Here is a 144179-nt window from a genome sequence, read left to right on the forward strand (position 1 = left end):
ACCTGCCCCCTACACAATCAGAGAGGTGGCTCGATTTGCGGACCCAGACATCTCCAGTAAGTGTTGATATTTCAGTTCTGTGTTGTGTTTGCAGCTGTTGTGTGATTGACTCCTGTGTGTTGGCAAGGTATGATGTGCTGGGAAATGATTGGATATGTTACTTGAGTGGAGTATCACTTTTTTCCATCTTTGATTTGGACAATCATTAACGTATAGTCATATTTTAGGATTGTAGTGCAGCACTGTAGGCATAGCCATGTAAATAGGGTGACATTTGTTGTTAACATTTTTGTTAAGAAAATTTAGCAGAGGGCCATATTTATGATTTAGTCAGTAAGTCAGACCCTGAATCTAACAGAATAGGGATGCCAAAGTCTTACCCACAGACTTGAGTCTCCCTGTTCACTAGTGAACATGTTCAGGGGACTTTGGGCAGCTCCTTTGTACCTGTAGCAAAGGGGAGTCCCTTCTTGTAGCAGTAGAAGACAGGTAAAGTCCTTTTAGTGGAGAAGCCCAAGTGTGCAGCTGGTGCAGTCCTCCAGAGTACAGTGTCCAGGTGCAGGTCAGGGGTCCAGCTGGGCAGTCCTTCTTCTCCTGTAGTTCTTCCTTGTTGGAATCTGATAGGTATCTGAGGTGTGGGGGCAAGTTGGCCAGTTTTATCCTTGCTCCTGGGTGAAAAACAGGGGGGGTCCTTGTTCTCCCCTCCTGTGATGACCTCTTCCTGGGTTGTGGCAAAAATCAATCCCAGGGAGCAACATTCCTCAAAAATCCATCATGGCTGAAAGTGATTTTTGGAGGTTACATCCGGCTTAGCCCACCCACTGGTGTGGCTAAAAATCCTAAACACACCCCTCCTCCTGCCCTCTCCTAATCTAATCAAGGGGGCACCTACTTCTCAGGGTTTGCAGGATGTGGGGGTGTTGCTGGAGTGCTCCAAATGTCCTTCTCTGCCTTTGAAGCCCATTTCCTAACTCCTGACACACCCATGCACCTATTCATAACCCACCTGTCTGAAGAGGACCCTGGAATAATAAGATGTGTACCCTGATATTCCATCCTCTACACACACAGCCTGTGAATAGCAATCCAGTGTGCTACACCCTTTCCTATGGTATGCCATTGTCATAGAACATTTGACTGCATGGACGTCAGGTCAATTAATACACTGGCTTCTAATTTCTAAGCCCTGTTAGCACCTGTAGATTGCTTCCCATGTGAAAAAGTCTGTTGGCCATTAGAATGCAAATCTCACCTACAGGACTTGTGAGAAACAGATGCAGCCCACACCTGTGATCACCTCCATGCACACCACCCATTTCAACAAGCACTGCCCCTGCTGATGCCTGGAACAGCATAAGAGTTGCCAGTTTGTCAAATATAGCTTTAAGCATTGATACTAATTAAGTCGTGTAACACAGCCCTTGGGTTCATTTGTCACCTTCAAAAACACAGGACATACACAGTTTGATATGTCAACTCTCTAGTTCGTCCTCCAAACAGTCTTAGTAAGACCACTGATTATGTAACTTGTCAAATTTCTGGATCCTGATTCACCATGCATTCTGTCAGCCTTATTGGCATCTGTCTGTGCGTCACACTAAAGTATCCATGTGTCTACATATGTACCACACTTGCGTTAGCAAACCTCTCATTCATCAGGGGATATTTGGGCATGGGCTTCTTCAATGCATACCCAAATACATTGTATAGCATCATCTGCTTTTTAACTGTACCATATGAGTTAAATCCTCTGTGAAAAGCAAAGTTCATGGCACATCCCTTGTCTGGGTCTCATTGTTGCATGAATGACAAAGTGTGACAGTGTCCCAGGGCCGTATGCAGGGATTGGGTACGGGGCCTTTAGCAGAACCAGCAACCTCTGATAATGTCCATGAAAAATCCACACGTCAGGACCCTGACAGTTCACACACAGAATCACAGTGCTCACAACATATTGATGGGCCGTGTGTGGTGAATAGCTGCGAGAATAATCAGCACAGAGGCTATGATGTTCCCAGATGCAGTGGGAATTGCAGAGGCTAACCTGTGTACAAATGTTGTAATGACACCTGCCGGAACATGACACCTGAGACATTATCTCACTCAGCACACCAAGGTTGCCCTCTTGAGTGTCTCATTACACGTCTATAGTGACAGGGTGGGACCATCCCCCTGTAGGTTCTCATGTCCACATACACTTTACTCACATTGATCAACAAAGGATACTCAGTAGATACAGGACTATCTGCCACTGACTCTCGTCAAAAAATGGCGCATATCCGGTTTGTGGGGTCGACCCACAGTCATTTCCGCCGCGTTAACGTCATTTTGCTTTACGGCTTGACACTGCGGTGTGCGTAAAAAAAAATTACTCCCACGGGTGGTTTGTGCCGCCGTGCGTCAAAGTATAAATTTGACGCCCGCACAGCGCACCAAAATGTCATTAGCCGGCGGTAATATTTTTGACGCAAAACTGCACCGGCGCAGTTTTGCATCAAAAAGTATAAATATGGCCCTATGTGTTTAGGTTAGTGTATGTTGTCCTCCATGTGTCCCATCTTATAAGGGGACTAGGGGGTTGACGTTTACAGTGTTTAGTTAAATGTGATAAGTAAGTTTAGCTTAGGTTAGTGAGGACCTGTTGTGGGTAATGTGTAGTTAGGATAGGTTAGGTTAGTTAAGGTGTTTCCCCAGGTTTTATCTTAATTTTTTACTGTTAAATAAATATTTAGGTAATCCTTTACAGTATGTGTCAAATGCTTGGGGCTCAGGGTCTTGCCATGGCTGAACAGTGTCTCTTTAGTATTTGCATTTGTGTCCCATCCTGCATCCTATTCCCAATTGAGCTGTTACATTGGCAGCTACACCAGAGCTACTTTGCTAAGATGCTGCCATCCATTGCACCCACCAATCAAGGTTACTAGGGATTCCAAAGTGTTGTTAATTTTTTATGTATGTTTTCAATCAAACATACTTTGGGACTAGATTTGGTATTGAGGACACTGTGTTGCGTTTGCCTGCAGCCTGATGTTCAAGTGAAGCCTCATAAGGTGAGTGGTGGTATGATCTCATGTAATATGGTATACATAACTCACACCTATCATTTGTTACATTGTTCAGCCAGGTTACTTATTTGTACGTACACTCACACACATGAATTCCTGCTGTATGGTGTGTTTTAGGAAAAGTTTGCGTCAAATGTCACACACGTAAGGATAGGCTTGTAGAAAAATTTGAAGGCAATACGTTTTGGCTTAGACATCCCTTGAGGAAGACTTATTCTGTCCAACACATCATTATGCTGTTTAGTTTCTATTTCCCTCAGAATTAACCCTTAGGAAGGGCAGGTGCTAGTACAATCCAGACCACAGTGCATAATTATCAGCCCACATTCTTTCAGGGCAGTTGTATTGACATTCTATAATCAATGACATGAGGCAAACATCACTGATCTCCCTCACGGTTGATGTGTCACATTACACAGAGACAAAGTGGTTGTGTAAGTGCTATTTATTTTAAAGTGCTGTAGTGCTATATTTACATTGTCCATGATTGTGAGTCCATTAGTGTGACACCTACCATTGTGATCCTACACAAGTGCAAAAGGACTTGTCATTGGACATGCTGGGGTGAAGTGTCAGACTGTGCAGAGGGACAGGATTTGCCAATGAGGTAGTGAGATACAATCACAGGGCAGAGTGACAAGCTAAACAGTGGGCTGGAGAACAGTGCTTGAGAGCAGCTGTTGCAAGACTGGCATGTTAAAAAGTACAAAACCTTGGTTATAAGTGGCCAGGTGGCTGGGACTAGTGCTATTGGGTACTCTTACAAGTGAAGGTGATCTGTTTCACGTCTTCATCTTCTGATGTGTGTGTTGTCTCCTCTGCCCTTGGTGTTGGTGGTTGTGATGGGGCAACACACACCTCAGTGTTTGAAGACGTGGAGTCAGACATCCCGTTACCTGCCAATTGTTGGGCTATTAAGGGCAGTACTGCAGCAAGGAATAGCTGCTGCTTCTTAAGAATAGCAGCCACATGGCTGTGGTAGGCAGCCAGGTCGGCCCTGAGGGCTGTTCAATATTACATGTGTGCACACGTTGAAGTTTGTTGTGGGAGGTGTTGTGTCAAGTTTATGCAAGATTGATGTTCGCCCTTGCACGGCTGCTACCTGTTCTGCAGTTGGCATCATGCACAAATGTACCCCCTCTAGGCTGGCTGCCATATTTTCCATCCCCACCCGCACCAACTTGGCCAGCTCCCGCTGTACTCCAACTACAGTTCTTTCAAAGCTGGTTCCAGTGTTGTCAGAGTCCTCAGCTGGGTTGGAGCTGGCAGGTCGTACATTTGGGGTGGTGGGTGGGTCCTCTCTGATGGCTGCTGTATCTGTGCTCCTCCTTGCGACTGAAGGTGGGGCCTGGAGGGTCCAAAGGACATCTTGGAGGGTCTGCTGGCTGATGGTTGTCAGCTCGTCATCCATGTCATCAGGGTAGTCCAGGACAGGCATATCCCCAGGAGAGCCATTGTCCTCTGCAATGAGATATTGTACTATTAGTGTGTCTGTGTTGTGGGATTTGTACTGTGACGTGCCTGCCTTCCTATTTGTTGCACATTGTTATCTTGGTCCCTGTTCGTTAATCCTGTCTTCAGTATTAGCATTCTCCCAGGCTTATGCCCCACCTGCATGCCACATGTAGTGTGGTCAGTTTGGGGACTTGTCAGCATCACATCCTCTAGGTGTTGGTTCTGTCCACATTGTATATTGCCATCTACTTGTCCTACTCAACCCTCCATCTACTTCCATTCTCATGGTGAGGTCTTGCACAGGCTGTGGTTGTTTTGATGGCACGTGCACCACACATAACAATTTGGAACTGAGCCAGTCTCAGATATGTCACATCCAGCTGTATGTTTCTGAGACCTAGCTTACACTATGTATAGCATTGGCATGGCACACTACAGATGTCAGCATTGGTAGTGTGTAATGTTGATGTGCGGGAATGTGTGCTACATTGGATTGCACTGATGGTCCTAGCAGTGTTCCAGTTCCTCCTCTGACTGTGAGGGTGAATTTCACTAGCCAGTGACATATGTCCTCCCCCTCAATACTGTTGTGTGAGCAGTATGACATTTGGGTTGTTGCATGGTGTCATTGGAGCTATTCTGACCTAGGCACAGGGTGGACCCTGACATATGCAGCATGGGTATGACATTAGTGCTGTGTACCTCATAATGTTTATGACAATGGCTGATGGTTGTAGCAACTATGGACAATCACGTTTGACAGGATTAGAATTTTTTGTATTGATTATAGGGGATTGATAAAGTTGTCATCCTGAACCCTCTAATTTGGGTGTGTTTGATCCATGGGGACATTACTGCCATTAGTTACTTGACCTGCACACACAGCAGAGATGGTAGTGGCAACTATTGTCAATGTTAAATTCCAAGTGCAGAAATGGCCTGAGACTGTTAATTGAGCCCTAGTTCATGTAGGGAGAATACCAGCTGTCGTGTGACAGCAGGCCAGTTTTACGTTGTACACTACCCTCCTGGACTGGCTTTACCTTTCCAACATCCTTGGCATGGCAGCATACCCCCCTGCAAAGGTAGTTGGTGTAGTATAGTGCTGTGCCCCAGGTTTCCTCTGAACAGCTCATGCCCCCGTGACGTGCCCCTTTACCCATGCCACTCCCTGAATATCATGACTTACATGCATTGTGTAGTAGGTACCCCCCGCTTGCAGTTAACATTTGTACATTTTAATTCACCATGGGACTTACCCTGCATCTGTGTTGTCTCCTGGTAGTCTGCGCTGTCCTGTCCTTGAATCCCTGTGACGATCTCCTCATGGATGACAGCTGCCACCATCTCCTCCATGTGGTCCAGGGCCTCCTGCAGTGTTGGACTCTCACCTCCAGTCTGCAGTGCTGCCTTCCTGTTCCTGGCCATCTTTTCCTTGGTCCTGCGCTTGCCGTCATGCCAGCGTTTCTTGCACTCGATGACGGTTCTACGTACTTCTGCCACACTATTTATCTTGTTAACAATTTGTTTCCATATTGCCTCTCTCCTACTGATTGCCAACTTTGAGGTGACAAATAGTTGGTGCTGGTGTTCCGTCACCTCTTTCACCAGAATTTCCTGCTCCTCTGCACTGAAGCAACACTTTCTTTTCTTCTTCTCCCTCTCCTGGGTCTTGTGTGGGTCCTCCTGGCTGGTTCCTGGTCTGTTGTTATCTTCCTGGGGTCTGTCCAAGCATCTGGGATCCATTTTGGCTCTCCTTAGCACATTTTGCAGTGTTTGCGCCGCTTTTTGACACTATTGTGTCAAAAAACAGCCCGTATCCGGTTTGCGACGTCATAAACTAGCTCACAATCATGTTCGCAGAATTAACGTCATTTTTCTTTACGACTTTACGGATTGGTTTGAGTAAAAAAAAGACTCACACCTGTGGTAAAAAAAAGTATAATTTTGATGCCTGAGCTGCGCAAAGAATTGGCATTGGCCGGCGGTAACATTTTTGATGCAAAACTGCGTCAGCGCAGTTTTGCGTCAAAAAGTCTAACTATGGGCCCAAATTTCTTACAATCAGGGTGAACTGGACCATATTGTCTACCTCCCCAAGAGTGCAGTCACAGTACTCAAGTCCTGAGTCAAGCCTACGCGTGCGGACTAGGTAACCTCTTAAGGGCAACACACCCTAACTATATTTAATGTAAAGAGACCGCCTTGAATCAGGATACAGCAAGTAATCTCGAGAGGCTGGCTCATAGACATTAGTAAAGTAATAGCGTGTAACTGAATTGGGCCTGAGTTCCTGACACATGCTCCTCTTGTTAAATTCCCCATATCTTTCTTCTACCTCGCCCACAGTGTCCTGATTAACTCCACCCGGATCGTCCCAGGAAGCATCTAACCAGAGGTTACCTAGGGTGCCTTTGACATGGGTTTCCCATGAGTGCCCCCCGGTCCACCACTTGCAGTGACCTCTTCAAGGCAAGGGTTTCTAGATACACTGCCGCCCTGGGATTGCAAACTAACCTCACCCAATATAATAGTGGCCTTAGAGCTGCTAATTCTGAAATCGGCACCAGACTTAGCTCTGGAAACAGGGGAGTACCCGGCCTTAGTCTCAATAGAGATCTCAAAAAGTTGTTTTCGGCTATCTGCAGTGCACTGATATCAGCATATCCCCAGAGTTCTGCTCTGTAGAGTGCTGTAGCCACTGCTTTCCAGGCATATATTTCCAGAATGGTACTAATATTTCTCGCTCCAACCTTATACCTAAACTTCAATATTGCCCCTACCACATGCTTAAGGACTATAGCTGCCTTCCAAACTTGGCTGTCCCAGCTCAAGTTCTTTGAAAAACGCACACCTAGATAATTGAATTGCTTGGTAACCTCAATTGGTATGTGGTTAATGGATAGTTTCCGCAGGGGTTGCAGGGGAATCCACATGGTCTTCATACAATTGATAGTTAATGATTTTTCCTCACAGTATTTAACAAAATGGTTGAGTAGCCTATGGGCCGAGTTGTCAGTGCATGCCATAAGTACTGCGTAGTCAGCAAAGAGTAATATTGGAAGCCTTCTACCAGCAACAACAGAGACATCTAGCTGATCCACTAAAAGATAGTCGACCACAATGTTCCGAAAAAGGATGAAGAGTAGGGGGGCCAGGACCCAGCCTTGCCGAACACCCTTTTTTGCCCAGAAAGGGTCTGTGCACTCCCTGCCCATCCCATGTCTCACTCTAGCCATATTGTCCGTGTGCAGTGCTGCTATGGCTTTCACTAAAGGGGCATCGACCACTAGATCCATCGATGACCTCCATCATTTTCCCCTATCCACTGAATCGAAGGTGGCTTTCAGATATATAAAGACCAAATATTAAGAGGACCTCCTAACTACTGTAAATTTGTGTGAAATCAAGTAGAGGTGGATGTTCTGGTCAATAGTTCCCACCTGAGACCGAAAGCCAGCATGTGATTCTGTTATCATACCCTGGGCATCAGTACACCCCTGTAGGCGGTTGAGTAGTACTTTCCTAGGACCCTCCCAGCTACATCTAGTAGGGAGATCGGCCGGTAGTTAGCGGGACAGCCTCAATAATGCTTCTTATCGATAGGGACAATGATAGTAGAGCGTCAGGAGTGCGGAACTCCATTACCCTCAAGGCCACATTGAACACCTTGGTAAGTATTTTAGCCCAGTAGTAAGGTGCCTCATAATAAAGATCCACCGGACCCAGATCTGGGCCCAGGGCCTTAATCCACTTCAAGAACATTCTTTTATCTACTTCTTCTCCACACTTGTAAAAAGAATCATCAATAAATCTTTAACTACAGGAACTTTTCCTGAAGACCTGAAAAAGGCACACATATGTCTGTTATTAAAGAACACAAACTTAGACCCGCAGGACCCCAACAACTACAGACAATCACAAATGGACCTTTCCTGGGCAAACTGATAGAAAGAGCATCAGTTGCCCAGATGTCACAATTCATTTAAGTCAAATCCATGCTTTCAGACTACCGAACTGTTTTCCGCCTAGGAACAGGCACTGAATTGGCACTCATAGCAATCTGAGATGATCTTAAAAACAAAGTTGACTGCAATGGAGTTGCTGTACTATTTCTCTTGGACCTCTCGGCTGCCTTTGATACTGTTGACCATGACACCCTAATTCAAAGACTCCACGAAGCCGGCATAGATGGGACTGCTCTTGACTGGATTAAGCCCTACTTTCAAAACACAACTAATATTATCTAGTCTCCCCCCTTCTTGTCCAAACCCTTCCTCACAAAAGCAGGGGTCCCCCAAGGATCATCTCACCTTTGATTTTCAACATCTACATGATATCATCACCAGAACTGATCAATAATTTTCAACTCACATGTTACAACTATGCAAATGACACACAAATACTACTTAGAGTGGAATGCCCCAAAGACATTGAAAACTCACAAATCTTCAGTTGCCTCAGAACTGATGATCAGTGTATGTCTCAGAGCCATCTCAAACTAAATGCTTCCAAAATGGAAATACTCACATGTGGTGACTGGAAAGATTATGACCCACTTTGCACCTGGCCTGCCGATCTTGGACAACCTCCTCAACTAAACCAGTGAACAAATTAGCATGAACAAGCTTCATCACCTTGAGGACTCTGCGATGCATCTTCTCCCACCTCAGATTTCCACAGAAGGTGCAGGCTACTCTATTGTACTATTCAAACTGGATTCTGCCAATGTCCTCTGCCACGGATCATCCCTTTCTATTATGAAAAAACTACAATGTATTCAGAAATCCGCTGCCAGGCTACTATTACATGTAAAGCCACAAGCTCCAATATCCCATGCCTTGAGAGCATTACACTGGTTATCGTTGCCAGAAGATCCACCTTCAAGCTCCATTGTATCACCCACAAAGCTATACATGGAACATGACCACTTTTTATCATAAACAAAATAACAAATTACATTCAACAAAGAAACCTCCGTTCAAGATTGGCACCCTGCCTTCGGACTCCACCAAACAAGAAAAAGACAATAGGTGGTACATACTTCTCTATTCAAGCAGCCAAACTATGGAATTTATTACCCCCAAACATAAGATCCACGGATAACTATCTTGGCTTCAGAAGACTACTCTTTCTCCCCACCATATTCAAACATCAATGGGCTGCATATGCCTGTGTTGATAAATCTGATTATGGCCCTCATTACAACCCTGGTGGACGGTGGTAAAGCAGTGGTAATACCGCCAACAGGCTGGCGGAAAACAAAATGGAATCACGACCATGGCGGAAACCTCCAACATAGACAGCCACTTTAACACTCCGACCGCCATGTCAGTAGAAACAAACACCACAGCGGTAACCGCCAACAGACAGGCAGAGGAGAAAGTACTGCATACTGTATAACAACAGGCCTATCCGCCACCTTTTCCGGGGCGTAACTAACGATATCAAAAGCACAGCGGAAACAGTACACAGAAAGGAAACCACTCACCTCTCGTTACCCAACAAGGAACCAGGACGCCATGGAGCCCGAACTACAGGCCCTGCCCATGCTGATCTTCCTCCTGCTCTATCAAGAGCAGGACAGACGCCGTCGATGACCACAGTGAGTACTGCACCTACAACACAGGGGAGGGGCGGAGGGAAAAGAGAGTGACACACACACGCAACATGCAATACCCCCACCCCCACCCTCACCCACAACACCATACACACAAATACATGCATCAACATTACATATATACCCTCCACCCCCTGGAAGAACGCAAAATCAAATTATTGTAACGATTGTAATCATGAAAAATCTGATAGTGAAAGTTCAAAATTCAGTATATACAAATATGTACACCAACTACACAAGTCCGGAAAGTGTACCAATCATTGTCCGTGGACCAGTGGTCCCAAAATGCAAGGGCGAAGACCACACAAGATACCTAACTCGAAACAGAGAGAACACTGCAGGGGCATCAGATCGAAAATAAACAGGCACCTCAGGGGGAAGGGAAGGGGGGCACCTCAGCCAGATGAACACACGACGCCACTGCTCCACGGGGGGGGCTCCATGCCCATTGCTGTATCCCGGGGAGTGCAAAGCCACAGTCTCTCAAGTCTTTCCAGTGGATGGTTTTCCCACTGCTTTATCCTGGGGAGTGCAAAGCCACAGTCTCTCAAGTCTTTCCAGTGGGTGGTTTGCCCACTGCTTTATCCTGGGGAGTGCAAAGCCACAGTCTCTCAAGTCTTTCCTGTGGGTTGTTTGCCCACTGCTTTATACTGGGGAGTGCAAAGCCACAGTCTCTCAAGTCTTTCCAGTGGGTGGTTTGTCCACTGCTTTATCCTGGGGAGTGCAAAGCCACAGTCTCTCAAGTGGATAACAGTCTCCACTGGTTCTGGAGAGGGCCTTGTGCCCAGAGTGCTTCATCCTGCCAAGGACTGAGGGAGTGGATGTGATTCTCCACTGGTTCTGGAGGGGGCCTTGTACCCAGAGTGCTTCATCCTGCCAAGGACTGAGGTAGTGGATGCCTTTCTCCACTGGTTCTGCAGGGGGCTTTGTGCCCAGAGTGCTTCATCCTGCCAAGGACTGAGGTAGTGGATGCCTTTCTCCACTGGTTCTTGAGGGGGCATTGTGCCCAGAGCGCTCCACATGCAGTGTGGCCAGTCCCATTCCCTCACCTGGCTGTGTGTGCCTTGAGATTGCCTAGGAACAGGTAGCACGATACGCCATGGAGGCAGAGACATACCCCACACTGCTGCGGCTTTGCCTTCCACCTGCAGGTGGAAACAGTGATGGAAGTCATGCCTCATGGAAGCTGGGCAGGGCACAGGAAGTCTCCTCCAGCCTCTTTCAACTGCCACTGGGGGATGGTAGCCATGTCAGCGGTGGTGCCACTGCTGAGCATGATGCAGGGCTGGTGGCGGTGCTTGCGGCGGTGTCTGTGGCGGCAATGCTGGTGGCGGTGCAGGTGACGGTGCAGGTGGCGGTGCTGGTGGCAGGACAGGTTAAGGTGTTTGCCGCCTTACAGATTGGTGTAGTTGTGGACAGAAGGGGTGACACTAGTCCCTCAGTCGGTGCCACCGTGCCCTGTCCCAACCTGCTCTTCTGCTTTTGTCCCTTCCCCACCTTTGATGGTGCCGTAGGTGTCTTGCAACTGTACCCTTTTGTTTTGGTGGAGCCCTTGGTGGCTGGTAGGTGCAGCTTCTCCCTCCGGGATGTGGGCACCTTCTTCACCTTGGCAGGTGGCAGAATGTCCTTGCCCTCGCTACGTGGCACATTGGCAGCCCTGATGGGTGGCACACTCAATGAACCTGCAGTTGCTGGCACTACTGTGCCTGGGGATTTGGTGACTGAGGTGCTGGGCTGGGACCTGGAAAGCCTGGCCCTAGGGGAAGGACGGGGGAGGTGAAGGGAAGAGGTCAAGGTTTGCCAGGAAAAGTTTTTTAGACACACTTTGATGGGAAGATGGAGGGGTTTTGGGAATGGAGGAAGAGGTAGTGGTTGTAGGATGTGAACGTTTGCTAAATTTGGGTGAAGGTGCATGGGCCGGAGGCTGTTGTGAGGTGGATGGTTGTTGGGTGGGTGTGTGCCTGCGTTTGTGTACTTTGGGAGGAGGGCTCATAGACACTCTGTGAGAAGACACTGGGGATGTGTGCATGGTAGTGGGTGTGGTGATTGCACATGAGCAGTGTGTGGTGATGGGCGTGCTGGTGATGGAGGTAGTGGCTGAGGATGTAGTGCATGCAGGTGTGATTGGAGACGAGACAGGGAGGGAGCAGGAGGACGTGGAAGAGGGGGACACAGTGGAGGCAGTGGATGTTGCTGTGTCTGCTTGGGTATGGTGCTTGTGTGAGTGCTTATGGGATGTGTGATGCTTATGTTTGCCATGTCCACTCTTGTGTGTTGATGAGTGTGCATGCTGGTCTGATGGTGTGCTTGGGATAGGCTGAGATACAGGGGATTGGGTCGGGGGAAGTTGGAGGGGGGAGGCTAGACACAAGGACAATGGCTGCCATTAGAGCTGAGGCCAGAGCCTGAAATGCTCTCTGTTGGGCCACCTGGCCAGAATAAATGCCCTCCAGGTATGCATTTGTTTGTTTCAAATGCCTCTCAACACCCTGGATAGCATTCAAAATGGTAGATTGCCCAACAGTGAGGGATCTCCGGAGGTTAATAGCTTCCTCACTAAGGGCATCAGGGCTGACTGGGGTAGGGGCTGAGGTGCCTGGGGCGAAGGAGATGCCCACCCTCCTGGGTGATCGGGCATGGGACACACGCTGAGGGGCTGCTGGGAGGGCGGTGCTGGTAGGGGGGGTGGTGGCTATACCTGTTGATTCTGTGGGCACAGAGGTGCCTGCCACCGGAAGGGAGCTCCCATCAGAGGAGGAGTCGCTGTCACTGGTGTATGCTCCTGTTCCGGTCGTGGAGCTCCCCCCGGCCTCCGTCCGCTGGTGGCTTCAGACTCCGTTGCTTCATCCTCCAGGGCCAAGTGGGTTGTAGCTCCCTCCTGCTCCGGTGCCACTGCTCCTCCACTAGATGGTGCTACTGCACACAAGAATAGGGAGACAAAAAAAAAGGGGGGGAGACAGAATTAAAACATGTTCAGTGCATGCAACACAACTACCGTTGGCGGACACAACACACAGGGAGCAGCCCTCTGCACTAAGCCATGCATTAACAGTTCTAGAAAATTCACTTGCCCATGGGGTAAGAGGCCTAATCCCAATTGCTGCACACCTGGAAGTCACAGGAGCCTGACTAGGTGCAGATGGCTATTACCACTAGTGGGTTTGGGGTGCCACAGAGCCTGCCTAACAAGGGACCTTACCTACCAAGTTCGCCCTGGCCTAGGGGAAAGCACAGCCCACCTCCCCCACCCAGACACCCCGTAATGCGCGCAGAGTAAGCTGAATGAGAGTGTACTCACCCCCTTGTGGCTGCTGTGATGCCCTCAAGCACCCATCCAACTCCGGAAAGGCCACTGCCAGGATCCGGTACATCAGGGGGGTCATGGCGGTCACCCCTTCCACGTTGGGAGGCCATCCCCAGCTGGGCCTCCGCCGTGTTCTTGCTCCAGCGGCGTAGGTCCTCCCATCTTTTACGGCAGTGGGTGCTCCGTCTATGGTAGACCCCCAGGGTCCGGACATCCTTGGCGATGGCACGCCAAATACCCTTCTTCTGGTGGGCGCTGACCTAGAGAAAAGGTACAGGAGGAAAGGAAATTACTCACCCGTCCGGACCGTCATACTCATTGCCCACCAGTTCCCACCCATGCCCTGACGCACATACACTCACCTTCCTTACATGCAGGCCTCAGCCCCCCCATGTATCTTCCATCCACACCACTCAAAACAGGCATTGCCCATGCAGCATGCTCACAGTGTACTCACTTGTTTGTCTGGAGGACTGTACAGTTGCGTGTACTGGGGGAGGACCCCATCCACCAGATTCTCCAACTCCCTTGAAGTGAAGGCAGGGGCCCTTTCCCCAGATACCGTAGCCATCGTCGCTTCCAGACACATGTCACAGCAGGACTTGCAGTGTAGGTCCTCTCCTGTTGAAGGTCAGGTATCAAGTGAGTGAACAGTAAAAAAATTGCGGTCCCGTCTGCAGCGGTGCGTACCATCACTGCCGGCGTACATCGTCATTGGCTCCTGGGATCCATAGGGCCCAATGTTAACCAATGCTGAATTGTGCTGCGGTCTTCAACAGCCCACCATGACGGTGTACAACGCCAGCGCAGTTACGTAATTTCCCCAATCCCACCTCACTGATCAGGCAGCTGCCATTTCAGGGAGCCCCATGGGATGGATAAAAAATTTGTCAGACCTATCTAGGCTGGAAAAAAGACAGATACCGGCACATTGCGATTTACCAACGTTTCAGCAAATAACACATTGTGATACCTCAGTGTTGGATGACCCTCTGCTCGCTGTTCTCACATCATGATCACATACAGACTTGATAGTGCAACAATCATGGAACTGTGTGCCCAGTTGGAGCCAGACCTGATTTAAGCTATCCGCCATCCCACAGGAAACCCCCCTCTAGTGCAGGTTCTGTCTATACTCCATTTCCTGGCCAGTGGGTCTTTTCAAACAACAGTGGCCATGGCATCAGGGATGTCCCAGCCAATTTTCTCTAAAGTATTGTCCAGAGTGTTACCTGCCCTGCCGAAACATATGCACAGCTACATCTTTTTGCCTCAAGTGGAGGATTTGCTCACAGTGAAAGGTGACTTCTATGCCCTGGGACATATCCCCAAAATCATTGGTGCCATTGATGGTACACATGTGGCATTTGTACCCCCCCGCAGGAATGAACAGGTGTACAGAAACCGGAAAAGCTACCATTCGATGAATGTGCAGACGGTGTGTTTGGCAGACCAGTACATGTCACATGTGAATGCCAAGTATCCTAGCACAGTGCATGACGCTTACATTTTGAGGAATAGCAGCATCCCTTATGTGATGGGGCAACTCCTGAGGTACCGTGTGTGGCTAATAGGTGAGGCCAAGGTCCAAATACAGTTGACATAGGTGTCTGGGTATGGGGTTGTCCCTAATGGTTAGTGTGTGTCTAACAGTTGTCCCTCAACATTTGCAGGTGACTCTGGTTACCCCAACCTGGCATGGCTACTGATCCCATTGAGGAGTCCCAGGACAAGGGCAGGGGAACGCTACAATGAGGCACATGGGCGTACTAGGAGGATTATAGAACGCACCTTCCGCCTCCTGAAGGCCAGATTCCGGTGCCTCCATCTGACAGGTGGCTCCCTATACTACTCACCGAAGAAGGTGTGCCAGATAATCGCGGCCTGCTGTATGCTGCACAACCTGGATTTGCGACGACAGGTGCCTTTTCTGTAGGAGGATGGGCCAGATGGTGGTCTTGTGGCAGCTGTGGAGCCTGTGGATAGTGAAGAGGAGGAGGCAGAAGAAGAAGATGTCGACAACCGAAAAAACATCATCATGCAATACTTCCAGTAAGACACAGGTGAGAAGATGTAACTGCTTCCCACATCTCATACTATTGTTGGAGCTAGCATAGGTTTGTCATTTTCACTCAGTGTATGGACCCTGACTTATTACTTTGCCTTTCCATTTTACAGATCTGGGTCCCACTTTGCGCCCTCTGCTATGTTTACTGCTGGTCTACAGCTGTGTTATATTGGTATGTGAACTAGTACATTGACATTGCTATATTCCAGAGGTTTTGCAATTGCAAATTTGTGAAAGCACAGGCAGACTCCAGATTGTTTTGTGATTGAAGTGTGTTTATTTCTGTGCACATAAGTGGAGAGGTGTGTGAAATGGACTGGCGTGATGGTGGAGGAATGTCCATGGCACAGTCCAGTCTATTTGTTTTACAGGTGCATTGTCCAATGGGGCATAGGAAGTGGAGCAATGGCAGTTTAAGGTGGACAGGGTGACAAAGTGGGAAGGGTGACATTCAGGGGGGTTCTATTTCCTTGCGGGGGTTTTGGCAATGTTCTCTGTCTTGGTCCTGGATCTCAGGGTCCGTTTGCGGGGTGGTTCTCCATCTGCAGGGGGTGGGGTGCCGGTGGCCTGTTTTTCCTGTGGCGGTGCCTCCTGTCCACTAGCGCCGGCAGAGGTGGAGGGCTGTCCATAGTCCAGGCTAGTGACAGGGGCCCATTGGTGTGCTACTATGTCCCTCCTGGTGTTGAGAAGGTCTGCCATCACCCCTCCAGTGGTTACCAGGGTGTTGTTGATGGACTTCAAGTCCACCCTGATCCCCAGGTAGTGTTCCTCCTGCAGTCGCTGGGTCTCCTGAAACTTGGCCTGTACCATGCCCATGGTCTCCTGGGAATGGTGGTAAGCTCCCATGATGTTGGGGAGTGCCTAGTGGAGATTGGGTTCCCTGGGCCTGTCCTCCCCCTATCGCAAAGCAGTCCTCCCAGCTTCCCTGTTATCCTGTGCCTCTGTCCCCTAAACTGTGTGCCCACTGCCCCCGGGTCCCTGATCGTCCTGTGTTAGTGGGGTTGCCTGGGTTCCCTGTAGTGGGGAACACACTGCTGATTGACGTGTCCTGGGGACAGAGGGATGGGCCCACTGGGTGGGTGCTGTGGCGGTGTTTCCTGAGGGGGGAGGTTCAGTGGTGGTTTGTGACTGTGTCAGGGGAACCGACTGTCCAGACTTCCCTGATGGGCCGGGCTAGTCTTCTTGATCCAGGTGTGAAGAGCTGCTGTCGTCACTGTGGGCCTCTTCTGAGGGGGGACTGGATATGTCTGGCACCTCCTGTCCGGTGACGTTGGGTATGGTCCTGTTAGGGTGTAAAGGCATAGTTATTGTATCTGTGTGTGACATCTTGTGCAATGAGTGAGTTACCCTCTACTCCTGTGCTTGCATTATTGGCGTAGCCCTTGTGTGATTGGTGATTTTGGAGCATGAGTGAGTCTCTCTACTGGAAATGGTTTGGTGATGGGTGTCCATGCATTGGTGTTACATGCAGGGCTTGATTTCGGGATGTGTGGGTTGTGTGAGTGGGGTATCTCTGGGTTGTTGGGGTAATGGGTGTGAGGGTGAGGGTGAGGGTGGGAGTATGTGATGGCATGCTGGTGGGGTAGGGGGGATAAAGTAGTAAAGATTTGCCTTACCAGAGTCCAGTCCTCCTGCTACGCCTGCGAGGCCCTCAGGATGCATGATCGCCAAGACTTGTTCCTCCCATGTTGTTACTTGTGGGGGAGGAGGTGGGGGTCCACCACCATTCCTCTGTACAGCAATCTGGTGTCTGGATACCACGGAACGTACCTTCCCCCCGTAGGTCGTTCCAACTCTTCCTAATGTCATCCTGTGTTCTTGGATGCTGTCCCACTGCGTTAACCCTGTCGACAATTCTGTGTCACAGCTCCATCGTCCTTGCAATGGATGTCTGCTGCACCTGTGATCTGAATAGCTGTGGCTCTACCCGGACGATTTCCTCCGCCATGACCCTGAGCTCCTCCTCAGATAACCTGGGGTGTCTTTGAGGTGCATTGATATGGTTTGGGTGATGTGTGAGGTGGTGTCTGTTGTGATGTGTGAGGGGATGTGTTGGTGTGTATTGTTTGAGGTGAGTGGATGTTGTATGAGTGACGGTGTTGGGTGTCTGTGGATGCTGGTGTTGTGTTAGGTAGTCTCTCTCTCTGGCCTTCTTTCATAATTTTGGTTGTAAGGGTTTGTGGGTGATGTGGGTGTGTGTTTTATATTGGATTGGGTGTGTGGGTGTAGTGTGTGTATTTTGAATTGTCCAATGTGGTTGTGTTTTGTAAATGTGTGTGTATTTTGAGCGCGGTGGTGTGTACCGTCAACGAAATACCGCGATTGAAAGGCCGCCTTTTGATTCGTGGGTCGTGATAGTGTGGGCGTATTCCTGTTGGCGTGACGGTGTAGGTTTTGGTATCGCCAGTTTATCACTGACCTTTGGTGTGGTGGACTTGTGTGGGTGTCTGTATTGTGGCAGATTCCGAGCTGTGAGTCGTGATACCTGTAGTGGAATTCCGCTGCCGCAATGGTATGTTGGCGGTCTTCTGCATGGGGGAAATCAGGATTTACCGCCAGGGTTGTAATGAGGACCTATGTGTATATTCTAGATATGTATAGTATTTAGGAAATATGTATTGTTACTATGTCATAACAATAAATTATACACATACTATTTAAACCTGTTTAACAAATGTATATTTAATCACGGTTTTATATATATGTATATATATATATATATATATATATATATATATATATATATATATATACATATATATATATACATATATATATGTGTGTGTGTGTGTGTGTATATGTGTGTGCGTACATGTGTGTATGCATATATGTGTGTATATACACATATTTGTGTATGTTATTCTGTGTTTAACATGTTCATAGGTCAATGCATAGCTCCTAGATAACTTATTATATTAGATACTTATGAATCCCTGCTCTTGTTTTTATATCACATTGATCAAATGTTTTATTATCATAAGCATTGTGCAATTCAAAAACTGAGGAAAGATAAATAAATGTTAGAAAAGTACACTTATTAATCAACTTCTATTTTTACAAATCTTGAAAGTCTGCGTTTATACAATACTACTTTTCTTCTCATATTATTATACCCATTATTATATTCCTTGAAAATAAATTCCCTTTTTATGTCTTTACATATCTATTTATTTATTACTCTTGTCCTACTGCACTAGAGAAAATTAAATAAAGATTAATAAATAAAATCTAAATGTACGTGTATATATATATATATATATATATATATATATATATATATATATATATATATCAAATAATAACTAAATAAAAATAATATAAATTAACTAACTCTCTTGTAAGCTTTACTTTGTCTGCCCAAAACCCTGTCATGTCTCTAGCAATCTATCCTTCATCCCCACTCTGACCCATCCCAAAGCTGTTCTACTACTTTCAGCTCCAAAATATCCCTACCTAAGCTCTTCCCTCTTCTTCCACATCTAGTGCAACCTAAACCTCAGTTTACTACCATGATCTCCCAAACAATCCTACTAGATTCTCCCTCATTTATCTCACCCTTGACTCATCCAAAACCCTTCCTGCTACTATAATCTCCCTAACCCTTTCACACAGACTCGTCCCTCCTCCATCTATCCTTTACTCATCCCAAGCCTCATCTTATTACTATAAACCCCCAATAGAATCTGGATTTTTCCCTTCTTTATGCCTCCATTACCCTAGTCAATCCAACTGACAAGCTCACATATCCTCTGCCCAAATTAACTCATAATAATACTAATACTGTACTCATATTTCCCTATACTAATCCACCACTAATTCCTCTTGGGTTCCAGAGTAGCGTGCAACTCGCTGAAAAGCACTTTGACGCCTCGTCAGGGGCTTTAAGCACTACATAAATACTATTTCAATTACAATTACATTTATGAGCACAATTTCTTGAAAAAGTCCAGGACTCCAATGTCCTTCAGAAAAGCAGGATTCTGTAAAGCATGGAATTATACCCCCTTAGAAGGTTAAGGATACTCTGTGAGTACATGTGTCTCTTTAAAGCACCCCACTTCCCATTCCACACCCCTGTTGGGAACCCCACACATCAGTTAAGTAATGAATGCTACATGTCCTTCTTGTTTAAATGGATGGAGCATAGCAAGTGCAAGAATTGAATGTAGGAAAGACACTAATAATGCATGATGGTACCTTCAGTGACATAGCAAAAATATAAGCATACAAGTTTGATTGAGATGGGTGAAAGCCACACTCAATGAACTATAACAATCCTGGTCAAGATGAACCATAAATGTCACTAAATAAACCTATGTTTAGCCCTCTGTTAGCTTGGCACAAAAGCAGCGAGGCTTAACTTAGAGGCAATGTGTAAAGTATTTATGCAGCGCAGAAACAATAATAAAGTGAGAAATCAGAGCACAAGGAAAACCCCAAACCGATTTAGAAACATAGAGTACATTTTAAAATAAAATGACACCAAAAAGAACTCAATTCAATCAGTAGACTTGTAGATAATACTTTGTTAACATTTGTTAGGTGAAAATAGCACAAAGAGCCACTTGTGATGATCTGGCCACACTAAAATAGAAGAAAGTCAGATATTCAGCCCAACTGAAATGAAGCACAGGTCAGATACAGGGTCAGGCTGGTTCCGCTGAAGAGTTACCTTCTCAGGTCTAGCATGAAGAATTTAACTTGAGTTGGAGTAGCCTGCTAGGAAGACACTTTAATCACAGGGGACAGATTAAGCATCTTGGATGGTTGTTGTAGCACAAGGAGCTGGTTGTCTCTGGAGCTTCATGTTGGTTCATCATCACTGATTTGTGCAAAAATGTGCCGGTCTCCTATTCCTAATTGTGGTGGACAGTCGTTGGAGCTTTGTTTTGGCAGGCATGGCGGGTGGTCATTTCTTGGCACAAAGCAGTCCCTTTAAAGTTGCCAGGATCCCAAAACATCAGGATTTTCACATTTTTTGAGGAGATATTGCCACTGATACAATCTGAGGTTCCAGGTTGCAGAGGCATAGCTGGGGGAACAAGACATACTCCCACAGTGGCCACAGTAGGCATCTATGTGTGCCCAGTTAGTGATTGTTAGCTGTACATTTGCAAGGAAGCCTCTTGTCACTTATTGTGTCCCGGTAGATCACACAGGAGTTCAGCCAACTGACCATTAGAGTTACTGTATGTGGCCAGTGATCAAGACAATCTCGTCCTTCTTCAGACAGCAAGACAGTCATTTTAGTAGCAAGGCAGTCCTTTTGGCAGCATGGCAGACCTTCTGAATCATCCACCGGTCCAGGAGTGTTCTCATAAGAAGTTTTGAAGGTCCCACATTTTTGTACCTCATGGCAGCCCCTATGGGGAGGAAGTGACTGACCTACCTTAAAACTGGTTCTGGTCAGTTCTTTCCTATCTCCTGGTCTTGGAGCCAGACTGTCTTAGATGACAATTGCAAGGGCAGGCCATCTGTAAGGTTGGTTTGTGTGTGCTGCAGGCAGGACCCTCTGAAATTTAATCAGAGCAGGATGCAGCTGCTCCCCAGACATTTAGCCAGGTGGACCCTCACCTCTCATACCTAGGCTTCCTTTGACTGGCTCTCTGGAGCCAATACCGACCCACAAAGGAAGCACCATTCACAGTATTGTGACTAAGAGCTTTGGCACAAATGTGCAATTGTCTGGGACAAAGAAAATCTAAAAGTGGCATTTTCAAAATAGTAATTTGAAATCCAACTTCACCAATGTATATTTTGAGTGTAACCAGTATATCTCCATTTGTTCCCTTTCTGAAGTTAGCACTTATTAAATTCAATAAGATATCTAAGTGTTAGTCTATAAGGTAACTCAGTGACTCAATATGAGACAGATAGGCCGTCTGTAGGAGGCTGGCCTGGCTGATAGTGGGTACCAGTGGTACTTACACCTTGTGCCAGGTCCTGTTATCCCTTATTAGTAGATTAGTAGTGTTCTAGCAGCTTAGGCTGATAGTGGTAGTTATAGCAGAGCAGCTTAGGCTGAACTAGGAGACATGCAAAGCTCCTACTATACCACTTATATAATATAGGTACTATATCATGAGAAACACAATACTCATGGTTACTAAAAATAAAGGTACTTTATTTTAGTGACAATGTGCCAAAAATATCTCAGAGGATATACTCCCTTGGGAGGTAAGTAAAATACACAAAATATACACACAAACCAAAATCAGGTAAGTAACACAGTCAGAAAGTAGTGCAAACACTGTAGAATACAATAGGATGCAATAGGCCTAGGGGCAACACAAACCATATACTAAGAAAGTGGAATGCGAACCATAAATGGACCCCTAGGCTAGTGTAGTGTCTAGAGGGTCGCTCGGAGTGTAAGAAACACTAAGGGGCATATTTATACTCCGTTTGCGCCGGATTTGCGTCGTTTTTTTTTAACGCAAATTTGACGCAAAACTAACTCCATATTTATACTCTGGCGTTAGACGCGTCTAGCACCAAAGTCCATGGAGTTTGCGTCACTTTTTAGCGTGGACACCTACTTTGCGTTAATGATATGCAAGGTAGGCGTTCCCGTCTAAAAAATTGACTCCAAGGCATATGCGCCGTATTTACACTCCCGGGAAAAAATCACGCCCGGGAGTGGGCGGGTCAAAAAAAATGACGTCCAGCCGCTTTAGCGTCGTTTTTTAGCGCCTGGTCAGGTCAGGCGTTAAGGGACCTGTGGGCTCGGAAGGAGCCCAGAGGTGCCCTCCCATTCCCCCATGGACCCCCCCTGTCACCCTTGCCCACCCCAGGAGGACGCCTAAGGATGGAGGGACCCATCCCAGGGAACATAAGGTAAGTTCAGGTAAGTCATTTCTTTTTTTTTTTTTTGTGGCATAGGGGGGCCTGATTTGTGCCCGCCTACATGCCACTATGCCCAATGACCATGCCCAGGGGACAGAAGTCCCCTGGGCATGGCCATTGGGCAAGGGGGCATGACTCCTGTCTTTGCTAAGACAGGAGTAATTTCAATGGCTTTAAAAATTTCAATGGAGTTTAAAAAAATGGCGCAAATCGGGTTGAGGCGAAAATTTTGCCTCAGCCTGACTTGCCCCATTTTTTGGCGCCCAAGCTCCATATTCACCTACGCCGGTGCTGCCTGGTGTACGTCATTTTTTTTCACGCACACCAGGCAGCTCCGCCGGCTAAGGCCGGCTAATGTCATTGAATAAATACGGCGCCCGCATGGTGCTTCAGAATGGCGTTAGCCGGCGTTAGATTTTTTGACGCACAACTGCGTTGGCGCAGTTGTGCATAGAAAAGTATAAATTTGGCCCTAAGGGTGTCCAAGATACCCCACCCCAAGACCCTGGAAAGTAGGAGTAAAGTACTACTATTTCCCCAGAAACACACGAAAGTTGTGATAGAGGATTTTACAAAGGCCACAACAGACTGCAAAGCAATGAAGATGGATTCCTGGACCTGAGGACCTGCAAAGGGAGGGCACCAAGTCCAAGAGTCATGAAAGTGTCCAGGGGGCAGGAGCCCACTAAACACCGGATGAAGTTGCAAAATAGCTGCCTCTGGATGGAAGAAGCTGAAGATTCTGCAACAACGAAAGGTGCTAGGAACTTCTCCTTTGGTCAGAAGATGTCCCAAGGAGCGCTGGAGGATGCAGAGTTGTTTCCTTGGAAAAATACCACAAACAAGCCTTGCTAGCTGCAAGAGTCATGGTTGAAGAAAAAGGGTGCTGCCCGGGCCCAGGAAGGACGAGGATGTTGCCACTTAGGAGAGGAGACAGAGGGGGCCCTCAGCAATGTAGAGAGCCCATGCACAAGCAGGAAGCACCCACAGAAGTCCTTCAACACAGGTTCAAGAAGACTGAACACAGTGGTCATCTCAACACTGCAAAAGAGGGTCCCACGACACCGGAGATCAACTCAGAGAGTTGAGCATCACAGGACAGAGTGCTGGGAACCTAGGCTTGGCTGTGCATGCAGGATATTGTGTAAATGGGCACAGAAGCCCTTGTAGCTGCATTTCACACAGTGCACAGGATTACTGTCTGGAGAGGGGAGGCTAGGACTTACCTCCTTCAAATTTGGACAGTTGGACCATTGGGCAGTCTGGGTCACTTGGGTCCAACATTACCTGTGTTCCAGGGGCCACGCTCGTCAGGATGAGAGGGGTTCCAGAGTACCGGTGATGCTGAAGTTTGATGCCTGCTGAAGCAGGGGTAAGATTCCACTGACACACAGGAGATTTCTTCATGGCTTCTGGTGCAGGATGAAGGCAGGCAGCCCCTAAAGCATGCACCAACAGGAAACAGTCGAGAAAGCCGGCAGGATTAGGCGCTCCAAAGTCTCTGGTAGTGTTCTTGCTACTTTGTTGCAGTTTTGCAGGCGTCCTGGAGCAGTCAGTGGTCGATCCTTGGCAGAAGTCAGAGACAGAGGTGCAGAGGAACTCTGGTGAATTCTTGCAAGTCGTTATCTGAGGAAAAGCCCACTGGAGAGACCCTAAATAGCCCTCAGAGGAGGATTGGCCACCTAGTCAGGTAAGCACCTATCAGGGGGGGTCTCTGATGTCACCTGCTGGCACTGGCCACTCAGAGGCCTCCAGAGTGCCCTAACACCTCTGGATCCAAGATGGCAGAGGTATGGAACACACTGGAGGAGCTCTGGGCACCACCCCTGGGGTGGTGATGGACAGGGGAGTGGTCACTCCCCTTTCCCTTGTCCAGTTTTGCGCCAGAGCAGGGAATGGGGGTTCCCTAAACCGGTATAGACTGGCGTATGCAAGGAAGGCACCATCTGTGCCCTTCAAAGCATTTCCAGAGGCCGGGAGAGGCTACCCCTCCCCAACCTTTAACACCTATTTCCAAAGGGAGAAGGTGTAACAACCTCTCTCAGAGGAAATTCTTTGTTCTGCCTTCCTGGGGCTTGGCTGCCCAGACCCCAGGAGGGCAGAACCCTGCCTGGTGGATGGCAGCAGCGATAGCTGCAGAGAAAACCCCAGAGAGCTGGTTTGGCAGTATCCGGGGTCCATAGTGGAGCCCTGGGGATGCATGGAATTGGCACCCCAAAACCAGTTTTGGCATGAGGGGACAATTCCATGATCTTAGACATGTGACATGGCCATATTTGGAGTTACCATTATGAAGCTACATATAGGTATTGACCTATATGTAGTGCATGCCCGTAATGGTGTCCCTGCACTCACAAAGTCTGGGGAAATGGCCCTGAACTATGCCCTCACACTTAGGCAGTCATTATGAACATGATGGAAAACACCGCCGACCGCCATGGTGGCGGTGAACAGAATCCCACAGTTGGCGGTGAATGGAAACTCGTGCCAAAAATCACCAGCCCACCACTCCCCGCCAAGACCCTGTTGGTGGGAATCCCAGACCTCCCCAACCCGCCCCAACCAAGCACACCCACATCCCACCCTCCAAATAATGATGCACAAATCACCTAGGCTGACAGTGGAGGTCGGACGACCATTGGCAGCTGTGCCTGCCACGGGCAGCAAGTGGACTCAACAGCAAGAAGTGCACACATTGGATAGGCGTATGACCCACACACCTGACACACATCCAGAACCCCATAAAACACCCCCAGACACACCCCACAATCCTTTGCAATGAAACCAGGCCAAGAAGATGAGGAGCACCTGAGGCAGACAGCGAACACCAGAATACAGGAGACGCCCTCTGACCCACAGCAGAGCACCCTCACCTCGTTCCCAGCCCCGACACCTATCACCACACTCACCATGTCACCCCCCCAAAAATCCACGCTTCACCAAACAGGAGTTAAGGACTATGGTGGATGAGATCTTGAAGGTGGAGCCACAAATATTCGAGGGCCAAGATGCAGCACACACCCATTGCAAGGAAGATGGAGCTATGGCAGACCATTGTGAACAGGGTCAATGCAGAGAGACACCATCCACGCACCAGGGATGACATCCGGATGAGATGGAACGACCTGCGGGGGAAGGTCAGGGGCATGGCATCAAGGCACCGCATCGAAGTGCAGAAGACTGAGGGAGGACCGCCACCAACACCTCCAGAAAACACAGACTGGGAGGAAAAGGTACTGCCCATCCTGCACCCTGAGGGACTCACTGGACTCACTGGAGGAATGGACTTGGGTAAGTCATCAACATATACCCCATATACACCATACCTGTAACGCATCCACCACCCACCCCACTCACACTCACCAGGACCAACACCCCACTCAGGCATCAGCCACCAAATCCACCCCCCCTACATGACCACAAACCCACTAACAGGCCCACATCCCTCCCCCTGTGCACAGTCACCTACCCCAGCATGTAACACCCCCCACCACAATGCAACCCCACATTGGCGCTAAATGCAATGTCAACCTCACAAAGGCACCCTGGAAGGCACTGAAAGTAACACCAGCACAACATAGCCCAGTCCTGTTCACCTCAAACGTTCATGCAGCTGTAACAGACATGTTTATGTCCCCCAACAGGTACCACCACTCATGCACCCTTAACGGACAGGACAAGGAGTGCCTGTGCCCCCCAGGGAGACAGAGGCACCTCACAGGACACTTGATGAAGGATCCCTGGACACCGATGAGCAGGCAGGCCCCTCACACAGTCCTGGACTCTCACCATGCAGCAGCCCCGCCCAAGAAACCACTGTCACACCTACCACCCAGTCAAGACCAGCAGCCCAGGGCAGGCGTCCCCACAACAGTGTATCCAGGCCACAGACTGGTGGAACACAGGTACGGAGGCCACGGTCTCCCACTCCCAACATGCAGGAAGGCTAGGACCCCAGTACAAGTGCTACTGCCAGACCTGTGCAGGGGACACAGGCACAGGGGGCTAGGGCAAGTGAAAGTGTGGCAATGGGCCAATGAGGAGGCCACAGGATAGATGCAGCAGCCCAGGACGTGATATCAGAGGTATTGGGGGCCTACCAGCATACCTATGACAGGTTGGCACACATTGTGTCCACCCTGGAGCACAGTCAGAGGATGCAGCAGAAACACCACCAACAGGCCATGGAGCAGTGGAAAGAGCACAACGCCACAATGGCCACGATAGCAGGAGCACAGCTCCAGCTGGTCCAAAACCAGTCTGACACCCACACAGGACAAGAGGCCCCCACAACAGCACTGGACAACCAGGATCAGATTAACCTATCAGCAGAAACATCCCAGGAACTACCCTCACAGGAAACCTAAGGGCCTACCATGTCATTACCTGAAGATCAACAGCAGGAACCCAAACGTTCCCTCAGGCCAAGATATGGCACTGGAACCCCAGCTAAGAACAAGGCCCCCTTCAAAAAGTAACTCTGCAACAATATGCACTGCAACCATCCCACCCGATCACCAACCACACATCGCTAAGAGGCAATATGAACTACTGTAAGGCAAGATAGACCCATCAATACTACCAACAAGGCTGCCACCATGTTGGTCTTGAGGACACCCCCCCTTACAACTTGCCATCACTGTACATAGCACTATTTACTCAATTCAACCAATAAAACACATATCACACCTGTAACACTGTCCCCTGTGTTAAATTGTGAAAAAAGTGAAGTATGGATGCAACTGGCAGAGAAATACTTTATTGTCAAGTCTGTGCATGAAGGGAGTCCTGTGTGCCTAAATGGTGGCAATGAGGAAATGCATATAATTTTAAACTGTCCCATGCAGAAGTGGGCCATGTTTCGCCTATCATTACCAACCCCCCTATATGACTGAGCACACTGACAGTATTTGTCACAAACCCCAATGTCAGGCCCAAGACCCACACATTTACTGGAAGTAGAGTTGTATCAGTTGGTTCCTGGAATTGACATCCTCCCTTTCCTCATCATCACATCACTCTCCTCACCTCTCTAAGATAGCTGATCAGGACCTACAGCACCCTCTACCTACAAGAGGGGGATAAAATGTCTCACTGCCACGTTGTGCAGCATGCAGCATGCCACCACTATTCTACACACCTTATCAGGCCCATAGGGCAGGGAACTCCCAGAGATGTGTAGACAATGAAATATAGCCTTCAGGAGACCTATAGTTCACTCTATTACCCTCCTAGTACGTCCATAGGCCTCATTGTAATTTCTCTCTGCATCCATCCTGGGATTCCTCACTGGTGTCAGGGGCCAACGCAAGTTTGGATAGCCAGAATCTCCTAGAATATGGTGCAATACAGAGTCGTCATTGTTATGCCCCTTAGTCAGACAGGCTGGTTCTCTGCAATGTGTCAGTTAGTGACAGGCACACTTACCTATGATCCACCCTCTTTCCTCTTGGAGTTGTTCCATCTTCTGTGGCACACTACTGTTCCTCAACACAAAGGAATCATGGACTGAACCTGGGAACATGGCATTCACATATGAGATGTACTGGTCTGCAGTACATACCAATTGGATGTTCATGGAGTGAAGGTTCTTTATATTTCTGTTCACTCACTCTTGGGGGTATGATTGGTATGTGAGTGCCATCGATAGCACCTTCAACTTGGGGTATGTTGGCAAAGGCATAGAATTCTGACTTGATAGCAGGGAGGTCAGTACTTTGGGTATACCTCACATAGGACTGGAGATGTCGTACAAATGCATTCAGAAATCTTGTCAGTACCATGCTGAACATTGGCTGTGAAAATCCAGCATCCATGCCCACAGTCACTTAAAATTAGCCCGTGGCCAGTAAATGGAGTGCGGAGAGCACCTACACTTCAGTTCGGATGGCATGCTGATTACGATTTCCCGGAGTTAGTGCAAGATCCAGTAAAGCACAAAGTTCCTGAATTGTTGCATGTGTGAGTCTGTAAGTGATTATGGTGTGATGCTCCACCATGGTCCTCATATCCACAAGTGGTCTGTACACCGATGGTGCCCTTCCTCGCCACAAGGGTCGGTACCTACGAGGGGTTTAAAAAAGGAGTGATGAAGACACATACATAGGCACACTTGTCATAATTTGTGCACTGCATTGTTCATTGTAGTGTCTCTACATTAAATGCTACCTGACAGATATACATGTACATCACAAGGAAGGAACAGAGTATTTAATGTGTGCTACAATACTGAATGGACAGAGGCCTAGGTGCTTCATGTGGGTAGTAGGGCCTGCATTGTGAGAAGTATTTAATTTTAGATGCGTAGGTCATGGCAAAATGTCTGCCCATTGTAATTCTGCCCTTTTGTTGTGGAAGTGACCTCATACCGCTAGCGGCTGATGTCACAGTGTAAGGCGGTGTTTACCGCCGTTCGCACCCTCATTGGTTAACATGGATGCCAATGGAGAATCCTGGCGTATCATGATCTCCGCTGGCAGTGACTGTGCACACCGCTGCAGAACATACACGCGTTCATCATCGTTTAGTCACTTGACTCCCTGATCTTGTGTGGACAGGTACTCCACGGTGTGTACCTCTGTGGCCTGCCTCTTGCTATAGATGTGCCTCGTGTTGCAGGGGAAGGGGCCGCGGCCTTCACCCAGGAGGAACTGGAGAAGATAGTGGATGGGGTCCTGCTCCTGTACGCAAAACTGTACGGATGGCCAGAGGTACAGGTGAGTCTGGGTTTGGGGGTCACTGTGTGTGTGTAATGGATGGTGTTGATTGGATATATGTGTGCACTTCTGAGCCTGCATGGGCTATGGTGAATGGCGTGCTGCGTGCATATGGCCTGTAAGTCTGAGAGTACTGTCCGTCCCATAGTGGACGAATAGCCAGCTGTACCTATCTTTCAAGTGCCTGACCTCTGTGTTCCATATCTGTGTCACCCTTTTAGGTCAGCGCCCACCAGAAGAGGGCACTTTGGCATGCCATTACCAAGGAGGTGCATACATTGGGGGTATACAACCGGCGGAGCACCCACTGTAGAAAGAGGTGGGAGGACCTGCGGCGCCGGCGAGTAAGATCAGTGAAGCCCAGCTGGGTAAGTCCTCCCAACGTGGAAGGGGGCCTGTCGGGCACTGACCCCCTCATGCGACGGATCCTGGCAGTGGCGTACCCAGAGCTGGATGGGCACTTGAGGGCTGCACAGCAGTCACAAGGGGGTGAGTACTGATTTCACATACTTCAGTCTGGAAGGATGTCTGGGTGTGCATTAGGGTTCACGCTGCTTAGAGGCAGGGACTTTGACTGGTGTCCATCAATTTTGTGGTCCCCAAAAGGTGTAGAGGTGTCTTTGTCAGGTCTCCCATACATTGCATCCTTAGGTATTCCAGGGGATGGGTGTAGAGCAGTTCTCTGGTCAGTAGTCAAGGGCATGGCCATGGGCATAGTGTGCGGTGCTGCCTGTTGGGTGTGTCTTCTGGGTGGGTGTATGTCTGGCCATTATGTACCTCCATTCAGCTATCTACAAGTGTCTCTCTTGTTTTGTCTCCCCATCTCTGTTCTCTTTTGGTGGTTTGGTACAGCATTAACATCTGGCGAGGGAGCTGAGGCACTGGCAAGTGGGGAGGCAGCTGCCCCGGATCCTCGGAGGCAGAGACAACCGACACCCAGGGGACCAGTGGGCAAGGGGAGGTCCATGGGGGAGGCAACTCCACAGGAGGTAGTGACTCCGAGGCCTCCTCCGATGGGGGCTCCCCGGTAGTGGCAGACCCTAGTGCCCACACCACTACTGTGACATCTTCCACCACCCCCCATTCCATCACCACCCTCCCTTCTGCTCTCCACCCAGTTGCCTTTGCCCACCCACCGAGAAAGGTGGGCATCTCCTTTGCCCCAGGCACCTCCTCCCCTGCCCCAGTCAGCCCTGCTGCCCTCACAGAGGAGGCTATTGACCTCCGGAGAACCATCTCGGTAGGGCAGACAACCATCGTCAATGTCATCCAGGGGCTAGCATCAGAGGGGCAGCAGACAAATGCCTATCTGGATGGCATTTTCTGTGCTGTGTCTGCCCTACAGAGATCTCCTCAGGCTCTGGCCTCCTCTCGGATGGCAGCCAGTTTCCCTGGCCATTCTGTCCCCCCTCCAACCTCCTCTACCCCTTCCAGCACCTCACTCCCTTCACCCGTCTAAGGCACACATTCAGACATGCAGTCAAGCACATCAACACACAAGAAACACACTTCTAAACACACGCACCACACCTCCCAACACAAGCATTCACACAGCCAACAGACACGTGCACAGACAACAACATATACTTCCCCCAGTGTGCCCACCTCTTCCGCCTCCCTGTCTGTCCCCTCTACATCCACACCCTCATGCACTGCACCTTCAGTCACTGTTGCTGCTCCTCTTCCTTCACTCACCACAATAGCAGACAACCATACATGCACCCCATCCACCACACCTGCACTCACCAACACTACTGTAGTTGACACATGCAGCACACTCACCAGACTTGCAGACACCCACACAACTTACATCCACACTAGCTGTCTGTCTTCTCCCACTGTGTCCACCCCCTCCTCCCAAAACACACAAACGCACCAAGACACCCACCCATCAGATATCCACCACACCACAGCATACTGTCCAGTCACTTGCACCCACTACACGCACCCCTACACCACATACATCCACACCCTCTGCCTCCACTCCCACGCCCTCATCCACGACCACCCCAATTGCTCCAAAGAAACTTTTCCTCTCCCATGCTGACCTCTTCCAACCCACTGGCCCACCCCGTCTTGTCCCCAAACGTGCTCACCTCCTTGCCCTTTCCACTCCTTCCACATCACAGCCCACTCCTGTCCGCCCTTCACATTCCCGTGCCCCTTCCCCAGATGAAAAAAAGGCCCAGACTGAGCTGAGTCCAACTAGCTCCACCCGATCTAAACAGCCCCCACCCCCTTCAAAGGACAAACCCACCCCCCTCCACCTTCCAAACGAGCCCCCTGCCGCAGTTCAGTGAGGTGTCTGGATGCCCATATGTTCCCCCATTAGGTGGAGGACCATGCACTTGTGGGAGTCAGCTTGGGTCAGTTGTGGCCCATGGCAATTGTAGCCATACGGGCTGGCGGTTGGCCCTGTTTCGACTGTTTGGCTCTGTGAGCTTCACATTAAAGATTCCGTGTCGCCTGTGTTTCGGTGGCACGCCGTTGAACCCTCTTTTGTTTCATTGTTCATGGGTGTAGGGCATTTGTATGTACTATGGTCAAGTTGGATTAGCCTTGTGTAGGGGAAGTACTTCTTGCTGTGGGGTGTATGACGTGTGCTGCTGTGAAGGGTTGGGGGGGCATAGCAGGGTGGGTGGGTATGTGACTGTGCTCTTTCTTCCCTTGTTCAGTAGGTTGCGGTACTTACTGTCGTCATCTTCGTCGGCGGTCTCGGTTGGGGAGGTATATGGCAAGGAGCAGGGCTGGCATGATCTGCAGCTATCTATCCATGTCTGCTTCGACGCATTGTGTGGGCCTCCGGTGAGTGTTTCCTTATATTTGGTTAATTTCTGCATGGCTTTGTATGGCGGTGGTTCCTGCCCTAGAACTGGCAGCGTACTGGTGGTTCATTATTTGATGGGCGGGTTGGGCCTTTCCGTCGGCCTGTGGGTGGACTCTGCCATCGTCGTCGGCACTCCCCTACTGGTGGTGGGTGGTTTGGGGGATGCCTGTGTGTTGTTTGGTTCATTATTTGGTGGTCCGGCCCGCTCCTCTGTTGGCGGTTTCTAGCGGCGTGGAACAGACCGCCATGTTCATAATGAGGGCCTTAGTAACTTTGCACCTAACCTTCAGCAAGTGAAGGTTAGACTTATAGGTGACTTATAAGTTACTTAAGTGCAGTGGAAATAGCTGTGAAATGATGTGTGCGTTATTTCACTCAAGCTGCAGTGGCAGTCCTGTGTAAAGGTTTGTCTGAGCTCCCTATGTGTGGCAAAATAAATGCTGCAGCCCATAGCGATCTCCTGGAACCCCAATACCCTGGGTACCTAGTTACCATATACTAGGGAATTATAAGGGTGTTCCAGTGTGCCAACTGAAACTGGTAAAAGTGGTCATTAGCCTATAGTGACAAATTTAAAGGCAGAGAGAGCATACGAACTGAGGTTCTGATTAGCAGAGCCTCAGTGACACAGTTAGTCACTACACTGGTACACACATTCAGGTCACAAACCATGAGCACTGGTGTCCTGGAGAGCAGTATCCCAGTGAGACAGCAAAAACAAAATGACATACATGTAAAAATGGGGGTAACAAGCCAGGAAAGATGGTACTTTCCAACACCATCCAACAGTGAAAAACAGCTTTAGGAGTTTTCCATTGTCTCTGGATATGTACAACTAAAACACACATAGCCCACATTTTACATAACATATTCCCTGCCATAGGGAAGATTAAGGTCTACCTTAGGGGGTACTTGTATGCATTAAAAAGAAATGCTTGAGCCTGGCAACATTTTCATTTTACTAGGTTCAAATGGCAGTTTAAAACTGCATAATGGGCTGCAGTGACAGGCCTAAGACATGTTTTAAAAGGCTACATAAGTGTAGGGCACAATGTATGCTGCTGTCCACCAACAGTGTTTAATTTACATGACTTGGATACATGTAATATCATTTATTTGGGGACCTATACATGAAAATATGTACCCATCAGGTAGAGGCAACATTTAGTATGTTTTAGTGAGAGAGCACAAGAACTTTAGTTCTGGTTAGTAATGAAAAAATACACCAAACACAAGTTCAGTAAAGGAAGGTAGAGGAAGGCAAAAAACATAATATCATGTGCAATCATCATGAGTGTATATTTGAGATTGTGTTATTTTCTACCTTAACCATGTTCTACAATCCTCTTAGGTACTCTTTATATCCTCTCTGGCTATGGGTCAAGATCTCACTCCATAACCCTTCCACACAAGCAGAAAGGGCATACACAAAGAACACAGCTGTGCCTGCAATACAATTTTATATGCATTTGGACTAAGTAAAGTACACTTCAGAAACCTGATTATCGTACTGTACACCTAAAAAGTTGTGCCTAGTTATTTTTCTATGTTGCATGTTACACAAAAGTTGTATGAACTGTGTCTATGCCTACTGACAATACTGATTCAGAAAAAATAATCAGGAGGAAATGTTGACGATACATAGTCACATGGAGGAATAGGAGGACAACAACTACAGAAAGAGAATGCAACAGAAATCAGAGACTTCCTTTCAAATATATATTTTTGATCTCCTGCTTAAAATATTATTTGGGTATACATACAAACTAGTATTCAACAAAATTAGGTTGTCTCTTACAGGCTATAACATAAGGGAAACATAAGCATTATAGCAACATGATGTGATGACACATAATGTGCAGCATGCATTGGAAAAACAACCAAACCTGTTTAATGCTGTAGTTCAACATAAACATACAATTTTATATGTAAAAATAAAGAACTACACTTAAGTAAAGCACATTAGACCATAGAAATGATATGTATCAAAGAACCAAATGTAAGATACACTTATTTGGAAGGTGCAGCAGAAAGTTCTGATAATTTAGAGGTATGGGAAACCCTTCTTTGGGGCACACAGGGAAGACCTTTGGAAAATGGCTGCTGTGTGGAGCACACATATCTAATGAGGATAACTTCCTACTATTGATGCTGTAAGACACATGCGTTTACTTCAAGTGAACCCAACATTGGCACATTTCCTGCAGCAAATGGGTTAGTGAAATGGTGCACAGTGTGTATCTTGTCATGTATGACCAATCTATCAAACTTTTGTCCTGCATGATCAACAAAATATTGCCTTTGAGACAACTTCAAATCGCTGTGCATTTTAATTCTTGTTCAAGAAAAATCAGTTTGTACCTGTAATCTCACAAGATGTTCAGTGTAGTCTCATAGCAACTGCATTTAATTTTTAATTGTGATGAGGGCATCTGTGGATTCTTATCATGGTGTATGCAGTGTCTCACAATTGGACTTCATTTTAGCAACCTTTCTGGAGATTGGTTCTGGAGATTAGTTCTAATTCACTGGTCACAGAACAAGCGGTGGTGGCCAAAGGGGGAGGAGCATCATCTGACACAAGTTGCCTCTCTTCTTTTGCAGATAGTCTCCAGCCTACAATCCACCTTGGTGTGGTAGTGGCATATCCTCACTTTACTCCCTCTCTTTCTTTTCCTGCTTGGGTACATCACTTACTTTTTGAGAAATGGGTGATAACAAAACTGGTATGGCAATAGAGAATGTGAGCCTAGTTCAGGTCTTTGTAGGAGTTTCTGCAGTTGTGACAATGCCAAAGGCAGACTAGCTGAGTGTCAATTCACCAATCGGTATGCCCATTGCTGACGGAGTGGTGCTAGGCACAGTGCTTCAGGTGACATTGGCAGTGTTCTCCCATATAGCGATGGACACTTTCTGTGCTGGGAAAACAATAATAGGATCAGCTTGTTGGAAGGACCTTTCCTTTGGGTGTTTTGCAGATGCTGGCAATAGTTCAAAACTATTAGAACTGTAGGTTGAATCTTTCCTCTAATGGATTGCCTGCAACAAAAAGGTTAGAATATTCTTTAATTTTTTTTAAAGCCTATCTAGTAGATTACTTCAGCTTTGGGCACAGCATGCTTCCAATGTCGTCTTGGAATCAATTATTTTAGAGGTATTTAAGTATCACTCATGACATGTACATTTTGACTGTACGACGAAACAACGACTTCAAAAACAACTACTGCCTTAACAACGAGGTCGGAACACCGACCTCGTTGCTACTACTAATGATTTTACCACGAATGCCTTAACAACGATATTTCGTTGTAAAGGCATTCCTTATAAAATCATTAGCAATAGGCACCATTCACCCCACATCCCTCACCCCACCCCCCCAACCCCACCCCAAAACCTAAAACCCCCTGACCACACACCCACTCACCAAAACCCAAAATGCCCCACCCCCCAACCCCACCCTAAAACCTAAAACCCCCTGACCCCCCACCCACTCCCCAAAACCAAAAACGCCCCACCCCCCCAACCCTACCCCAAAACCTAAAACCCCCTGACCCCCCACCCCCTCCCCAAAACCTAAACCCACCACTTACCTTCACCAATTGCCTTCTTTGTACCTTAACCACGCATGTTAGTTGTTCAGAACATACGTAGTTAAGGCACAAAAAAACAGAGTCGTGGTTAAAAAAAGCGTTGTTGCGCTTTCGTTAACCACGACTTTCGGAAATAAAAAGTCGTAAAAAATGATGTTTCCAGTACATTTTGCATAGCCTTCTTTATTATATTGAAGAATTAACAAGTGGTTTTATGGTCTAGGGCACTCACCTGGTTTTGTTACATCTCTAATTTCAGCTCTCACTTCAAATTGATCTATGCTGGTTATATTAATAATACTCCTAACCTCCATTCCCAATGGGGTTAACATTAGCTTTGGTGCAGGTTCTCATTGGCAAAAGTCTCATGTCTGTGCCTTGATAGCTGGCCACAAAAGTTACATTTGAGGATCTGGAAATGCGTTATGTTCTGTATCTTATGAATGGAATTACAGGCAGGTAAAATAGATGCAGGTGTTTACTACACCTGATTAACAGGCCGCTCGTGATCAGGCCCTCAGAGGTTTCACATAGATATTTGCTCCAGTTGCGGTGTTACTCGTCACTCAGGGTATTTTCATCAACCCATTTTCTGGATGATACATAGAAGCTCTCTGGCTCTGATGGGCAAGCAGGTAGAGCTTTTCCATCACACATTATTAGATGTTTGGTTTATCATCTCCCTCCCTGAAGTCTTACTTATTCCCATGTCAAAACCAACAGGTGGGCAAGAGCTTTTCTGTCACACATTAGATTTGATTTATCAACTCCCTGAAGTATTTTTTGTTCCCATGTCAAAACCTAATTTTCACAGCCCTAGTTTAAACTGGCAATAGCCTGCTTTCCACTTGCCTGAGAGAAGAAATTGAGGGTTCATCTACTGGATTTGTTATCTATTCCATCTGTTCAGTCATGTTCATGAATTTGAAAAGAGTGCAATGTGGGACACGTGGGGTATGTTGATTCCATGAGTGACCACACCTAGTGAACTTGGCAACACTTTCCCTGGTTGCTTTTGTGAAGCTTTACTGGGGGTCCCTGAAGTGACATATACAAACTTGATAGACACCTCAACATTCATTAGTTCAAGCAGCCGAATGCAGAGTTGCAAACATTAGGAGTTAGCAGATTCAGAAGATTGATGATGTTAGAAATTGGGCAATTGGTTGTTTAACCCTCACAAGTAATAGGCCCACTACTGTCCATACTGGGAACCAAACACCCCTGTTGTGGCTTTTCACTCTCACATGGTAGCAAAGCAGAGCAGTCTACGGCCTACTCAAGGGAGGTGGTGCGGGTTTGTAATCACTAATCATTGGCATGCAATATTAACACTCAATAAATGATTGTACAGTCAGTACTTTTTCTATAGAAAAAGGAGATTTGCATTTATTACACACACACACACTACTAAATATTATGGAATAATTTACAAATATATACATTGGCAAACGGAATATACCATTGATTATATTGTGTAATCAACATATTCAGTGATTTTAATAACTTTGTTCTGCATTAAGCACCTTACTTTTGCAGGTCATTGTCATTATTGTCATAATAATAAACCAATAAAACATGTACAATCATTATAATAACCCCAAAAATATTTATCAGGATTAAGCCTTGTGTTTTTGTATTCTTTCATGTATTTGATACTATTACTGATATTGCAAAACAGCCCCTAGAGGGCATCACATTGAAAAAACATTTCATTGAAAACATACAGTCAGCTCCCAGAGGGCGTAATAGCATCAACATTGCATTTGGGCATTTTCAGGCTTTCCGGGCCTTCTAGAATGTTAGCATACACCTGGCTGTAAAGCAAAGGCTCTAGACATGAGGGTGCTTGAACATGTGCCCAAAATCCATGGGAGGAGACAATTTTTAGGGTGTCCCCCACCTTCAGACAAGGACTCTGAAAGTACATTTAACAGAAAAGCTGTGTTGCACTGATTTAATTGGCTGTGGTCCTGTCCTTCTGGGACCACCACAAGCAGAGTTATGAGCAAAAATGTGTTTTAAATAATATGGCCCATAAGCATTATGGAGCTAGTTGTTTTAAAGCAGTGAATATTAAAATAGTGCCTCTCCCTCTGTGCCGAGAAAAGCTGTGATTCATGTTTTACTTTTTTTTTAAGAGGCCTCATGCTGCACTTTTTTTAGAATCAGGGTGCCCGGTTTCACATAGGCCCCCCACATGTTTTGTCCTCCATCGAGGGCAGCACAGGGATCCTATTCCAGCTACTCTCACCAGCTTCCCACACCAGCAGCACAATCAAATGTTGTAGTGGGAGCCTGCAGCAATTATTTGTGTCTGCCTAATCCTGTGGGCAGACGGGCAGTGTGTGGCTTCTACCCACTCCCCCACTCCACCCAGGGTACAGCACCACTCCCCTTTTCTCAATCCTGGTAATAGGGCCTAGGGATGAAGACCTGGGCCCCACCCACCCTCAGCAGGGGAGAGAAATGGCACTCCCACCATCCAGAACTTCAGGGAAGTGTGATGGCACTTCCCCACAATGTTAAACACTCAGGGGTCTGCGGATGGGGTCCCAGCCCCTACAATAAGTATCTGCCTAGGGGATGGGGTCCATGGGCAAGGTAAAGGAACAGGGATGGGGCAGCAAAATGCACACAGGTTCCTCACACTGTCCCCTGGGCCCTGGTCCACTCTGGGGGAATTTCACCGGCTGGGAGCAGAGCTTCAAACCCTCTAAGAAGTAAAAAGTCAAAGGTCACCAAACTTCAAGATGCATTATCTCAGGACTCATTTGGACAATATTGATGATCCTTGGCTCATTATACTCCTGGTGGCAAGCTCTATCCACCAGGGGCAGTTGCAGTAACCCTTCTCACCTCCCAGGTCATGCGGTCCTCAAAGGACTAGATTTCCTGGTCCCCTAAACGAGCTCTCTTCCTGGTCTTGGCCTCTGGGCACAGAAAGGTCCATGACTTTCCCCCAACTGGTGTTCAGTGGTTTTAAGAGGGCCAGCATCACTGGCCCTTGGGGTGATGCACTAGTCCTGGGGTCAACCGGGCAAAGTCCCTGGTCCTGGTCCTGAGTGTTGGTCAGATTATTATTCCTTCCAGTTCTCCATGGCAGTCCCAGCATCCATCAGTGAAGGGTGTAGAAATCTGCAGGCAAGAGTTTTTAAAGGGGAGAGGAAGGTTCTAAAAGACAGGAACCCCTGGGGTGCTCACCTGGAGCTTCATCGCCACCCCCTCTATGACAACACTGCCAGGGCCTAGCACACTAGAATTTCAAAGGTAGTTCCCTGGTGGGTTGGCTCCAGTTGTCTGGGAGCTCTGCTTTCTTCTGTGGACTTGGTCCAGCCCATCCCTGTTATACTATGATGGGTGGGTGATTTAGTCAGTTTATTCTTCCCATTTCCTCCTCAGAGGCTGGGAGAAATACTGCTAATTGCTCCTTTTGTGTGGGGGTGACCTTTGTTCCAGCTGCTGGAGAAAATGTATTTAACTGGGCAGAGCAGGGTGACAGGCCTGGGCTCTGAACTTGAGCCTAGCCAGGCAGATATGGAAACACTGGATGACCCAAAAGATGTACAGTTATCATTTTGGAAGTTACCTATTTGGTTTCCCGCACACAGGTTACACTCCAATTCAAGACATAAGTGGTCTCTGTAGGCAAAAGGGGAGTGAAACTACACTCTAAGGAAGTTTCCTCCCTTTTTGTATAATGTGGACCCACTCTGGATAAAACAGGAAAGCACACTGACTTTCCCTATTAGTGTACACTACCCTCATAAGTCCTATCCTAGGTGAATACCTAATTGTGCAGAGTTCCCATTGCTCCAGGCTACCTGTGCACTGTTACTAGGCTGTGCATGACATACACAGTCTCCTATGCGCAGCCTGCACACGTGTGCACATGCATGTGCACACATGTTTACAAGTAACCAGCGATGTACCTCTTACCCTTGCTGTGTTGCTGTTGCCTTATCTCAAAAGCCGAACACTAGTGGTAAACATGTGGAGCCCGTTTGCCATGTGATTACTGTGGGTTAGATACAGGTACTAAGATTCACCCATAGTAATATGTCCAAAAACTGGGTGTTCAGAAAAGCAGAAAATCAGGACATACTGCAGGGGCAAAATCTGGTGCAACAGATGCCTTATACTCATTCACATCGAATCCTATTGTTTCCATAAATACCATTGATACTGATAAAGGATGCATTATGTGACAGATGCATGGTACACTTATTGGATTCAGGGACAATGGTTCTTTTTGAAAGTACCTAGTCTTTAAACTGGAGAGATCTATTTCCTTTCTTTTTGTCTCTCATGTAGCTTTTCAGCTACAGTGCAGGGCTAGTTGGAAGTACTGTGGACACATGACATAGTCACAAATGCCAAGTCAGTGCTTATTTTTGACCCTACAATGAGGTAGATTACTAGATCTTCCTACAACATGTCATCATTGTTTGATCTACAACAACCAGTGAGCACTGTTTTGGTGAAATGATTATTCTGCATCTTATTGGTCCGCATTATCTTCAAACATGCCTCAGATTGATTTGCAAGAGTGCTGACACTAACCGATTCACCAAAACACACTCTCACAATTATTTTGGCTGTGTGGTAACCTTTTGACATAAAATAGAGAATAACCAACAAAAACCCTAAACCCAGTAAGTACACACTTTGACTTGGTTTCACACCTGGACCAACTCAGACAATAACATTGAAAAAATTAACAATACAATCATTAAATCAATCAAAATGATCTTGCCTCCAATAAACAAACACAGTAATCAAGTTCCCTTCTTCCTATAAATTCATCTAGTCTGTGCAGTGTTAGATAAAGGAGTTTAACTGTCAATCTGTATAATAAACAAAAAGGCTTTCTAGATTGAGGGGACTAAACCCAGGGATTTCCCAAGTGAGGGGACCCTTTTTCCTGTACTCTGTGTGTGATCAGAATTTTCACAAAATTAAATATTAACCCTCACTCACCAAACTACGTGGCATGCTTTATCATTGGGCTGTCACAGCTGCCAACAATCTCCAGGGTGGTTGACGGGCTCCCTCATAAATCTGGGAGTACATATTAGGAACTGGATGGGTCTCAATGGGTTATGATATGTATGATCCTAAAACAATGATTAAAACTCCCTTTTGATTAACCTGACTGTTTTTTATTTAACGTTTCTAGAGGGATATTGAATGCAAGGAAGGTGGGGGTATTGACAATAACTATTGCTCCTGTATCTCCCTGGCTTAAATGGTAGACCCAATGGGGAAAAATATTTGGAGAGATAGCCAATATGTACTCTGAGAGTAGCTCCCTTATATGGCTGCATACCTACGGGGACTCCCAGGGTCTTACCTTCCATTAAGCCTTCTATCTAATGACAATGTTAAAATCCCCAAAGGATCTCAACTAACACAGAGTATTGCATGCATTACACATTAATTTGTGTGCATGGATGATTGTATTTGACCGGTGGGATATGAAAACCAATGACTATCATTTTTACAAATCTCACTCTGCTGCTAAGACACATGGCATCTTATCTAATGTGTTACTGATACTGTCTCAGGTTTCAATATAATTAAATCAGAAATCAGAATAAGCTTCGATTCAAGTACATATAATATGTCCCAACTATTTATTTGGCTAATCACATTGATCACCCGCTGCTCAAGCCCTCCAATTTTACATTGCATACCTTTAATTTCCTCTCCATTGATCTTGAATATGGACATTGTACCTATTTTCAATAAAACAATGGTACTGTCCTAGATAAGCTGGTAGTAGTTTAGGTACAAAACAAGATACAAATGTTCTATAGCAACTGTCAGGTGAACTCTTGCTCTCAGAAACTGGCAGAAATAGATTCTTAATCACACCTTAGGACAAATATTACCTGCTATCTTAGGGCCCAATTCATAAAGGTAAACTTAGACCATGGTGCAGGGTAGGGGGCAAGAACATCAACATTTTTGACAATATTGATGTACTATTCCGGGCTAGTTGCAAAATGTTGGCGCTAACCCTGAACACTACATAGGAGCCCATTGTAAACCATGAAATGCGTCTTACACATCTTCTCTGAGTAGACGGTAAAAGTGCCAAAAGAAATGTCACAAAGAAATTGCAGGCATAATGTAGCACAAAGGGTTACAAAGTGGCGCAATGCATGCACTGGGGGTAAAGACCACCTTAGCGCCATCTTAGCATTAAAAAGATCACACTAAGGTGGCGCTAAAGTGGCATTAGGCCCTCTTAAATCTGGACCTACGTTTATGAATTTTGATATTCACAAAGGTAAGTTACAAGTAGTATCTTTAAGTCCGCACTTGAAGTGCAGTTTCTGCACTCGGGCGGAATCTCTACACTTGGTGCGGAGTTTCTGCACTCGGGGCAGAATCTCCATGGTGGAGATTTTGCACTTGAGTCGGAGTAATTGTAATTTCATACACCAGCAGACAAATAATACCACCTGCAACGCTGTATTGCAAACCACAGAAAACTAGCACACATTCAAGGATCTGGTCTTTCAACACCATCACTTCCCCTGCCTGCTCTGTGCAAGGAAAATCTCCAAATATGGTACCTTTGAGGAGAAAGAAGTTATACATATACTTCCATGTTAGTCGGCTTTCTAGTCAGAAACTACAGAAAGTTGCAAGGCTTCCCACCCTACCACTCTAGTGCAACACAGAAAACAGCCCGATGACAGCAGTTGTCAACTGTAGTTAGTGCATTGGGGGAGGTCGTCTGGACTGTCACTGCCATAAAGAAGAAGTAATAGAATGAGAAGAGGTGGGTGAAGACGAAGTTCACCAGGATATCCGTCATTTGTTGGTATTATCAGTTGACTTCCATTTTAATTCCCACGTAAAGCCAGAGTAGGATCACACACTGGAGCTGTGATCCCTGCAGGGAGGCATTGTCATGGAGAATATCTACCCATTCCACCACCATCAACTAGTACGTAAATATGGCATGAATAGGGTCCTTTCTACTACATTGTGATCTGCCAACTCGTAGATATTTTACATAGAATCCGTCAATAATCTCAAACATCTGAACTGAACTAGGAAATGTGCTACATTATATGTGACAACTTAAATTTAAACTCAATGCACTCATATCATTTCATGCCATGTAAAGTTGTCCAGAAAAACATCTACTACAGCGATCTATGCTCCAAGGATGGGTGTGACATCTGGTAAGGCACCATATACTTAGTGGATGGGACACCCTGATAAGAACACTTAATACGGATTTCTCAAAAATGCAGATGCATTAAATATTGGATAATATGTCAGTAGTATGTGGTGTGTGTCTAATATCCCTATTATCACTCATCTCTATATGCTCAGATATAGCTTATAAAAGTATACTGTTTCATAACATGTTGGGTAATAGAAGGATGACTCTATATTTATGTCAAATTAATACATTGTGTATCAAATTACATATATTGTCTCATCTAAAGAGTTTATACCATGCATATTATCAAACATTTTCTCAGGAGCAAAAGTGTATGGTCAAGCAGGGTGGCAGTTAGAGTTTGGGGGTTGGAGAAGGTTGGCGGTAAGGTGGGTGTAAGTGAAGCAAAGCGTATACATCTGGTGGCTGAGCTGTACAACGTGAATCCTGAAGATGTGTGAATTTTCCCTGTTTCTCCACATATCCTAAATATATGATCCTAGGCAATTTCATTTTACTTTCCCTCCTTTCATCATGATTACATATTAGATAACCTTGGATGTGTGCTGCACAAAATCTTCTCTACTTTTGGATATTAAAAAAACATGATATTGTTTATGTTTGATAGGAACACAGGCCACCCAAAGAGAGAGTGCATATTACAATTGATTTACCTCTCAGTTCACCATTGGCATTGTTGTTGGGGACATTGAAAAATGAATGTTACCAAATTAATCTCAGAAAACTATACCTTTTAATAACTACTTTGGAATGCACTGATATAATCTTATGTACTAAGGTGGAACAGGTCTGCATGTTAATGACATTTTCTGTTAGAATATTGAAGACACTTTTTCATACTTTTGAACATATGCTGAAAGATGTCTTTACAATTGAATGTGTTTGTAACATTATGAGATGCAGGACACAACAGTTACTTACTTTCTTTAACCTAAATTTACCTTCACACACAATTGCCTGTTATTTTCACATCTTTTCGATGTCAGTGTTTTGTTGAGTTAACAGCTGACCTGTGCTGCTGTTGACCAGGGTGGCTAAATGTAAAGGCCAGGAGGGCTGCTTGTGGCCCTGGGGCCATACTTTGAATATCACTGGTCTGTACCTATGACATATACATGTAAAATGATTTCCATCATTCATTGATTTAAAATATGGATATGTATGGCACGTTAGAGCTACTATCAGGACCTCCTCTGTGATCCAGACAACACCATCCAGGGGTTTTGGAGACATTCTGGCTACAGCAGCCAGACCCACTACCACCTGTCAGGTAAGTGTGCTATTTAGTATTGTAAACTAATGATTCTCAAATTATGCCCATAAACCAACTCCTTGTGAAAGGATATTAGTAGATTATGTCACTTTTTATTATAGCATCTGCCTGAGGTTGGTGTATAATATGCTCCTAACATAATCAGTAATGTCTGTGTCATTCTTGTATTGTCACATATAAATCATGCTGAACATAAATTGTAGCATCACTTCCTTGTTAAGCTGCTGAATCGAGAACCAGATCTTCTGCAACACACTCAAGGAACCAGGTTCAGAAGCTGACATCAAGGGAGATATCATAACAACACACAGCTGTGTCTCTAGCCTGTGAATTATATGCATTGAACACCTCAGTGCTACAGTGTGAGAGGTCATGTGTGCGTTTACACAAACAAGGTCACATGTGAAACATCAGGCAGATGCAAAGATTGTTTAACTCACCCCTTGTATAGTGGCACATGATATAGTAAGACAAATACTAATCATGTTGAAACCTCTGTTTTTCAGGTGCTGGGGATGATGAGTCGATTGAGGAAGCTGTCCCATCCACCAGTGGAGAGCACTGGCAATCTGAGGAAAGAACCCAATCCTCTTCCAACCAGCTGTGCCTGCTGCCAGCACTGCAATATAAGAGGAGGAAGAGGGGTGAGTAAAAGAGGACGAAGACAATGATCTGGTGCTGGTTGAGGAGTAGGAGGAGGAGTCTCAAGAAACTATTGTTGGCCCAAAGGGCAAAACACCAAAGCCTACACCAGGTGCAGCCAGCACTGCACTTCTCACTTTACATGAGGGCTGCCCAATCCCAGCTGTCAGCCAACCAGCCACATCACACACCTACCCCTAAACAACCATCACCTCCTCACAGCTCTCACATCTGAGCTAAACATTTTGATTCTCCTATATTTTCCTCCCATGACAGTGCCTCAAGCACTGTGCCGTCTCTCAAGCATCTGAGGACTCTGAAACCTCTGTTGAGGAACAGGTATCCCTTAGGCACCAATCTCCTTCCCACAGCCTCCCACATGACACCCATGCCCGTGCTGGAGGAGCCAATAATCGTATGAGAGGCTCTCCAGTGCAGAAGGGGCTGGCAGATGATCATGATGTTTAGTGGGAGGGTGCGTTTTTCCAACAGCAGCCTGTGCCATAGGGGCTACACTGTCTGAAAAGTCAGACTCAGTGCAGGAAATATGCAGAATCCCTCAGATGATTCACAGACCACCTGGTGTTTTTTTACAGTAAGGAGAAATCCTGCCAGCATATGACATGGAGGCAAAATTACATCATAGCTATCTATCGGGGAGAGAGCACAAGACACTGTGCCTTGGCTCAGAGGATGATGGTGGGCATGTTGAAACTGTTTCAAAGTCTTTCTACAAAGTAAATGCATGGAAGGGACCCAAAACACCTACCTGCACCATGCCCCACCCACCTGTACCTAAACCTGCACAGGTACCCCCCAACTCCCCAGGCACCTGCCCCCTGCATATGACCCCCTACCCAGTCACATCCTCCACCTATACAGGCACCTCGGACACCTGTACAGAGAGCATCATGCCCATTCAGGTACACACACCAGCACAGGCAGATGCACCACACCCACCCACACTTTGGAATCACCACAGTAAATGTACTTACTCACAGAGATCCTAACCACGACTATTGAGATGCTGCAATGATCACTGTAATATATATCTATTCCACTCATATTTGTAAATAAACAGATATCTCCCACATTTCAATTGAGCTGAGTATTAGTTGATGATGGTCAATTGGTTACTCTGGCTGTAGGCCATATCTGTGTTGATAAATGGGTGTAAGACATGTTGATTATTAGGACCATCTGTGCACCAAGGTATCATATTGAAAGCATAGCTAAATATCTAATCATAAATACTTCCATACTTTGAATACAGCAAATATAATGAAACACACAACACTGAGATGTTCATTTTTCAAAATTTACATGAGATACTCAATAAATTAAAAGAAAAACTGTCCATTAGAAAGGGAGAAACAAAATCAAATAAATTTGTACATCAGATTGGGCAAGGGGACTTCGAGGAAGGGGTAGGCAAAATAAACATAACATGTCAGGAAGCAGTCATTGTGCCTAAGTATAAAGGATAAACAAAAAAGTCCACAGTCCAAATTATGTCGAGTCACTTGCCCTTTTTCACTGCCCTCCTTGACAATAATGTCCAGGTCCTCTGGCCCTGTGGACTCTTCTTGGCTGGCTAGTACAGGACACCCCACAGAAGCACCAAACATAAGGGCCACAAGTGGTATCAGGAACATCAAAGAGTGGGAGGCATGACTACAGTGGTTTGAGTGGAACGGTGCATCAATGCCGACAATATGGCAGCCCCCAAGGAAGTGATGGAGGCAGTGAGGTTGGCCATGTCTCTGGAATGTGCATCTCGGAACATAAGGAATTCACCTGCACGGGATGCATCTGGAGGCCCTGATGGAATGGGTGCCTCAGGAGTAAGGGAGAGGTCAGTGGCAAGCACAGATGTTGAGGTGGCCTACACTGTGGACACCACTTCAAATTCCAGTTTTTCTGGGCAAGGGTGAGACCAACATTCTTCCCCTCATGGCTGGTGATGTCTCCCCTTAACGCCCCCCATCAATGTCCGAAGCATCCTCTAGGGCTGATGGTGTTAGTGGTATGGCTTTGGTCCAGGTGGGTGCATTACCCCTGCCTTGGTCTTGCTCTCCCTCCTCCTCATTTGTAGTGTTGAAATAACATGCCAGCCGATGAGCTGAGATTCCATTCTGTTAGATTACACTATGCTGCCCCTGAGTCCTATCCCAATGTCCCTTGTTCAGTAGGGTTTATTGAAATAGAAGGCAGACAATCATGTAGTTGGTGTAAAATTCATAAACAAGTGGGAAAAATACTTTACCCCAAAGTCTGTAAAACAAACAGCCTTTACAATGCAGTTGCTACCACAACTGCGACGTTCCCATGCATTACTTTACCACGCAAGTCATTACAACGACTTGCCTTAGGTGGTGCGTTGTTTCACTGCAGTGGGCTGAGGCAGAACCAAGGGCCAGATTTAGCAAATGCTTGCGAGTCGCAAATAGGTCGCAGCACTATTTGCGACCTCGCAAAATGCGAAATGGTATGTACAACTCCCATTTCTGAGTACCAAATAGCGATGCGACCCATTACCGACTCGCAAAATGTGCGGCCTGATTTTGCGACTCACAATTAGGAAGTTGCAAATTGCGAGTCGCAAACCGTATGCAAGAGCCAGTCGCAAATTGCGACTAGTCGCAAAAAGCCCATTTTGCACACCCAGATTACCACTGATTCAGAGCAGGTGGTAACCAGAACCAAAGTATAAAAGGAGATGCAGAAGGCATCTGGGTGACTCAAAATGGCTGCACTATACATGATTGCATGGAGGAGGAGGGTCCAGGCTGCCCAGCAGAGGAGGAGGAGGCAGAGACAGGAGAGGATATACCGAACCAGGCAGACACTATTCCAACAAACTGAGGAGGAGATTCATGATAAATACACACTGAGCAGTGCTGTTATCTTAGAGATAATTGAACTGCTGAAACCTCAACTAGAACGCCAGACAGTGCGCGGCAGCGCCATCCCCACACATGTGCAAGTGCTCTACTCACTGCACCTCTTGGCCTCAGGTAGCTATCGGGGGTGATTGCAGTGTCAGGTGGGGTATCCCAAAGTGCCCTCTCAAGATTCTTCAGACGTTTCCTAGATGCCATACTCGCACACATGTCCAGATATATATACCTTCCCAGGAATGAGGCGGAAATTAACAGCACCAAGTTGGACTTCTACGGAATTGCCAACTTCCCCCATGTAATAGGGTGTGTGGACGGGACACATATACCAATTTGCCCACCAGCAAATCTGGAATATGTGTTCCGCAATAGGAAATGTACCCACTCACTAAACATCCAGGTAGTATGTGATGCCCATAATGTAATTACTGACATTGTGGCTAAATATCCAGGGAGTACACATGATGCATACATATTCAGTCATAATGGGATACACCAACACATAGAACGTGGGGAGTTTGGAGAAGGATATTTATTAGGTACTGGCGAGTACACTCTGATGTCTTAAATACATGGTACTGCGTAACCCTGTGATGCCCTGCTAAGTTTGCCTCTTTTATCAAACAGGTGGCAGTGCATATGCCCTGAGACCATGGATACTCACCCCATACCTAATACCTGGCAATCTAGATGAGAGGTGATACAACATTACAGATCGGCGGACCAGAGCTGTCATAGAGAGGAAGTTCGGCTTGTTGAAGTCACGATTCAGATGCCTGCACAAAAGTGGAGATGTACTTCAGTATGCCCCAGAAACAGCATGCAAGATCGTTGCTACTTGTGCCATCCTACACAACATTGCCACCAGACGTGGGCTATATCTCACCCCTGATGACACAGATTTAGAGGATGAGGAGCAAGTGCTACCACACCGACAGCCTGGGGATAGAAGCATCGCAATGGAGGGAAGACAGAGACGGAACCACATAGCAACCCACTACTTCTGCAGGTAAGTAGCAACCCTGACAACACTCACTAATGTAGGACACACATTGCCCAGTTGTGTAGTTCAACAAATTAACCCATTTATTGCAGGACTATAATGTGGAAACAATTGTCAGCTATACTACAGAATGCAAAACAAAAGTGTGGTCTGACACATTACGTGCAATTGCCTCTGTAACACCACATATCAGTAGCTCACAGCCTCCTGCGACTGCGGCCACCATGGCTCATTCAGGTTGGTCCCCTGAGCCCTGCCGTGCATTGCTACTCCGCAACACACGTGCATCAGTGGCAAACATACTACTCACACTGGAGACCTCCTCACTGTCCTGAGGGGTATCCCCAATGCCCCTTGCTGCCTGTCTGGTCTCCAGCAGGTCCACCGCATGGCTGACGCAGCCAAGTCCTCGAGCCACATCTCCTGCAAAATGGCCTGGTTCTACTTGCAGGTTGACAGTGCGCCTTGACAGGCAGGTTGTAATGGTAACCAGGCGCCCTATAGACACACCTAGCCTGTCGAAACGGGCAGCAGTGTTGCCCTCCCTGCGCTGCGCTTGTGTCCTGTCAGCCACCAGTTCCCTGACCAAGTTGTCTATGGAGATAGTCAGGTTACCCAAGTGAGCGTTCATTGTAGTGAACTGGTTGTCCACATTTGCCAGCCCATGCAAGATTGTGTTCTGCAGTATTAAAAAGGTTACGGTTCATTAAACGCATTTGTCTATTTTGCATCCGGTGACTCTGCAATAAGGATGCCTCCAGTCCCAACATCATCGGCAACATCCTCCATACGCACAGACTGCATTGTGCATCGTCGTCTGCGCACCGAGCAGGATGATCCCCGTGGTTGACTCTCCCTAGGCATTGGCCCATGTCCCAACGGCTGCCTCTATACCCAGAGCAGGATCATCCATGTTCTCCTGTGCCAATTGGACGGGTGGTGTTGTCCTGCACTCCCCTGCGGTGTCTGTGGCAGCCTCCTCCTGTGTGTCAGTGCATGATCCTCTCCCTACACAGTGGTGCTGATGGGGGGGCCTTGTGGGAGACCCGTGGGATATAGGGAATACACTGTCAGTGTCGCACATATGTTTAATACCTCAGAATAAACATTTCCCTATATTTGGACTACTGTACTACTTTGCCCATAATGCACTGTTCTATCGGTTGCAGAACTGTGAATGGAGCTAATCTGGAGGTGCCTGCTGATGTGTACAGTGATTGTGTGCATGGTGCATAGGCTGGTGTACATACATTCATTTTGGTACTTACATTTTGATGTTCCTGGTGCTGAACTGTCTAGGTCTCCAATGCCCAGTACAGCCTCCGGCTCCAGAGTTGTCTCCACCATGGTTTTGATGGCTGTAGGGGGGTGGTACAGAAGATGGCCCTCCTCCAGTGCCATGCATCTCCCTCATGCGCTCCGCCACCCTCTCCTTGGTGCTGGAGCAAAGGTCACATCACCTTTTGCGGACCTCATCCAGGGTGCGGTGGCTGACACCAATGGCATTTATTTTGTTCAGGATGTCCTGCCAGATCTTCTTTTTGTGGCTGTCAGGGACACTCATTGCTGCCTTGCCAAATAATTCCTCATGGTGCAGTCAGCACTCCTCAGTGAGCACCTCCAACTCCTTCTCAGAAAACTTAAGTTCAGGGCAGAAACTCTGCACTCAAGACTGTAAACATAGATTTACTATGAAAGATGGCACACAGGCAGAAAAAAACAGGAAACTCAGTAAATAAAATTGCAGGCAGCCATTTTCAGCTTATTCTGAGCCATCATCGCCACCAACAAAGACGCTTTGCCATCCAGCAGCTAAATAATCTGGGCTGATTGTAAGGGGCATATGTGCAAGAGTGTTGCATCATATTTGCACCTCACAAAGTGGTTCATGCATGACAGACGGATTTCTGAATGGCCTCATAAATAGGGAGTAGCGCTATGCAGTGCAAGTCACTGCATTGCACTACTCTACCCTGAATATTTGTTCCTTGGGCATTGTGGTGGTTGTTTACCCTCAACACCCATGGATTTTGACACATTCCCTGATTTAGAAGACCATGTAAGCCAGGGAATACACCTGGGAATACACCATAACCTTACACCTCCCTAGGGAAGGCACTATAAGGAGAAATATTACTATTTCTTCCATGTTTTCCTCATTCCATGTGTGTTTCTGAATGTAGCACACATAAAAAGAGGAATATGTCTGTTAGGATTGTTTTTGTGCAGGGAGGTGCCTCTTCCCGCACAGATAAAACTGTGCATGCAACATAGACACCCTCACACCAGGGTGCAAGGGTGCCTGCGTTTGTGCTAGGCTTCCCACTAAGCACCAGCATAGGGGAAAAGGGCATGACTGGGCCGTATGCCTTTGATACAGCACATTCCTGTCCTTTCCCAAAACCACAGTGCAAGGCAGCAAGGTGACTTGCTGAGTTAGAGTGCATTACCTTTTAGTAAATGTGTAAACACTACCTGACACCCCCATTTCACCTGTGTGTAAGAGCCACTGTCCAAAGTACAGTGTGCCACACAGCAAGCCCCATATAAACAATTGGGATGTGTACATCTATGGAGTTTGGGAAACTCAAAAATCTAGAGTTGAAAATTACAGTTTCACATATACCTGTAGGTTTTCTTCTTGTACAAGGTGCCAAACCTCACTGATTCCATGCCTAGGCATCAATCCTAGTGACACTTGGTGCGGACAAAGTTTAAGATGTCTGTTGTCCAGGAAGATCTCACAAATCCATTGACATGTACTTTCCTTACGTAATGGAGTCATATGTAACTTTGTCAAAACTAAGCACAAAATCTGTAGCAGGGACTTTTGCCACTTGAAAACATCTGTTGTTGACAAACTATATGTATGGCTTACAGAGTAGTCTCAAAATGGAATTTATGAGCAGAGTGTTAAATGTCCACCAATCATCATTGACAACAGACTGTGCAAACACATAAATTTTGTAACAAAACTAGTAGCTCAAGAAAAATAGCGTTCAGAGTTTTGCATAAGCCTTGATGTACTGCAATGTTGTGTGAGACGCAACAAGCTACTATTTTACACAAAGTGTCAGAGGAGTACATCAGCAAGCCCTGTATCGTCAAGACACATGAATCAGAAATTTTGTATTCCAAAAGTACACTCTATGATGGCTTATGTCTGTATGTGTGCCCCATTGTTCCTATGCTGAGGTACGGTGATTGCACAGCTGTATGGTGCGAGGAAATGAGGGGAGAGTGCATTACCTGAGTTAAAAAATGTGTTCACATTTTGGTGCATATCCCTGTTGAATTTATAAAGTTACTAAGATATGAAATGGCACATGCAGTGTTTGTTGGCATCATTTATGTGTTACAAGAAATATTAAATTGTGATGGATGTGTATTAAAACAAATTTACACATAAACAAACGTGTCTATTATTTTAGTACTTACCCAGAAGTCCACATGTTTCCAAATTCTCTGCTGCCAGCCTCTAGGCAAGAGGTGAACTACAGAATATGTAGCTGTCATGTGTACTACCTGGGAACACTGCATGCACATCCACACAGCAGCCACTGGCATCACATGCACCATGCACATTGATGGAGTGCCAGAGGTGTCTGTTGCAGAAGGTGTGGGCATCTTAGAAAGGTAGCTGAAATGCCACCTGAGTACAATCAATTTAAAAAAAAACATGCGTAAGAAGCGGGATAAGAAGTAGAAATCCTTGGCAACCCTTTGACTTCCTGCCAGTGTGTGTGGCATGCATATGCACTGATGCACTGTCCTATTTATGCAGCTAAGAACCTGACACAAGCATCAGGACTGGATTGCATGAGAAATGGCCACAATGTCCCTGGACACCCTATGCAATGAGGCAGTGGAAAGCCGCTAAGATCTTGATATAGGCTGGGATGGCATGGAAGTGGCAAGTCTTACATCTTGGGTGGACATCCCAAAGGGGTTATTCCTTTGTCTGAAGATTTCTGCTCTCCTCGTCCTCCTCCTTCTCCTCATATCATCCAGTTGCATGACAAGGGACAATACAACAATCACATTCAGTGACATGTTGTGAGGTCTAAAAGTGTTGGTGTATGGCAGTTCAGAATTTATGTCTGCTGCCAGGCTATGATTGGCTAACCACTTCCAGCTGGAGCCGAGTGGGAGGATGATAAGCACTGACACAGGTGTGTGCGTGTGTGGTGTGTTTGCGAGAATCTTGCATTTACAATGTGAATGTTTGTGGAAGACTTCACATGACCCATGTCTCGTGCTCTTTGTCAACATTCTTGTAGTGGTGTGTGGTTTTGCCAGAACATTTACTTCTACAATATGTAATCTACACATCCACATATGTTACTGTCAAATGCCTAGGTATTTTATATATTCAGTTATGCATGATGTGCTATTTGGTTGTACATCTATATTCTTTTGTGTTCTGGCCAGAGAGTGGATTCTCTGCTCCGAGTGTGGAGATTCTACCCTGAGTGCAGATTCTCCACCCCAAGTGTGGAGGTTCCACCCTGAGTGCAGAAACTTCACCCCGAGTGTTGACATATAGATACTACTGGTAACTTACCTTCGTGTATACTGACATTTATAAACTTAGGGCTTCATTACGAGCTCAGTGGACAGGAAGACCCAACTGCCGAACTTCAGACGGGGAGGTTAACACCTTACTGTCGACCTCTCCACCAGCCCTATCATGACTTTCCTACTGCGCAGACAGGCGGACACCAAGGTTTCCACCCGTCAGCCCAATGGGAAAGTGGTGGCAGCATAGTCGCTGTCTCGTAATTGAGCCGGTGGCTATGCTGCCACCCACTGGAGGCACCAACCCCCTCATAATGCGAGGGTGCTGGGCAGGGGGACCCCTGCACTACCCATGCCATGACTCAGGTAGACCAACTTAAATTGGTAAGGAGTAGTGATCTGGTGTTGGTGGGACTAGACTCTGATTTAGAGAAAAAAGAAGGGTGTTATCTTAGTTACCTGTTATTGCAAATATAAATTTTTATGAGTTGTGACTTTTTGATGACTCAAGGAATCAATATTATTCTGTCTCGTCTTCAAAATAGGGTTTTTTCAGTTGGGCAAAAATATTATTTGTCTACACCATGTCCCATTGAGGAAAGCTGTGTTTCACTTGAAAAGATAGCAATTGATGCCACATGAACCTGAACTTCTTGTAATGGTGGCTCCAAGGTGGTCCCATGTAATGATCAACAATTGGGCATGATGTCTAAAAGTGAAGATATACCTTAATGGGCCTGGTTAACCAGTTGGCTAATTATGCGGAAAACCTCTGTCCCAAAGTTCTGGAAGGGGGGTGTTTAGTAGTATGTCTCAGCCTGTAAAATTTAAATCATAGCATAGAGCCAGCTGCTGAAATAATCTAGGAAAACTTCAGAATCTGGATGTATTAAGTCCTGCAATAATGTGTCTGCGAGAAACATGGACCCTGCTTCTTTTCAGTTAGAAAATGCATTTGTAGTTAGTTGACTGGCTATGAAGTCAAAGAGAGGCCATGCTTGTGGTGGTATAGCCACTCTATTGTCCATTTGTTCAAGGGTATCTCCTGGACATACCAAGTATATAAGAATCAAACAAACTTCTTACATTGTATTGTTTTCCCACAGCAGAATTGGGGTCCTTGCTCGATTTTCCCTCTTATACAGGTTAATCTTTACATTTTACCAGGTTAAGAATACTCCCATTCGTTTAGTACATTTTTTCATTACATCAGTACAATCATGTGTAAGGTGGGTGTCTCCAAGGTTTCAATTATGGGTGACCTGAATGCAACCTAATCATTCTCTTGTTCTTTTTGCAGACAAGGAACAGGAGCAGGCTGTTAAAATCCCTTCTGCTGTGTTCCCTTGTACCACCAGGACTAATAGAAAAGGAGGCTTGCTCCTGTGGGCATGTAGGGAGCATGATTTCATTGTCCTTAATGGGAGGCTGCAGGGTGATATTCCAGCCTATGTCACCCACATTACGGCAAAATCAGGTTCGATAATTGATTATGTTATTAGTTCATATATGTTTTTTCCCGATGTATCTGGCCTAAAGGTGATAAAGCATGCCTGGAGTGACCACAATATTCTGCTTCTTACCATCAATGGGAAACCTGAAGATATTCATTCAAAGCAGATTCCTGATAATGAGGATTTGTTGTTTAGTGTTGGTAATGGGAAGATATTAATCGCTCAAGTAGAATTAAGAAAAATCATTGAAAGTATTTCCTCTTCCAGTTGGTTACCGGTAAAAGTATTTGCGGAGGATATGGGAAAACATATTTGGCAATCCAATAATTTTAATAAAATGTCTTCAATAAGCTTATTAACTAACTGCAAAGAAGGCAATTTGTTTTTTATTCAAAAGAATTACATGAATGGATTTTGTGTCTAAAAAAAGAAGAACGAGATGAATAAGAATCTGTAGCTGTGAATATATTTGGATTGAAATAACAGAGGCAGTAAAATGCAAAAATGCAAATGCATTTTGGAAAATTATTGGGGAAAATAGTGGTTCCTTCTCTAAGCCAATGATAAACAACATCACCAGTGTGGAATGGCAAGAATGTATAACTTACCTGTATGCCGTGAATAGCCAGAGTCCTTACAATAGTTTCACATGGCCAGATGTACATAGCTATTTTCATGTCACAAAAGGCCTCATTAGCAGAGTCAGGCTGTTTGTGACTTGAAAATAGCATTTTGGCAGGTACCAATGCTATTTAGCAAATCAGTAAACTATTTATCGAGTCGCAAAATAGGTTTGCGAGTCACTATTTAGAAGGGGTGTGCTGAGGGCATCACTTCCAAATAATGAGTTGCAGTGGTATGTGGCCTCCTTCCCCTTTGTGAATGAAGGTACCAACATTTTTCCAGAGCAGGCAGTGGTCCCAAGAACCACTGCCCACTATGAAAACATGAAAAGGAAACTTTTCATTTTTTTGCTTGAAATGCATTTTTTTTTTTTTAAACTGCTTTATTTAAAAAGCAGTCACAGATGTGGTGGTCGACACAGTGGTCTGCTGTCCCCAGCAGACCAACATCCCTGTGACCCCTTTTCCCAATGAGTTTGCAAATTGCAACCAACCTCTTGAATATTGATGAGGGAGGTCATTTGTGACCCCATTGGAATTGCTAAATGAGTCTGAGGAACATTAGTAGATTTCATTTTGCGAGTCTCTAATTGCGAGCCTCAAAAAATAAAATGGTCATACATCTACCTACAGAGTCCCTAAATAGGGTATCAACTGAGAGGTGTCTCCTCTCCACTAGACTGGAAATGTTGGTCTATCTTAAAACAGCTAGGAACACAGGCGCAAGAGGTCCAGACCATTTACCTATTACCATTGTACAATTAGATCTGGATCATTGGGCAACATATTTAACAGCACTTTTTCATTACTGTTTCCATACTGGTGTGAGCCGTAGTTAACAGAGGGATGGTATTATTATGCCGTTACACAAAAAGGGCCCTATAAATAAGCTATGCAATTACAGAATGATTACTTTGTTCGATGCCGAAGGAAAGATCTTCAGTAAATTTGTTTTATTTAATTTACTAGATTGGGTGGAGGAAAGATATTATACCTTTGGAGCAGGCAGGCTTTAGAGCTGGTAACTTCACCATGGATAATATAACTGTGATCCACCTTTGCTGGAAAAATATGTGAAACAGAGAGGGATGCCTGTCTATGCGGCCTTTATAGATTTTTCAACAGCTTTTGACCACGTAGACAGGCAGACCCTTTGGAAAAAGCTGAATGCCATGGGTATACCAGCGCATCTCTTAAAAGTTATTATTTCCCTACACAGACACCTGGGGGCATATTTATACTTTTTGACGCAAAACTGCAACAACGCAGTTTTGCGTCAAAAACTTTGACGCTCCGTGGCGCAAACCACAGGTTAGTCTTTTTTTTTACTCTAACCATTGCAGCACATCGTAAAGCAAAATGACATTAACGTGGCTAAAATGACTTTAATCCGGTTTACGACAACGCTAATCAGATAGGTGCCATTTTCCCCACAATAGCGTAAAAAAGTGGCGCAAACACGGCAACATGTGCAAAGGAGCCCCAAAATGGATCCCAGAAGCCAGGAGAGACCCCAGAAAGACCCCATTTGACCAGGAACCAGCCAGGAGGACCCAAACAAGACCGAGGAAAGGGAGAAGAAGAAAATGAAGTGTTGTTTCAGTGCAGAGGAGCAGGAAATACTGGTGAAAGAGGTTGTCACAGGGATTCAAGCACAGGACAGTGCAGACTACCAAGAAACAACACAGATGCAGGGTAAGTTGCATGGGGGACAAAAATGCATAAATGTTAACTGCAAGCGGAGGGGACATACCTAATACACAATGCATGTCAGCCCTGAAAATCAGGCAGTGGAAAGGGCAGAGGGGCACGGAACGGGTGCATAGGCTGTGCAGGGGAAACCAGGGGCACAGCACAACACTAGACCAACAACCTTTGCATGGGGGTACTCTGCCATGCCAAGGATGTTGGAAAGGCAAAGCCAGTCCAGGAAGGCAGGGTACAACGTAAAACTGGCCTGCTGTCACACGACACCTGGTATTGACACAACATGAACTAGGGCCCAATTTCCACTCTCAGTGCATATCCTCAGGTAGCATGTAACATTGACAACAGTTTCCACTACCACCTGTGCTGTGTGTGCTGGTCAAGAAGCAAATGGCAGTTAGGTGCTCATGGCTCAAACACACCCAAAATAGAGGGTTCAGGATGACAACGTTATCAATCCACTATAATTCCTACCAAAGTGTAAATCCTGTCAAATGCTCATGTCTATAGGTGCTATACACATCAGGTATTGTTACTTACATTATGAAGTACACAGCAGTAATGTCATACCCATGCTGCCCATTCCAGGGTCTACCCCATGCCTGTGTTACAATAGTTGCAATACCGCCTTGCAACATCCTAAATGTCATACTGCTAAGACAACAGCATTAAGTGGGTGTATATATGTGTCTAGCTAGTGGAACACACCCACACAGTCATAAGAGGAAATGGAACACTGCCAGGCCCATCAGTGCAATCCAATGTAGCACACATTCGCTAACATCAACTTGACACACTGCCAATGCAGACACCTGTATCGTGCCATGCCAATGCTATACATAGTATGTGCTTGGTCAAAGCAACATATAGGTGTATGTATAATAGCAGAAACTGGGTCAGTCCCATATTGTTAAGTGTGGTGCAAGTGGCATCAGAACACGCACAGCTATTGCAAGGCCTCACCATGCTAATGGAATTAGACGGAGGGTTGAGTAGGACAAGAAGGTGCTAATACACAATTCGGACACAACCTACACCTAGAGGATGTGACGCAGACAATTCCCCAAACTGCCCACACTACATGTGACATGCAGGTGGGGCATAGGCCTGTGAGAATGCTAATATTAATGACAGGAACCAAGATTACAATGTCTCACTAATAGGAAGTCAGTAACATCACATTACAACTGCCACAACACAGACACACTAATTGTACAATATCTCATTGCAGAGGATGATGGCTCTCCTGTGGATATGCCTGTCCTGGACTTCCCTGAAGACATGGATGATGAGCTGACAAACATTAGCCAGCAGACCCCCCAAGATGTCCTTGGAACCCTCCAGACCCCACCTTCAGTCGCAATGAGGAGTACAGATGCAGCAGCCATCACAGAGGACCCACCCACCACCCTAATAGTACGACCTGCCAGCTCCAACCCAGCTGAGGACACTGGTTCCACCTTTGAGAGGACAGTTGTGGGAGTACAGCGGGAGCTGGCCAAGGAGGTGCGGGTGGGGATGCAAAATATGGCAGCCAGCCTTGAGGGGATGTGCATGTGCATGACGTCATCTGCAGAACAGACAACAGCCATGCAAGCGCAACCATCCATCCGGCAAGGACTACAACAATGTGTGAGGGAATTCACCACATCAGTTAGGGAGTTGCCACAACACCTGGCATCCCAAACCTTTCACTGTGTGAAAAAATTAAATCATGACCCCCTCAGGGCCGACCTGGCTGCCTACCACAGTGATGTAGCTGCTATACTCGAGAACCAGCAGCTCCTCCTTGATGCAGTAATGCCCTAAATAGCCCTACAGATGGCATCTACTGGGAATTATGACTCCACGTCTTCAAACGCTGAAATGTGTGTTGCCCCTTCAAACCCACCACCACCAAAGGCAGAGAAGATGGCACACACATCAGAAGAAGAACACGTGGAACAGATCACCTTCACCCATAGGAGTACCCAGTAGCAAAAGTCCATGCCACATTGGCACTGATGTCTTAGGTCCTGTGCTTGTTAACATGCCAGTCTTGCTACAGTTGTTAACATGCACTGTTCTCCAGCACACTGTTTACCTTACCAGTATGCACTGCCATTGTCTCTCAATACCTCATTGGCAATTCATGTTCCTCTGCACTGAATGACACTTCACCCCAGCATGCCCAATGACATGTCCCTCACCATTGCACATGTGTTGCATCACAATAAAAGGTGTCACACTAATGGACTTACAACCGTGGACTATGCAAATATTTCACTACAGCACTTTAAAATAAATAGCACTTACACAATCACTTTGTCTCTGTGTAATGTGACACATCAACTGTGTAGGAGATTTGTGATGTATGTAACATGTCAATGGCCAAGGAAGGTCAATATAACAGTGTAGAAAGAATGTGGGCTGATAACTATGCACTCGGGTCTGGATTTTATCATCATCTGTGCTTCCTGAGTCTTATTTCTGAAGTTAAATGAGAACAAACAGTATAATGCTGTGTAGAACAGAAAACGTTTGCTCTAAAGTCTGTATAAGATGAGACTCAATGTGACAACATTCCTTTCAAGACAATCTTTATGTATGTGACATCTGACTATAAACTTTAATCACACACACACCATACAGCAAGAATGGATGTGTACGAGTGTATGGACAATTATGTTCCCCGGAAGTACAATGTAATACATTATAGGTGTGAGTTATGTACACAGAACTTCATAAGATTATAACATCACCCAGCTTATCAGGGTTCATATGAACATCAGGCTGCAGGCAGACGTCCCACAGTGGCCAAGATTCCAATACAGGACTCAAACAATTACAGATGTAAAAACACACCAACCATTACAACTCATTGGGAACCATGGTAAACTTGAATGGTGTGTGCAATGGATGGCAGGTGCATAGAGAAGTAGCTTTGTTGTAGCTCACAATGTGACAGCTCCTTTGGAATTGGGAACAACTGTGTCAATAATGGGATTCTGATGCAGGATGAAACACAAATGCAAATGCTAAATTGATACTGTACACCCATGCCAAGGCCCTGATCCCCAAGCATATGACACATACTGTAAAGGAGTACCTAAACCTTTATTTTACAATAATAAAGGAAACCTAAACAAGGGGAAACACCTTAACTAAACTAACCTATCCTAACCATACATTACCCACAACTGACCCTAACTACCCTAAGCTAAATTTACTTACCACATTTGACTAAAAACTCTAAACATCAACCTGCCACCCCCTTATATGATAGGACACATGTTGGACAACATATACTAACCTAAACACATAATAACTTATCCTAAACAAATATATATTTTTTGTAATTTTTTTTGTATTTTTTATATACACATAAACCCCAACATTATCCCCCACCCACCTACAAAAAAACATGTAATAATATAACACCCTCTGCCCCAACCCACTTATACTAACTAAACTAACAGCCTACTCTAACCTAACACTAAGACCCCTAAACCCACTGAAGAAAAGAACGAGGAAAGAGGAGGGAGGGGAGGGAATCATGGGTGAGGAACCAAAATTTAAAAGTTGGCCCTCCGCAGTATCTTGTTTATACCCTGCAGTCTTCTGCTATTGCAGGACACCTCCTGCTGTAGCCTGTCCATCCTGCGCAACATTTGTTGCATGTCACGTTTCAGTGTCTGAAAATCCAGATTGTCTATCACAGCAGCTGGGGTTGTCTGGGTACCACTTGTAGATGCCGTGGCTGGTGCCGTGGTTGGAGGGGGAGGTGTAGTAGGTGCTGCCTATGTGCCCGGAGCGGACGAAGTCGAGGGACCGGCTACAGTGGCTGTCATCCCTGGGGCCACTGTGGTGTGAGCTGTTATGGTGGTGGCAGTTGCGGGCAATGCTGGCCCCCCTTGGGCAAATGCCCTCCAGACCTCTGTGGCTCTTTCATGGTGATAATGACGTGCCATATTGTGGAACCCAGCCTCCACATCGAGTATGTGGCAGTAATGCACTGCCCGCCTCTGGAATTCCCATATCTCATGAACATTCATGTTGGCAGCTGCAAAAATAGAGGAAGCCAAACATTGGTGACATCATTATGTGATTCATCTACAGATGATAATCTAACACTCAAAAACAGCACATACTGTCCAAATCACAGTACCGATGATAGAATGTCCCTGAGGAATGACATGCCAACGCAGCCTACACATCAACTATCTAACAGCACAGCAATACACAAGGTGTGTACTTAATTAAATGATCTGTGCATCTTTGTAGTGCTATTAGTCACATTGCAAATGCTACAAGTACTCCACATGTGCGAGGCCAACGAATAACTATCTTCTGGCTGACAATCAAGGCATACAAGACCTGTGATTTGTAAATGGAACTGCCTGGACGGTATGCAGTTGGTAATCAGGAGAGGGCACTGTAGTTTGGAACACATGAATGTTTGATTTACATGTCTGTCATCTACACTGGGATCATCACACCTAGGTACACATATTTTCGAGCTCTAACCCTGTGCGTCAAGGGGGGATGGACATGCAAAACATACTTTCAAACATCAAGGACAGCCACAAAGCTTTGGACAGTTGTCTATGGGTTTAGTCAGTCCACCACAGGTAAGGAGACCTGTGAGAAAGTATCCTCTTTCTAGCCTTGTTACCCCCACTTTTGGCCTGTTTGTGAGTATTTCACAGCCATTCACCACTGCACTTAAGTAACTTATAAGTCACCTATATGTCTAACCTTCACCTGGTGAAGGTTGGGTGCTAAGTTACTTAGTGTGTGGGCACCCTGGCACTAGCCAAGGTGCCCCCACATCGTTTAGGGCAAATTCCCCGGACTTTGTGAGTGCGGGGACACCATTTCACACGTGCACTATACATAGGTCACCACCTATGTATAGCGTCACAATGGTAACTCCGAACATGGCCATGTAACATGCTAAGATCATGGAATTGTCACCCCAATGCCATTCTGGCATTGGGGAGACAATTCCATGATCCCCGAGTCTCTAGCACAGACCCGGGTACTGCCAAACTACCTTTCCCGGGGTTTCACTGCAGCTGCTTCTTCTGCCAACCCCTCAGACAGGTTTATGCCCTCCTGGGGTCCAGCCAGGCCTGGCCCAGGAAGGCAGAACAAAGGACTTCCTCAGAGAGAGGGTGTTACACCCTCTCCCTTTCGAAAAGGGTGTCAGGGCTGGGGAGGACTAGCCTCCCCCAGCCTCTGGAAATGCTTTGATGGGCACAGATGGTGCCCCTCTCTGCATAAGCCAGTCTACACCGGTTCAGGGATCCCCCAGCCCTGCTCTGGCACGAAACTGGACAAAGGAAAGGGGAGTGACCACTCCCCTGACCTGCACCTCCAAGGGGAGGTGCCCAGAGCTCCTCCAGTGTGCTCCAGATCTCTGCCATCTTGGAAACAGAGGTGTTGCTGGCACACTGGACATCTCTGAGTGGCCAGTGCCATCAGGTGACGTCAGAGACTCCTTCTGATAGGCTCTTACCTGTGTTACTAGCCTATCCTCATTCCTAGGTAGCCAAACCTCCTTTTCTGGCTATTTAGGGTCTCTGCTTTGGGGAATTCTTCAGATACCGAATGCAAGAGCTCACCAGAGTTCCTCTGCATCTCTCTCTTCACCTTCTGCCAAAGGATCGACCGCTGACTGCTCAGGACGCCTGCAAAACCGCAACAAAGTAGCAAAGACGACTACTGCAACCTTGTATCGCTGATCCTGCCGCCTTCACGACTGTTTCCTGGTGGTGCATGCTCTGGGGGTAGCCTGCCTCCTTCTTGCACCAGGAGCTCTGAAGAAATCTCCAGTGGGTCGACGGAATCTTCCCCCTGCAACCGCAGGCAACAAACGACTGCATCACCGGTCCTCTGGGTCCCCTCTCAGCACGATGAGCGTGGTCCCTGGAACTCAGCAACTCTGTCCAAGTGACTCCCACAGTCCAGTGACTCTTCAGTCCAAGTTTGCTGGAGGTAAGTCCTTGCCCCCCACGCTAGATTGCATTGCTGGGTACCACGTTATTTGCAGCTGCTCCGGCTCCTGTGCACTCTTCCAGGATTTCCTTCGTGCACAGCCAAGCCTGGGTCCCCGACACTCTAACCTGCAGTGCACAACCTTCTGAGTTGTCCTCTGGCGTTGTGGGACTCACTTTTGTGTCTTTGGGTGGACTCCGGTTCACTCCTCTTCCAAGTGCCTGTTCCGGTACTTCTGTGGGTGCTGCCTGCTTCTGTGAGGGCTCCCTGACTTGCTGGGCGCCACCTCTGTCTCCTCATCCAAGTGGCGACATCCTGGTCTCTCCTGGGCCACAGCAGCATCCAAAAACCCTAACCGCGACCCTTGCAGCTAGCAAGGCTTGTTTGCGGTCTTTCTGCATGGGAACACCTCTGCAAGCTTCTTCACTATGTGGGACATCCATCCTCCAAAGGGAAAGTTTCTAGCCATCTTCGTTCTTGCAGAATCCACAGCTTCTACCATCCAGTGCCAGCTTCTTTGCACCCTCAGCTGGCATTTCCTGGGCATCTGCCCACTCTCGACATTGTCGCGGCTCTTGGACTTGGTCCCCTTGTTCCACAGGTACTCAGGTCCGGAAATCCACTGTGGTTGCTTTGCTGGTGGTGGTCTTCCTTGAAGAAACCCCCTATCACGACTTCCGTGCTCTCTGGGGGTTACAGGTGCACTTTACACCTACTTTTCAGGGTCTTGGGGTGGGCTATTTTTCTAACCCTCACTGTTTTCTTACAGTCCCAGCGACCCTCTACAAGCTCACATAGGTTTGGGGCCCATTCGTGGTTCGCATTCCACTTTTGGAGTATATGGTTTGTGTTGCCCCTATACCTATGCACTCCTATTGCAATCTACTGTAACTTTACATTGCTTGCATTACTTCCTTTTGCTATTACTGCATATTTTTGGTATTGTGTACATATATCTTGTGTATATTTGGCATCCTCATACTGATTGTACTCACTGAGATACGTTTGGCATATTGTCATAAAAATAAAGCACCTTTATTTTTAGTATATCTGTGTATTGTGTTTTCTTATGATATTGTGCATATGACACCAGTGGTATCGTAGGAGCTTTGCATGTCTCCTAGTTCAGCCTAAGCTGCTCTGCAATAGCTACCTTCTGTCAGCCTAAGCTGCTAGAAACACCTCTTCTACACTAATGAGGGATAACTGGACATGGTACAGAGTGTAAGTACCCCTTGGTACCCACTACAAGCCAGGCCAGCCTCCTACAAGGCCTGCCAATTAGGATTGACTCAAACATTGGACAATCACATCGACACACATTTTTCAAATTGTGGACAATTGTCAACATCATGACATCTCACTGACAACTTTCCAAAATCAAGCACATTGATGCAAGTACCCATCGGGCCTTGACCTGCGTGCATGCCTATGACATTTCACTCAAGTGCCACGTAAATGGAGTACATGTGGAGTTAGATGTTGCTGGAAAGTCAACCATACAGTCCTACATGTTCATTAATTAACAGGGATGCTCAAGGCTGTGGGTAAAACTTATGCATCACTGGTCTGTGTGAATCAGGGTATGACTTGCTGACTAAATCATGACACTGGCCACCTCCAAATTAATTTTTGGCATACATGTAGCAACAAATCACCCAGTTCACCTGCCCATGCCTGTAGCACAGCACTCGATTCCCAATATATAACTCTTCGCCACAGAATGTCCAACTTGAACATGGAACAAAATGTCAACCTCCAGTCAAGTGACATGTCAGATCACGTGCCAGCACATCATACCTTGCAATGAGTCCAACACACAGGAGTCAATCACACAACAGCTTCAAACACAACACAGGACAAACATATTAACACTTACTGGATACCTCTGGGTCCGCAAATCGAGCCATTTCACCAATTGTATAGGGGATGGGTCCACTTGTAAAACATGGAAGGGTGATGTGTGCTCAATGTCTGCTCACTGTACCAAACTTAGAACAACAAATTACTGTGTGTGACATTTTGTATGATAGAGCTGCACATCAGGCATGTAGACACACCAACAAACATACTACTGCAAACATGCATTGACAATGTCACTCCAGTGAGTGATAGACACATATGAACACATGCACTGGCCCTAACAATCATGTGGTGCCAAATATGATTACTCAATTTTGTGCTAAATTAATTCTAGAGGGTACTCCATCTAATCAATTGTAATTATAAGAGACATGCAATGCCACATTCCTGGTACACTGCAATACCAGTGACTCAGGCAGTGTGGCTTGTGCATCAAGGGACAATGAGTTACTGTGTGATGCTCATGTGGGTTGAGTTTCATTCAGGAATTATTGTGCTTTCAATGGTCCATTATATGTGTGCCAGTGTTTTATGTAGGTTACATATGCCACATTGACAGTGTACCCAGAGCCAGATATGCCCCGTATGACAACATGATGGCAGGGATCCTGTGTGTTACTTGATCACAATGTTACGCTAAACATGGATTGGCCATTTATCTGATTCAAAACAACAGAAAGATGTATGCTGACAGTGTCTAATTTGATCATCTGTGACAGAATGCATGGACACAGGTGTTGTCATTGCACCGAAAATGTGTTACTCTGGACCCTGTGTACCTATATCAGGTATTCTAAATCACACTTTGCCACATTCCTTAACTTAGAATTGCCAATTTGGGTGATCCGTGGTAATACAACCGAACTGACACTGTCCGCTAATTAAAACATGAGTTAGCAAATGTCCTACTTCTGCAATCTTGATGAGGTAGGTCTCTATTTGAAAGCACCTTGTGAATGGCGGCACTCACAGGAATGCTGGACTGCTGATCTTAGCATACCACCATGTCTGTGATAGCCTTCATACTGAAAAGTTAATAATTGTACACATGCTGCACTATATCAGCAGGGGTGTACCAAAAGAAAAATAACAAACTATTTAATCACTTAAAATGTATAATGGAAGCAGTCAGTGGTCCCTTGCACAACATCATGCAAATAACTAGTTTGTGACCATGCATTCACAAAGAGCAGGGTGACCCATGATAACCAATTCACTTTACAAAATTATTTGGCGATAAAGTGACACAGATGGTAACTGCACCATCTCTGTACCAACAATTGTGCCCAAGGTAATAATGTTGTTGGGCCTTGCTACTCAATGATAGGATTTCAACGCCTACTCCTAAAAGCCACAAGATTAATCTGTTTTGTGCTACTGCAATCTGGTAGCATCCGGGCACAATTAGGTTTGTCCATGTAAAATAATTTCTGTCCACATGTAAACACACAGAAACAATGAACTTAGGGCCAGATCGGTTGGTGTAGATTTGCTTCATTTGTTTTACGCTAAAGCTACAGAAAGTAGCACAAAAAATTTGATTGTAGCAAGTGTGCTATACTTTGGCATCCAGAAATAATGCAAATGCTGCACAAACAAAGTAGATATATCGGCCTAAGATATTAGCACAGGTTAGGAAGAGCTTTGTATGTATGACCATGAATACTGTTCAGACAAGGTTTAATAAAAATGGGGACTACATTGGTTCCTTGTGTTAGCATGTGAAATACATCCCATTCCTGGTACACTCACAGGCCATGAATCATAAATTGGTTTGTGGCGCACTACCTTCATCTCTTGACGCTAAAGCGGCAATAATTCACAAGATAAAGTTGTCTTTTGTAAGTCTGTGTAGCTTTTGCGTCAACAATTGAAGGTAATGTGTTGCAAATATTGTATAAATCAGGGCCACAGTTTGTTCAACTTGCATTGCACATGTCCACAAACATTGCATGTAGCAGGTCACAAAATCTGCTACTGTCACTCCAGAGCATTGTACTGTACACATTAGTCAAATTTGTACTCACCAAAAGGGCCACCAATCAGCACACCCAGGTGGTTCAGCAGGTCCTGCTCTCGGGCCACCAGGTCAGACCAGTGATGTTTCAATTGGTGGTCATTGCCCTGGCTGTTAAAGATTCTTCTCAGGTGGAACAGCACCTTTGCCCACCTGAGCCTCCTTGCCTCCGTGTGATACCCCTGTATCACCCGGCCCCCAGCCTTAAACATCAGGAGGTGGAAGCGGCACACCAGCCACACAAAAGCCCCTAGCTCCTCCTCACCCATTCTCCCCAGACGTGGTCTACCCAACATCTAAAAAAAAATAGATTAGGAAAGGGTAAAGAGGGAAAAACAGGGAAAGGTGGTATGAAAAGGAAAATAAACTAACCCACAGACAGCCCAACGATACCCCAAATAACAATACCCACTAACACACTCCTAACAGTACAAAGACAAATATAATCTCAACAAATGACAATAAAACACTTACACAGATTAACACAGACACTTACAAAACAATCGAATACAATAGCAATAGCACACATAAGACAAAAACACAATATTCACAGAGACAACTCAAGACACAGCCACACAGTCTAGAATAATCAGACTGCAAAGTGAAAGTCAAAGTACACACACTGTACCATTTCTGTAAACAGGATATCCTATTACATAACTTCCTGTCTCAATCGTGGTGCGTTTTTTTCTATTGCATGTAAGTTAATGACGCTTACAGGGTTTGAGTCAAAACTTTTTTTGACGCATATGCATGAAAATTCACCCGCATTCAAGGATCAATACATTTTGAATGGATAACAGATTTCCTGGGGTGCAGTGTTGGACTAATCGTTGTATTATGGGTGTGAGTGTAATTTTTTAAAGCTTATGGTTATATTTTGATGCATATTCGTCATTTTTTGACACTTTTGCGTCTAAAAATCTGTCTGAAAGTGTGTTTGTGTTATTTTTAATTTTTTTACATGCATGCAGCCTATAACTATACAAAGATAGGATGGTATGACCTGCAGTGTGTGTTCTAGTGTTTGGGCACATTTGGCAGACCATACCACTGCGGACGATAATACTCATGTTGTTGTGCCTGATTAGCTCTCTTAACTGATTCAACAGCAACACAAACTTTTGGAATAAAATTGGTATTACCTAGTTTGCTCAGGTGTTGCATCAATAGAGGATAGCAAGGCTACACAACTAAACTAATAGACTCATGGCCTGTGAGTTCATGTCTGTGAATTGCATTTTTAAATTGTTGTTGTGCCTCTCTGTGAGTGTCACAAGAAAATTCTGGCATAATGTGCATGTAGGAATGTGTCAAGATAGTGTATAACCATCAGATGCCATTCATTGAGGTACATCAGTCATGATATGTGTTTGTTATATCTGTTGCATCTTTTGCTGTGTGTACTTCCTTGACTTTGGGGACAAAACATTCCCCATGACAAACTATACACAGTATAGATAGAGGACGGTTGATAATGGCCATGTCAGATATGTAACCCATCACATTTAGAGTAATGTTGAATACCACCTCATGGTCACTTGTGTGTATACTACCCATGAGTCAGGCATTTGAACATGCTAGATAGATACAGTGTTTGTGACACAGGATCTCAAATCCAATTCTAAAATTGTTATGTACAACACAGTTTGAGTCATGTAAATGACCTATGTTTCTCCTGTGGCTGTGGAGGACCAGCAGACCATGCTGCATGTGTTCACATATTTCCAGTGGTTCATTGCACAAAGGTGTCCAGTTCAAGTGTGTGGCCATGTGTACCCTGTGTCAGTATTGGCCTCCATGTTGTCACAGTTACGTGAGGGTCTAGTCATGAGTCTGTGGAGCCAATCCCTGAATTGACAGAGTATCCTTCAAAGCAGAATTGACCTAAAGCCAAAGATAAATTAGCGACACACATGGGGATAGTCCAGCTATGGCACTGCAGAACTTTAATAAGGCTGACAACAGGACAACCTTGGTGTGCTCATAAACATTATGGATCATTAATAGGAAATAGGCAGCTTTCATCACAACATTTGTACACAGGGTGGGCTCTAAAATTCCCACTGCAACAGGGAACATCGGTGCCTCTGTGCTGATTAATCTCACAGCTAGTCACCATGCATGCACCATCAAAAGGTGGTGACAGAAGTTAATCTGTGTGTGGACCGTCAGGGCACAAACATGTTTTGTCTTTACATACACATTAGCAACCCTTGTTTGTTGTGCTGGAGGCACCGTACCGAATCCATGCATACAGCCTTAGCACACTCATGAATACGTGCAAAACCAGACAAGGGATGGGGGCTGGATTAGGCCATTTGAATACATGTCCCAGGACAGAATACGACAAGTAAACTGATTAAACTATACAATGCATTTGAGGATTCATAGTAGACCTACCAGACACAATACTCCAGGAGGAAAGAGAGGGCATGGAAAGCAACTATGAGACAAATGTAGCCACAGGGAACCTCTATGGTTAACGCAACGACTGGAACCAGTGAGGCTAACAGGATGCAGGCTCTGTCAGGAACAAAATGAACAAGGCAAATACACAGTGTGCAGTCTCTGACTGGGAAAAGCAGGAACAACACTGTGGGAACTAAGAACAGTTTGTGCTGTGGCCTGCAATGTTATACAATCCCCCAAGGGCTCTGGTAAACAAGTGATTTGTACGCAAATGCACAACAAGGAGATTCAGAAAATGGCAGCTTATAAGCAGTTCCAGTCAGCAGCAAGGGCAGGGCTTGTTCAAATGGCTGGTCTGCATGGAAGTGCTCACAGGTGTGTGCACCTTTAATCTCTCACAAGTCCTGGAGTTGAGAATCAAGTTCAAAGGGCCAACTGGACCTTTCACATGGAAAGCAATGGACAGCTGATTACAGGTTCGACCGACTACCAGGCAGTGCATTATCGGACCTGAAGTCCATGGAGACTGATGGACTATGACTATGGCATGCCATACTGAAGAGGGAAGCACACCAGAATCAGAATGGGAGTCTGGGTGTCTGTAGATGAAGATTCTCAGGGTACAGATAGTCCATTTACAGGGCCCCCTAGAGAAGGGTGGGCAGAGACTGAAAACACTGCAGTGGCAGGACCTATTACCTGGGATGGACTGCGCAGGGTATGTCTTGTGAGCAATGCTTGTCATACCTGGGGCACTCGTGCTATCCATTTTTAGCTGAGATGGACTTCTTGTCACACATGCTCCTTGCAGAGATAGCTGATGTCACACTTACTGCTGTCAAGGGTCTGGTCATACATTCCTGTTACCAATGCAATAGCACATCCACTGCCTCATGTGTGAAGCACTTTTTTCCCTTAGGATTGATGGTGTCTTAGTCGTATGTCATTTGCTGCAATGGGCCATGTTGACAACATGGATGTGTCTCATAGCTGTGGTCCTCTGATATTGCCCTTCAAATGTGAAATAGACAGGATATATGTAATTAACACTGTGTGTGATGTTTGCTGTACATTTATACCCATCAAATGTGATGTGGCATTTCACTATCCTAATCTGTATTTTGGCAATGCTCCATGAGGCTAAACTCTGAATATGATTCCCAGGGATCATGTGGTGCATAAATAATTACCCAGAGCATGATTGAGTGGTGAAGTGAGGTGTTTAATTACATATGATAACAAGGTGGTAATGGTGACTACAGTTAGAAGAAGTTTTGTACTATGTGTTGTCTCCTACGCAATCCTGCAGCTGTGTTTGGATGTTCCCCTTCATTTTCACAGACAGCATCCTCCCCTTCCTCCTCTTCAGGCATTTGTGGATCTGGTACATAGAGGAGAATGTTCCCCCTCACACAAATGTTGCGCAGGATGACACATGTCAAAAGGATCTTGCAGACCATTTCAGGTGAATATAGGAGGCTGCCTCCAGTGATGTCCAGGCACTTGAATCTGGACTTCAGGATGCCAAAAGTCCTCTCAACTATGGTGCGTGTCCCACGATGTGCCTCATTTTAGGCACGCTCTGCTGCTATGCTTGGGTTGACAATTGGGGTCATGATCCATGGCTGGATCCCGTAACCGTGATCAGCTGAAAGAGAAAATGAGGGTAAGTATTTGGTTGTTGGCTACACCGTGATTGTAACTTTGCATGGCAGTTGTTATCTTGTGTCGTCTGTGACTCATCTGTGTTTGTGGTATTGTGTGGGATCCTAGGCTTCTGTGAAGTTCTTTCCACATTGTATTGTTTAACTATCAAAACTGGTGTTTGGCTGATTGACATGATATCAGTGGTATATTTAGAAACTTGCAGTTCAGTGTGTATCTCCCATGTGTTATGTAATGTGAAAGAAGTGTCCGTGTGCCTTCACTGGAGGTGACATGATACTTCCACACACACATTCAAATCCACAGTGGTGGTGACACAGTTGTACTATATGGCCTGAACATCTCATACAATTTTACATATATGATTGCAGGTGAAATGCAAAAGTGAGTCCCTTTGATGTGGCTGGGTGACAATGTACAACACATCTCCATAAGTTGTGCAGCACTGAAGTCTTCACAATTGACAATGCACAATTATCCCATGTGTGACAAGTTCTATGCAAACCTAATTTTGTGCTGTCACCGAGTTGGCTCATGTGCAAACGTGTACCCACACTACTGAACTTGCTCCAGGTAAGCTGGCTAACTTGGTTGTGGGGGTGAAGGTTTTAGTGTTGGAAGGTCCATCTGCCTGTACATTTGTAATGTATATGGGGAATTGTCTCAATCCGTATGTGTAGTAGTGTGCACTTTTCATCAGTGTCACATCCACATGTTTTCATAGCACAGTCCACTTCCTTATTGCTGGCTGGCAATGTCACAACAGGAGTGATGTGAGATGTTGGTACTGCCTCAATGATTCCATGACACCTTCATTAGAATCGGCATCATCATGTTATGTATCTCATGGTGTTTTACCTGCAGCAAAATACATTATACACCCCTTACATAGAACGTATTGCTTGGAAGGGTGTGGGATTGAGTGTTATTGATGTGACATTGAAAGGTTCATCTTTGAAGTTGTACTGCCAGTTAAGGCCATGTATTTGTCACTGTGTGGTTTTTAATTGGTCCCATGTGGCTGTAGAGTGGCATCTCTTGTTATTTGCATCTGTCATTTGTCAGTAGGTGTGTATCCCATTGGGTCAGGATATCAAACATGACTACCAGTGTCACACCTCAGTGTCTTCCTGGCCACGTGTCAATGCAGTGGTGTATGTGTTGTGTGTCCTACAGGGTTGCTGTGCTGTGTGTAAATGACTAGGTTTCTGTACTTACCAACATGTAGGCCATTGCCATATCGTCCATCCTGGAAATGCTGATTGATGGTGCTGTGGCGGAAGACGAATGAATCATGTATACTCCCAGGATACTTTGCCATGATGTTGGTGAACAATCTACAGTGATCCACAATGGCCTGCACATTGATGGAGTTTGTGTGCTTCCTGCTGCGGTATAGATGCTCCATTGCTGCAGGTGGCACAATCCGTACATGTGTACAGTCAATGGCACCAAGCACGTGCGGGAAGCCATTAATTTGATAAAACCCCTGTTTGGTCTCCTGCTGCTTCTGCTGTGTGTTGAGGAAGCTGATGTGGTGGGGTGTGAGGGAGATGATGACATCCAGTACCTTGGGAAGGAAGGCAGAGAATGAGGGCTGTGAGATACTGGCAACCAGGTCACCAGTGGTTGAAATAGCACCTCCATGTCTTCCTTTTGGAGCTATGATGTTGCTTCTGTGAGTTTTCCTTATGTTGTGGTGTGTTTTAACGCCTGCCTTGACCCAGGCATATATTTTTTGCGCAAATTGGGATTTGCGCCATTTTTCGGCTCCACCTACCAGACGTCCGCTTTTTTTGCGTGTTTGGATAAACATGGCACACTGGTGTTTAAGTCATTTTTTAGACGGGAACGCCTACCTTGCATCTCATTGACGCAAGACGGTTTCACGCATCCAGAAAATGGCGTACACTGGGATATTTTGAAGTTAGACAGGTCTAGCATCAAAGTATAAATATGGTGTTAAGTTTGCACCAAATAAGTGTAAAAAATAAATTACGCTAATCCAGCACAAAGGGAGTATAAATATGGGCCCTGGTGTCATGTTATGCTTGGTGGTAGGTAGGGCATGACTCCGAAGAGCTTACCCAAAAATAGACTAAAGCAGGGTTGCTGTTGGTGCTTTTTCTTTTTTCTTTATTTATGCCAAATCAATCCGATGTGTTGAGTAAGGATGGTAGGGACGCCCCAAAATGAGGTGCCTACCCATTGCGACTCGTTGTGCTAGAACTGACTCCTAGAGGACTTCAGAAGCATCTTGATGTTCTATCCTCTTACTCTGACACTCAGTTTCTGAAGGTCAATATAATAGGACCAAAGTAATGAGGGTCAGTCCACGAGGGTTTCTAACTGGCAAAAGGTATAAGTGTTTTTTTTCTCCCTATCTGGGAAAAAGTATGTCAGCAAATGCGGCTCAAAAAGGATCATATTGCACTTATATCAAATAAGGTTAATGCCCATGCTATTGCACTAAAGGCATAGGCATTTGAATCATTTCCTAACTTTAAACAAAATTAAGGTTCCCTCAACTCTTTTATATGCTGTAGAGAGAATAAAAGTTAATCAATGGCATTTTATCCCTTTCTCTGCCAGGCCTTTTCCCCCTCCTGTGGCGAGCCTTTTTTTGGCTATTTGGGGCCGTTCGTGCTTAGGCCCTCATAACTTTTTTTCACATAAGCTACCCACACCAAATTTGCGTCCTTTTTTTCCAACATCCTAGGAATTATAGAGGTACCCAGACTTTGTGGGTTCCCCAGAAGGAGGCCAAGAAATTAGTCAAAATACAGTGAAAATTTCGTTTTTTTTTTCAAAAAAATGGGAAAAAGGGGCTGCAGAAGAAGGCTTGTGGTTTTTTCCCTGAAAACAAAGGGTTTTCGGTGCTAAAATCACCAGCTTCCCAGCTTTCAGGAACAGGCAGACCTGAATCAGAAAACCCAAATTTTCAACACAATTTTGGCATTTTACTGGGACATACCCCATTTTTACGATATTTTGTGCTTTGATCCTCCTTCCAGTCAGTGTCAGAAATGGGCATGAAATCAATGATGGATCCCAGAAACCGAAACATTTCTGAAAAGTAGACAAAACTCTGAATTCAGCAAAGGGTAATTTGTGTAGATCCTACAAGGGTTTTCTATAGACAATAACAACTGGAAAAAAAAAATAGAAATTGAGGTAAAACAACTGCAATTTTTCTCTACGTTTTACTCTGTAACTTTTTCCTGCAATGTCAGATTTTTTAAAGCAATATACTGTTACGTCTGCTGGACTCTTCTGGTTGCGGGGATATATAGGGCTTGTAGGTTCATCAAGAACTCTAGGTACCCAGAGCAAATAAATGACCTGCACCCTGCAGTGGGTTTTCATTCTATACCGGGTATACAGCAAATCATTTGCTGAAATATAAAGAGTGAAACATTGCTATCAAGAAAACCTTTGTATTTCCAAAATGGGCACAAGATAAGGTGTTGAGGAGCAGTGGTTATTTTCACATCTCTGAATTCCGGGGTGCCCATACTAGCATGTGAATTACAGGGCATTTCTCAAATAGACGTCTTTTTTACACACTCTCTTATATTTGGAAGGAAAAAATGTAGAGAAAGACAAGGGGCAATAACCTATTTTGCTATTCTATGTTCCCCCAAGTCTCCCGATGAAATTAATGATACTTCACTTGTGTGGGTAGGCCTAGCACCCGCCACAGGAAAGGCCCCAAAACACAACGTGAACACATCCCATTTTTTGACAGAAAACAGAGGTGTTTTTTGCAAAGTGCCTACCTGTAGATTTTGGCCTCTAGCTCAGCCGGCACCTGGGAAAACCTAGCAAACCAGCACATTTTTTAAAACTAGACACCTAGGGGAATCCAAGATGGGGTGACTTGTGGGACTCTGACCAGGTTCTGTTACCCAGAATCCTTTGCAAACCTCAAAATTTGGCCAAAAAACACTTTTTCCTCTCATTTCGGTGACAGAAAGTTCTGGAATCTGAGAGGAGCCACAAATGTCCTTCCACCCAGCGTTCCCCCACGTCTCCTGATAAAAATGGTACCTCACTTGTGTGGGTGGGCCTAGCGCCCACGAAAGGAAATGGCCCAAAAGACAACGTGGACACATCACATTTTTTCACAGAAAACAGAGGTGTTTTTTGCAAAGTGCCTACCTGTGGATTTTGGCCTCTAGCTCAGCCGGCCCCAGGGGGGCAGCAATGGCCTAAAATAAATGTGCCCCCTCAACCCTCCCGGGGAGCGGCCCTTGCCTACGGAGTCGATCCCCTTGCGTGACGGCGCAAAAAAAAAGATCCCCGGTGCCTAGTGGTTTCTGCCCCCCTTGGGGGCAGATTGACCTAAAATCGGCCGATTTGCCCACAAGGGGGGCAGAAATGGTCTAAATACAATTTGCCTCTCCATTGGAGCAACCCTTGCCTAAGGGGTTGCTCCCCATCTCTAAAAAAACAAACAAACAAAAAAAAACAACATTTTTTTTTAGCCCTGGCGCCTAGGGGTTTCTGCCCCCCCGGGGGCAGATCGCCTAATAACAATAGGCCGATCTGCCCCTGGGGGGGCAGAAATGGCCTAAAATAAATTTGCCCCCCCACCCCCTCAGGGAGCGACCCTTGCCTACGGGGTCGCTCCCCTTGCGTGACAGCACAAAAAAAAAGAGCCCTGGTGCCTAGTGATTTCTGCCCCCCTTGGGGGCAGATTGACCTAAAATCAGCCAATCTGCCCTCAAAGTGGGCAGAAATGGCCTAAATACAATTTGCCCCTCCAGTGGAGCGACCCTTGCCTAAGGGGTCGCTCCTCATATCTAAAAAATCAAACAAACAAAAATTTGCCCTGGCGCCTAGAGGTTTCTGCCCCCCCCAGGGGCAGATCGGCCTAATAACAATAGGCCGATCTGACCCGGGGGGGCAGAAATGGCCCAAAATAAATTTGCCCCCCCAGGCCCTCCGGGTAGCGACCCTTGCCTACGGGGTCGCTCCCCTTGCGTGACGGCGCAAAAAAATAGATCCCTGGTGCCTAGTGGTTTCTGCCCCCTTTGGGGGCAGATTGACCTATAATCGGCCGATCTGCCCCCAAAGTGGGCAGAAATGGCCCAAATACAATTTGCCCCTCCAGGGGAGCGACCCTTGCCTAAGGGGTCGCTCCCCATCTGTAAAACAACAACAACAAAAAAAATCCCAGGTGCCTAGTGGTTTCTGCCCCCCTTGGGGGCAGATTGGCCTAATTAAAATAGGTCAATCTGCCCCCAAGGGGGGCAGAAAAGGCCTTAAAAAAATGCCCCCCCTGGGAGAGACCCTTGCCCAAGGGGTCACTCCCTCATGCCAGTTTCCTTTTTAAAATTAAATCCCCGGTGTCTAATGGGCATTTCAAAAGCCGGATTGCTTTGCAATCCGGCTTTTGAAACGCAGAGAGAGACTTCAAAGGGAAGGAAATAACTTTCCTTCCCTTCGAAGCCTCTCTTGGCCTCCCCCACATGATCGGAAGAGAAATGCAAAGCATTTCTCTTCAGCTTCCAGCGCGATAGGAAGAGGACCTGTGACAAACAGCGCGCAATCGCGCGCTGACGTTGCGGGGGTGGGCGGGGTTAGGGGTGGAAGGGCTTCCCCTTCCATCCCTGCCTTGGGGGGGTGGGGGGAACCCCACAGAGGTAGCGCTAGCACTCCCTCTTGGCTGTGTGCCCAGGACGTAATGGTTCCGTCCTCGGCACAGCAGCACTGTGCCTCAGGACGTAACCATTACGTCCTGGGCACAGAATGAGTTATGCATAAGGTAGAAGGTGAGGTTGTTCACACTATCTGCACTTTAAATTACAGAGTTTCAATGGAAGCATTAAGGTTAGAACGAGGATTGGTAGGGATTCATAGCAGAGGTTTAGCTGTTATTCTAAGATGGTATCACTCTATTTTAAATGACAAAGAGAACTTTTTAAGAAGTCTTATAGCGATGGAATGCCGTCTTCCCTCTGCACATTTTGGGTCATTTTTAACTAGTGTTCTATTTACACTGTAACACTTTTCTTTGTCTAGATTAGACATATGAAAAATTCTTCCATGTCGTATAAAATGAATTTATGTAGAATGAAACCTCATTTCAATGGTGTCATTCAATCTTACCAAGCAGCTACACCGCAAACATATTAAACTTGGAACCTGGAACATAGGGTGTGAAGGTATATAATGTTATGTAGGTTGAATCGTATGTAAGGTGCAAGAATCTGTAATTTTCTATGCTGGTGTACTGCTGATTGAGCATGTTCTATTTGTTTGTCCTATATGAAGGGTCTACCAACAGAGATTATTAAAACCACTTTCTAAAAGGCATGAAGTTACAACAGCAAAAGCTGCTACGGAGATGAATAATTGCCCAATGAATTATTACATGTACGGAAAAATGTTTACATTTGTATTTCCTTTTTAATCTTTTATTAAACTGAGGCATTTTACAGATTGTAGATCTTATTGTAAGATCAGGGGGCCTGAATCCGAGTTTGACAGTGAGACCAAAAGACCGCCATGTTGGCGGTCGCAAACAAACTGCTGCGCTGACAGTCCCCAGCCCCCCCATATTATGATGCAGAGAGGCTGAACCGCCACCCGCTAATTAAAAAGGCAGACAGCCAGTGCCACAGCTGACTTGTATCTAGGCAGTCCGACCTCTAGCACCATCAGTGTTGTGGCCACCTACTTAACCTATTACTGACACAAAGTCACACTGGTGGTCTCCTCAGCGGTTTCCATGGTGGTTGACGACTGTGGTACACGTCCAGCAAAGTAAAAGACAAGTGCACATTGGATGATTCCAAAGACAATGCAGCTGACACACATTTGTCTAGGGACACCCCTTAAATCAATATACAAAAGAACTTTGCATCCCCACTGGACTACGAAGAAGCCTGACCTCCATTTTCCCTTTTTGCATAGATTAGGCACCCATTTTTTCACCATCCCCTATAACACTTAGAACACACTTTTGTCCATTCACTCCCCATTGTACTTTCCCTGTTAGTTCCTTGTCACCCACTTTAATTGTCCACCATGCCACATCCCAAAAATCTCTGTTCTTCAGAAGATGAGTTGAGAGTCATGGTGGATGAAATCATAGGAGTAGAACTACAATTGTTTTGAGGCCAAGTCCAGCCCCCTCTCTCAGTAGAAACATAGTGGCCAGAGATCATTGAAAGAGGCACCACCCGTGCACAAAGGATGTCATTAAGAAGTGGTGGAATGCCTTGATGGGAAAGGTCCATTCCCTGGCTTTCCGGCAGCAAATGGAGGCCAACAATACTGGCAGTTGCAGGAGAAGGTTTTGGCCATCCTGCATCCTAAGGATGTGACAGGAATATCTTGGGGAGGCTGGTAAGTTACCACACAAAAATGCAATGTCCTCCATGCCCACAGCTCAACTTTTGCCACTTTGATGTTTGTGTACTTCACCAACATTCAATACCTAGAGTGTCTGAGATTTAACACTGTGAGTGTGTATTGTTGGACCTAACAGCACAGCTACCAGGGCCAATCACATGTCATACGTTGAACTGGTTCTATAAGTCGTTCAATATAACAAAAATCATCCCTGGAATTATGATGTGTCTCAACATGCAAATTTGTGCTGAATCCTAAATGCAGTCAATCTACATATGTAATATCCAACATTTATCAAGTGTTGGGAAGTAGAGGGAGTGCCTTACTGCAACTCCCAGGAAGCCGCGTTTATCCAACTCAAACTACCAGCCCAGTATTTACTTGTCTTATATCCCTGTTTGTTTACTCTCAAATGTAGCTTTCTCACCTGGGAGGATACCATAAGTCAAGTGTTGGTAAGTAGAGGGAGTGACCTGACTGCAAACACATAAGGCCCTGATTCTCTACCTCTAGCAACCAGCCCAGTATTCACTTGCTTCTATATAGTCATGTTTGTTAATTTCCAAATTAAGTTTACTCACTTGGGAGGATAACATTTGTCATGTGTTGTAAAGTAAAAGTGACCTGACTGCAAAGCCCTATAGACCCTGTTTCTCTAATTCCAACCACCAGCCCAGTGTTCACTTGCCCATATACCACTGTTTGTAAACTCTTAATTGATGTGTACTCACCTCGGAGTGAACAATATGCAGGTCGTGCTCAACTTAGAGACGTGCCTGTCTATCTAGCACCATGTTAACCTGCTAACCCAAGATGAAGACAGGCATGACACTTTTTCAAGTCTGTAAAGTATTTTTAAGGCCTCAAGCTGCATCACCAGATTGGTATTGGCAGCAAGCACATTGACACAGCACTGCACACATGAGGATGTCACACATTCAACAAAATTATGTGTTTGCCTGTATTTCACTCACCTAGGCCTCCAAATGGTCAAAGGCATATGGCGCTTCTCCACTGTGATGGCTTCATTTTTGGTAAAATGTAATTTTCATTCCATCATCCAAAGTGCAACTGATCTGCACATCTCATTAGCTGCCTTAGTCAAGTAGTTTAGGAAGGCTTCACACATGTCATCTCAAGCACCCCAATGTCTCTGCTTTCTGTAACCCAAAACCTTTGACAATAGATGTCACACTTCAACCTGTAACAATGTATGTTCTTTATCAAAATATCAACCTGCCACTGGGCTCCCAGAGGACACCAAACAGACTACCACTACCCCCTGGATGAAACCCTGAGTGATGATAACACTCTTGGACTTGTGGATGGGGTCCTGGCCCATCCGGGCAACCTGGTCAATCGGCAACAGTGAGCCTCACTGTGACCACAACGTCACCTCACTGGCCTGTTGCTTCAACAGCACAGGCAACCATGTGCCCCCCGACCTGTGTAACTAGCACAGTTTCTACCATCTTGCCCCCCAGTCCTGGATCCTGAGGTGCAACACAACACTGCAGACACTGAGGGTCCAGGACCCAGTTGGAGAGGATGCCCAGTGCCAAAGGTACAGGCCCATGGGGGAAGGTGCATGGGAGTGATGCTGTAGGGCAGCAGAGTAAAGCTACTACTGTTGCTGTCGGCCAAGACACCATCAGCCACATCTTGCGGGTCTATCAGGAGTCACAGGGCATGATGGGCCTGATATTAACTAAAATCTAGGACATCAAGCAGCTGCAGAAGGTAATGATAGGCAAAACAGATGCCCATCATAATTAAATTGGCACCCTAACAGGGGTTCTGAGAGAAGTTAACGCCACACTGAGCAGGGCTTTACTCCCAACATCTACCCCTTCCTGTGTGGCAAGTACATAATGCCAAACTACATCTGTGGCAAACATAGGAAGGGAGGTCTTGCCAGAGGCACAAATAGCCACAGACACCCCTGCCTCTGCAGCAGCTGCCCCCCCTTGCAAGCGGGGACATCCATGCAAGAAACCAAGGGGTGCAAATGGCAAGACACCTACTGCTGCCAGCAATAATCCTATTCCTAAATGCCCTCCTTTGTGTATCACACATTCACTTTGTTGACTGATCCTGAACCACTTTCCATTTCCAGTGGGGGGAGTACTCTGGACTTTGGACTTCCAAAGGCTCCAATGATTTCATTCACCATGAATGGCCCCTTCACATTTTAATTTTTATTTATGTCACAAATATTTTCTGTTAGTTGTAGCTTCCCAATAAATTCACCCATCACTAACACATTGTCTACTGTCTTTAATTTTACATTTTGCATGTAGCTATGACAGACCTCCTCAACCATATGATGATGATCCAAGGTGCTTGTTCAAGACTGGCTTTGTTACATATACACAGTGCCCCACTCAGGACTTCAACCATTCCACACAAGCACATACATACATACAAGTGTCTTGTCAAAGAAGAAATGTTATTAGATTGTTCAGCACATAGGCTGTCGGAATGAGATATAAGAGCAACAATGAGTAACTCACTTCATGATTGTAGCACTTGACATTGCTCACTCACAATCAGGCTAGATGTGACTTACCAGTCAGTCTGACCCTCTCTGGTTGGAGTTGTGACATCAGCCGATCCATGGGGCTGTTCCACATTATAAAGGAATCATGGCTTATCCAGGGAAACAGACACATACATTTGAGATGCAGAAATCTGCCAAACGACAACTTGCATGTTGATAGAATGGAAGTTTTTCCTGTTGTGATAGACTTTTTCTCTGGCCTACAGTGGCACCAAGGCAACATGTGTGCCATCAATGGCTCCCACTACATGTGGGAGGCGAGCAAAACCATAGAGGTCAGCCTTCACACTGGCTGAAACCTCATGTCAGGGGAACCTGATATAGTGGTCAATGTGTTTCAACATTGTTGATAGGATATCTCTCAACAAAAGACTGAACATAGGTTGGGACATCCCAGCAGATATGGCCACTGTATGCTGGAAGGACATTGTGACCAGATTGTGCAATACTGCCTTGATTTGAACAATGGGTGGTATGCTGATTGGACTACTGTTTTCAGGCATCAGATCTGGGTCCAACTGACAGCATGAATTCACTATTGTTTGCCTAATCAGATGGTACATTTTTATGATGTGGTGTTCCTCTGTGGTTCGAAGGTCTGGCAATGGATGGTAGACAGGAGGTTGTCACCTCCGCAATGTCCCAGGGTACCTATGTGTGAAAATACATATGTTGTAGCATTAGTCACTGTGTCCACACCAACATACATGATGTATTGCATCAAAATCATGTGACAAATCATTTCTGACTGGAAATACATCATACCCAGTAAGCACCACAGCTGTCAACTACAAAAGGGTCAAATGATGTGACCCCCATGGTTGACAAAACATGTGACTACAACATGGATTTGGGCAACAACCAACTATCTGCTACTCAATTGCCCCTCAAAATATAGCACTCTTTTCTGACTGGCAAAATTACTGTCAGTGGTGGTTGTCAGTACACCTCCATTATATGCCTTTTATGACCAGTACTACACTACACTGGTGACTCTGTAGTACAACCTACACAGCAAGACTGCTTTAGGATGTTTGTGATGATCCGACACATATATTGGTGTTGAGATGCATTTAACAGGGCCAAATTCTGTACTTCCACCTGCCAAAATGGCAGACGTCTAGCCTACTTCACTGGGCATTGTGAACTGCCAGCAGCGTCTGGCGGAAGCCCTCAGCACAATGGGCAGTACCAACTGCGGCAGACACAGTCACAGGCTAATGCTGTTGCCTGTAGCAGTTGCAGGCCAATGACTGTGCTCATCGGTGGTGTTGACCACATGTGGCTCATGTATACACTGCTTTTTGCAAAATCAGTTACTTGACTCATACACTGCTGCCACCAACACCTCCACCACTTCAGCTGATGTGTATTGTCTCTGAGAGCAATCATACCATGCCAAGCAGGTGAAAGGGCCCCTGCCTTCTCTCCAGAAGAAATGGAGAAGCTTGTGTTTGAGGTCCTACCCCTGTATGGTCAGATCTATGTCTTACCAAAGAAGCTGGTGGAAAACTCATATGCACATTTGACTCTGTTCAACACCATCCTCTCTCTCCTCAAAGGCTACATTGTGCCCCTGCATGCCAGATAGACTTCTTGTGTGCCTGTTATCACCTTTTGTGTGGCATTAATGGGATGCACATGGTGCAGGCAGTGGAGAAAAGCACTCTAGGCATTGCACATTAACATTGCGTTGTTTGATGTATTTTGAGGCATAGATCATCATTCATATAAGCCACAAGCAACATTGATGATGGCCACATGATGTACTGTCATGCAGGGAACTGATGTAAATGTGAGTGTCATGTAGGTTCTGTATGCACAGTCTGTAGAGACCAGGGCCTGTTAAATGTATCTCCCAGTATGGGACATTGTCCAGGCTGGGGTATAGTTACTGTGGCTATGTAAATGTGGCACTGTGCCCACTTCTTGCAAACCTGCAGATCCTGGCATATGGCCAATATGAGGCTCTAGTGGCAAAAACTGGCCTGCATGCCTCAGTCCATTGACTAGATTGGGAATGGGTACTGAGGTAAATCCCTGAACTAGTACAAATGTGCATCTTAGATCATTGTCAATGTGTGTCATTAACTTATGACAGGTCCCTTACTCCCACAGCCCTATTGCCACCTTCACATAAGTCATATCTGTCCATTACAGGTGTACTACACAATTGACAAACCCACAGTGCAGATAGTGCGTTGATTGCAGGAAGGCCATGACATGTGACTCAGTTGCTTGGTTACATGGCAGAAATTAGAACAAACATACCTTTGAGTGGTGGATGCCACCTCTGTAGTTTTGCCACATATGGTCAAAAGTGAGTTCTGTGGTACAGGTACATACCACAGAAACCCACCCTGGAGTGTCATGAGTCTACATGTGGTAGGCCACATGTCCACACATGCACAGTGAAGAGACTTTCTGTGACTACCACAGTAGCCCTTTCATTGTCACTCAAGTCTTAGGTTGACATCTGTACTATGGTAGTTGCCTTTTGGGGACTGTAAGCATTGTGTCAATGTTACATGGTGAAAATGTATCTGTCCAGGCAGGCCCAAGGAGTTTACCCTTCAGAAGCCACAATGGTGTGTAGTGTTTCATTGTGGCTCGCAGCACAGTACATGTTGCTTGAGCCTGGGCTGCCTGATGTCATAAGGCTTTCCTAGTCAGTGTAGGCCATGAGCATGGGTAGCGGGTTAGACCGCAGATGATTCCAAAATTGTGTATTCATGTCACCGTACTTATCAACATGTGTGCTTTACACTTGTGGTGTGTTGACTAGTTGAACATTTTGTGATTGGTGTTTCTGACATGTATGTGACACAACCATTTGGGCAAACACTTGTGTTTGTAACATTTTGATTTGCCTCTTCCATCCAGACAGGTCAATGCTCATGTGAAGAAGGGGATTTGGAAAGCCATTGCCCGGAAGTTGCGGAACCTGGGGTCCGCAGCCTGTGAAGTGCCTACTGCCACAAGAAGTGGGAGGACCTGAGATGCCGGGCCCCGAATATCACTGAGGTCCAACTGGGCTGTCCTCCCAACATGGGAGCCTGTTCCCCCTAATGGCCCACATTCTGGCAGTGGCCTACCAGGAGCTTGATGGGCGTTTGAGTGTTTTGAGTGGCGCACACCAGCTATAAGGCGATGGATGAGTCCAGGGCTTATTCCCACCTGTAACATTGCAAGGTTGATCTAAATCCAAATTGATTTATATAGCATGGCTTATCACCCAGGGGGGTATCCAAGCACTAGGTGTTGAGGCTGCGAGCAGGCAAGTTATTCCTAAAAGAGCTATGTTTTGAGTTTCCTCCTGAATTCTGTGAAGGTGTGTGTGGTCTGCAGGTGAGAGGGTAGGACATTCCAGATCTTGGCGGCCCCAGCTGTGATCGATTCTCAGGAATTGCGTGAGCCCGAGGTTTGTTGATCAGAGATCTCTGGCAGGCATGTGGAAGGATAGCCTGGGGTTAATGAGATTGGGTCAGATATTATGGAGGATTTTGAAAACGATGGTGAGGACCTTGAACTTGCATCTCTTGTGCACTGACAGCCAGCGTAGGTTATTGAGCTTGGGGTGAAATGGGTCCATCTGGGTAGATCCAGGATGAGTCTCCCTCTGGATGCAGGATGGTCAACACCGTCTCCCTCCTGGGAAAGAGTTGTAATGAAGCACTGGGAGGGACACCGCCAATCTTCTTAGCCTGCATCTGTTGTCTGGAGACCAGGGAACAGACCTTGCACCTGAATTCCTACCACCTCTTCCTAATGCACAGGGTGGTGCCTACAGCATTCACTCTGTCGACAACCCTGTTTCGATTTCTATTTTCCTACTGAGAGACATGTGCTGGACTCGGCTCCAAACAATTGTGGCTCTACTCTTATGATTTCATCCACCCTGACTCTCAAATCATCTTTGGAGAAACCAGGATTTTTGGAACGTGGCATGGTAGAAACAAAATGGTAGACAGGGACTTACTGAACAGACAAAGTACAATATGGAGTGAATGGGCAAAGGTTTGTGCAGGGTGTTCTATGGGATGGTGGAAAAAAAGGATGCTGATTTATGTACTCTACAAAAAAGGTGCCCATGGCTTCTTTGTCTTCAAGTGGAGATGCAAAGGATTGTGGTCTGTGAAGGGGTGTGCTTTATAGTCTGCTTTGCAGGTGTGTCCATTGGAGCAATATATGTCTGCTGTGTTTTTTTTTTAATTCATCCTATGTGCAGTTGTCTGTTACTTTGCTGACCATTGGCTAACCACTGCCAGGAGACTGTCACAGTGACTATGTGATTGTAATAGGCCCAGTGGTTGGCCGCAGCACTGATTGCGCTGGAGGTTGGACCACCTACATATGACCTGCCATGCCACTAGAGGTCTGCCTTTTTTGCTTGGCAGTCAGCGGTCCTGCTATATAACTTGCAATACAGAAATCTGGGGACCGCCAGTGCAGCAGTCTTTTTGGGACTGCCAACATGGCAGTCTTCTGGTCTGACCACCAAACTTCTAATCAGGCCTTAAGTAGGATGGTATTATATTTGGACTCTGATGAACCAGATTGGTGTATCCGACCACTTCTTCATCCCCCTCAGAATACAATTCTTCCTAGGTCCTGGTCACATGCAACCAGTACTTTATATTAGCGCTTTAGTTTTTTCAAATAAATCACATCTCCAGTTTTTCTTTTTGGATTTTTGTTGTTGTGTTATTTTGTTTAGTGTTTTTTTTCTATGTTTAATAATTGGAGTAAAATTGGTATTGTATTGTGTTGTTCATTTCCTAACTACATGAATACTTCTGAATGCTGCGCTTATCTTCTCTAAGTTATGCCTGCCTGCTCTGACACAGCTACCAGGGATTAAACTCAGGATTCAATTATCAAAACCTGTCTGGCCCAAACAGCTTAGTAACATTATTACTTTTTGAGGCTACTACCCGCTATACTTCTAAATTACTTTCTTACAACAGGGTTTAGAGAGGGAATGTGTAACAGTAAACAATGAGATGCAACAAAGGACAACCTTTGCAATTCACAATATACATTTCCATTTACAGGTCTATTTGTGTCAATACTAGTGTAAGTGTACTTGAGTTGAGTCCAGTCTTGAAGTAAGTTGAGGACAGTTGTATATTTTAAAGTGCAGAGTCTTCACAGTTGTAAAAATACTACTCACAACATCTCTATGTGAATAGCAAAAAGTGTGAATTTATACAAAAGTGTAAGTAGACCTTTTTGAATCAGGCCCTAAGCATATATCTGTATCTTCATCTGTACACGTTATAGTTAATTCAGTAAATCAAGTGAACCTTAACTCTCCTATTTCATTGTTTTAGTGTTTTTAATATTAGTTTTCGTCTCTTTTTAACATCTGTCTGTAATATCACTTAAACATTTTTCAGTGAAGATTAGAGTTAGGATTCTGAGTGATACGAATTCCTCAGATTTGTGCTTGCTAATTAATACCAAGAAAGTTTGCAGGCCTATTTTTTATTTCTATATGGGCTATGAAGCAAAGTTTTGTGCTGATTGGGTCCTGAAACACATATTTCAACCAATTCATTTTACCTAAACTTTTTAAACAAACATAGAAACAAAATGGAAAAATGTATTTACATAAAATTTGGTAGGAATATAGTCTATGCTGTAAAGAGGGTCCATTTTGTTGTTTTTTCTGAATTTGCTTACTTTTTAAGTAATAAGGGACAAAAACCTAGTAAAATATTGGGCTGTGGTATCTTTGCGGGATACCACAGTACTTGGGGAAGAAGAAACCCAATATTATTGGTTGTCAAATAAAATGGCAGCCATATTGTTTAGACCACATCTTGTCTTTGTTCTGTCTTTTTACATCAAATATAACTTATTAGTCTTTCTGCAATATATGTGAAAAATGAGGTGGTTCAGCAAAATCTGTAGAGTTAAGGGAACATATTTTTAATACTCTATATATTTAAAAATATTCATGATGTATTGTATTTTCATGAACGTAGAAAGCACTTGAGTACCTATTGAAATGTGTGTGATATTCATAATATCAATGTAACATTGGCAGTAAAATTATTGAGGAGAAAACTGTGCACGGTGGGACATGAGCCATGCTGAGCTATGTAAGGTGGCTGGGCATGGCTTACTAAATCCTGACTTAAGAGCTTGTGTTGCTTTACTTCACATTGCAAGCCCAAGGTTTCAAGGGAAGAATGGTGATCTGATCACATGTTACCATACTGACCACACATTACCATTCATTGTTACAATACATTGTGCCTGATTTAGATCTTGGCCGTCTTACCACCATCCCACTGAAGTGGCAGTCCCATGTACTCCATTGAGTTGACAGAGTACAGCCTGCTGTATTTAGATATCAGCAGTTGGGAAACAAACCGCCACAGTGGGGGTTTTCCATTGTGGCCGATTTGAAGCCTCCACTGACTGTATGGCGGTAGACCTCTGCTAGTGGGCCTGGTCCTTAGTAAGTAAACTTACAAGGGGGCGCGTATAGCTCGATGAACCTTTTGAATCACATGGAATATTCTAGTCATGTAGTGACTACCGGAATAAAAAATAAACATAAACAACTATTATCTTTTAATAATCAACATCTATAATCATCTATTCGTTAGTAACCACAACTCAGTAAAGATTTAAACTATTTTTATTTCTCTATTGATTACAACACTAAATCATCTGTTAGATCAAACTGTATTCAATCCGCTCAATTATTAATTCATTGATAGATCATAAAAACATAGCTTGAAGAAAAACATATGCAAGATATGCCAACGAATATCAGCCTTAATAGCAGAGTTCAGCAGACAGTTCCTCAGTCATTTGTCACTGACAACATCACCCTAAAAAGCCTACCTAACCAAAATTTGCATTAGCATGTGGGACTTCATGCAAAACAATTTAGAGAAAACATGAATTTGGAAAACATCTTTCTAAGTGAAAATCTATAATCAGCGCAGTTGGTACCTAGAAGACACAATTAGGCAGTCACATTTTCACAGCTACCTACCCACAGAATGAATCAGCAACAAAGTCAGTCTTCGTCTTCAGCTCATCAAAGGATCAGCAATACATCAGGTCCTCAGAGAATGAGCCCAACGAAGAATCTCAAACAGCGTCTCCTGACGTCATCAATTCTCCCCTTGCATCTCCAATTTTCGCCCCTTATCATGACTTTTTATTAGGGTCTCCCAGTCCATCCCCTTAATTCCCAATTGGTCAGTCAGTCAGCAGATTTGACTTTAACCTATAGTAGTTGTTTACCAAATCTATTAATTTTAATATAAGTCCTTTCACAAGATGCGGATTGGTCCGCTATATGATGTCCTCATCATCCGGCTCTTCATGTATCGAAATTGTTGCATGTTCCTCTTCAGTCAGTGCCTTCATTGTTCAAGTCCTGGGAAAGTACATTTAGCTTACTCTACACATAATTGTATCAAATTGTTTTCATCATCTCCTGTCTGCCGGTGCATTGCAGAAAATTCTAGCTAAGCAACTTTAACATCGGGCAGTTCAGGGTCATGTCATACATCCAGCTTCTTGCAATGCGGTTAATATTCCAGCTCTCTTGTGCGGGGCTTAGGAAGACTAGGCCAGAATTTCAGCTAAGTTAACATTACATGTTAAGGTAAAACATAGGTTATACATTTAAATATGACCTATCACTACATTATTCTTGTATATTTTTCATCATTTCATACAGTTTCGGTTATATTAGTACAATCTCGTAAAAGTGGCTGTCGTGCTTCAAGGGCACATTTTCAAACGTGCACATTATTCTCTCTGCGATTAATTTCTCTGTGAACTTTCATTAGTCAAACATATAAATGTCATTAATAATTTTCTAATTAACATATCTGCTTCAACACCGCTGACCAAGAGTTAGAGCTTCCCACTGTACCACAGTGTGATGGCTGCAGGTTGGTGATGAAGGAGGAGTGTCCACTTAGATAAGTGTTGACATAGGTGTGTTGCACATGATGTATGCAATTACCTATGTCAGCACAAATTCCAACCCCAAGAAAAACAAAAACAATACTTGCATATATGTTGATAATTGGGTCGCGCTTGATGGTACAGGCTGCCCCCTATGCATACAAATCCCATGTATTGGTCACCATTGTGGCTGGCGACAACAGGGTTGGTGTCCTTCGTGTTGAAGTGTCAGCAGCAATGGCAGGAGTCCTCCAGTTGTGTTCCAGTTTAAAAAGGGAAGTGAAGAAAGGGAAGAAGGTGGGTTTCATCTTGTTTCTCCCCCAATCTGCCAGCCTTGAGTTGGAAGGTGTTCCTGCCACAGTCAGCCTAGTGGCAAGGCACTTCTAAATCAGCATGGTGGTAGCAGTGGCTGCAGTCCCACCATCAGCCACTGATTCTTATCATACCATCAATGCAGGTTGAGATTTCTGGCGGAGTCTGTGGGACTGAAGAAGTGTGCTGGCTGTGGTCACTCCAACATCTAAATCAGGTGATTGGACCGCCAGGCTGGTAGATGGGTAAAACTGTCAAAAAAACGTGCTGGTGGGACTGTTACCCACAGCATCTAAATAAGGCCCGTTGTCAGGAATAAAGTATTCTTTGCCATAAGCCCTGAACTTATAAATGAAGTTCTCCTTCAGTCTCGTTCATCTTTATGATGGAACTCACCAGTTACTCATAATATCCTTGAAATGTATGGCAGAGGTGCTTTGTACTGTATATTGCACCTACATTCAAGAGTGTTTGCTGCATTGATTTGTACATTTTGAGCTGCATCACAAAACATAAAGGATGCTTTCATATGAATGAACCCTTCAACCCACATGGAGGTTTGCTAGGTAGGGGAGAATACTAAATATAGACATTTGGGCACCCCAAATAAATCACATGCTGAAAATGCAATCCAATTGTCTAACAATTGATAAATTAAAACATTTCTCAGGATATGCTTCAGAACCACGGCATATGGGCCTAATCTGACGAAGGCAAAATGTTTTACTTTTATGGACTTTGCAGTTGTTTATGTATGACAGTTCAGCAGGTCTCCCACTGTCATGCAGCGTGCTATATTCAGATAGTGCCATTATCGTTCTTTAAAAGGACTGGAAGGCAGGTGAAATAACAAACACTTTAAAATTTCTTGAGTCTGTTTTCCCCAAGACGCTGGGTTTACCAAAAGTATATATCTCGGCAACACACTAAGAAAAATGTCTATTTGTACCGAATTCTTTGCTGAAACCACGCTATTTTCCCACCTGTTTTGTTGACTTTGCAAAGCATAGAGAGGAGTAGCTTTTTATAGATGGTTAATTCTTTGGAGGATTAACATAGGGATTGGACAGGGGTATTCAATTAAATAAAAAAATACTTTAAAAATGTGCTTTGTGTTTATTTCGAAGTACACAAGCTTTCTTTGATGTCCCAATGGTAAGAATGATTTTCACATATACACAGTTTTAATTAATAATATTTGGATGCTTGGCAAGAGATATATGAACGACATTTCGAAGGTTTTTCCATTTATATAACTGCTCTTCAAGTACACTTGAGGGAGGCCTTGTAATGCAGTGCTTTATTTAATTTATAGAATTGCCATAGCTCTGGCTCTTTTGTGATAAGCCTACCCTTGAAGTGCATCCTTGTTGACTTTAAGGGCCTCTTTTACGAGGCCCTAGCGGCATACTGCATCACCGAAGCCTTATTTTTTATGCTCCTGTGGCATAGTGTGCCAAGCTATATTTACAAGGCTACACAAATCTACCCTGTGTGACTTTTCATAGCCTTGTAAATATGGACTCCTATCAGGCATAAAACTGCATGAAAGGGGTGTTCTATAGGTGTTGCTAGATTTACAAGTCTGGGAATGCCAGCTGTGGCCTCTCCTTTGGGGCTAAGGGGCCATGCTCCCTCACCTTTTGCACTTCAAGAAGAGTGTCTGTCAGGCTGAGCAAAGGTCAGCCTGAGAGGCACTCTTCATTTTCATCTCAGACAGCCAGGATCTTTTATGCGCTATTTGGCTATTTGCGCAGACTCCTAGCTGCCTGAACGTAACTTTGCTGAGCTGAGGCGGTCACAGCTCCTGTGGTTGTGATGTTAAACAACTACATGAGTCAGAAGATCTGTTGAACTTTAAACAGCAGCATGAGTAGAGAGATCTGTATTAAAATAAGGAAGAAGGAGTGCAGGCCTCACTGCAAAACAGATGATGCCATGCTGAGCTTTCTTAGTGTAGCTGGGAAAATTCCTGGAGGACCGTATATACCATCAGTCCTGATTCCCTTTCTTGCATGCAGAAACGCTAGACCTGTCAACCTGGAACAGTTGAGTTCAGAAAGAGGCAAACCGATCTGTTTCCGAGATTTACTCCCTGAAATTGAAACTCTAACCCTGAGAAATATTAGGTTGCATGAATTGACTATAAGCACTGCAAGTACATAAAACAGGAGCTCAGATCTATGTGCACGCAGCAGAGCCCGTCATGATATGGCCCCAGAGGTTATCCTTTAGAGACCAAATTTCAATGTTTGTCATAGACTTGTTAAAGTCAGGATTAATTAAGAGCATTTTTGCATTAGAAAACTGGCTTAACAGGTAAAATCAGAACCCATCAGTAATGGCTCAGATTTGGGAACTAAAAAAATACTTGTATCTAAAGAAGCAAAAACAACATAAAAATGCAAAAGTAGGAGTTACATGATCACACATCACTGTCAGCCTTCATTGAAATATGCTCCATAAGGGTTCAGAGGAGTATGCCTTCACCTCTATCAGGATTCTTTGGCAGTGCCAACCTTATTAGACACAACATCTCCCTGGCAATGAGTCCAGGACCCACCAACCTGTAACTACTCCTGAAATTAATAAGCTATTTGACATGCATTTGAGGTGCATAGAGGATGCCCTACTCCTCTTTCTTCGGTGTGCGTCTACCTTAGCCTTTAGGATTATCAGCAAGGGAGATATCCTGTGTAGGGGGTGCAGTCCTTCCCTCTCCAACCACTCTTTGCCCTCACTCTCAAAATAGAACCAAAAGCCTCAATTTTGTGTATGATACACAGGCACACACATGCAACCCAGCATGCATACAAAAGTATCACATATTGTCTGGCGCTACACACAGTCAATGCAGGGCAAGGGTAAGCTAAGTACACAGACATGGATCCTTACATTAGGCGGCCAGGTAAAAAGGTCTGTTTATAATAATGAGTCTATGGAACACATAACGGGTATTGTCCACCATTGATATCATGTCATTTAACTCCAGCTAAAGAAAGAAACTCCAGGTAAGGGCAGGAGTTATCTACCTGTATGAGGGTAGCAATTGGCCCAATCCTCCATGTCTAAGCAGGCCGCATTATCATGAGACAGGCCTAGGTCATGGCACATGTGCATAATCCATGTTTGTCCATGACAAAAAATCAGTAACTGAGATCTAGAAATCACAGATATACAACCGGGGTGCTCAGGTCAGGGGTAGATGTCGTAACCACGTCCTTGGTCATTGTAAAAAAATGGGTTATTGTTTCAGGGTGGTGGAAGCATCACTCACACAAAGACCAAACTCCTTGTTAAGTTGGACCACAAAAGTCACCAAACCGACCTGTACTTAACCCACTGGTAGCTTGGCACAAAGCAGTCAGCCTTAACCTAGAGGAAAACTGGTTATACAGCACACAAATAGTAATAGAGTGAAAACAAAACACAACAAAAACACACTGATTTAGAAGAACAAGATATATTTTAACCCCTATTTTTTGCACCTGTACACCCTCCTCAATGCCTCTGTCAGCCGTTAACTGACATCAGGACTGAAAAGGATCCTCTGGTGCAAGCCCCGGAGGATTCCTATTTTTTTTTTAATGATGGAGGGCATGCTGAATCGCTTTTGCGTCTCTCCCTTCATTCCCCCTTCCCGCCCATCTGTGAAGTCAGTGCAGCACGAAGTACACTGTGGTCACTGTTTCCCCTCAGGAGCAGAACGGAGGAGTGTGTAAGCTTCATCTGCTGAGCAAGCGGGAAGACAGGGCAGATAGGACAGAAATTGAAAGCTCTCTCTAATCTCTTATCCGTCATTGGTAGCGCCTTTGAAAGTGTTGATATCAACATTGTAGGGCCCATTGATCCATAGACAAACTCTGGCCACAGGTTTATCCTAGTTATGGTGGACCATGCTGCATGGTACCCTGAGTTCATCCCTCTTAGGACCTCAATTGCACCTGCAATGGCTAAGGCCCTAGAAGGGATTTTTCCCCAAGGAAGTGGTGTCCGACAATGGTACCAACTTTATGTCTGCTCACATGCAGTCAGTGTTGAAGGAGTGTGGAGTTAATTATTAGTTTTCAACACCCTGTCATCCACAAACCAATTGGCTTGTTGAGAGATTCAACAAGACCCTCAAGGACATGATCAAGGGCCTACCAGAGCCCATGAGGCACAAGTGTGACATCTTCTTCCAATGCCCGTTCTTTGCTTACATGGAGGTGCCACAGAAGGAGTTTATCATAGACCATTTGAATTGCTGTATTGGCTTCTTGTAAGTGGGCCTCTCAATCTGGTTAGGTAGAATTAGGACCAAGCTGCCAGGAAACCTCCACAGGCTGTGGTTAACTATATTCTAGCTCTCCGGAGTGAGAATGCCAAGTTTGGAAGCAAGCTTCTGAAAACTTGGAGGCAAGTCAGGAAGTAATGAAGCAGTGGTACGACCAGACGACTAACCCTGTGGAACTCAAGCCTTGAAAAAAGCTATAGAGTATAGAGCAAGTGGAACCCAGGGCCCTCCAAAATTGCTGGACTAGGCCCTATGAGGTGTTTGAGAGGAAGGGGAAGTCACCTAGTTGGTGGATCTCAAGACCCGAAAATTCCCCCTAAGGGTCCCCCATATCAACCGCCTCAAACACCATTTTGAGAGGTCAGAGGTCACCAGGTTACTGTGATAGATCATCGGGAGGAAGAGGAGAGGGAACCACTCCCTGACTTCCTAGCCTGCAAAGAGAAGGATGGGTCAGTAGAAGGTGTAAACTCTTTCTCTACTCTGACTTCAAAACAGCAGTGGTACTATCACCCATTGTTGGGACAGTTCTTTTCTCAATTTCTCCTCACTCTTGATGTTACACATACATGTACCCATGATATTGATATAGGAGACAGCCCCCCTGTCAAAAACACAATATACAGGCTGTCAGACAAAGGCCCTCACTACGACCCTGGTGGTCGGTGATAAAGTGGCGGTAATACCGCCAACAGGCCGGTGGTAACTACCACCAAAATATGACCGTGACAGAAAGATCTCCGGAAGACAGCCAATGTACCACACTAACCGCAAGGGCAGAAACAACAGCCACCACATCGGTAGCTGTCTACACCCAGGCAGAAGTCAATGTTCAGCCCACCATATTAAGACCCTCGAAATTGCCACCTTTTCCGGGGCAGTACCAATGTCATCAAAAGCCTGGCAGAGACTGAGCTCAGTAGGGAAAGGACTCACCATTAGAGGCACAGGGACGACTGGGCCGGTGGACTGTGTGGCTGAGGTACTTGGCTGGGTGCAGGACCATGGGGAGAAGTAGGGAAGAGGTCAATGTTGGATAGGATCAGATTTTAGGGACATTGAAGTGGGAAGAAGGAGAAGGAATGGTAGTGGAGGATGAGGACATGGTTGTTGGCGGTGTCTGCTGCTTTTGGGTGCAGGTGCATGGGCTGTAGGCTGTTGTGAGGTGGATGGCTGTTGGGTGCCTGAGTACTTGTGTTTGTCTATTCTAGGAGAGGGCACAGACACAGTGGGAGAGGCATAGGGGATGTGTCCATGGCTGTTGTGTAGGTGTTTGCCAGTGAGGTGTGTGTTCTGCTTGGTGTGGTGATGCTGGTAGTTATTGATGATGTAGTGGATGCAGGTGTGATTGTGGACCTAACTGGGTGGGAGGTGGAGGAGGAGGAGACGGAGACAGTAGAAATAGTGGATGTTGGTGTGTCTGCAACTGGATGGTGTTTCCGTGAGTGCCTGTGGGATGAAGTGTGGTGCTTGTGTTTGCCTGTGGCACTCTTGGGTGTTGTCTTGTGTGCATGCTTGTTTGAATGTGTGCTTGAGATAGGTTGAGGGGAATGGGTCTGGGCCGTAGAAGTTGGAGGGGGGACAGTAGGAACAGGGACAATGGCTGCCATCAGAGAGGAGGCCAGAGCCTGAATCGATCTCTGTTGGGCCACCAATCTAGTGTGAATGCCCTCCAGGAATGCATTAGATTGTTGCATCTGGGCTGCCAGCCCCTGGATGGCATTCACAAAGTTTGACTGCACTACCAAGATTGATCTCAGGAGGTCAATAGCCTCCTCAATCAGGGCAGCAGGGCTAACTGTGGCAGGGCCTGAGGTGCCTGGGGTGAAGGAGATGCCTAACCTCCTGGGTGAGCGGGCATGGGCAACACGATGAGGGTCTGCTGGGAGGGCAGTCCTGGTAAGGGGGTGGCTGCTGTACTTGTAGCACGCTTGGTCACAGAAGTGTCCGCCACCACCAGGGAGCTTCAATCAGAGAAGGGATCTGTGTCAGAACTGTCCTCTCCAGTCTCTGCCATGGTGCTCTCCTCACCCTCCATCCCACTGATGCCCTCAACATCAGTGGACTCTGCCTCATGGGTCCTGTGGGATGCCTCTGCTCACCTGCCTGTGGGGTGCCTCTGCTCCCCTGCCAGATGATGCTAATGAACATAAGGACAGGATGACAAAATAAAAATGGGGGTGGGGAAGAGACAAAGGATACACTTGGTCAATGGCTGCACCAACACCACCGTTGGCGTACACAGCACACTCACACACAGGGAACAGCCCTGTGCAATATGCATTGCATTACTAGAGAAATAGTAGCGGCCAAGACATGGGGAGGGGCACGCACTGCCAAATGCAGCACACCTGGGACCCCACCCTGACCAATAGTGGATGCCTATGAGCTAGGTAGCTAAATATGCTCTTCTGCACCCTAGCCACCGGGGTACCTATGCTGCAATGTCAGGCCTGGCCTAGGGGCATCCACTGACAGACATCCCCCACCTGTATACCACCCTACCATGCGTAAGTTGCAATGATGGGCACTGTACTCACCCCCTTGTGGCTGCTGTGATGCCTTCAAGTGCCAATCCAGCTCAGGATGGGCCACTGCCAGTATGCGGGTGGTCAGGGGGGTCAGGGTTCAGAGGGCACCTCTTCCTCATTGGGAGGCCATCCCCAGGTGGGCCTCTGCCATCTTCCATGTTCAACGTCTCAGGTCCTCCCACCGTTTGCGACAGTGGGTGCTCTGCCTGCCATAGACCCCCAGGGTCTGCACCTCCTTGGCGATGGCACGCCATATACCCTTCTTTTGATGGGCGCTGACCTGCAGAGGCAAAACACACAGGAAAATAGATTTAGATAAACAGTCCAGCCTGTTACACATATGGCCCAACATACCCGTTTCCATCACCATTTACACCCACATGGCCCAGCACACAACCTGTATGCCACCAAGAGGACATCCACCCATCCCCTTACATGAGTCCTTCACACACACAACTCCATGCATTCATGCCACATGCATTGTGCTCACAGTCTACTCACCTGTTGGTCTGGAGCTCTATACAGCAGTCTGTACTGGGGTAGGACCCCATCCACCAGTCTTTCCAACTCCTCCGAAGTGAAGGCTGGGGCCTTTTCCCCAATCACACAGGACATGGTAGGTTCCAGAACAGGTCACAGCAGCACATGCAGAGTAGGTCCTCTCCTATGTAAATCAGGTAGCAAGTGAGGAATCTGGTAGGAAATTGCAGTCACGTCAACCGGTGGTGCATAACGTCACCACCGGCGTAGACCACCATTTGTCTCCGTACCCCATAGGGCCCAATTATAACCAATGAGGAGTTGCACGCAGTTCCCGATGGCCTCGTTCAACGGTGCACAACTTTGGTGGATTTTCCTCACTTTCACCTGTCCCTCCACACATGACAGCCGGACGGCATTTCAGGGAGAGGGGGAAAGGCCCTGAAACAATGCTGCGTCACATGAGAAATTAGGACATAATAGACTAATCACAATGACCCGTTACATGTTTACAGGATGCAAAGTTCTGTTGTAGCTCTATTGTTCAGTTTGGGACCGGATCCTCACTCTTGTGTCCCTTAGATTGCTACCGCTGTGGATGGATAGGAGATGGAGAAATACTCCTGTGTACAGACCGCTAGTGGACTTGGCAACACTGGAGGACAGGCACACTATCCTCACCTATAGACTGGACAGGACCACAATCACAGAGCTGTGTGCCCAATTGGAGCCTGATCTGATAACTGATATCCATCACCCCACTGGGATGCCCCCTCTTGTGCAAGTGCTATCTGTACTCCATTTCCTGGCAACTGGTTCTTTCCAAGTGACAGTGGGCTTGGAAGCAGGAATATCACAGCCAATGTTCTCAATAGTGCTGACAAGAGTATTGTCTGCCCTGATAAAACACAAGAGCTGCATTGTTTTTCCCCAGGTTGAAGATTTGGCCACAGTGAAGGTCGAGTTTTATGCAATGGGACATATTCCCAACAAATTTTTGGCAATTGATGCAACACATACTGTATTTGTTTCCCCCGCCAGAATGAATAGGTATCCAGGAATCATAAGAGTTTCCACTTTATGAATGTTCAGATGGTGTGCTTGGCAGACCAGTACAGCTCCCATGTCAATGCTAAGTATCCTAGGTCGGTGCATGATGCCTTTGGCCTGAGGAATAGCAGCATCCCAAATGTGATGGGCCAACTACACAGGGTGTGACTAATAGGTGAGCCCTGGTTCCCACCCAGTTTATGTTGGTGTATGGGTAGCGTGTGGGCCATATAGGATGGTGTGTGTCAAAATATTGTCCCTCAATATTTGCAGGTGACTCAGGTTACCCAAATTTACCATGGCTGCTAACCCCAATGAGGAATGCATCACACACCCCAGAACATTACCCAACACATCCTCACCAACACATATCACATGACACCCATGGCACCACAAAGATAACCCCAGCAGCAGCACAATCACTTTGCAGCCGTCACCACCAGTGGACGGTATGTAATCCTGCCAACATGGGCTGCTGTGCAGCCTGTCCACTCCAGAACCAGTGGGTGTGACGCCCACCTGAGAGACACTGACCTTGCACTCCCCAGGATCAAGCACAGGGCACGTTGCCCCCTGTAGAACCAGTGTGTATGACACCCTCTTGAGAGACTGTGGCCCATCACTCCCCAGGATAAAGCACAGAACACGTTGCCCCCTCCAGAACCAGTGGGTATGACACCCACCTGGGAGAATGTGGCCCATCACTCCCCAGGATCAAGCACAGGGCATGTTGCCCCCTCCAGAACCAGTGGGTATGACCCAACTGTAAGACTGTGACCTTGTACTCCCCAGGATCAAGCACAGGGCATGTTGCCCCCTTCAGAACCAGGGGCCATGACACCCACCTGTGAGACTGTGGCCCATCACTCCCCAGGATCAAGCACATGGCACGCTGCCCCCTCCGGAACCAGTGGTCTTATTACATCTCCCTTCTGAGGTGCCCCCCTCCCCCTGAGATGCCTGCCTATATACCAATTGATGCCCCTGCAGTGTTCTCTGCGTGTTGAAGCAAGTGACATGTGTGGCTTTGGACTTTGGCGTGTGGCCATGTGGCTCACGGAAATTGAGGACTGGGCTGTTTCCCTTTGCCTGTAAATATGTATATATCTATTATCTTGCCTATCTTATTATTTCTACTGTGTTGATCTTATTACAAACACTTTTGCAAAATCGTTTGTCCTTGCATTATTCAGCCGAGTTACAGGGTCAAATAGTTTTTTTTAATGCATCTGGTTGTGTGCATGGTGTGTGTGGGTTGTGTGTTGTGTGTGTGTGTTTCACTCTCTTTTTCCTCACGCCCTCCCTTGTGTGCCAGGCGGCTGTACTCACCATCGTCTTTGCCGGCGTTGGTGTTCGTGGTGAAACAGAACGTAGAATATCATAGGAAAAACATGCAGTTCGGGTTCCATGGCGCCGTGGTTCTTCCCTGTGTCTCCAATGGTGATGCCTTTGACTTCTGAGCTCACTTTCCACCAGGCTTTTGATGTCGTTGGTACCGCCCCGGAAAAGGTGGTGGATTGTGATGCTGTAAGATGGTGGGGGGTACATTGACTTCTGCCTGGCTGTAGGTGGCTACCACCGTGGTGCCTGTTGTTTCCCCCTCATGGTCGGTGTGGTACATTGTCTTTCGGAGATCTTTCTGCCAGGGTCGTAATGAGGGCCACAGTGTTTCATTTACTAAATGATAAGCATTTCAACTAGGCAGTGTCAGGAACCTACTGCAGGAAAAACAAGGCCTTCAACATGTATTACTTCACAATATGTAGAGAAAAGTTACATTCACAGTACATGAGCTTCAGGAAAGTTACTTTAAGAAATAGGGTTATTAGTTGTGCAGTATATGAGGCCTGTGTAAGTAATATGCCCTCAATTTCCCCTTACTGGGAACCAAGCACCCCATTGTAGGGCTTGATTCTTTCAAGGAAGCAAAACAGAGCAGTCCAAGGCCTACTCATGGGAATAGTGTAGGCTAGCAATTACCATTCGCTGGGATGCAATAATAACACTCAATAAGTGATTGTCCAATCCATGCTTTTTCTTTGAAAAAGGAAAAGTACATTTGTTACACACACTACTGAATACTGTGCTTTCATTTACAAATATATACATAAAGCCTGTAGAAAATACCTTAGGTTACATTAAGAAATCATATTAGACCCCTGAAAGGTCATGATCCCCCCAAAATCACAGTACCCATCACCTTTACCAGATAGCACATCACAAAACAAGGGGTTATCACTTTTGGTAGAAAAGACTGGCGTTATCAGAGATCATCACAACATATAAGTTAAAGGGCATCTGAACCACATGTTATATATCGCCAGTGTTTCATTATAGTCATGAATCATGTGTAAATACAATTCTTGATGTGAATAAAACATTGTGAATAAAGCATTTAATTATTGAGACAAAATCACTGTGAGCCTAAATGGATAATAAAGCACTGAAAAACCCATAACATGTGTCTGTCTCCATTTTAATACACCTTCATGCCACATAAAACAATCCCATAGATCCAGCCCCCAAAGAACACTACACTCCTAACTGTGGAACTAAGGCTTTACCCTTGGAAGTGCTTAAAATAATGACAAAAATCCTGGAGGAAGGGGTGAGAGTCATAACTTTTAGGACCCCAGAAACATAACGATTGTTCTTAAAAACTTTGCACTAGGACACTGATGCACTCCTGCACCCCCCACACTTTCTATTTAACATTGGTGGTACCCCTACTATACTTGGGCCACCACAAGGCAAGAACAATATAGCAATAAGCCTCTCCTGTAGCACCATGTGGGGCTGCAGCTGGAGGATTGCGGAATACTTTATTAGCAGCTCTCCCGCTTTGCTGGGGAGAGCTGCATAGCATTTCGTACTGCTATTTTATACTTTTTTGTGTTTTATTTATTTGTATGATCATGTGGGATGCCCGGTCCTACCCGGGCACCAAAAAGTGCTTTCAGTTTGGGGGCAGCATGGGGATCTCATCCCAGCTTCCCCTGCAAGCTTCCCACCTGGACTGTGTCCATCGCTGCCGGTGCAGAAAGCAGCAACTGACTTTCTACTCTGCCTGCTCTCTGCAGGCAGGGTGCTTCGCGTGCAGTGGCAGCTCCCATCCCCCTGATATAGGCATAGAGAGCAGAAGAAGACCATCACCATTGGAGGCCCTGATATGGGGTCCTGGGACCCTTTTTTTGTTGAATGAGGGGGTGTTATAACTCTCCCCTAGTTTCAATTGTTACCCCCCCCCCCCCAAGGATAATGAAAACCTGGAAGTAACTGAAGGTTTTATCATGCATGCACCCTCCTGATGAAAACGTTAGAGAGACCATCCTGCACTGACTCCCGGGCCTTGGGTAACTGCAGGAGACTTGCTAAGGGGTCAAAGGTCACACTTCAAAGGTGGTCATCTCCTACCTTTTGGCCCATTTTGCATGATCTTGGGATCATTTTACTCCTGGTGGGGGTGAGCTCCGGCCACCAGGAGCAGCTCCAGCAGGCCTCCTGACTTAGAAAGGGTGCATTTTACAGAAAGCTGGTTTTAATGGCTTCTTGCATCAGCCTTTATTCTGGTCTTTGTTTCTATTGCTCCTCTTCTCCTTCTGGGTTGCAGAGGTCCATATCTTCATCAAACTGGTATCTAGGGCTATAAGGTGTCCAGCTTCACTGGCTTTTGGCTCTTGGAGAGACCCACTTGTCCTGGAGTCAACTGTTTGCAGGTCCTTAGTCCTTTAGGGCATCTGGGCACTTTTCCTTCCAGTTGTCCATGACTGCTGTCTTTGTCCAGTTCCAGTGAAAATGACAGCAAAAAGCACTCTCTTCCTTGTGCAAGAGTTTTGGTACAGGATTAGAAGGCTCTGGAAGCCAGGCGCCCCTGCTCAATCGTGGGGCAACACATCACCTCTTCACCCCTATCTCAACCCTTCTGCACAGCATACTGGGACAGTTCAAAATGGCACTGTCCAGAAGTCACTGGTCACATCTTGTCTGGAAGCGTCAGCTCCGTCCCTCCCTGGCATCACTGCAAGGGCCTTCCCCACCAAAACTTTAAGGAGTAGCCTGTAAGAAGTTGGTTTATTGGTTTTGGGGGGTGACATCCTTCTCAAGCAGCAACCATAATTCTTCTCAGGGGGATGTCACGAGCAACCCCTAAATTAACCTGAGCTCAACCCTAGGGTAGCTTGGCACAGAACAGTCAGGCTTAACTCAAGGGCAATGTGGAATACTTCCACAAAAGGATCTTACATCAAAATTAGAGTAATGTTTCATAAAGAAAACAAGACCAAAATGACAGAAATTAAATCTGTGAACTGGAGATATGCAGGTTTAAAGATGTTAGAAAAAATACTGCCAAAAAGCCCAAGGTGCCAGCTGTGGTGCCAGATCGGGACAAAGACAAAGTCACAAGTTCAGCCACATGGAGTGTGGGTTGGCTATGGGGCAATAGTTTGGCCTGCTGAACAAAGTATCTTAAATCCTGGTTTGTAGAGCATTGTGGGGGTCTGCATCGAAGATGCATTGCAGAGCCGATATGATGTGTTGGTTCTAAGAGACAATGAGGCAGTGGTGTGAGGTCTTCCATCATTTAGAGGATCCTATCAATCAATCAATCAATCAAAGATTTATAAAGCGCGCTATGTACCTGTTAGGGTTTCGAGGCGCTGGGGGGGGGGGGGTCTGCTATCGTTCGAAGAGCCATATCTTGAGGAGTCTCCTGAAGGTGAGGAGGTCCTGGGTCTGGCGTAGTGAGGTGGGGAGAGAGTTCCAGGTCTTGGCGGCGAGGTAGGAGAAGGATCTGCCGCCAGAGGTCTTGCGCTGGATTCAGGGGACGATGGCGAGGGCAAAGTTGGCAGAGCGTAGTTGACGTGAGGGAATGTAGAAGTTGAGTCTGGAGTTCAAGTAGGTGGGTCCGGTGTTGTGCAGTGCCTTGTGTGCGTGGGTGAGGAGTGTAAAGGTGATCCTCTTGTCCACGGGGAGCCAGTGGAGGTTCTTCAGGTGGGGGGAGATGTGGCACCGGCGGGGTACGTCGAGGATAAGGTGGGCGGATGCGTTCTGGATGCGTTGGAGTCGTTTCATGTCTTTCGTTGGGATGCCTGTGTAGAGTGCGTTGCCGTAGTCGAGTTTGCTACTGACGAGGGCTTGGGTCACAGTCTTTCTAGTTCCTGTTGGGATCCACTTGAAGATCCTGCGGAGCATGCGGAGGTTGTTGAAACAGGAAGAGGAGACAGCGTTGACCTGTTTGGACATGGTGAGGGCGGAGTCGAGGATGAAGCCTAGGTTTCGTGCGTGGCTGGATGGGGTGGGTGGGGGGCCTAGGGCGGTGGGCCACGAAGAGTCGTTCCAGGCCGAGGGGGTGCGCCCGAGGATGAGGACTTCCGTCTTGTCGGAGTTGAGTTTCAGGCGGCTGTTGCTCATCCACTCGGCGATGGATTTCAGTCCCTCGTGGAGGTTGGTTTTGGCGGTGAGAGGATCTTTGGTCAGGGAGAGGACGAGCTGGGTGTCGTCGGCGTAGGAGATGATGCTGAGGTTGTGTTGGCGGGCCAGTTGTGCGAGGGGGGCCATTTAGACGTTGAACAGCGTTGTGCTGAGTGAGGAGCCCTGGGGGAAGCCGCAGATGAGGTTGGTGGCATTGGAGCGGAAGGGTGAGAGTCAGACTCTCTGAGTTCTGCCGGAGAGAAAGGATGAGATCCAATTGAGGGCTTTGTCTTGGATGCCGGCTTCGTGGAGGCGGTTTAGTAGGGTGCAGTGGCAAACTGTATCGAAAGCGGCTGATAGGTCTAAGAGGATCAGGGCTGAGGTTTCGCCGTTGTCCATTTGTTGTCTGATGTCATCTGTGGCGGCGAGGAGTGCAGTCTCAGTGCTGTGGTTTCGTCTGAAACCAGATTGAGAGGGGTCTAGGATGGAGTTGTCTTCTAGGAAGTGGGCGAGTTGTGCGTTGACGATCTTCTCGATGACTTTCGCTGGGAAAGGGAGGAGGGAGATCGGTCGGAAGTTTTTGAGATCGTTGAGGTCAGCCTTAGGTTTCTTGAGGAGGGGTTGGATTTCTGCGTGTTTCCAGCTGTCCGGGAAGGTAGCGGTGTGGAAGGAGAGGTTGATGATCTTGCGGAGTTTGGGGACGATGGTGGCGTCGGCTTTGTTGAATACGTGATGAGGGCAGGGGTCGGTGGGAGATCCTGAGTGAATGGAGTTCATGGTCTTTTGGGTTTCGGCGTCGTCTACTTGAGTCCAGGTGGTGATGCAGTAGGCGTGGGAGGAGTTGTTGGGGGTGGGGTCCGGCAGAGGTGAGGTGTTGAAGTTGTCGTGGATGGCTGCGATTTTCTGGTAGAAGAAGGTGGAGAGATCGTCGCAGAGTTCCTGGGAGGGAGGGAGGGAGGGACGTCGTTGACGTTGGCGTTGGGGTTGGAGAGTTCCTTCATGATGCAGAAGAGTTCTTTGCAGTCGTGAGCGTTGTTGTTGAGGCGTTCTGTGAAATGGGAGCGTTTGGCGAGTCGGATCAGTTGGTGGTGTTTACGGTTGGCTTCCTTGAGGGTGGCAAGGTTGTCGGGTGTGCGCTCGAGGATCTATTTTTTCTTGAGTTTCTGGCAGGTGCGTTTGGAGGTGGTCAGTTCGTCTGTGAACCAAGCTGGTTTTTTCTTGTCTTGGTTGGCGGTGGGTCTCTTGAGAGGAGCTAGGATGTTGGAGCAGTTGAGGATCCATTGATGAAGGTTGATGGCGGCGGAGTTCGGGTCGGTTGGGTCGGGTGGTGGGTTTTTGGCGAGGGTGCTGGCTAGTTGATCTTTGGTGACTTTTCCCCAGCGGCGGTGTGGTGGTAGAGGGGTGCGGTGGTGTTTGGTGTTTTTCTTGAAGGTGAAATGTAGGTAGTGATGGTCGGTCCAGTGGAGTTCGGAGGTGTGGCTGAATGAGATGTGGTTGCTTGAAGTGAAGAGTGGGTCAAGGGTGTGTCTGGCGATGTGGGTGGGAGTGTTGACCAGTTGACGGAGTCCGAGGTTGGAGAGGTTGGAGGTCAGTGATGCGGTGTTGGCGTCATTGTTGTTCTCCAGGTGGAAGTTTAGATCTCCCAGGAGGATGTAGTCTGGAGAGGCGAGGGCGTGGGTGCTTGCGAGGTCGGAGACGGTGTCGCTGAAGGGGGCTCTTGGTCCTGGAGGACGGTATATGAGAGTTCCTCTGAGGGTAGTGTTGGGGTCCGTGTGAATCTGGAAGTGGAGGTGTTCGGCTGATTTGAGGGTGTCGTCCGTGTGGGTGTGGATCTTGAGGGTAGATTTGTGGGCGATGGCTATTCCTCCGCCGATTCCGTTGAGACTATCGATAAGGGCTTGTAATACAAAGTCTGGGGTCCAGGATGCAGAGCGCAGATGGGCAATGTATCGGTTGCAAGGAGCTGCAAGGCTGTGATGCAGATTCTAATAGAACTTTTCAGACAGCCATCGATAAGTCCTACGCTGTGGATGCGTCACACACAGGTGGTTCTAATGAGGAAACTTCAGTGCAGTGCATACCCCTCAGTGCCCTTACATAGTGCACCCCCCTCGGTTACCTTACATATTATGTAAGGGCACCACAAGGAATGCAGTCTACTACGGTGCAGTGTATTCCCTTCAGTGTCCTTACATAGTTATATAAGAGCACCAAGGGGAATATACTGTACTGCAGTGGGAGGGGTGGAAGAGGTAGCAGTCTCTCTATGTTTAAATATTACTGCAGATTAAAGTTTAGGACCTGATTTAGATCTTGGTGGTCTTACCAGCAATCCGTCACAACAGTGGACCCAAAAACACTATCAAGTCGATGGTGTTCTTCCCGCTGTATTTACATGTATTACGACTGAGATACTGACAACCACAACGGCGTGCTCTTCTTAGACATCAAGCTGGTAGACTCCCGCCAAACATATTTAGATGGTATAGTCCTGCAGGCGGTTACTAGTGGCAGTTTGCTGATGGAAGGAGCTAATCGCTGGACCCAATGGACATTGTACAATGGAATTGCCAATGGAATGGAGGTAATTCACGCACACAAACTGTATCTTTGCCATATGTGTACGCCTGCACAATACACTACACAACACACCACATACAAAGAAGAAGCCACTGCCATTCCAACACCACACAACACATACATGCTTAAAATACACATTGCCATGCATCCCTGGCACAACACACACACACACACTTCGATAAAACACTGCACCCGCACACAACACTACTACTACAACCAAAACTACTACACACTCATCTACACAAAAACACTCACACAAAAGCACAACTACACACATCAGGACAATGACTACCACGCCTCAATGACCCTCACCTGAATGTATACACAGGAATGCAACACACAACCAAACATACACATCAACATCAGAGCCATATGCAAGTGGCACACAATCTGACACAACCACATCACCCACTCCAGCTCCCTGCACCTCAATCAGCCTATCCGTTCCCCCAGAAACATACATGTACTGACTCACATACACAACTGAAAGCACAGCATCACAGGTACAGGTCCCCTTTCCATGTGCACACCTGGACGCAGTTAACAAGTGTGAATGGCGTTTCATTGTGGTGTCAGCATTAATTTTTCAATTAAAACTGATACCAAGATGATATCTGTGTATGTGTGCGTTGTACCAGTGTGCCCCCTTCCATGCCTGACCCAATTGTGTTCCCGACATTTGTATGTCACAGTGATTTAAAAACATTACTGACACATGTATATGACTACAGCGGCCAAAAGGTCAGGTGCAGTGAATACACAACATAGGATGGCAATAATGATTACCTACCTTCTTGTCAGATGATGGGGGGTTGTGTTTTCTCCATGGTCCAGTGGCAGCAGCAACAGAAGGTCGGGCCCAGTTGTGTCAAGTCCAAAATGTAAGTGGATTTGGGAAAAAATATACATTTTTACCTCATAATCCCCCAATCTGCCAACTCATTTTTGGAGGTCAGGCCACCACTGTTGACTTGGTGGTAAGGCATTTATAAATCTGCTCAATAGGAAAGGTAGTTGGAGTCCCACAATCAGCCCCTATTCCCAGTCTCCCATAGAGGAGGCTGGTGAGACTTGGTGGATCAGCGGGACTCAAGTGCTCTTTTGCCCATAAAACCACCACCATCTAAATCAGACGGGCAGACGCCAAGGCACGAATGGGCTTTCCGTCAAAAAATCAACTGCAGGACCGTTACCTGCAACAATTAAATCAGGCTCTTAATTTGCAGTGGTTTTTAATCATAGAGGGATGCTCCCTCTTCCATCCCTGTTTAAAAACAAACATTGCTGATTTAATTGCATTGGCAGAACAGTGCAATTAATTGGTGTTACATAAGCAATGTGGAATTATTAAATTGTTGTAATTCCACTGGTGGAATTAAAACATGCCACCCACCCCTAGTGCAGGTAGGACTGGGTCAAACTCTGCCCTCCCATCCTGCTAGTAGTGGTATATTCAGGCACACCTAGTCTCTCTATTGTGTGAGGCTGTCTAGAATAAATACACATGCCCCAACTGTCAGCTACACCAAGTCATGTGACTCACGCACAGGCTAAAAGCACTAAATGGCTAAGACAGTAAAATGCCAACTTTCTAAAAGTAAAAAGAACAGATGATAGATGGAACGCTGAACAAGGCAAACATTCACCCCCCATCACAAAGATCTGGGTTTAAATTATACATTTTTTGCCCACCACACCACCCCAGTTTTGACCCGGACATACGCAAATCTGTCTTGACCCTGCTCCTCTTGGGAACAGTACAGCCTGAACTGCAAAGCCAGGTCCTCCCTGGACTGAAAACCAGCATCCTGGGACCGAACTTGAATCCTGTGGTGCAGTGAGCATGGACCAAGTTTCTAAAAGTGACATTTTCAATGGATATTTTTCATTACAATTCCAAAGAAACGAAACATGAATGGGTTACCAGCTCTAGTTTACAAATGACAGCTTACTAAATGTAATACGGTAACTCCAATGTTATCCTATGGACACGTCGGTCATGAAATACTAAATAACAAATTTAAGAGTTTTACACTACCAGGACATTGTAAGACTTAAACGTACATGCCCTACCCTTTAAATAAACCGGCTCCTTCCCTCTTGGCTGCTCAGGGCCTACTAAGGGATGACAAATTTATTGAAAACAAAGGTTTAGGCTAGGCAAAATGTTTCTTTTGTGAGGTTGAAATGGCAGTCTAAAACAGCACACACAGCTTGCAATGGAAAAGCTGAAACATGTTTAGAGGGGCTACTTATTTGGTGACACATGAAGTGCTGCAGGCCCACTAGTAGTATTTAATGTACATGCCCTAGGCCTACAGGTAGTGACACTTTCCTAAGGTTTTATAGGTAAATTACACATGCCACTTTAGCACTGGTTGAAGCAATAAGGCCAGCAAGACTGGGATCAACAAAAATGAAGCAGAAATGCAAAAATGTATGGGGAAATACCACCCTAAGGCTGACCGGTCCAAGACGCCAGCTCCTGTGGGCCTCAAGTTTTCTCGTCTTTCAACTTCGTTTAGTGGACCTGGATTATGCCCAGCTCTGGCACATTGTGACAGCAAATTAAAAGATGCAGATTTTCCACTCCACCACTTCCTACTCAGGAGGTTGGGAAAGCCCAGTTAATTACTCCTTTTGCATAGGGAGGCCTTTATTCCCTCTACTTGGGAAAAAGAGTAATTAACTTGTCCCAACAGGATAGCAAAAGGCCTGGGCTCTGATCCTGACCTAAGCCATAGAGAAATAAAAAATCTGGACCACCATTAGGATGTACATATATAGTTTCCTTTTTTTGTATGTATGCATGTTTGTATATTTGTTTCATATAATATGCATAACAACACCTACATAAACAAACTTGCCAAGAGCCGCCTCTTGTGGTATCAGGATGCCACGTCTCTGCCACTTGGTGTCCCCTCCACCAGTCTTGCAGGTCTGACCAGCCTGCTGCTGTCAGAGTGCCGCTCCATTACCTCCAGCATCAGGCCTCAGCCTGGGGCATGGATTAAGTCTTCCGGTTCCTCCTGCCTTGCCCCCCCATCAAACAAGGACCCTGGCTGCCGCCCCCAGCTCTCTCACCTTCTCAATCTCCAGGCAAATTCCACGCTGGTGCAATCTTGGTTCTCGGTCTCGGCTGTTGACAGCCTCAATCCCAATCTTATGCCACTTATGAGGCAAACAATATGCATGGGGTCTCAGAGATTGGCAGTCTATGTAACCCAGGATAATAGCTCTGGTGCCTTCGGTAGGCCCTGGGGCTCCAAAGAGTGTATCCTACACCATGGCTGCCCAGGCCTCACCCTACGATGTACAAATATGATCTCGCAAACTACACAGTGAGACTAGAAGCAGGTTTCAACCAATTTTGATATGTCTGGGACTTTGTAGGCCTAATGGAAGTTAAACTGGACTCTAAGGCGGATTTCCCCATATGTATGATTAAGTGTCACTACAGAAAAAACAGTAAATCATTCTGACTTTGCATATGAGTGCCCATTACTATTATAAAGCCTACCCAAGGTCAATATCTAACCCTGCACTGTCACCTCTGTGCCAGACTACCTGTGCGCTGTTACCAGACTGTGCACAGCAGCAGTCTCAAACATTCAGCCCTCACAAGGGTGCACATGAGTGTGCACACATGTTCACGTGTAACCAGCCAAGTGCCCCTTACCCTTGCTGCTTTGCAGTGGCCTTATCTTAAAACGCAAAAGCAAAAAAAAAAAAGATGTTATGCTCTTTTTGGAATTGTCACCCTAAGTGGGAAGGGTACACCTAGATGTGGGTTCCACACTCACTGCAATTATCCTAGAAGGTGGGCACAGGTGGTTAATATGTGCAGTGTATTAGCATGTTATTATCATGGATGAGACACATATAGTGAGACTGACACACAGTAGTATGTAAAAAAACGGGTGACCACATAAAGGAAAAAGACACAGGAGTACAAAATGGGTGGAACCAATTTTGCAACCAGCTACACCACAACATCTTGTGAACCCTAAAGTGTCTGCTGAAGCATGAAAAAAGAAGGTGGCATGATTGTGGGTGGGTGAGCAAGAGTACATTTTTACTGTGAATCAGAAACAGCAGCCATTTTCATAAAATAGAGTTCAAATAGGAAAACATGGAACCAAAACACATTCATGAAAACTTTTCTACATGTCTAAGAAAAATAACTTCATGGGTACCATAATGAATTTATCAGCTACTACTAAAATGTATTATTATAAGAATCATTAGCACCAAAAATATTTTTTCACCCAAGATGTCTCAACTGAAAAAAAATCTTCTACAGCAGTCATGGTGGAAATAAGAATTGCTGCCCACAATTCCTTTTCTTTCTTTTTTCTAGCTGTATTTTGTTTGACAGTTGTTACATACATATGCATCATACCCTAAAGCATTCTGCAAACTTTTGTTCATGTATGACATTTGTTTTGAACATTGTCACAAGGTAAACTGATGTTACAATAGTTTGGACTGTAAAATTGCAACAAATAAATGAAACCATTCATATCCATTGATGTGAGAGATTGGGTTGTTGGTTGGTGGGGATCTGAGCCCTTTCCAAGAAACAGCCAATATCCAAGTCAGGATGTACAACAAAGTCACCATATTAACCTGTGCTTAACCCTCTGGTAGCTTGACACAAAAGTAGTAAGGCTTAATTTAGAGAAAATCAGTAAAGTATTTACAAAGCAATTAAACTGTTAAAAAGTGAAAGCACAACACAATACCAATTTAACGGTTTATCAGTAGAATGGATTTATGATTTATTTTTGTTTAAGATTATCTGTGGCATCTAGCACCTAGTAGATCAAAGAGCCAACCACAGACATGTACTCCAGTGAGACCCGGGCAAACTTGAAAATTATGGTGAACAGAAACGAGAGCAGTTTGGATTCACAAAGTGATTTGACTGAGAAGAAATGTCAAGGAAAAATTACTGAGAATGTATAGTTCAGCAGTGCAAGGTATCCAGTGCTGTCTGAGCAGGAGGCATCATCGTCAAAGAGATGCTGCATGAAGTCACAGTGAAGTTTCTTTGTTCGGACTTGGGGCCTGATTTAGATATTGAGGGACGAGTTACTCCATCACAAGGGTGATTGCTATCCTGTCTGCCGAAACATAAATCTCATTATATCCTATGAGATTTGGATCTTGGTGGACGATCACCGTTGTGACCAGGTAACTCATTTGCCAATATCTAAATCAGGCCTTCGTTCTTTTTGATGGAAGTCAAAAATCCCTAGCTGGACAGAGCTGCAGTCTGTATCCAATGAGCATTTCAGGAGGCCGGATACCCTTCCAGAGAAGAGCCCTGAACAGGATTTGCTCTGTGGAGATGAACATAGTGGGACACCACAAAGTCAGGCTGACTGTGATCCCAAGTTTTAGATTTTGGCATTCTGGCCACATTTGGAGCCACTTCCAAGGGTTCAGGCCCAGAAGGCACCACTTAGAGGGTAAGAATTCACTCAGGCTGTGCCCAGGTGTGGGTTCAAGATGGCTGTAGCCTTTTCTGTCCCTGAGGCTCTGATCAGAAGGCAAACTAGCAGAGTAACTCTGGTTGTCCTGGCTTCAAGGAATAGTGCTCGTCTCAAGCACCAGGTTAGTCCTCTGAATGCACAGATTAGGCTTCAGGCAGCAAAGTAGTCCTCTTGGAGTAGCAAGTCAGTCTTCTGAAATACACAGCAGGCCACAAGCAGTAGGGCATTCCTCTGAGAGTCCTGGTGTATGTTCAGAAGTGATCTGCGAGTGGGTGTGAGGTTCTTGTATTTATACTTGGTGCTAGCTTTGAAATGAAAGAAACTTCTGGGGTTTTCCCTCCACAGAAGTGTCTGGAATGTGCTGCCTCCCTGCTCCTGTCCCCAGATGTCTGGAGTCACAAAAGGTTAGTGTGACGTTTTTTGTGTGTGTGCTGAGCCAGGGTTTTTAAAGTGCAAGTGGGGCTGTAAAAGCTGAATTTATTGCTAATGCTTTATATTTGTTATGGGTTAAGAATTTGCAAAGAAATTAACCTAACACAGAAAATAATGTGCGTTTTGGAAAATATGCCCACTTGAGTGACCATCATTAAATACATAGGTGGTCATTCTGACCCTGGCGGTCTTTGACCGCCAGGGCGGAGGACCGCGGGAGCACCGCCGACAGGCCGGCGGTGCTCCAATGGGGATTCCGACCGCGGCGGCAGTGTACCGCGGCCCCATTGAATCCTCCGCGGCGGCGCAGCTTGCTGCACCGCCGCGGGGATTCCGACCCCCCCTACCGCCATCCAGATCCCGGCGGTCGGACCGCCGAGATCCGGATGGCGGTAGGGGGGGGTCGCGGGGCCCCTGGGGGCCCCTGCAGTGCCCATGCCACTGGCATGGGCATTGCAGGGGCCCCCGTAAGAGGGCCCCTACATGTATTTCACTGTCTGCTGCGCAGACAGTGAAATACGCGACGGGTGCAACTGCACCCGTCGCACAGCTTCCACTCCGCCGGCTCGATTCCGAGCCGGCTTCATCGTGGAAGCCTCTTTCCCGCTGGGCTGGCTGGCGGTCTGAAGGCGACCGCCCGCCAGCCCAGCGGGAAAGTCAGAATTACCGCCGCGGTCTTTCGACCGCGGAACGGTAACCTGACGGCGGGACTTTGGCGGGCGGCCTCCGCCGCCCGCCAAGGTCAGAATGAGGGCCATAATGCTTTATTAAATGTATATTATTATTAATTGAAGTGCATGCATTTAGAAATCTTTTGTAGTATGTCACTAGAATGGTTATACGCTATGTACTTGCTTAGCTTTATAGGCCTTAAGTTGGCGAGTTCTGGGTCTAGTTTGCACATCCTCATGTTAAGTTGCATTGTTTAATAAAATAATGGGACATGTATGACTTGAGATTTTATGTTTCTAATGTTCACACCGTGCTGAACAAAATTTGCAGATGTCTTTAGCTTTCTCATGAGAACCGCCTTGTATTAGGATTCGTTACATTGTAAAGTTCGATGCATGAGACAGCGATGTTCCCAGGAACCAACAATGGATGCACTGACTGAAGCACGGATGGCAACAAGAAAGATACCTGACGAATCTGATGATGGGAATAGAAGAGGAGGAGCCAATCATCAACATGTGAAAGACAGTTCAGTTATATCTTAGATTTGGGATTTTATTTTTATTAGAGTAACTGTAAACGTACGATTTTCCAACCAATGACCAGATGGGAAGTTCTTTAGTACATTTTATTTTAGCCCAACGTCACAGAGGAGAGCGGCGCTTATTCTATTTTGACTTTCCCGTAGTGGTTCTGTTTGAGGAGCTGAACAGTTCTTTATGACTTAATTTCTATCTTCAACTTTATTGCTTAAGTTCTAATGCTGAACACTGATCCCCTAGATAAAGTTCATTAAATGGCTCAGATAGTCTAGAGTCCCTGTGTCTCAACCATTCCCTTTCACTGCCGGTTGCTGAAGCCGACAGAACAGATGCCCAACTGACAAAGAGAATCGCAGCTTGCTGATCCATACAAGGAAATGTATAACAAAATGCCACAGTGAAAAATCAGTAAGGTTTCTGAAGCGATTGTGTTCCCTATCTGTAGTAAATAGATACATTTGATGTTGATTTTATTTAGTGCTCGCAATATTTGCATTTAGTTTGCCCGAATCTGAGTTTAGGAAGGCAAGCTGAAAGGCTTTGGCAGCCGCTGTATGTGTGAGCGTGACATCATTGAAACCGTGCCGAGACAGGTCGGCTAGTGTGAAAAGCCGCAAATGGATTGATGTACAACGGTGAAGTGTAATTGGGTGAGAAGGTCGGCAAAAAGGATTTAGGGATTGAAAGTCACTTCCTTTTTCAATTGAAAGTTGCGTAAAGTACAGAAACAATATTTTTCAAAGCTTTAAACAGTGCCCTAAGGGGAGATACGTTTATTCCAACCAGAATAGGAGAAATGACACCGCCAGAAGGTACACCTGCCTATATAGTATTTGAAGAACAAGGTGCTGCGCCATGTCTTTGGCTGAAACAATAGTGCAAAGAAACAGAGAGCGATGGGAGCTCAGCATTCGCTGCCTATGAAACATTTAATTTGAGGATTTTAGAGAATTTGAAGAGAGTACTGTATGATTTGACACTCCCCTAAGACCCGCACAGTTTAAAGCATTAGCTATTTGGGAATTAGTAGCTAGACTGCAACAGCAACTGAAATTTGAGAGACAAATTAGAAAAACTGAGAATACTTTGGCAGAGGCCAGATGGGATAGTGAGCAGAAATTTTGGAGAACTGAGACTTTACAGGGAATTAAGTTGTTTCTGGCAATTACACAACAAAAAGGGAACAAGGCTAAAAAGGGTACCAAGAAGATTACTATCTTTCAGATGGCAGAGAGCAGAAATCCACAGAGCTTGGGAAGTCTTTAACTTACAGAGAAGAGCTAGATGATGATAGGTTTATTTTGCAGTTACTGAGAAATCATCACCCACCTTACACAGAGCATGAGAGAAATGTAAGTACTAGTGTAGTCCCTACAACTCTGACAACAACTGACTTTACACAGAGCCAGACACAGAATTGTCATAATGTCTCAGCTAATTCTGCAATTCAAAGGCCTATGCCACGGATTTAAATACTCAGAATTTATCCAGAAGTACCTATTATAGATGCTGCAACCAACTTAGTAGTGCCAATAGAACAAGCTGCTCACATGAGACAGAGTTTATCAGGAGCCGACACTGATCCAAATAGAGACTACCCTGAATTTGATGTCCCTGATGCAAGCATAGACGATCCCGAGATACACCCCATAACAGGATCACAGACAGAGATGTCTGCATTGACCAGTCAGAATGTAGGAATGATGTACCTCATAGATCGAAATCTTTGATCAAGTCCAGATGCAGTGTCAGTCCTGGTTACCATAGGTCTAGTCATACCATTGTTTGCCCAGGGAAACAATAAGAGCAGTGAGCAGAAAATCCTGAATCCACACATAGAGAGGGAGAGATTTACTGAGAATACAAGAATGTTGTCTCCCATGAGACCGTCATTTGATGCAACAGGTCCGTTAATCGACCTGAGTTCTTGTAGAACTTATCCAAGTAATCAGGGTTGATTCGACTTAGGTTCCAATCCAAGCGTGGTAACACCAAAGGCCCCATTCTTAACATTGCAGCAAGTGTCCGTGGAAGGCAATAACAACATTTCATTACAAGGTTTGACAGCTCAGGAGGTAGCTGAATGGTTAGAGAAGTTGAGTAGCACCCAAGGGGATTATAGGGGAGGAAGTGCACTGAATTTGACCGGGCTTTGACTAGAGGCAGAAGACCTAATTAAGGGAATAATAGGGATAGACAGTACTGACTTATACCGAGAAGATGAGTTACGTTACTTGTTCAAGCTGATTACTAACAAAACAGAAATTAGCAGATCTGGCAGAAAAATATGATGTAGAAATTGTGAAAACCAAACGCTTAAAGAGGAGTTACAGGTTGGAGTTTGGCTCAAAGGAGTTTGAGAACATGAGAGTACCGGGGATGAAAATTCATATTAGGGAATTAGTACAGAGCATTCAAACATGGGGAGCCTTAGATAAGTGGGAAGGCAGCTGGATGAAGAAAAGAGACAAGAGGAAAAGGGATTCTGTGGATCTTACTGTGAATGTGCAGCAGGTTGAGGATGCAGTGAAAATGTTACCAATGAGAGAGATTCCTTTAGGGAATTTCGTCCATGTCCCTTGGAGCAGCAGTGACATTTTGTCTTTTACAAATGATTACCGTAGGTTGAGGGAGAAACCAGTAGATTGGTATCAGCAAACAGATAGGTTTGTGAAACTCCCTGTGGGAGGATTTGACTACCCTGTTAGAAATAATAGTCCCAGCAGACTTATGGGTCAAGTACAAAAGGAGTGTAGATTGGCTGACAGGAGAACCTCAGAGAGATCTAGCAACAAGCGCACCATCTTTTGACGTAATGAAATATTACTATAGGTGATTGAATTTTTGAAAATTAGAATTTTACCCAAGAATATTGATTGGTAGAGAATAGGCAGCACAGCTCATGAAGGGAAGGAGTTAGTACATGCGTGCTATGAGAGATTGTTATAGGCATTCAAACATTATAGTGGCACAGACACATTTGTGCAGACAGACATGATTCAGTTTGTGTTCAGATTTGTTGAAGAATTGAGACCTGAAATTAGCCAGGTGATTAAGAGTCACCTGATTTGTTGGCAAGTGAAGCAGATTGATGGAGTATTGCAGCATGCAAAGTACTGTAGTGATGAGATTGAGTTGAAACAGAGAAAGTTGAAAGAAAAGGCAATGGGGATGCAGATTAAAGCAGCTCAGTCAGGAATGCAGAGACGTTTTCCACAGCAGCAGCAGGGAAACATGTTGTTCCACAATCAAGAGAAAGGTAGAGGTCATGGTGGAATTGGTAATGTGAACCGTGTTCCTGATTTGAATACTTCAGAAAGATGAGCAAGGAATGAAAAGAATGTTACCATGTCACGCTTGCGGAGGCCTCAGACATGGGAAACGGGAGTGTCCAATGGTAGTACAGGAAGGTGCTGTTCAGCAGACAAAATCAATTCTTTCTCAAACATGACAGGACTGAGAATGAGAGGTCAAAACCAGATTTCCAGAGTAATGTGAACCCAATACAAGGTTTTCAGCCCATGCAACAAGTGCAAATGCCGGGTTTGTAGATGTCCCAGTCTCAGCAAATGCAACCTCAATTACAAATGGTACCTAGGCAGCAAATTCAAATACCTCAACCCCCAATGGAGCAGAAGCAGATGATCCTTACTCAGCAGGTCACCGGTCAAAGGCTTAACCAGAGTAATAACCCAATACACCAATACCTATTACAGTATGAGGATGGATTAAACGATGATTGGGTGAGTAATAGTTTGGATGAAGAGGAGTGTGTGTTAGCAGCTTCATTAGAAGTAGATCAGAAAGGTCATACGTGGAGGGAAAAATTATGGGTCACAAATTCTCATTTTTAGTTGACACAGGAGCTACACGCTCTACAGTAAGATCATCAGAAGTTCCAAACCTGCCCCTCTCAGGGAAAACAGTACAGATTGTAAGAGTTGCAAATCAATATTTGAGAAACCCAATTACAGAACCAGTTCAGGTTAAAATTGGGAATTTTAAATGGTTTCACAAATGTTAGGTTTATGACTAGAGTCCAGTATCCCTACTGGGAAGGACTTGCTATGCAAGACAAGATGTTCGATTACTTGCTCCAACGAAGGAATTGCCATTCAGACAAACAGTGATGATGAAGATGACCTGCCCATAGGAACAGATTGTGACACAGTGAATGAGGAGTACCCTTTAATCAGTTTGTTTCCAGTTTTTACAGCGAGAGAGCTTCCTTCTGACTGAATGGGGACAGTTCAGATGAATGTGTGGGATTTTACAGGAAAATACATTGGTCTAATTACGGAGTTGAGCCAGTTAAGGTCCCAGCTAAGCCACATGAAATTTTTCCTCAGATTCCCCAATATCACATGACAAAGGATACAGATGAAGGAATTGCACTTATAATTGCAGAATTCGTAAACCACGGTGTTTTAAAAAAAGTATTGAGAAGCCCATCTAATTCACCAATAATGGGATTGTGAAAGCCATGTGGGAAAATTTGAATTGTTCAGGATTTGAGGAAAGTAAATGACATTGTGATTAAATGTTGCCCCATAGTGCCAAATCCTCCAGTCACAAGCATTTTTTTCTATACCTCTTTATGAGGATAGCCAATTTCTTTTCTGTTTAAAATTTTGGATTGAGTCTACTGTTGGTGTAGAATTCCTCAAGGGCTTTCGGAGTCACATTCCAGTTTCAACCAGATCCTTAAAAAGAACCTGGAGTCATAGGAAATGCCTAACCAATGGACCTTAGTTCAGTACATTGATGACCTGTTAATTGCATCAAAGACACAAGAAGCATGCAAGTACGATACCATTGCTCTGTTGAATCATTTGGGAGAAAATGGACATAAAGTGTCACCAGCAAACTTACAGTACTGTCAGAAAGCAGTGAACTATTTGGGTCATCTAATTGAAAAGGGAACTAGCAAAATATCCAGAGGAAGGGTCACAGCTATATTGCAGACGGATCCCCCAGCTACATAGAGAGATGTCAGAATGATTTTTAGGAATGGTGAGCTACTGTCGTCAGTGGATTCACATGTTTTCAGTCATTTCAAAGCCATTGCAGAAGCTGACTCACAAAGAAGTTGATGATCCCTTAATGTTAGACCAAGCTTGTCTGAAAGCCTCTACTGAGTTGAAAGAGAGTCTGTGCAAAGCCCCGGCTTTGGGTATGCCTGACTACACAAAATCCTTCATGTTGTTTTGCAATTAGCGTGATGCATGTTCGTTGTCTGTTCTAACTCAAGTCCATGGAAGTGTAAACCACCCAGTAACATAGTTTACAGCTTCTTGGGACCCAGTTGTAGCAGCTTTACCTGGGTCTTTACGTACAGTTGCAGCAGTTGGACTGAGCCTCACTCAGACTGAGAGCATTGTGATGGGACGTCCTTTAACTGTAATGGTGCCTCTCTCCATTGAAGTTTTACTTACTAGAAGCAAGACTCAACGCTTGACTAGTTACAGGTTAGCGCTAGAAGACTGTCATCCTGGGTTCACCCAATGTATCATTGAAAAGGTGTACATTGTTTAACCCAGCAACTTTACTTCCAAAGGAGAATATTCATGTTGACAAATTGAAAGAAGTTGAACATGACTGTCTGGAGGTTACTGATTTGTGCACAATACCGAGACCTGATATTCGAGATACTCCATTTGAAGAAAATGGGCAAATTACTTTTGTTGATGGTTCCTGTTTAAAAGATAACATGGGAAAATTGAGAGCAGGATTTCATGTGTGAACTGGTTTTGATATATTCAAAGCATCCTGGCTCGGAGGAGTGTATTCTGCACAAGTAGCTGAATTGGTGGCCCTTACAAGAGCATGCCATGTCTCTGCACAGCTTAAAGTCACCATTTATAAAGCCAGTAAGTATAGATTTGGTATAGTCCATGACTTTAGTCAGCGCTGGTCACAGAGAGGAATCCTGACCTCTTTGAGTTCACCAGTTAGAAACAGTGACAGAAGTCATGATTTGTTACAAACTTTACAAATACCTGAAAAGATTGGTGTGGTGAAATACAGTGCACACTTGAAGTCACAAACTTTTGTGTCAATGGGAAATGGATATGCAGATCAAGTTGCAAGGTTTTGCGCATTGAACAGTATCGTTCAGAGACAAATATGAATTGTTACCGGAGGAAGAAAATTGAACCAGTTATGCTTTACATGTACATGACACTTCGGAGGAACTGAAAGAGATTCAGGATAATGTTGAGAAGGATGAAAAGAAAAATTGCCTAAGTTAAAAAGTGCTCAGCGTGAGGACGATATATGGGTGTCCGGGGAGGGACAGCTGGTTCTACTAAACAATTTGTTGAATCAAATGGCTAGATATTATCATGGTCAAGCACATGGTGGGAGGGATGCCATGATTTGAACTTTTAAGCAATTTTGGTTCAATTTAAAGTTAAGACAGGTTACCAAAGCAATATGCCATTGTTGTGTCATCTGTCAGCAAATGAACACGGGAAAAGGAACTACGGTGAACATGAGCCACATTGGGAGAGCAGGAGGTCCATTTTGCAGAATGTAGATGGAGGATTGAGATATGTGTTGGTGATTGTTTGCATCTTTAGTTATTGGATTGAAGCTTACCGCACATGAAGAATGACAGACTCACGTTATTGCTTAGGGAACTAATACCTCGTTTTGGTTTTCGGGTTTCTTTAGAATCAAAGAGTGAAGTCACTTCAACAATGAAGTACTTAAATTACTATGTTCAGCTTTAAACATTGAGCAGAAGTTGCATTGTAACTATTGCCCTGAATCCTCATGGCTTGTTGAGCAAATTAATGGTACCTTGAAGTCAAGTATTGCAAAGATATGTGCATCCATTATTCTGAAATGGCCAGACGCTCTGCTGTTTGTTCTGATGAGTATGAGAAACACACCCTACAGGAAAACTGGAATGTCGCCATAAGAAATCCTCATAGGCAGAGCAATGAAGTTGCCAACGGTTCCTGAAAATGCTCTTGTGAAGTTGTTCGATATGTTGTTGGATTACTGCAAAAGGGCTGGCTGATGTGGTCGCTACTTCTCTCATCAGGTGGAATCCACCACACTGCAACCATCTCAAAATCAAAACCACAACCTGAGTGCGGGAGAGTGGGTTGTGATAAGAAAACATGTGAGGGAGACTTGCTTGGAGACTCAGTGGAAATGCCCCTACCAGGTAGGACTGGCTACTACTACAGCTGTGAAGTGCACTGGAGTTCCTAACTGGATTCAGGCCAGTAACCTGTACTTTGGATAATAAAGAAGAGTTGTTGAGAGTACAAACAACTTTAGGACAAACACCAAAACAGAAAAGAAATCGAGGTAATCAGAGACTGAATTTGAGCAGACCACAACTGGTGCAAACACTCCTGTGAAAGTTGAAGTGGAAGATATACAAGAAAGTGACAGTGAATCAGCCTCAACTGAGCTAGCAGAAGAGTCTGATAGGAGGAGGTCTCTCCCAGAAACAGACGTTCTTGAAAGGCAAACAGAGCAAACAATAGACACTAAAGTGGAGGGAGTTGAGGCGTATCAAAGCCAAAACGATCTTACTCCTCAAGAACCAGTTGCAGGTACATCAGGAGAAAATCCTGCAGAGCACAGAAAAAACACAAGTCCAACGCTGAAAAGAGCACTGACAAAAGGTCCACTGAATGGAGATAAGTGGCTGAAATCACAAGCCAAGAGAAAAGAAGCAATTACAGTGACAACAATTGAAGAGGAAATAGACATAACAAGAAGAGAAGATTTGAGTGATGAAGAGTTAAATGGTGATCTAAGGTTAAAAAAAAAGAGAATTTTAAACAGAAGGTACTCCGGTCCTGAATGGGGCTATGCAACGACAAGTGAATGGCAGAGTGAATTTTTGCCTTTTGTTTGGATCAACAAGTCCCAGGTCAATATTTTGGCACAGGAAGAGATCAATGGACTGAACTTTGTGCAACTATGAAACTAAGAAAAGTGCAAAAGAGGCTATTGAAAGTAATCAGAAGAGACGTTTTGAATAACGTGATCTGGCAAGCTGCTAAACTGATTTTGACAAACTGCCGATTTTTAACAAGTTACCTATTTTTGACAAAGGCCCTTAAGAAAGACTAAAAGCTGTAAATAACTGCTAAAGAAGATTGAACATTTTTGTCTTGTTTTGCCGCATAGTTAATATTTTTCTTCTACTTTCTGGTTCTGTGTACATGATATTGTGTTTGGTTTTGATTGTAAGTATGACTCTTCTTGACAAGATTGTGGCCAACCATACCTCTGCTTTAGAGACAACTACTACACTTACAGAAATAGACAGGTTTAGGATAGATGAGAAATATTTGCATAGACTGTACTCAAGAAGAACTTTCTTCCAATGTTTTCTATCACTTATTGCGTGAGTATGTTGAGACAATGAACGGGAGGGAATTTTATGTCTGTACCCAGATTCCTTCATCAGTGGAGGAAGGAATTACTTACCATAGTTTGCCCCTCACTTATGGAATAAGTTGTAGTCTTTTACTAGCAAGATTTTATAACCAGGAGTGCATTCAGTACTTTTACTCAAATCACTACATAGGGGGTGATTCTGACCGCGGCGGACGGCGGTCGCCGCCCGCCAAGCGGTTCCCGCCGAAAGACCGCTCCACGGTCAAAAGACCGCGGCGGTCATTCTGGCTTTCCCACTGGGCTGGCGGGCGACCGCCGAAAGTCCGCCCGCCAGCCCAGCGGGAAACACCCTTTCCACGAGGAAGCCGGCTCAGAATGGAGCCGGCGGAGTGGGAAGGTGCGACGGGTGCAGTTGCACCCGTCGCGAATTTCAGTGTCTGCAAAGCAGACACTGAATTTCTTTGTGGGGCCCTCTTACGGGGGCCCCTGCAGTGCCCATGCCATTGGATGGGCACTGCAGGGGCCCCCAGGGGCCCCACGACACCCCATACCGCCATCCTGTTCCTGGCGGGTGAACCGCCAGGAACTGGATGGCGGTATGGGCTGTCAGAATCCCCATGGCGGATTCCCATGGGCAGCGGAAAGTCGGCGGTACACCGCCGGCTTTCCGCTTCAGGCCGCGGCTGTACCGCCGCGGTCAGAATGCCCGGCGGAGCACCGCCAGCCTGTTGGCGGTGCTACCGCCAACCTCCGCTATGGCGGTAATTACCACCAGGGTCAGAATGACCCCCATAGTGTTTTTGTTTGTCCATGTAATTAAGTATCTGAGTACAGCAGCTAAGAAAAATACCATAGAATTAGTGAGAGGATTCTCGGAACGTATATTAAACTTTGGCACAGCTTACGCATGCCAACATAATCTCACATGCTTGCTTACACCTATAGAAAAGAGTTTCCTAGAATAGACTTATGACAGGAGGAAAGCGCTAAAGGAGAAGTGAGACAAAGGGTTAGAAAAAAGGACACTTAGAAATAATCATGCATTTAGCAAAATAAAAACACAAGGGAAGTTAGCTTTAGATGCACAACACATGGGAGAGCTTTGTGTCTATAGGCCTAAGTCTCGAACTGACACATTGTTTGCGGGAACGAGTGAATGTAGACGTGTTTTTGTTTCAGAGTAAATGAACGTTCATGTTAAATGGACAAGACCCAGCAATTCCAAGAGTTTACTACATCTGTGGACCAAATGCATATTACCATCGTCCAAGAGGATGCTATGGCAAATTTTACTTGAGCATAGTTTTCCCAAAGATTTATCAACTTGCAAATCTGAGTATGATACGTAAAATGACTGATTTACATCATGTTGGACAAAAGCGAGAATCATATTCTGGCATAGTTGGAGACATATATGGAGCAATAATTCCTTCAGTAGGAATTATACTGAATTCTTTGAAAGTTCGAAAGTTGTCTACTATTGTGGATAACATGCTGACAACTTTTTCAGGAGCCATGATCTAAATGGACACAGATATGGCTGTGGTAAGATCTATGACTCTTCAGAACTGCCTTGCGTTAGACATCCTTTTCGCAAAGGAGGACGGAGTTTGTAAAATGCTGAACTCACAACATTGTAGCACGTATATGCCTAACCATAGCAAAGATATTAGAAGCCTTATTAACAATCTAACTAATGATAGCGCTGTTTTTGAAGAATTGAATGAACCAGGAATTTGGGAAAGATTGGCAAAGGTTTTGCTTCTGGTTGAAATTGGCTGGACAACCTAGGGAAAGGGATAATTTTGAAAACAATACAGATAATATTGATTATTGTGATTTGTATAACTGGAACATGGGTAATTTATCAATTGTAATATGTGATTCAAATGAAGACACTGAAAAATGATCACAGGACGGTAGTCAAAATGGAAAAGTATTTTCGAAAGCATTCGAAGAGGGATAGAAGAAACAAAAGTTATAGGGAAAGCTAATTTTAGGTGTACAAAAATTTGTATGGGATGATGACATATTTAGTTATCAGAATAGGGATTGTGGTAGCTGAATTCATTGCAAATTATTTATGTTTGTTATGGGTTAAGAATTTGCATAGGAATTAAGCTAACATAGAAAATAATATGTGTTTTGGAAAATGTGACCCAAAATTGTAGTAGTATGTCACAATAAAGGTTATATGCTATGTGTTTGCTTAACTTTATAGGCCTTAAATTGGCGAGGTATGTGCCTAGTCTGCACAACCTCATATTAAGGTGCATTGTTTAATAAAATAGTGGGAAATGTAGGACTTGAGATTTGATGTTTCTAATGTTCACATCATGCCCACCAAACTTTGCAGATGTCTTTAACTTTCTCATGAGAACTGCCTGCTAGAATGTCTTGTATAGGAGTTGTTACATTGTAAAATTAGATGTGTGAGACAGTGATGTTCCCAGGAACCAACAATAGATGCACCGATTGAAGCACGGATGGCAACAAGAAAGATACCTGACAAGTCTGATGATGGGAACAGAAGAAGAGGAGCCAATCATCGACATGTGAAAGACAGTTTAGTTATATCTTAGATTTGGGGATTTATTTCTATTGGAGTAACTGTAAAGGTTTGATTTTCCGACCAATGACAAGATGGAAAGTTCTTTAGGGCATTTTAACTTAGCCTGATGGCACAGAGGAGAGAGGCGCTCATTCTATTTTTACTTTCCCTGTAGTGGTTCTGTTTGAGGAGTTGAACAGTTCCTGATGACTTTATTTTCTATCTTTGACTTTATTACTTGAGTTCTAATGCTGAACGCTGATCCCCTAGATATAGTTCCATAAATGGGTCACGTAGTCTAGAGTACCAGTTTCTGAACCATTCCCTTTCACTGCCCGTTGCTGAAGCCGACAGAACAGATGCCCAACTGACAAAGAGAATCGCAGTTTGCTGATCTATACAATGAGAGGTATGACAAAATGCTATTATCTTGGTTATAGATTTGTTCTTTGTTTCATGGTACCAGCCGCTATTTGAAAGCGCCATAGTTAGGTGGTTTCCAAATTAATTTTACTAAATTGTTTTGCATGAAGTCCAAACATGCTATTCTAATCAGAAGGTTAGTTTTAGGGAGTCCTGGAAATGTTAACAATTACAATTAACCAAAAATTGATATTGTTTATCTGTTGAATGTAGATGTATGCTATTTCTATTGCGCAGTTATTCTGGCTATTAGTTTGTACTGTTACTCTCGAATGCCTAATTGTCAAGGCTTTGGCTAAGCTGAGATTCTTCAGAAGATTTGATCAACCCGTGTTATTTATATATGCTTATCATTTGGTATTGAGATTAATTTACGTGACATATGCGTTGTTAAAATAAGGAAACAAACTTTACAACTTTTAGATAAAGGTGTGGATATTCATGGCCAAATGGGTCATGGTGTGGGAAGTTTACTGACTCCAAAGAGAATTTGATGATGTTTGTTGATTATGATGTTGTAATTGCATTGGGTCAAGGACCTGTGGTGGAATCACTCTAAGTGTAGTCAAAAGGTCTATCGAACCTGTAACGCGCCGCCTTATAATTCAAAATGTAAAAGACCAAATAAGGACAGATGTGCTAACGGGGCTATTCACAGCTCTACCCCCATCCTGCCAAAGTGGCCAATCCTGCCAAAATCCAGTCCCTCTAATGCATGACTGTCTGAGAGGAATCCACTATGACCAACCACCAATCATGCCTAGTCATGGAACCCAGAATCTGGCTGCAGCACCAAATGATGAAGACAAAAAATGCAAACTTTCTAAAAGTGGCATCTTCAGAATTTTGATTTAAAATCTAACCTTAAAATTAAACCAGATTTTAAATTACAATTCCTTAGACACTAAACATGGAAATTCCACCAGCTCCCAAAAGCATAATAGCACTCCAATGTAATAAGGTAATATTATTCTATGAGGTAAGTAGGCCTCACAGTAGTGACATTTGTGAGTTTTTAGCTACAAGGAATGCAAAACATCAAGGTACTTGTACAACATTTTAAATACAATGCACCCGGACCTTGGCTGTTTACGGCCTAACCTAGGAGTGACTTATACGTACCAAAGAGGAAAGTTTTGTCTTGGTATTTTTCACCAAGTCAAATTGGCAGATTAAACCTTCAAGCAATCTGCAATGGCAGGCCTGAAACAAGTTTTAGGGGCCCACTTAAGTGGGTGGCACAATAGGAGCTATGGCCCACTAGTGGCGTTTATCCTACTGGCCTGCATATATGGTACTTCACTTTACTAGGGACTTATAAGTATGTAAAATTTGTTATACAGATGCAAGTAAATTTCACCATGTTTTAAGGAGTTAGCACAAGCAATTTAGCACTGGTTAGCAGTGGTACAATGCACCGAGTCCTGAGGTCAACATAAACGAATTCAGCAAAAAAGGAGGGGATTCGGCAAATAGTTTAGGGTAAGACCACCCAAAAGCTGACTGGTCTTAGTCGACTTCAAATACTTGATTTGCATCATAGGTTATTTAAAAAAAAAAAAAGAAAAGAAAACAGAGAAAGAATGTATACAACATTGCCTCAGGCCAGAACAAAACTGAAGACGATATTCATGATCTTGAGTCACATTAAACTGAATATTGCTTTAAAATTACGAAATATTTAATTTGTGTAGTTGAGTAAAATATTGTGTTTCGCTTATGGTTTTTTATCTTTTATTTATAATTAAGGGACCTTTATGTAAAAAAGCTACACACTGTACATCTTCAGACATTTCGACTGTGAAATGGTTTCTAGGGATTACAATAGCAGCACTCCGTTCAGAAAAAAAAGAACAGCATCTGCCCTTGCAATTTCCGGCATCCCTGTGGTATTCTATATCTATTTCGCAGATAAGCAGTCAATGTGTTTCATGCTGTTCGTGTCATGTGTGTTCATTACACGCCCATCTGGCCCGGCAGCAGCTTTTGAAATAATTAAACACAGAACTAAAAGAAAGTGACAGCAGCATCTCAGCTTCTTGTTCAAATGTATTTTAAAAGTGGAAACATCTGAAGTCATTTTACAATTGCATTTGTGCAGTCCTTGGAAAGAGTGGCAATATCGAAGTCAGGTATTTGTGACACTTTCTACTAGTATCTAAATCGCATATAGATCATATGTGGTAAAATATCTGTATCCATTTAAAGAATGGCATTGGTGCAGTGGAGTGAAACAGGGTCTCATTCTGTGCTGTGCACAAACCTTTGTCTATGCTCGGCACTGACAGTGACCATGCTGTAAACAACGTAGGTGCAAAGGGGTACTTGCCGCCAGTACAAGAGACAGTGCCACAGTGCAACATGAACACGTGGGTACAAATCATAAGTCTGTCTTTCACTGCATAGAAATAGGCCTCCTCAAGCTTTTTTCAATCTGTATACGTGGTGATAATGCACTAGGGCACAGATTTACTAATTTTCAGTGCAACACAGTGCAACATCCAAATTTGCTGCGCTGCATTGAGTGAGCGGTAAAATACAGTGCAGATCTATATCTACTAAGATTAGCCTACTGCAGGTATCATACACCTGTACAAGCAGTCAAGTCTTGCATGGTGCACAGCATGACTCCATGGCACAGAGATGAATGTGCGCTGTCGAGCATATGATTTGTACTGAGACATGCACTTCCTTTGATTATTTCCATGTATGTGCAAACTCAGTAGCTTCCCACGCATTGGATATGTGCACAGCACCACACATGCCTTCCTGTGCATTGGATGCGTGTTGTGCACTGCAGCACACAAGGAGCGCTTCTATTTTTGAGAAATAAGCATATATATTTTACTAAATTAAATAGGTGATCATTTTTTATGAAACCCCTGGTTTGACTATCTTAATAGAGCAGGCTTTGTGTCAAAAGCTATATGTGGTTGCTTAATCCGCCCAGTCCCGTTTGCTTGATGCAACGTGTTGCAAAAGGTGTTGATAATACTGAAATGTGTACCTTTCCAAAACACACTAAACATTGTGCTGAATAAGAAATGACATTCACCACTTTACATCACAATATAACATGTTAAGTGTTAGCACATCTGGGCATGTGCACAGGGGCAAAAGTGTTCCCTCCATTTTCACAAGACCCTTAAGTCTGTTTCAGTGCAAAACATATGACTGAGCAGTGGATGTTTAACAAGAGGCTGCACAAGCAGCTTTGATCCCTCCTGTAATGGTGAAGTGTTCCAGGGGTGCAAAACACAAACACAAATGCCCTTTATGCCTTCAAAGCAATTCCCTATTCCAGACCTGATACCTAGGTCTCATTGATGAAATTGAATAGAATGAAATTCAGGTTCAAATATTCACACAAAGGTGTTTGGCCCTATAGCATTCAAGTTCCATTCAAATGTGTGGATTAATGACTTTGGAATCAACATACTAGTATACTAAGGCCCGTATTTATAGTTTTTTTAGCGCCGCATTTGCGCCGCTTTTTGACGTAAAACGGCGCAAACCTACAAAATACAATGGTATTTTGCAAGTTTGCGCTGTTTTTGCATCAAAAAACGACGCAAATGCGGTGCAAAAAAAGTATAAATATGGGCCTAAGTGCCTAATTTAGATCTTGGCAGTAATGCTCCCGCAGCTGGCTTTTCATCAGAAAATACATCCACCACCTTTGCAGTCTCCCCTCCTGATTTAGATGTTTGCAGGACCATATGCAAAAGACCTCCCAAGTCCTGCCGACTCCACCAGGAATGTCTGGCCATGTCAACAGCTGCTATGGAAAAAGGGGCTGGCAGTGAGACTCCAGCCACTCTTCCCACCGATTATGTAGGACAAACACCTGTGTCACACATTAGTGGAACATTAGTGGGGACACAGTGGTACAAGACACATATTGATCACATACACAATTGTTATTTTGGTGTCAGTGTTCATTGCCAAATGAATGCTGGCGCCAAACAATAATATCACACCTGGCAACTATGTCCCTGTGTCCAAATTGCAAGGGGGCTAGTACCTGTGATGTTGTGCTTCCAGTTGTGTATGTGAGTCCCAACATGTATGTAAATGGATTGACTGGTTGAGGTACAGTGAGCTGGAGTGGGTGATGCGGTTTTGTCAGTATGTGTGCCACAAGAATGTGGATTTGATGTTTGTTGTGTGTGTTTGGTTGTGTGTTGTGTTGCCGTGTGCAACATTCAGGTGTGTGTTGTGATCATTATAATGATATGTGCAATTGTGCTTTTGTGTGAGTGTGTTTGTGATGATGAATGTCTCATTGCCTTGGTTGTTGCAGCTGTTTGTATGTGAGTGTAGTGCCAATAGTGTTTGTGTGTTGTGTCATGGATGTATGGCAATGTGTGTTTTCTGCATGTACGTGTTGTAGAATGACAAAGGAGAATAGTGTGTATGTAGTGTGTTGTGTAGTGAGTTGTGCAGGTGGACACATATGGCTAAAGTACATTGTGTGTGTCACTTACCTCTATTCCATGGCCGTTGCCATTGTATACTGTCTATTGTCTCCTGCGATTGTGTCCCTCTTTCAGAAAACCACCACCAGTATACAGCCTGCAGGACTCTAATATCTAAATACGGCATTCAGAACATCATCGACTTGACAGCGCACAAGGGTCCGCTGCCACAGTGGTAATACCACCAAGATGAAAATCAGGCCCTAAGGGTCTGATTTAGAGCTTGGCAGAGGGGTTACTCTGTCATAAACCTGATAGATATGCCTTCCTCCGTGTTACGCTTCAATTGTAGCCTATGGAACTTGTAATACGCTGGACAGGATATCTGTTCCATTTGTGATGGAGTAACCCCTCTGCCAAACTCTAAAGCAGGCCCTAAGTAGGAAATGAATTCATTTGCTGTTTGTCCATTATAGGGTCAGCATTTTCTGTTAATGATCACTAATAGTCTCACCAGTCAACAGACTGACTCAAAGAAGTTTAACAAAAATAAATTGTCATTCATCAGTGTGGGTATTTTAACCATGTGGACAATGCAAGCTCTTCTCAGGGTTTTCCGGATTAAAAACATGAGCATATACAGAATAGATAGTTGAGGAAGCATCATCTACGTGGCAGGTGGACAATTCACTCCAGTTATTTAAGATCATGAAAACAGGAAGCTGTTGCGGTCCTAATAACTGAAATATTGGATTTTTCCCCTCTATCGCATCCTGTATCTGGAATCCCAAAATTTCTATTTATTCCATCAGTTGTATCAACATAGAGAATATATTTAAAGAGAGGTTGAGTTTCAAGAACTCTTCCTACATGCATAAGGCCATTATTGCCACTTCTGAAGTGGGGAACAGAAAACAGGCAGAGCTTGAATTTTACAAGGGTGAGGCAGAAGCATACATCATTTTGTCATCAGCAGAGTGATGACATATCAGCCCATGTTGCTGAATGTTATCTAAAAATTAATTCTATACCTTCTGTAGAAAGTAAACAATGCACTGGTGTCTGCTTAACCAAAACACCATCAGACAATAAATATATTTTGTCTTTGTTCCTTGTTAACTACCAAGGCTTCGGCCTGGTGGGAAAAACAAGGTTTCTGCCTATCAGCCCAGTGGAAAACATGTGGCGGCATTGAACTCAGCTCCACATGGAGCCAAGTTCAATGGCGTCACTCAGAGGGCCCCCCTAGTTCCCTCAATATGCGCACTGTCTGCTAAGCAGACAATGCACATTCTGACAGTGCTGGGGAGCGGCTCCGGAACTTGTTCTCTGCCAGTTTTTCATGGAGGTTGAAGCCATAAAAAGGCAGCCAGAGGTTGTAATCAGCATAGCGGCACTGACTTTAGTGCCGCCATGGCTGATTATGACAGCTGTCATCCTATCGGGATCAGAGATCTTGGCAGAGACTGTGGTCTTTTGGCGGCACAGAACACCAGTCTTGTAATATGGTGGTCAGACCGCCACAGCTGCGAAAGTCCGACCACCACCGCAAGTCTAGTGGTCTTCAGTTCGGCAGACTTGTAATCGGGCCCTTAGTATTTCATCACATCAGTGGTAAAAATATAAAAATAGGGAAAACATTAAAAAAGGTGATTTGACAGAATTACAGAAAAATAAACTTACAAAGCCGAATTATAGGATAACCTCATATCTATATTTATAGCCAGGATTGACTGTTCTTTTAACTTAAACAAAGATACACCACTGGTGACACTGGGGAAGGGAAATAATTTATAAAGCACAGCATGACATATGGCCAATAGCAGGATAAGCTATCTGTCTAATGCACATAAAGGATGAAAACATAGTTGGAGTTGTGTCAGAATACAGAGTTACAGGAATTACTACAGCTCATTGTCTGTGTTGTTTGTTACTCTATGGAGACTATGCTTCTATATTCAGTGTGTACTTGGATTTCAGCTAATTTAATAACCCGTGTCAAACACCTAACTGAATATTTCCTTTAGGCACTATGTAAAAACAAACTACCAAAGGGAATTTGAGATGCGTATTTTTGATTGTTTTCACATGCTCCATTGCACACTTCTTGAGCTGACAAACTGGGGTTCCGGATAAAAATTATTTGAGGGGCATTTGAGTACATAAAAGACAATGGTGGGAGGTCAAGTTTTACACTTTTCAATCTTGTAATGTTTCTTTAGTTGAGGACACAATATGATGTTTTATTTTGGGGTTCAAGTGTGAATACTCTAACAATGCCCTTTCAGAAATAGTGTTTCTGGGACACATCCACCAACTTTTGTATCCCCAACCTCTGAGCACAACATATCCGTTACTTTTTTAATGTAGCAGTGATATGACTACAGTTCATACTGCATATCAATCTGAATTATATTTTATATGCATCAACTCTGGACACCATTTTGCTAGGCATTATTTAGAGAATTTGTAAGTGTGATTTTTGCAGTGTTTGAGCTAGAACCTTATCAAAGACATTTTTGCTTGATATTCAAAATATTATTCAGAGTTAAAGCTGTGTTTAGTCCTAAAAAACAGAATAGGGTTTGATATTCATAATGTGATTCTGATGAGAATGTACAGCATGCAATACTGAATTGCTGCCCTGTCCAACCTACCAAAGGCTTCCAATTTCCTCAGTGCACATCCTTCTGTGCATAGCTAAGTTAGCCACCTGGCCCATGGCAGCTAACCCTTGCGCCTTTCTCACTCTCTCTCGTTTGTTTCTATTTCATAATTTTTTTATAAGTGCAGTGGTGTCAGCTATGATGTCTGTGGTGTTATCATAGGAGATGTTATCCATGGTGTAACTTGTGATGTCATAAATGATCAATTATAATACTTGTAAAGTGTGACTAGTCACCCGGTAGGGTCTCAAGGCGCTGGTGGGGGCAGTAAGTGAGAGGTCATCGAAGAACGTACATTCTACTGGCTAGTTAGTAAATGCTTCCTTGTTGGGTGAATGGCAAGTGTGGGGAAGTGGGGCCACGCAGCCTCCTTCCCCAGCTGATTTTGGCTGAAGGGTGCCCCATCTTCTGGGCTCCCCTACAATTCAAGGGGGGTTGGGTGGCTCCACTCCCCAGGCTGATCTTGTCCCCAGAAACCCCATCCCTCACAGCCCGGCCTTTATTAAATGGAGGAAGAGGGCCGGCCAGGCCCCTTCTCTGGGTTGATCTTGGCCCCGGTAACCCCATCCCCCAGGGCTCAGTAATCTCTCTTGGGTGCCCTCCAGGGTACCCAGTATCTAATTGGACCACAGGCACAGCCTGAAGGCTCACGCTGTCCAAGCCGGCTCCATGCCTTATGCAAGACCCAGCATTGATGTCACAGACAGGGAGCTGCTAAACATGCAGCTCCCTGTCTGTGAGAGCAACCTTTCCTCCCTTTTGCTATCAGCAGACATGTGGGCAGGGTACCCAGTATCTAATGGGACCACAGGCACAGCCTGAAGGCTCCTGCTGTCCAAGCTGGCTCCATGCCTTATGGGAGACCCAGCATTGATGTCACAGACAGGGAGCTGCTAAACATGCAGCTCCCTGTCTGTGAGAGCAACCTTTCCTCTCTTTTGCTATCAGCAGACATGTTGGCAGGGAAACGGAGGAAATCTCTGCTCCCTGCAAGTGAGAGCTGTAAAACAGCTCTCTCTTGCTTGGATCGGAGTGTCTGCTCTTCCTTGGCAAAAGCAGTCAAATCTCCCACCAAGTCAGATCAAACAGCTGTGTCCTGGGGATGGGCACCCTAGCACATAGCAGGAGCTGGTCCTGTGGAATGGCAGTCCCCAGGGCCATTATTGACCCCTTGACGGGGGCAGCACTGCCCCTCCATCATTTGAATTTGCACTGGGGACGTGGTGATCCCAGGGGTCAAAAACAGACCCCTTCATTCTTTTAGTTGAGCCCCAGGATGTTGGCAGTTCCTGGGGATATGAGGTGCCCATGCAGCCCACCTAAATGATATTAAATTGTCCATAGGAGGTGGTGGTCCACGGAGCTGCAGGAGGGTAATGCTGGCCTCCTGCACAAACTTGTTATTTAACCCAGAGAGGTGGCTGTCGCCGGAGTTTTGGGGGAGGCCGTATGGGCCTCCCCCATATAAAAAAAAAGATTTTCACCCAGGGAGGTGGCGGTGGTCCCTGCGGGTGGGGGATTCACACATTTTTGTCTAATCACCTCAGGGAGATGGTGGTCCATGGGGCCCCATGCACCACCCTCCTTTCCGATGCCCTAGCGACCTGCTCATCATGTTTTTTTTTAAATCTTGTGAAAATCCATGTATCCAGATCTTCAGATTTTTTCAAGATTTAAAAACAAAAATGCTTTTTAGCCCTGGCGGGGTCTGTAAATGACCCCTAGACCAAGGCTAGGGGCTCAAGGTAACCCTACACGGACCCCTTTTATTTATTTATTTTTGTACTTTTATCTGGGACTCAGCTGAAGCCAAGCCCTGAGATGCAGATATCAGCACAGGGAGAGTTGGATCAATGGAGGAACCGTTTCCTATTTATCTATCACCAAAACCACTGATCAGATTTACATCAAATTACAAAACACACAATCTGTGCAACAAGTTCTACCTTCCTGCCAAATTTGGTGTTATTTTCTTCAGCAATTTAGGCTCTAGGAGTTTCTAAAGGCCGTATAGAGAAATTAATGGGGAAAAAATGTTTTTGGGCCCCCTGTTTTTCTAAGACCCCATTTGATGGAGTGCCCCTAAACTTTCAAAACAGCAGATTCATCAAGCGGTGTGGAGGTTATTGGCAAAACAATTGCACTTTCTATGAAATCTAGGTCACCACTAGGTAGTTAGAATTAAGACCTAGTTTCTATAGAAAAAGCATTTTCTGACTCGCCTCTATCTTTGGCACTAGTGGACGAATCTTAACAAAATTTTCCCAGAACGAAATTGACACTCACGTCAACTGCTGCCTGGAAAGTTTAGGGGTGATCCATGAAGCAGGGCTAAGAAAAAGGGGTGGTTCCAAGAGCAATAGCACTCAAACCTACTGGATGGAATTACATCAAATCTGGCAGAAAGGTAGCTCTTGGTTCAAGAAGCAAATTTTTTGTTATTTGGTCAAAATATGTTCAGTAGTTTTCGAGCAATTAAAGAAAATCCAAATGTGTATATATAGGGATGTGAAGGTGCTACAGGCCCTCCCTATCTGATGCTGAGATCTGATTAGCTGATAACACTTCAACAAGGAAGGATTGACAGCCATGTTGGGACTCAGCTTCAGCAAGTCCCAAAAATAAAAGTTTAAAAAAATAGGAAAAGGGGCCAGGGTAGAGTCACCTTGACTCCTTAACTTTGGTGCTGGGGTCTCAGAGAAAACCCCCAGGCCTCAAAAAGCATTTTATTTAACAATTTGGCACAAATTGGCTGTAAATTGCAAACAAAAAGTGCAGGCTCCCTTGCTTTATTTATAAACAGCCCACAGGCAGGCAAGGCCCTGGGGCCAATTTAATTTTGAATTGGGGGGTGCCTGCTCCTCCCACTGCCCCAGGAACCGCCACCTTTCTGGGGCTTTAATAAAATGGATGTGAGGGAGCTGCCCAGGCCCCCCCTGCAGCCCAGGGGGATCACCACCTCCCCGGTGCACAATTACCAATATATTTATACATTTACACAAAAAAACAAAGCTTACAGGGACGTTATGGTTAGGTGCACTGCTAATTACCCCAGATATCACAGCACTCTTGACACCTTCTATAACATCATTAAAAATATAAATGAAACAATAGCAGTCAAATTATTGAAGAAAAAACTGTGCATGGTGGGGGCTTGAGTTATATTTACCATAGGGCGCAAATAGTTAGTTGAAATAACCCCATAACTGCTGAATTTCTCTGGCTTGTGCAAGTACATTCAGAACTATAACATCCCTGTAACCTTTGTTTTTTCAGTGAATATATATACATAGTAGCTGTGCATGGGGCTATATGCAAATAATGTATAAGTTGTTTGAACTTTAGTGTCTCACAATGATTTGCACTAATCAGGATTAACTCTCACTACAGGAAAGGTTTCCTAGCCCTGGCCTAGATGATGTTTGTGGCCAGGATTTGTAACATGAGGAGATAGATAGTATTGATAGTATTGATGGTACTCAACAGATCACTGAATATTGGTATTTTACAGGAAATTTGAAATGTTTGAAAAAGATCTGTACAGACTATTTTGGGAAGATAAGTGAGAGATGCAACAAAATTGTGTCACAACACTACAGACAAACAAAATCACTCAGAACTTTTTGTTGTTGTTTTTTTATTGTTTTTTTTTTTATTTTCTCATCCATGCAGGCCAACGCCCATCAAAAGTGAGACATCTAGAAGGCCATCACCAAGAAGGTGCAGAGGTTGTGGGTCCATAAATGGTGCAGCCTGCATTACAGGAAGAGGTGGGAGAACCTCAGATGCTAGACCACAAGTCCTTTTCAGCCAGGCTTCCCAAAGAGGCAAGTGCAGGCGCTTCACCCTTACACCCCTGATGGCCTGCATTTATGCGGTGATGTGTAGATCCTACACAGACCCTGCAAATAGGAAGTAGTGGGAAGATTAACCCCTTCACTGTCAGGCCTTTTCCCCCTCCTGTGCCATGCCTTTTTTTGCCTATTTGGAATAGTTCTCGCTTAGGCTCTCATAACTTTTGGTCCACATAAGCTACCCAGGCCAAATTTGCGTCCTTTTTTTCCAACATCCTAGGGATTCTAGGCCCAGACTTTGTGGGTTCCCCTGAAGGAGGCCAATAAATTAGCCAAAATACAGTGAACATTTCGATTTTTTCAAATAAATGGGAAAAAGGGCTGCAGAAAAAGGCTCGTGTTTTTTTTTCCCTGAAAACGGCATCAACAAAGGGTTTGCAGTGCTAAAATCACCAGCTTCCCAGCTTTCAGGAACAGGCAGACTTGAATCAGAAAAAAAGAATTTTTCAACACAATTTTGGCATTTTACTGGGACATACACCATTTTTATGATTTTTTGTGCTTTTAGCCTCCTTCCAGTCAGTGACATAAATGGGTTTGAAACCAATGCTGGATTCCAGAAACCTAAACATTTCCGAAAAGTAGACGGAATTCTGAATTCAGCAAGGGGTAATTTGTGTAGATCCTACAAGGGTTTCCTACAGAAAATAACAACTGAAAAAAAAAAATATTGAAATTGAGGTGAAAAAAACAGCATATATTCTCTATGTTTTACTCTGTAACTTTTACCTACAAAGTCAGATTTTTTAAAGCAATGTACCGTTAGGTCTGCTGGACTCATCTGGTTACAGGGATATATATGGCTTGTAGGTTCATCAAGAACCCTAGGTACACAGAGCCAATAAATGAGCTGCACCCTGCAGTGGGTTTTCATTCTATACCGGGTATACAGCAATTTATTTGCTGAAATATAAAGAGTGAAAAATAGCTATCAAGAAAACCTTTGTATTTCCAAAATGGGCACAAGATAAGGTGTTGAGGAGCAGTGGTTATTTGCACATCTCTGAATTCCGGGGTGCCCATACTAGCATGTGAATTACAGGGCATTTCTCAAATAGACGTCTTTATTACACACTCTATAATATTTGGAAGGAAAAAATGTAGAGAAAGATAAGGGGCAATAACTCTTGTTTTGCTATTCTGTGTTCCCCCAAGTTTCCCGATAAAAATTATACCTCACTTGTGTGGGTAGGCCTAGCGCCCGTGACAGGAAATGCCCCAAAACACAACGTGGACACATCCAAGTGCCTACCTGTAGATTTTGGCCTCTAGCTCAGCCGGCACCTAAGGAAACCTACCAAACCTGTTCATTTTTTAAAACTAGAGACCTAGGGGAATCGAAGACGGGGTAACTTGTGGGGCTCTGACCAGGTTCTGTTACCCAGAATCCTTTGCAAACCTCAAAATTTGGCTAAAAACCACGTTTTCCTGACATTTCGGTGACAGAAAGTTCTGGAATCTGAGAGGAACCACAAATTTCCTTCCACCCAGCGTTCCCCCAAGTCTCATGATAAAAGTGATACCTCACTTGTGTGGGTAGGCCTAGCGCCCGCGACAGACAATGCCCCAAAACACAATGTGGACACATCCCATTTTTTGACAGAAAACATAGGTGTTTTTTGCAAAGTGCCTACCTGTAGATTTTGACCTCTAGCTCAGCCGGCACCTAGGGAAACCTACCAAACATGTGCATTTTTTAAATCTAGAGACCTAGGGGAATCCAAGATGGGGTGACTTGTGGGGCTCTGACCAGGTTCTGTTACCCAGAATCCTTTGCAAACCTCAAAATTTGGCTAAAAAAACACGTTTTCCTCACATTTCGGTGACAGAAAGTTCTGGAATCTGAGAGGAGCCACAAATTTCCTTCCACCCAGCATTCCCCCACATCTCCCGATAAAAATGATACCTCACTTGTGTGGGTAGGCCTAGCGCCCGCAACAGGAAATGCCCCAAAACACAACTTGGACACATCCCATTTTTTGACAAAAAACAGAGGTGCTTTTTGCAAAGTGCCTACCTGTAGATTTTGGTCTCTAGCTCAGCTGGCACCTAGAGAAACCTACCAAACCTGTGCATTTTTAAAAACTAGAGACCTAGGGGAATCTAAGATGGGGTGACTTGTGGGGTTCTGACCAGGTTCTGTTACCCAGAATCCTTTGCAAACCTCAAAATTTGTCTAAAAAAACATGTTTTCCTTACATTTCGGTGACAGAAAGTTCAGGAATCTGGGAGGAGCCACAAATTTCCTTCCACCCAGCGTTCCTCCAAGTCTCCTGATAAAAATGATACCTCACTTGTGTGGGTAGGCCTAGCGCCCGCGACAGGAAATGCCCCAAAACACAACGTGGACACATCCCATTTTTTGACAGAAAACAGAGGTGGTTTTTGCAAAGTGCCTACATGTAGATTTTGGCCTCTAGCTCAGCTGGCACCTAGGGAAACCTACCAAACCTGCGCATTTCTCAAATAGACGTCTTTATTACACACTCTCCTATATTTGGAAGGAAAAAATGTAGAGAAAGACAAGGGGCAATAACTCTTGTTTTGCTATTCTATGTTCCTCCAAGTCTCCCGATAAAAATTATACCACACTTGTGTGGGTAGGTCTAGCGCCTGCGACAGGAAATACCCCAAAACACAACGTTGACACATCCAAGTGCCTACCTGTAGATCTTGGCCTCTAGCTCAGCCGGCACCTAGGGAAATCTACCAAACCTGTGCATTTTTGAAAACTAGAGACCTAGGGCAATCCATGATGGGGTGAATTGTGGGGCTCTCACCAGGCTCTGTTACCAAGAATCCTTTGCAAACCTCAAAATTTGGCTAAAAAAACACGTTTTTCTCACATTTCGGTGACAGAAAGTTCTGGAATCTGAGAGGAGCCACAAATTGTCTTCCACCCAGCGTTCCCCCAAGTCTCCCGATAAAAATGATACCTCACTTGTGTGGGTGGGCCAGGTGCATGCAACAGAAAAACGCCACAAACTTGTAGAGATTATGGGGATAGCACAGCGAGTTGATAAGCACATATTCTTCTTTTATACATCTTTAGGCTGACTCTGCTTTGGGGACCCACACAAGTGAGGTGCCATTTTACTTGGGAGACTGAGAGGAACGCTGGGGAGTAGGAATTTTGTGCTGGAGGGGTGATCGTACAAACGAAAGTTAGGAAAATATGCTTTTTTAAGAAAATGTTGAGGTTTGCACAGGAGTCTGGGTAAGAAAATGTTGAGGGATCCATGCAAGCCACACCTCCCTGGGCTCCTTGGGGTGTCTACTTTAAAAAAATGTCTGGATTTGGTAGGTTTTGCTAGATGAAGGCTGCACCCAGGACCAAAAACATAGGAGCCCCCTCCCCCCAAACACAGGTAGTTTTGTAATATATTATTTTGATGTGTCCACATACGTCTGTAATGTGCCAAACACTAAAATTGTGAAAAGAAACGCACTTAGGTTATGTGAAAAAGACCCCTCACCCACCAACCAAGTTGGTGGCATGCTTCATCATCGGGGTCCCACCTGAGACACCTAGCGTGTCACAAGTGTGCTGCGACACATGATTACAGCAGAGCAGGTTTTGTCATTTGTACCACACATACTGGTTGGATTTGGCACGAGGGTGAGTGATGGTTCAGTAGATCAAATTTTATTAACAAGAAATTTCACAAAAGTGAAATGCACTGGTAATAACTGAAAGCCCAAAAACTGAACCAATGACTCACAGCTCGTGAGCTGTAAAGCCACGGCAAGGCACCAACCGCTTTACAGTCCATTTACACACCTTCCATACATGACATGCCAAAGACCATTCACGCTGCCAGCCGTAGGCCCAGCACATTACAATACTCACATCGACAGACAGCGCCAGTCAAGGGCCCATCACTTTCATATGCCCACATGCCTGATACAGCAATCACACCAGCTGATGAGTGTGTGGACCCTAGCCCGTTGGAAGCGGACCCGCTAGCAGACCCGCTAGCCAAGCGCCACCCCACCCATACCACCAGCCAAGCACCACTAAATGCACACCGCCAGCCAAGCGCCACCCCAAGCACACCGCCAGCCAAGCGCCACCCCACCGATACCGCCAGCCAAGTGGCACCCCACGCACACTGCCAGCTAAGCTCCACCCCAAGCACACCGCCAGCCAAGCGCCACCCCACGCACATCGCCAGCCAAGTGCCACCCCACGCACACCACCAGCCAAGCGCCACCCCACGCACACTGCCAGCCAAGCGCCACACCACCTATAACACCAGACAAGCGCCACCCCATGCACAGGGCCAGCCAAGCGCCAGCCCAAGCACACCGCCAGCCAAGCGCCATCCCACGCACACCGCCATCACTTTTTTTTGTTTATAAACAAGAAAGAAACCACTAACTAATTATAAAATAAGTATAAAACTACAAACACAAAAGCTCCAACTAAATACATGACAGTAATGCCAACCTTGAAACTGAACATATGAAAATATAAAACAGGCAGTTTACGCTCACAGTACTTCCCAAAAAACTTTCCTAGTGTGGTAACTTCTAAAACAGCCGGGCACACACAGACCAGGCTTTGAAGGGCATTTGGGGCAGTACATCCGGCTCTCCCTCCGGATTGATCTCCGGGCACATACTCTACATTTCTTTGTGGGCAAGTCTTTTTTGGGAGTGGGAGGAATGTGATCTGGAAAGTGGCGATCTTTCAATCTAGCCACTTCCTCCACCACTTCTACTCTAGGAACTCTTGCCCGTTCCACCACAATAAGGCTCTCTATCACTGACTCCTGAAATTTAACAAATGTCATCCTTGACTCAGGTGAACAATCCTTGAACACAATAAAAGCATTAAAAGTTGCCAAATGAAATAAATGTAGGGCCAACTTTTTATACCACACGTGAGACTTACGAAGAGCAGTGTAAGGTTCCAACCTCTGATCTACTCTAGCAACACCACCCATGTGCCTATTGTAGTCCAAAATGCACGCAGGTTTGCGCACTTCCGCAACCTGACCCCAAACAGTCACAGGGGAAGTACTCTCATCATGGATGGTAGATAGAATGTACAAATCCCTCCTGTCTGAAAATTTACGAGCTAGCAGCTCATTATTCCGCAAGGCACTGCACTGTCCCCTCTGAAGTTTTTTACAGACAAGCTCCCTTGGATAGCCTTTCCGGTTAGAACGGATTGTGCCACAAGCAACAGTGTCCACTCTAAACAACTCCTTGAACAACTGCACTCCAGTGTAGAATTTATCTACGTACAAATGGTGACCTTTGTTAAACAGTCGTCTACCAAGTTCCCACACATTTTTTCGCTAACTCCAAAAGTGGTCGGACAACTAGGAGGGTCAATACTGGAATCCCTACCAGTGTAGACCCGGAAATTATACACAAATCCTGTACTGCTTTCTGACAGCATATACAATTTAATCCCATACCGTACCCTCTTACTATGAATGTACTGCTTAAAAACTAAACTCCACTTGAAAAGGACCAAAGACTCGTCCACACTTATCTCTTTGCCTGGAACATAGACCTCTGAAAACTGATCTACAAAATGATCAAGGACAGGCCTAATCTTAAAAAGACGCTCACAATCAGGGTGATCTTGTGGCAAGGCTAAAGCATTGTCTACAAAATGCAGCATACGAAGAAGAAGCAAATAGCGATTACGTGTCATAGTTGCAGGAAATATAGCCGTTGCCATCATGGGACTAGTAGACCAATAAGAAGCCAGTGATGGCTTCCTGATCAACCCCATTAAAAAAAGTCAAATCTAAAAACTTTTTCATCTCTTCCAGATATGTGGGAACCCACTGAGTAGCTCTAGACTGAGGCCCAAGTCTGGCAGCGTTGTCCCTCAAATATTGCTCTGCATACAAATTAGTCTGCTCCACAATCTCTTCCAAAAATACATCGTCCATAAACAAGTGAAAAAAAAGGACAGGCAAAAAAAAATCCGTATTGACTCTACACCATGGGAGACCAGTAAATGCAGGTAACTGTGGCTGCTCCATGTTTGGGGCAATCCAGGTGTCAGGTCTTCTAATGGGAAACCCTTCAGCCCCAGGCTGCTGCACTCTTGGCACATCAATGTCCTCCTCTAAAACAGGCCCTTCATCTGCACTGAGAGTAGCTTCCTCATCAGAAGAATACTCTCGGACAGAAAACTCACTGCCAGAATCTCTCACTTCCTCCTCTGCCTCAGATGCAGAGTCGGTCTCGTAATCATGGTCTAAAGACGACTTAAATAGCATGCCAACAACCTGCTGAGTGGTCATTCTGCGGCTAGCCATGATCCTCACTAACAACAAATGGATTGCCAACAATAACTAGCACTAAAATAAGTAATAAACAAAGTGTAGCTTTATCACAAAGGGTTATGTACTAAAAAACTATACCACTCACTTGCCTGAAAAAGCTACTCACCAGCAACTACTCTGCACAGACACAGCAATCACCAATGATATCCCACTAAAAAGAAAAAAGAAAAAAGCTAATTAGACATATGACAACACAAATATCATTGTGCTCAAATCTAAGGACAATTTCACACACAATACTGCATTTAGTAAACCACCTACAAACATGTCATTCATGCATGTCAACAATACTCCTTTGGAGTAAATTGCTTTCACTTACCTAAAACATGCAACTATGCAAACCGCAGGACAACTACTGCCAAAACCGCAAGGATCCACAGCAAAGGAAGCAAAAGCTTTGAACTAGAACAAAAAGAAGAAATAAACTGTTATAATCACAAATACAAATACTTTGCCAGTTGACAAACACCCCGTCACCAAGAACTTAGAAATTGTCCCTGGTGCCTAAGTGGCTTCTGCCCCACTAGGAGGCAGATGGGCCTAAAAAAAATAGGCTGATCTGCCCCTAAGTTGGGCAGAAATGGCCAACAGCTCTGTACCCTGTTTGGGGGGGGCGGCCCTTGCCAAAGGGGGCGAGTGGGGGTGCCCCCAGCACAAAAAAAAAACCAAAGGGAACCAAAAGAAAAATCTCTGACATCTTGGTGCCTTCTGCCCATCTTGGATGCAGATGGGCCTAACAAAAATAGGCTGATCTGCCTCCAAGGTGGGCAGAAATGGCCATCACTGATCAGCCCCCTTTGGGGGGGCGACCCTTGCCAAAGGTGCCACCCCCACACACAGAAAACACACACACACACAATCCCTGGTGTCTAAGTGGATTCTGCCCCCCTTGGGGTCAGATGGACGTAAAAAAATTGCCCGATCTGCCCCCAAGGGGGGCAGAAATGGCCAACAGCTCTGTGCCCTCTTTAGGGGGTTAGGGGGTGACCCTTGCCAAAGGGGGCATCCCCAGCACAAAACAAAAAAAGGGGAACAAAAAAAAAATCCCTGGCGTTTTGGGGGCAGAGATAGCCAATACGAAATTTCCCCACTTTGGTGCCCCCAAACACACAAAACACACACACACACACCACACAATCTTGGCGCCTAGTGGGTTTCAACCTCGCCGGGGGCCAGATCGTCCAAAAACATGGCTGATCTAGCCCCAGGGGGGGGCGAAACATATAAAAGATTATTGCCCCCAGGGCAGCGACCCTTGCCTAAGGGGTCGCTGCCCAAAATAAAGAAAATAAAATCCCTGGTGTCTAGTGGTTTTCGCCCCCCACCCCCCGGGGCAGATCGGCCCAAAAATTGGCCGATCTGCCCCCAGGGGGGGGCGAAATAGGATTAAAAAATAGCCCCCCATGGGAACGACTCTTACCCAAGGGGTCGCTCCCAAAATAATTGTGAAAAACAAAATCCCTGGTGTCTAGTGGTTCCCCCCGGGGGCAAAATAGGATAAAAAAATAGCCCCCCATGGGAGCGACCCTTGCCCAAGGGGTCGCTCCCAAAATAATTGTGAAAAACAAAATCCCTGGTGTCTAGTGGTTTTCACCCCCCCCACCCCCCGGGGGCAGATCGGCCAAAAGTTCGGCCAAAATAAAATAGCCCCCCATGGGAGCGACCCTTGCTCAAGGGGTCGCTCCCAAAATCTAATAAATAAACAAATCCCTGGTGGCTAGAGGGGATTCCTGCTCCAGGATCGCGAGCCCTGCCCGCGATCGTGGAGCAGGAATCCACTGAAAACAGGCACAGGGGGAAAGGAAAATCCCTTTCCTTTCCCCCGTGTCTGTTACCCCCCCAACCCCCAAAGAGGGAAGGACTTACCTGCAAGTCCTCTTCCCTCGACGCGCTGGAAGCAAATGGCTTCCATCACGTCCCTCTGCAATATTTGATGACGTCGGTGCCCTGTGAGCGCGCCGACGTCATCGGATTGCCGGGGGGTTCGGGGTGGAAGGGAAAGGGATTCCCCTTCCATCCATGACTGGGGGGTGTGGGCGGGGGGCCATGAGGGGAGCGCTAGTGCCTTGGATGAGATCCCCTCGTCCAAGGCACCCAACAATTTAAAATATGTAATAGTACGTTTACAACTCTTTTGTTTTTCTTCATAACCCTTTGAAGCAAAATATTATGATTTGCTTTCATAACAAACACAACCCTTAAAAAATTTGTGAGATTTGCAGTAATTTTTTTGGTTTGATAGTATTCTGAAGGAAACATCTTTGTGGTCACACAAGAACTCCAAACCTGAGAAAACAACTTGTGAACAGCAAGTACTGTTTTTATGCCCGGATCTGTAGAAATAGTTTGACTCCTTAATCACTGTTGGAAATGGCCCTCTCAACAGGCTAATGCTCAAACTTTTTTCCTGTCTCATTCTATTTTGGACTTTTGCTCTTGTTGGCCCTGGGATTCTGTGCATACCACTGATAACCAGTGCTAGAGTGCTTGTGCTCACTCCCCTAAACATGGTTGGATTGGCATATACCTTCAATGGCATTTTTCATTTACATGTAAGTTCCTTGAAGAGTGGAATACCATTTACCCAGGCCCTGTAAATGAAATGCTACCAGTGAGTCTGCAGCACATACTGTGCCACTCACTTAAGTAGCACTTTAAAACATGTCCCAGGCCTGCCACTGCAGCCCGAAGGTAGTGTCCCACTGCCATCACAACCTGGCATTTAAACCCCCTTGCCAAGCCTTAAAGTCCCCTTTTATTATATATGTCACCCTTAGAAGGTAGGCACTAGTTAGGGCAGAGTGCTGTGTAATTAAAAGTTATGACATGTACTTTTAGGTTTTTCATGTCCTAGTAGAGGAAAACTCCCAAATAGTTTTTACACTACTGTGAGGCCCACCCCTCCAATAGGATAGCATCTGGGATTCCTTATTATATTTAATACGTTGTAATTCCTAACACAGAGGTGGCAGAAATGTCATGTTTTGTATCTATGAACTTGTAATGATAACCCATCTTTAATGGTAAAGTTGAATTTATCATTGCAAATATGAAAATGTCACTTTTGGAAAGTTTGTATCTTTCCTGCACTTAGCCCTCTGTGCCTGCCTAAGGTCACATGACTGGGGCATAACTGATAGTTGAGACATTGTGAATTCACCCCAGACAATCACACAAT

The sequence above is a fragment of the Pleurodeles waltl genome, chromosome 8 (genome assembly GCF_031143425.1).
Source record: "Pleurodeles waltl isolate 20211129_DDA chromosome 8, aPleWal1.hap1.20221129, whole genome shotgun sequence".
Lineage (NCBI taxonomy): Eukaryota > Metazoa > Chordata > Amphibia > Caudata > Salamandridae > Pleurodeles > Pleurodeles waltl.